The sequence below is a fragment of the Ranitomeya imitator genome, chromosome 2 (genome assembly GCF_032444005.1).
Source record: "Ranitomeya imitator isolate aRanImi1 chromosome 2, aRanImi1.pri, whole genome shotgun sequence".
Classification (NCBI taxonomy): domain Eukaryota; kingdom Metazoa; phylum Chordata; class Amphibia; order Anura; family Dendrobatidae; genus Ranitomeya; species Ranitomeya imitator.
In genome coordinates, this window is record NC_091283.1 from 43257156 (window position 1) to 43401334 (window position 144179).

General features: G+C 43.8%; 2 protein-coding genes across 2 annotated transcripts; both read left to right on the top strand.

The window, feature by feature from the left end:
- The first annotated feature begins 4714 nt into the window (after positions 1-4714).
- Positions 4715-43301, top strand: LOC138666231 (uncharacterized). Its single transcript, XM_069754466.1, has 6 exons — positions 4715-4753; positions 5125-5367; positions 15743-15888; positions 39422-39621; positions 42272-42431; positions 42510-43301. Exons 1-6 carry the CDS (start codon positions 4715-4717, stop codon positions 43099-43101), a joined length of 1380 nt encoding a protein of 459 aa, XP_069610567.1. The 3' UTR covers positions 43102-43301.
- A 7150-nt stretch (positions 43302-50451) lies between these two features.
- On the top strand, positions 50452-85233 carry LOC138661694 (galectin-4-like). The gene is made up of 9 exons (XM_069746550.1): positions 50452-50648; positions 59320-59408; positions 60684-60888; positions 61235-61369; positions 80404-80439; positions 80719-80748; positions 80853-80941; positions 82885-83050; positions 84958-85233. The coding sequence occupies exons 1-9, from the start codon at positions 50604-50606 to the stop codon at positions 85102-85104; spliced, it is 942 nt and encodes a 313-aa protein (XP_069602651.1). The 5' UTR covers positions 50452-50603; the 3' UTR covers positions 85105-85233.
- Positions 85234-144179: the final 58946 nt, after the last annotated feature.

A 144179-nucleotide genomic window follows, 5' to 3' on the forward strand; every position in this document is an offset into this window, starting at 1 on the left:
AAATGAATATTCACTGCACTGGCAATGAATATTCATTTCTTTTATAGCGCGCACAGTTACAGCCACCAGCGTCCAGCAGCTGCCGGGCTATTGCGTGTGACTGCTCATTAAGGTAATGAATATTCACCTCTCTCCACTCCCATAGGCGTGGAGAGAAGTGAATATTCATTCCCTTAATGAGCGGGGATACCTGATCGCCCATCTGCTGGCACCGGAACAAGATGCTGCAAGGACACGCAGAAGAAGGTAAGTAGGATTTTTTTTAATGCTTTTCTCATGGGTGCCATGCAGGCAAGGATGGGGATGATGGGACAATGCATACGAGGCTTATACTCGAGTCAATAAGTTTTCCCTAAGGTGGCTAGCATATATGTATCGCTTGCTCACCGAGCCCCACTCCATACAGCCAACCAATTTCAGCCTGTGCTGATGAGGGCCTAAAGCCCGAAACACGTGTCCACAGGTAGGAATTGGTTGGCTGTGTAAATTTAGAAACTAATCCGCAGCATTGCACGCTTGGCGGTTCCAAGCGCTGTGGATTAGACTGGGGTGGAAAGATGATTTGCATAGCTCCGCCTACTGCAAAGGATTCTGGGTAAACCTGCTATTCTTTGTATTATGCTTCTTGCAAGTACTTTCCGTTTCAGGAAAGCATCCACTAAGTTTTCCCAGTTTTTCGTGGCAAAATTAGGTTCCTCGGCATATACATGAGTATATACGGTAAGTGAGGTATCGATGTAATTGTACTGACCCAAAGACTAAAACTGCCGTATCAATTTTACCACACACGGAACGACAAATCCCCCCCCCCCCCCAAAAAAAAAATAAATAAATCTTCCCGATTTGCTGTTTTTGTTTTTTTTTGTTCATTCTGCCTCCCAAAAATCATAGAAAGCGATCAAAAAATGTCATTTGCCCAAAAATAGTACCAATAAAAATGTCAACTCGTCCTGCAAAAAACAAGCAGTCACATGACTGTCGGCCAAAATATGGAAAAATTATAGCTCTCAAAATATGGTGATGCAAAAACTATTTTTGCAATAAAAAGCGTCTTTTAGTGTGTGACAGCAGCCAAACATAAAAACACGATATAAATCTGGTATCGCTGTATTCGCACCGACCTGAAGAATAAAGTTGCCATATCACTTACACTACCGTTCCAAATTTTGGGGTCACTCAGACAATTTTGTGTGTTCCGTGAAAACTCATACTTTTATTAATTAAATGAGTTGCCAAATGAATTGAAAATCTAATCCAGACATTGACAATGTTCGAAAAAAAAAAAGACTATTTTGAAATAATAATTTTCTCCTTAAAACTTTGCTTTCGTCAAAGAATGCTCCCTTTGCAGCGATTCCAGCATTGCAGACCTTTGGCATTCTAGCTAGCAGCTAATTAGCTGAGGTAATCTGGAGAAATTTACCCCCATGCTCCCAGAAGCCCCTCCCACAAGTTGGTTTGGATGATGGGCACTTTTTGCACCATATGGTCAAGCTGCTCCCACAACAGCTCAATGGGGCTGAGATCTGGTGACTGCGCTGGCCACTCCATTACAGATAGATACCAGCTGCTGCTTCTTCCCTAAATAGTCCCTGCATAATTTGGAGGTGGCTTTGGGTCATTGTCCTGTTGTAGGATGAAATTGGCTCCAATCAAGCGCTGTCCACAGGGTATGGCATGGCGTTCCAAAATGGAGTGTTAGCTTTCCTTATTCAAAATCCCTTTTACCTTGTGCAAATCTCACACGTTACCAGCACCAAAGCAACCCCAGACCATCACATTACTTCCACCATGCTTGACAGATGGCGTTAGGCACTCTTACAGCATCTTTTCAGTTGTTCTGCTTCTCACAAATGTTCTTCTGTGTGATCCAAACGCCTCAAACTTGGATTCGTCTGTCCATAACACTTTTTTCTAATCTTCCTCTGTTCAATGTCTGTGTTCCTTTGTCCATATTAATATTTTCCTTTTATTAGCCAGTCTCAGATATGGCTTTTTCTTTGCCACTCTGCCCTGAAGGCCAGCATCCCGGAGTCGCCTCTTCACTGTAGACGTTGACACTGGCGTTTTGCGTGTACTATTTAATGAAGCTGCCAGCTGAGGACCAGTGAGGCGTCGATTTCTCAAACTACAGACTCTAATGTACTTGTCTTGTTGCTCAGTTGTGCAGCGCGGCCTCACACTTCTCCTTCTACTCTGGTTAGAGCCTGTTTGTGCTCTCCTCTGAAGGGAGCAGTACACACCGTTGAAGGAAATCTTCAGTTTCTTGGCAATTTCTTGCATGGAATAGCCTTCATTTCTAAGAACAAGAATAGACTGTCGAGTTTCACATGAAAGTTTTTATTTTCTGGCCATTTTGAGAGTGTAATGGAACCAACAAATGTAATGTTCCAGAATCTCAACTAGCTCAAAGGAAAGTCAGGTTTATAGGTTCTCTAATCAGCCAAACTGTTTTCAGCTGTGCTAACATACTACACAAGGGTTTTTAAGGGTATTCTAACCATTCATTAGCCTTCTTACACAGTTAGCAAACACAAAGTACCATAAGAACACTGGAGTGATGGTTATTGGAAATGGGCCTCTCTACACCTATGAAGATATTGCATTACAAACGAGACGTTTGCAGCTAGAGTAGTCATTTAACCCATTAACAATGTATAGTGTTTTTCTGAATCATTTAATGTTGGCTTCATTGGAAAACTGCTTTCTTTAAAAAATAAGGACATTTCTAAGTGACCCTAAACTTTTGCACGGTAGTGTATACTGTATGACGAACGACGTAAGAAATAAGTAAAACCAATTCTTCACATGCTGTTTTTTTTTTTTTTTTTTTTCTTTTCATTCTGCCTCCCAAAGATCGCAGTAAGGCTCGGTGTACAAGTATCCTGCGCTTGCATCGGGATTTCCGTGTAAATATCTGAAATACGTGAATCAGATGGAACCCCCAGTGAAAGATTCCCTATGATGTAATAAAATAATTCCCTCCAACGGCCACAGTTTTGTGCACTTCCGAAAAGGACACGGCTGAACAGAGGCCTGACGGTGTTCAGAGTAACTCTGCTGCCTCATAGTGAATGGATCCCTTGGGGTTTCATCTGAATCACATCACTCAGAGATTTAGATGGAAACCCCAAAGTGCGTGCTCAGCGTAGCGCACCGGATAACTGATCCAAAACGTTGTGTAAAGTGTTCCCAATAAAAGCTTCAACTCAATCCACAAATAGAGCAAGTCCTCACATCTGTCTGTTAACGGAAATATAGGGGGCTTCCACGTTACTGGTAGCACAAAGGATCTGGAAAAGCTAAATGGCTCCTCGCTCCCCAAAATAAATTCAGCAAATTCTCCGCTCTTTAATCCAAATGCCCCCTCCCTTCTGAGCCCCAGTGTGTCTAGACAACATTTAAGGCCCACGTTTGGCATTTCTGAAGCAATGAGAGCCTGTCTAACTTAGGCTTCTTTCACACTTCAGTTGTTTGGCTTCAGTCACTTCCGACATAGTGACGGATCCGTTCTAACGGATCCGTTTTTTTGACGGATCCGTTACTTGGGGGTTGTCTGGGAAAAAAATCTACTTTTTGAGCATGCGCAATTGAAAAAGCAGATTGGGGCGACGGATCCGCCGAAATGACGGTCGTGACGGATCCGTCGCCCATAGGCGGCCATTCTATGGAATGGCGGACGCGACGGAGCCGTCGCGATCCGCCATTTCGGCGTTGACAAAAAAACGTTATAATGTCCGTCTATGTCTAGATGACATCCGCCAAATTTCGACAGATCCGTCGCATGGCGGATGGAACGGACGACCATCCGTCACAATCCGTCGCTAATGCAAGTCTATGGGAAAATAACGGATCCGTCAAAAAAAAGACAGATCCGTTATTTGAGGAAAATGGCGGTTTTAGACTGACGCCAAACAACTGAAGTGTGAAAGAGGCCTTACTGGTGCATGTCTCCAGAAGCATGAGCTGGGTACAACATACTGGTCACTACAACGTACTGGTCACTACAGCGGCAGTTTGCAATTTACTCGGACTCCCATGACAGCACGACGAGAGAGGGGATCCGCCCATTAGGAACAGGAAACCTACAGATACAAAAGGGTGGTACCTCTCCCTTGCCTCAGTTGGTTTCCTGTTCCTGAGGGGACGGGTGCCTACAGAAGTAGCCCAGGCCGGCCGGCCGATTACGGTAGCGGGGGGGTCTCCTACCTCGGCCGGTGCGGAGATCCCTGGAGACGCCACGGTGGTCCTTGCTGGATTGCACGTCGGTGGCGTTCGCAGCAGGGAGCGGAGTCCGGAGGATTTTCCTGCATCCATCAGCGTCGGCGCAGGTAAGTATTTCCCCTTGTTGGTGCAGCGGTGCGGCATGGCTGCGGGTGCCGGGCTCAGATGTGTGGAGTGAGCTCTGGAGCGCTGCCGATCCGTCCCCGGCGTCCTGCGCCGCTCTCAGCATGTGCTGGAGCGTTTCCGGGTGCGGTGACGTGGGGGGCGGAGTTTGGTAGCCGCTTCCGGGTCGCCGGACGTCTGCGCATGCGCAGTCGATCCAAGATGGCGGCGTCCATCGCATCTGGACGCCGGTTCGTCCAACAGCCCTCCTGCCCTCCCTGCTGTGTCCGGAGCCAATAGGGATAGCGCTGGCCCATCTGCTGACCGGATCCAAGGGGGATTTAAGCAGGTGGCAATGTCAGAACCCTGCTTTTGGTCGCAATTCGTCATGGAGAGTGGTGGTGAGCAGCAGCAGCTGTCAGACGAGGTGCGTCAGAAGCCCAAGAAGGATAGAGGCGACCAGCCCAGTCGCAAAAGCTCATCCGAACAGGGATCTAGAGCTTCGACTAGCAAAGAACCCCCTCGGATTCCGGTACTTTACTTTGGCGCACGGGTAAGTGATCTACGTGAAAGTTCACTCTGTGACGCAGCCCCTCATACTTTATTTTTCCAGGGGAAGAAGAGTACGGGGAAATCAAAACATAAGGAGTGTGCCCTCTGTGGAGTCCCCTTACCTGACTCTTGTCCTAAAAAGTTATGTGCCCCCTGTATACAACAGACGGTGAGGTCTACAGGAGTGGTTGGGTGGAAGTGACTTTAGGTCAGATAGTAGTTATCACCTATATTGTCCTTCCTTAGGTAGCAGAAGAGTCCGTGAAATCGGCAGGCCTAAGGGAAATGATCCGGATGGAAGTGAGAGAATCACTAAGGTCCCTATCCCAGGCAGAAAGCTCGAAGCATAAGTCCTCTCTGGACTTTAATTCTTCAGAAGAGGAAAGAGAAGAAAGTACCTATCTCTCTAGTCCTCTCTCCTCTTCATCAGATGAGGAGTCTGGAAGATTTTGTCTACCCCTGGATAAAGTTGACAAGGTGGTCAAATCAGTTAGAGGCATGATGGGTATAGAGGAACCCAAATCACAGCCCTCAAAACAGGAGTTGATGTTTAGTGGATTAGATCGTAAAAAACATAGATCTTTTCCGGTAAATGAGAAGATCCAAGAATTGATCCTCCGAGAATGGAAAAAAACGGAGAAAAAGGGGGCCTTACCGCCAGCTTTAAAACGCAGGTATCCCTTTGATGATCCGGTTGTGGATACGTGGGATAAAGCCCCGAAGTTGGACGCGGCAGTAGCAAAAGCGTCAAAGAAAGCCTCATTACCCTTTGAGGATATGGGGTCCCTCAAAGATCCTCTAGACAGGAAGGCAGATATCTTCCTAAAAGGTACCTGGGAGATGGCGGCAGGATCCCTCAGACCAGCCGTGGCTGCAACATGCACAGCCAGGTCATTAATGGTCTGGCTAGATCAATTAGAATCTCGGCTTAAGGACGGTGCATCCAGAGATTCTATTTTGAAAGCGCTACCAACAATCCAGAATGCTGCGGCCTTTCTATCGGACGCATCTGTGGACTCTGTCAGAATGGCGGCTAGAGCGGCAGGACTATCTAACGCGGCTCGCAGAGCCCTATGGTTAAAGTGCTGGTCAGGTGACATTCAGTCCAGAACTAAGCTATGCGCCATTCCGTGCGAGGGACAATATCTCTTTGGTCCAACGCTGGATGAGTTACTGGAGAAAGCAGGCGATGACAAAAAGAAGTTTCCCAGTCTGTACTCGGCATCCTACCGCCGACCCTTTAATCGAAGAAGGTTTGGTCGCGGGAAGAAACGCGGGTCCTCTCCCACTAGAGAAAGTTTCAGATGGGAAGACAGACGCGGTAGAGGTACGGGCTACATGTTTCGCCGTTCCTCTAAGGATCAGAAATAACCGGACCAATGACTAGCGATCCCTGTGGGGGGTAGACTGTCAGCATTCTCCTCAGCGTGGCTTGACATTACGAACAGTAAATGGGTCAGAGGCATTGTTACTAAAGGTCTAAAGCTGGACTTTAATCATTGGCCTCGAGAAAAATTTAAATTAACCCCTTTACGTTCCTCCCCCTTGAGCAAGCAGCTCTAGAAGCAGAGGTCATGAACTTATGCTCTAAAAATGTATTGATGGAAATCCCAGATTCAGAAAGAGGAAGGGGATTTTATTCTCCTCTTTTTCTGATAAAAAAGCCAGATGGATCTTTCAGAACGATCATAAATCTAAGATGTCTTAATGAATTCCTGGTTAATGAATCCTTCAAAATGGAAACAATTAATTCCGCAATAAAAATGTTGTTTATTCACTGTTTCATGGTAGTTGTGGATCTTAAAGACGCATACTATCATGTTCCGATACATGAAGATTTCCAGAGGTTCCTGAGAGTAGCTGTGTCAGTGGGGGGTCGCATTCGCCATTTCCAGTTCAGAGCACTCCCCTTTGGCTTATCAGCGGCTCCTAGGGTATTTAAAAAACTGGTGGCTGAGGTCATGGCGCACTTACGAGAGTCCGACATCTTGATCATTCCCTACTTGGATGATTTCCTTATAGTAGGGAGCTCAGCAGACCATTGCCTGTCCCAGCTAGAAACAGCCACCTCCAAGCTTAAAGGGACTCTGTCACCTGAATTTGGCGGGACTGGTTTTGGGTCATATGGGCGGAGTTTTCGGGTGTTTGATTCACCCTTTCTTTACCCGCTGGCTGCATGCTGGCTGCAATATTGGATTGAAGTTCATTCTCTGTCCTCCATAGTACACGCCTGCGCAAAGCAATCTTGCCTTGTGCAGGCGTGTACTACGGAGGACAGAGAATGAACTTCAATATTGCAGCCAGCATGCAGCCAGCGGGTAAGGAAAGGGTGAATCAAACACCCGAAAACTCCGCCCATATGACCCAAAACCAGTCCCGCCAAATTCAGGTGACAGGTTCCCTTTAAGCGGCTGGGGTGGATCATAAATTATGAGAAATCTCGTTTACAGCCTCAAAAAATACAAAAATTCTTAGGTCTGTTACTAAACTCAGAATCCCAACAGTGTTGTCTTCCACCTGACAAATTATTACATATCCAGCAACAGGTGTCTAAGGCAATTGACAAACCATCCATGACCCTTAGACAGGCTATGTCACTATTGGGTTCCTTAACCTCTTGCATTCCCGCTGTCCGTTGGGCCCAATTCCACACCAGACCGTTACAATCCGAGGTGCTGGCTAATGATAGAATCTTACAGGGGTCCCTGCAGAGTCAGATTACCTTAGGTCCAAGAGCACTCACATCTCTTAGGTGGTGGCTAGTCAGTAAAAACCTATCGGCGGGAGTTCCCTGGGTGTCTCAGGTAACACGTGTTATAACAACAGATGCTAGCCCTTCGGGTTGGGGAGCACACATGGATGACATGATGGTTCAGGGTCTATGGCCCCCTCCCCTAACATCAGCCTCCTCCAATCATAAAGAGGTAATGGCAGTAGAGCTTTCAGTGAATAAATTCCTCATATGTCTGCAGGGTCATCATGTCAAGATCCTATCGGACAACCAGGTGGCGGTCGCATACATAAATCATCAGGGTGGAACTCATTCCGAGTCACTGATGAGAGTGGCGGATCGTCTATTCCAGACAGCGGAAAATCACTTCTTATCCCTAACCGCTCTACACATAAGAGGAAAAGAAAACGTCAAAGCGGACTTTCTAAGCCGCAACACCTTGAGGCAAGGGGAGTGGTCCCTAAACAATTACGTGTTCGATCAGATTGTCCACAAATGGGGACATCCAGAAGTGGATTTATTTGCTACCAGGGACAACCGGAAGACAACAAAATTCTGTTCCCTGAATCCCAGGGAGAATCCTCTAGCGGTAGATGCTTTTCTGATCAATTGGGATTTTCAGCTGGCGTATGCATTTCCTCCACTAGGCCTGTTACCCTTAGTAGTCAGGAAGATAAGAGAAGATCGAGCCAGAGTTATATTGATTGCCCCATTCTGGCCCAGAAGGGCCTGGTTCACTTGGCTCAGGATCATGTCAGTGGAGGATCCCTGGGTACTTCCGGAGATTCCGGATTTGCTCTTCCAGGGTCCGATCAGTCATCCGCAAGTAAAGAACCTTCATTTAACGGCATGGATTTTGAAAGGGCGTTACTAAAAAACAAAGGGTTCTCCCCGAGTTTAATTGAAACCCTTATGAAAAGTAGGAAGCAAATAACCACAACAATCTACGCCAGGACCTGGCGAAAGTTTCTGGCCTCTTCTGATTTCAAATTAGAAGAAGGAATACCTATAAAACAAATATTAGAATTCCTGCAAAAAGGCTTAGAGTTAGGTCTATCCACTAGTACTCTAAAGGTACAGGTCTCGGCCCTAGGGGCTCTATTCTCCTGTAACATCGCCAATAATTACTGGATCTCAAGGTTCATTAAAGCATCTAGTAGGTCTAGACCCATACATAAAGATAGATCTATGCCCTGGGATCTCAACTTAGTCCTATCAGCATTGACTAAAGAGCCGTTTGAACCTTTACAATCAGCTTCAATTAAGGCCTTATCCCTTAAAACAGCATTTCTGGTAGCAATTACATCTGCCCGTAGAGTAGGAGACATACAAGCTCTCTCCAGGGTTTCCCCTTATACAGAGTTTCTACCAGACAGAGTAATCCTCAGACCGGACCCAGCCTATTTACCGAAAGTGTCATCACGGTTTCACAGGTCACAAGAGATAATTTTACCATCCTTCCTCCCCAATCCTGCTAACCCTAAGGAAGAACTACTCCATACTTTAGACGTTAGGAGATGCCTGCTAGAATACATCTGTTACTGACACATGGAAGAAAGATGATGCATTATTTTTATCTTTCCAAAATCCTAGAAAGGGACTCAGGGTATCAAAATACACGCTAGCAAAGTGGATTAGGGAGGCTATCTCTTTGGCTTATACTGCAGGTGGGGGTCCGGCTCCGCAGAATCTGAGGGCGCATTCCACCAGGGCCATGGCTACATCCTGGGCGGAAAAGTCTGGAGTGTCAATCGACCAGATATGTAAGGCGGCCACATGGTCATCCCCGTCCACCTTCTTTAAACACTATAGGTTGGATTTGGGGGCTTCCTCTGATCTCACATTCGGGTTAAGGGTGCTACAAGTCATAGTCCCTCCCTAAGGTAGTTTTACATCTCTGTAATTCTCTCGTCATGCTGTCATGGGAGTCCGAGTAAAGGCCCCTTCACATTTAGCGACGCTGCAGCGATACCGACAACGATCCGAATCGCTGCAGCGTCGCTGTTTGGTCGCTGGAGAGCTGTCACACAGACCGCTCTCCAGCGACCAACGATGCCGGTAACCAGGGTAAACATCGGGTAACTAAGCGCAGGGCCGCGCTTAGTAACCCGATGTTTACCCTGGTTACCATGCTAAAAGTAAAAAAAAAACAAACAGTACATACTTACCTACAGCCGTCTGTCCTCCAGCGCTGCGCTCTGCTTCTCTGCTCTCCTCCTGTACTGTCTGGGAGCCGGAAAGCAGAGCGGTGACGTCACCGCTCTGCTTTCCGGCTCACAGCCAGTACAGGAGGAGTGCAGAGCGCAGCGCTGGAGGACAGACAGCTGTAGGTAAGTATGTACTGTTTGTTTTTTTTTACTTTTAGCATGGTAACCAGGGTAAACATCGGGTTACTAAGCGCGGCCCTGCGCTTAGTTACCCGATGTTTACCCTGGTTACCAGTGAAGACATCGCTGGATCGGTGTCACACACGCCGATTCAGCGATGTCTGCGGGGAGTCCAGCGACGAAATAAAGTTCTGGACTTTATTCAGCGACCAACGATCTCCCAGCAGGGGCCTGATCGTTGGTCGCTGTCACACATAACGATTTAATTAACGATATCGTTGCTACGTCACAAATAGCAACGATATCGTTAACAATATCGTTGTGTGAAGGTACCTTAAAGCATTAAGCTACTTACTGGTAGCGGCATTTCTCGGAGGCCCATGACAGCACCCTTAGTTCCCTCCCTATTCACGTGGGGGTTGCACTTCCTATAGTTGTATATATCTCACATATGATACCCAGTTCCAAATATATGGCTGAAATTTTTGTATATAATCTGTATATAGTGTATATTTTTTGTGCCACTAACCGCGGTAGTCCTCTCAAGACTCTGAAATACAACTGAGGCAAGGGAGAGGTACCGCCCTTTTGTATCTGTAGGTTTCCTGTTCCTAATGGGCGGATCCCCTCTCTCGTCGTGCTGTCATGGGCCTCCGAGAAATGCCGCTACCAGTAAGTAGCTTAATGCTTTTCACTCGGCACCATCCATTGCTGCTTGTTTCTGTAAAATATCCATGGAGTCAAAATCGTCACTACACCTGTAGATAAATTCCGCAAGGGGTATACTTTCCAAAATGGGGACACTTGAGGGAGGATTCTACCCTTCCAGTAATTAGGGGCTCTGTATATGGAATCCGCAAACTGTTCTAGCAATCTGCACTCCAGGAGGCAAATGGCGCTCCGTCCCTCCCAAGTCCCGCCATGTGGCTAAGCAGTACAGTACAGCCACATATGGGGTATTGCCACGTTCAGTAGAAATTATGGGACAAATTTTAGTGCCATATTTACCCTATTTCTCGTGTGAAAATGTAAAATCTGGGGCTAAACAAAATTTTGTTGTATTTTTCTTCACTGCCCTATGGTGTAAAGTTCTGTGACACACCCGTGCTGTCAATATAAGCACTTCTCCCCTAGGTGATGTCATTGAGAGGTGTAGTTTGTAAAATGGGGTCATTTATGGGGGAGGGGGGTTCTGGTCTGGCAACTTGGGCTCTCCCAGTGTGTCATGGGAACTGCAAACCATAACAGTAAAATCTGGGGCTCTTTGCCTTCTGAGCATTGCACTGTATCAGAAAAATATTTCCCGATTTACATGTAGGGTATTGGCACACTCAGGAAAAACTGGACCTCAGTTTGTTGTTAAAAAAAAAAAAATTCCTTTTAGGCCAAAAAAAAAAATTAAAAACTTGGGCCTAAAACAAAATTTTAATGGTAAAAATGTAATTAATTCTTTCTTCACCGCTCAGTGGTATAAAATTGTGAGGTACATGTGTCAGTGATCTCTGCACCCCAAGATGAATTAATTGGGCAGTGTAGTTTGTAAAATGAGGTAACATATGGGGGGGTTCTATTGTTTCGGCACCTCAGGGTCTCTGCCAATGTGACACAGCACCCTCAAACCATTCCAGCAAAATCTGAACTCCAATATGGCGCCTCTTCCCTTCTGAGCTTTGCACCGTGCCTCAAAAGTAGTATTCCCCCACATGTGGTATCGGTGTACTCAGGAGATAATTGCACAAGAAATTGTATGGTGCAATTTCTCCTGTTACCCTTATGAAAATGCAAAATTTGGGACCAAAATAACATTTTTATGAGGAAAATGTGATTTTATTTATTTTCATGGCTCAACATTATAAACTTCAGTGTTCAAGGTGCTCACCACACATCTAAATACATTCCTTGAGGGGGTCTAATTTCCAAAATGGGGTAACTTGTGGGGGGTTTCCACTGTTTAGGCACATCAGGGGCTCTCCAAATGGGACATGAGGTCTGCTAATGATTCCAGGAAATTTTATATTGAAAAAGCCAAATGACGCTCCTTTCCTTTTTAGCTCTGCCGTGCACCCAAACAGTAGTTTTCCCCCCACATATGGGGTATCGGTGTACTCAGGATAAATTGCACAACAAATTGTATGGAGTCATTTCTCCTGTTACTCTTACGAAAATGCAACATTTTGTACTAAAACATCTGTGAGGAAAATGTGTTTTTTTTTGTTTTTTTTTAAATTTTCACTGCTGAACATTAAAGGCTCAGTTATTTCACAGAAGTTTATAATGTGCTCACACACATCTAGATCAGTTTTTCACTGTTTAGGCACATCAGGGGCTCTCCAAACGCGACATTGCGTCCACCAATTTTTCCAGGAAATTTTACATTCGAAAAGTCAAATGGCGCTCCTTCCTTACGAGCCCTGCCATGCGCCAAAACAGTGTTTTTTTGTTTTTTTTTCCCTCAATTGGCATGCTCAGGAAAAATTACACAACAAATTTTGGGGTCCATTTTTCATGTTACCCTTACTACTTCATTTTTCTCATATTCCAAAAATTCCTGTGATGCACTTGAGGGGGTTAATAAACTTCTTGAATGTGGTTTTGAGCACCTTGAGGGGGTGCAGTTTTCTGATTGGTGTAATTTTTGGGTATTTTCTGCCATATAGACCCCTCAAAGTGACTTCAAATGTGAGGTGGTCCCTTAAAAAAAAAAAAATGTAAATTTTGTTGTAAACATTAGAAATTGCTGGTCAAATTTTAACCCTTATAACTTCGTAACAAAAAAAAATTTGTTCCAAAATTGTGCTGATGTAAAGTAGACATGTGGGAAATGTTACTTATTAAGTATTTTGTGTGACATAACTCTGTGATTTAACCCCTTCAAGTCGCGGCCCTTTTTCGTTTTTGCGTTTTCGTTTTTCACTTCCCTCCTTCCCAGAGCCATAACTTTTTTATTTTTCCGTCAATATGGTCATGTGGGGGCTTATTTTTTGCCGGACGAGTTGTACTTTTGAATGACACCATTGGTTTTACCATGTCTTTTACTAGAAAACGGGAAAAAAATTCCAAGTGCGGTGAAATTGCAAAAAAAAGTGCAATCCCACACTTGTTTTTTGCTTGGCTTTTTTGCTAGGTTCATTAAATGCTAAAACTAACCTGCCATTGTGATTCTCTAGGTCATTACGAGTTCATAGACATCTAACATGTCTAGGTTATTTTTTATCCAAGTGGTGAAAAAAAATTCAAATTTTGCTTAAAAAAAAAAAAAAAGGGCCATTTGTCACCGCTGGAGCCCACATCAAAGGGGGTGACACGGCATGCACAGTAATAGTACGGCGCATATCGTCAAGGGGTTAAGGGCATAAAAATTCAAAGTTGGAAAATTGTCTCTCGGAGAGGGTCTGAAAATAAATGAAAGAATAAGGGTATGTGCACACGTCAGGATTTCTTGCAGAAATTCACCTGACAAAAACTGAACATTTCTGCCAGAAATCCACATGCGTTTTTTTTTTTGCGTTTTTGACGCGTTTATGGTGCGTTTTTTGTGCATTTTTTTCCCAAATGCATAGAATAGCGGAAAAAATGCAGAAAATCCGCAAAATTAATGAACATGCTGCTATTTTTTTTTAACGCGATGTGTTTTTTTCGTGAAAAAAAACGCATCATGTGTACAAAAATTGCAGAATGCATTCTAAATAATAGGATGCATATGTCTGCGGTTTCTAATGCGGTTTTATCGCGTTTTTATCGTGAAAAAAAGCGAGAAAAAAAACTGAACGTGTGCACATACCCTAAGGCTGCCATCTCACTATCAGTATTTGGTCAGTATTTTACCTCAGTATTTGTAAGCCAAAACCAGGAGTGGAACAATTAGAGGAAAAGTATAATAGAAACATGTCACCACTTCTGCATTTATCACCCACTCCTGGTTTTGGCTACAAATACTGATGTAAAATACTGACCAAATACTGATAGTGTGACGGCAGCCTAAGGGTTATGGACTGAAGCTTAAAAGTTGCTTTTTTGTGCTTTTTGTTAATGCAAATTTTAAGCTGTGTTTTACAGTGCCAGCAAAAGCTATAAAACTTCAGAAATCTCATGCACACACATTGGTTTTTTTTTCCTTGCTGATTTGGGAAAACTGCGTATTTGCTAACTGCAGCATGTCACTTCTACCAGTGTTTTTTGCAGCGTTTTTTTTTTTACTCCTAGAAAGCAATGAGTAACTGCAAAAGCGTAACAACAAAAAAATCCACAGGTATCTGGTTTTGCTGCATTTTTGGTGCAAAAACCTAAGTAAGTTGAATCGTTTTTTCTTTTTTTTTTTTTTTCTGTTTTATTTTTTTCCGGGCACTAAACTTTTATGAACATGCACAAGAGACAATAAAAACGCAGCAAAACCTGCTTTTTATATGCTGCTCATTACTGCCGAAAGAGCAGTTTTTGCCTGCAGAAAAAACCCAAAACGCAACATGCGAACGTAGCCTAAAAATGTGGCACTAGGGTGTACTTATATTTGCATTCGGCTCTGGAGAGATGACCTCCTTTTTTTCTGGAGTAAGTGGTCCTGTTGGCTGCACGTGGGCATGTATAGAGGGATTTCCCCAGTATCCGTGCGGTTACAGCAGTTTATGGGCCCAATACTGATAACTGGTTCCCGTTAAAGGATATGTGTTACAATATGGCAGGAATGTTTTGTCTCCTATCACTGCTGCTTTTTCAAGCAGTCTTGAAGATTTGGGTACATAACTCCCAAAAAGATATATATATATTACACACAAATCCTAGTGAAATGTCTCCGGTGGCTTACATGTGAGCTTCTGCCCTCTCCATCTTATAGACTGACAGCTAGGTGACATGTGGGGAAGTTTTTTTTTTTTTTTGCTTTTTTTTATACCAGCATTTCTTACAATGGTCTGTAGGGGGCAGCACTAGCACCTGTTGTTAGGCCGCATTCAGACATCACTGATCATCTTGTACGCAAAGAAAAAACAGTGATTTTCATCAGTCTCTTGGATCAGATTCTCAATTTGTGTTTATTTCTTTAGTACCAACATATTTTGCAGTAAAGTTTTGTGTCCGGGTCAGTTTTCATGAATTTTTCTCCTTTTCCAAAAAAAAAAAAGATAAATGTCTCATTTAGTGAAAACCGAGCAGCACACAGGTGGCATCTGAGTGCTGCCTGATTTTTATTTTTCACAGGTCTAGACTTCAAAGTCGGACAAGTCTCCATATTTTGCTGCTGACCCGTTTGGTCTGCAAAGATGCACGTACGTGTGAACGGCCGCACAGACTATAATAGTTACGAGTTCTACCTATGAAAAATGGAAATAATTTGTGTGTGAATGGCCTCTTACAGTGGAGTATACAACAGCTGCAGGCTTGTGTTGGAGGGACTATCTTGGGCAAGAAGCAGATGTTAATTGTTTGATCCCGTGCTTGCTTTGTATGTTGTTGATGGTTTAACAGTGTTGGATGCAGCAATCTCCCACCATGTCTGGGCTGAAAGATGCTGAAATCTGCAACACTACTATTACTATAGGCTTCTTTTCTTTTTCTTCAGAACTCTGGGGGTCCTGACTCTTGCGTTAATTGGATAAAGAGAAAAAAGGGTCACAAAGATGTTTTGGGATTTTTTTTAGAATTTTTTTTCTTCTTCCAACGTTAGGTCCATGTTGGCATGTAATGTGGAAATGTACAGAACAGCAGCTAATCCTGTACTCAAAATATTCCACCTCTACACCCTGGTCTGTCACTTTTCTAGATGCTGCCCAGTTAAATTTGATGTTTTGTCGTTTTCCTCGCCTGTCCTTAGGGGATAGAAATCTTCCTGGGAGAACAGATGCTGACGAAACCTGACAATAGTTTCCATTGTCTGTGGCTATTACTGAGACTTTATGACTACTATAATAGAAGAGAAAAGCTAATGAGCCGGAGTGTAACTTGGTATATGTGCGCTGCGTAAGAGCACGTTCACACTGGGGCCATTTCACAGACAAAAAAAACACATTGAGCATATACCCTATAGTAAGTAAGTGGTAATAGTACATGGAAATGTCATTGGGTACTTGGTTAACGCTATTTTGATCAAAGAAACCAAAGCAATGACACCACGACAAGGTGCACCCAATCGGGACGGTCCCAACCTGTCTCTAGTCACTTTGATGATTTTTGGGACCATCCTGATTGGTCGTACCTTGTTGTGGTGGGATGATTTTGGGGACCGTCCCGATTGCTTGGACCTTGTTGCTGTAGGATGATTTTTTTGGGACTGTCCTGATTGGTCGTACCTTGTGGTGGGATCATTTTTGGTACCGTCATGAGTGGGTGCACCTTGTTCCAGTGGAATGACTTTTGGGACCGTCATGATTGGGTACTCCTTGTTGCAGGGGGATGATTTTTGGGACAGTCTGGATTGGGTACTCCTTATTGCGGTGGGATGATTTTTGAGACCGTCCCGATTAGGTTTGCCTTGTTGCGCTTTGATCATTTTTTGACCGTCCCGATTGGGTGCACCTTTTTGCGGTGGGATGACTTGTTTTTTTTTTGTTTTTGTTTTTTTTTAGCAAAATAGTTGTTAGTTAAGTACTCTGTTATTTACATGTACTATCACGGATTACTTATTACTTACTATAGGGTATGTATTCGCTTTTTTCTTTCTTGGGTTTGGTCTGTCTTCACTGCGGCCCACTCAGCCTGCACAAGTTGCACAAACATGGATCTTTTTCGGGGACGTTTACATGGGATGTAGTTGCTGTAGAATGAAGGCTAGGGCTTCACAGCAACTTTAGCTGCGACAAAGTCTACTCGGTGCATTGTACGAGTGACTGGGGGGCGTCATTGTAAAACCTACATAACTGCGACATGCAAGATTCAAGTGTCGACAAGCTTGTTGTGATTGTCGCATTCACTTCGGTCGCGCTTAAAGTCAATAAGTTCAGGAACTACCTGCTACTTTTGCCGGGAGTAACACATGTCGCAGGAGGGTCCGGTGTGGTGACTAGGTACACGCTTGCCTTCACCAGTGCCGTCATGGATTCTGTCGCAATCCCTACAAAACCGGATTCGGACGAACCGCTGAGGAGCCATCCAGTACAAAGATGAACAGAGTTCATTAAGATTCCATTTTTGCTCCTTTCCAACAGCCTCCGACTTTTCAGAGGAGCACAAGAAAGTTGATTGCGCTATGGATGGATGGATGTGGACACAAAAGAGCATATGAAGTCATCTCATTGTGCTGCATGGCTCCGGCAGCATCATGTCCGAGACCTGTTTAACAGAAGTCATGAGTGCAGTATATATCTGGTCATAACGGGAATCTGCCAGCAGGTTGTTTTTTGCTATGTAATCTGAGTTCATATATTACACTGTCTAGTGGGAGAGACCCTGATTCCAGTGATGTCACTTACTGGGCTGCTTCCTGTAATTTTTTATGCAGTTTTCCCTGGTGCAAATCTAGCAAAGCTCAAATGCTTTGCGGAGTATAACCCCACCCACATCACTGATTGGCTGCTTTCTATCAAGCAGGAGGCTCTAAGCAGGCCTCCCTGCAGGACCCGGAAGGACCCTGCGGCCATCTTGGATCTGGGGGCCTGCAGGGAGGAGGTCGGAGGAGATGATCGAAACAACGGCAATCACATCGCGTTGTTCTGAGGGTCTCAGAAGCAAGCAGGGAGCCCCCTCCCTACGCGATGCTTCCATGTGCCGCCGGAATACTGCGATCTTGTTTGATCGCAGTGTTCTGGGGTTAAAGTGCTGGGAGCGTTCCGTGGCACATTGTGCCGGATGTCAGCTGTGATATTCAGCTGACACCCGGCCGTGATCGGCTGCGATCCCCTCGTTAGCCCGGCTGATCGCATATGACGTACTATCCCGTCGATGGTCATACGGGCCCAGGTCATCTCAACGGGATAGTACGTCTGATGTCAAAAAGGGGTTAATTACATTCGCAATTTATACTCTTCTGGAGAGCTCAGGTATACTCTCTGGGTTTTTTGTCTACTCCCTTTCCCTCAAAAAGGGAATGAGACAGGGTTGTCCGTTGTCCCTACTCCTCTGTAACCTTTAGTCTGTATTTTATCGGATCCAAATACTTTCTAGGATCCAATTTACCAAGAAATCAATTCAGTCTGTCATTTTTGCGGATGACGTCATTCTATTTATGTCCGATCCCACTCCACACCTGCCTATAGTGCTCGGCCTGCAAAAAAAAAAAATGGCTCTAATTCCTGTTTTGAAATTAATGTTAAAAAATGCAAAATACTTCCACTAACTGAGGAAGAAATAAAACTCTACTCAAATATGTACCGTATTTTTCGGACTATAAGACGCACCCAGGTTTTAGAGGTGGAAAATAGGGAAACAAATATTTGAAGCAAAAAAGGTGGCAAAATATTTAATAGCATAAACATACTATTATATGTATTGTTATTATATATAATAGTATGTTATAGTATGTTAGCTGCGGGTAGAAGATGGAGCTGCGGGACCAGTGTGGTGTCTGTAAAGTACTGTATGAAGATGCTGAAGGGTGAGTATAAGAATGGGGGCAAAGGGCTTACATTTAAAGCACCACTCCAGCACTGAAAAATAACACTGGAGTGCTGCTTTGAGATCCCATTGGGAGAACTATAACTCCCAGCATGTCCTGCAGAACCTATGGCATGCTTGGAGTTATAGATCACCACAGAAGTGGCAGAGTGCTTTATTTGTGTGTTGTGACCTTTTAATTGTGGCAGCCAGCCACACTCTGGTGAGGTAAAAAGCTGGAGCATCCCATCCCATGACACCACAGAGCTCTCCCTCTTGTTGCTTTTCCACAGCACAGGAGTAAGCTTGCAGATTGTAGTGTGGTGTCTGCAGGACCTGTGATGACATCAGAGGGAGGGAGGGCTCTGTGCTGCCATGTGATGCTCCAGCCCGCCCTCTTCATGACATCACACAGGTACTTGTGCTGGAGCACTCAGCATCCAGCACAGCCCTGGCAGGCAGGTATGCAGCGATCTTGTCCCCTCTGGCCCCTGCTGCTGCCTCCTCCACCAGACACACAGATCTCCCCAGCTGCTGCAGGAATCCAGTGCTGGGGAAACCATGTGTGTCCCTGTGAAGGAGTATTCATTTGTTGCTTGACTCACCACTCAGCTGACAGGTGGGTGAGGAAGCAGCTAATGAATATTCACTGCACTTAATCATCGAGACCAAGTGGTTTCCCCAGCCCTGATTCCTGAAGCCTGGCAGAGACATTTTTCTGCCTCCTGCCTCCCAGTGCAATCCCACTCGCTGCTGCCCCCTCCCCATGTTACATCCCTACCATAAGACGCACCCACACTTTCCTCTCAAATTTGGAGGAAAAAAAGGGCGTCTTATGGTCAGAAAAATACGGTAATTCGGTGGTATATCTTTAGCATCTTTGTATATTACTTATCTGGGAATCAAAATAGGCCAATTGCCAACATCCTTGATGACAAAAAAAACAATGTGTGTGTATGAGATTTCTGACTTTGTCAGAAGGACTTGCTGCCTAGTGGGAAAAACCATTATTTCTAAATAATGTCAGCATCATAAGAGTTCTTATGGTAGAGAACCCAAAGAACAGGCTATAAAAGGAAATTCAATCAGTCAGACTCTAACCTCTACAACATGGGCAAGACCGAAGATCTTTATGAGGATGTCAGGGACAAGATCATAGACCTGCACAAAGCTGGAATGGGCTACAAAACCATACTTTTTAAAAAGTCACAAAATTTGGCACAATTTCACTCCAGTCATCCGCTAGTATTTTGGCGCAATTTTTGCAGCTTTTAGTGCCACATTGTTGCAAAACCAGTTTAACAGAGGAAAAAAAGCCAATTTTTTACTTCACATCAAATTCATGGATTGTGTGCACCATTTTGATTAATTTGGTGCTAAAACCAGTAACCGCACAAAACAAAAAAAGGAAAGTGACTCCAAAGCCCCGCAAACGATGAATCAGGGCCTAAGACTGTATCCTAAATCTAAATTCTGAGTGTTTTTTATTAACAGGATTCACTTATTCATATGATAGGATAATGTTGTTAGGATAATGGCCGATAGTCCCAAGAACATTGCCTCACACTTGAATGGAACAATGATTTTGCATTTGCACCACGGCTCCATTCATTGACTTTGAAACTTATGGCGATAGCGGGGTACAGCTCTGCATTAGTCCACCAGTTGGCTATCTCCATTAGTACCAAAGAACATAATTGGAGAGGTGGTAAAGGAGACAAGTCAGAGGAGCTGTCAAACCCTCCTTGAATGCTTAAAGTTCACGTTGCCGAATCTGTGGGCAGCATGTATCCGGCACTGGGTGTATGATCTCAGTCATGTATGCCCGACTCTGAAAAACTGAAGTGTTTCATCGAAAAACATACCATAAAAGCCATTGGGGCAAAGGCCACAACGCAGACTAGTCGGACAGGCGGGTCTCTGGCGGTTTCTCCCTGCCCGCTGATTGCCTACATGCGAGTATAGTCCGAGACCCACAGATCTACTGGTGTCGGGAACAATAAGTTTCTTGTGAAATAATGACAAAGCATCAAGATATTCCAAGGTATGCCCACCCTACTGTGTTCTGCTGTTGGTGACAATACGTAATGAATAAAAAAATAAGTGTTGGCGTTTGCTCCACCTCTTCTGAACCCATAGATGGGTGGTGGCCATATGCATTTGAGATTTCATTGTACAAAAGTCTGACTTGCCGACCTACCAATGTCTTACAAAAACAATTACAAGATATAGCCTGAGGTTTTTTTTTGTGTAGTTATATATTTTTTATATAATGTAGGTTGGCTTATATTTCATTGTTTCATCTCATTTTGGCATCTATTAGGGATTTTATTATCCATGTTCTGTTACCAGAAATCTAGGTTCCCTTGGTGAATGTGTTTATGTACCTTAACATTTCAGTATCATGCCATGGTAAAACAAGTGCTTACACCTCATGAGTTTAGACACTTACACTCTGTGTGTTTTACTATTTCTATTCTATTTCTCATTTTATGTCTTCTGATCCTATAATTCTCGTAGTTCTCAGTATCACACTCACACCCCAGTTATGGACTCTCTACAACGTGAATTCTTGCGTTTCTTTACTGATATGCTGTTCTATTTTACACATACTATGTGGGTTGGTGAATCGCACTAAATATAAATTAAGATGAAGTGCGATCGCAACCTGGGTTCCACTGTGCAGAGATGGAAAACTGCAGCTTATATGAACAATGGTGGAACAACACAGCAAGCGATAGTTATCTCACACTGAGTTAAATGTCACTGAGTGTATAGCACACGAGGCTGTGTCACTCACACACAGCAACAGAGCAGGTATAGTGCTAAACACGAACCCGTTAACTTCACAGGAGAGCACTACCCTCACTGGGACAAGGGAACAGGTAGTGGACACAAACACAGTGTGTGCACACACAAGAAGTCCTCTCCGGAGGTGCCAGAATTCGAAAAGCTTTACACCTGCCCTGAATTCACTCAAACTCCTCACCGGAGGTGCCGGAATTCTAAAGGCTATATGCCTGCCCTGAGCATACGCAGACAGGTCCACGCTAATGTTAAGTTCCACACATTCATAAAACATAAATGATCTTAGCGCGCCGATGCGTGCTCCAGGAAACCTGTTATACGTTCTTGTTCAAGTCCAGTCAGACAGGACCTTGCTTGTGGACCAAGCTGGAGCTGCCACGTCACCCAAGCAGCTGACGACCGACCACCAATGGGAGATCGCCACCTCACGAGCATGCTCAGTAGGGTGATTTCTGGACTTGGTCTCTGAAATGCCTGCTAGCCGCTGCCTATTGCTAGTTACTATAACTTTGGCTGGAGAGCCAGCAGTAACCAAGCGAACAGCATGAGTCTGGGCAAGATGCTGATATCGACATCTTTGCTGAGCAGCTCCCACTGCAGCCGGAGCAGCATGGGAGACCGCAGAGGCAGACAAGGCTTGGCATCTACCCTGTGCAATGACAGAATCCTGGCACCTAACACTATGTATATATAAAATAATGTTTAGTATATAAAGAAATGCAATTATTACATGAGTTAAAAGGACCTTTCACTGAATTGTTGTTTTATTTAACCGAGTGCCTCCACCAGTTGCCGCTGCTCCAAAGATTCTGTAACAGTTTTTATTTCTCTTCTGTGCCTCTCCTTTCCAAAGTTAGGTCCCCAGTAATAATGGTGCACATTTTCCCTTCAACCAAGTGGGCATATACCACAGAACTTCTCTGTGGGCGTTTCCTTTTCCTTATTTGGTGATGGCCAATCAAAACACAGCCACACCCCTAGAAAAGTTCTGTGGTGCATGACCAAATTGATTGAAGGAAATATTTACACCATTATTACCGGGAGCATAAGTCTGGAATGGAGGGACACATAAAAAAAAGAAAAACTGTTCCAGAATCAGCAGCGCAGTGCCAATTCGAGGACATACACAGTTTAAATAGAAAAATCCAGTGAAAAGTCCTCTTTAAGGCTGCTTTCACACACTCTGCTTGTTGTATGAACCTAGAAAGCTTTTGGCACATGCGTTCAATATATTCCTAGGCCCTCATTAACCTAAGGAATTGGAAACCGTGTCCTTTTGGCCTTTGTGGAGCTGGTATATGTTGGTATTCCATACAAAGAAATCTAGTAAAAAAAAAAATAAACATTAAAGTGACCTATTTCTCTGTATACCTATATAGTGGGTATACGAAGAGAAATTCTCCCGACATACTTCTCTCATTAATGCCTGAAAGTCTTACATATGAGATCAATTTTCAGTGAAAATTTTTCTTTGAAATCGGATTGTGCCTTAAAATAAAAATGACACAAAATTACAGTACCTTAAACAAAACCTGTCAGCAAGTCAAAAGTGAACCGTTTTTGCTCATATTTTACTCCTACTGTTCCTCTGCATATTGTTTTTTTTTAATCTTTTATACCGTTCCATAGATATGGGTCTTTTTATATTGTGCTGAATTTCATGGTCTTTATGAAGGGGGTGGAGCTCACAGGATCCTCATAGGCATGTCTTTAGGCTGATGTGCATAATTTACCCTGTAAGTCACTCCCCCTTAGTTCAGTCCATAAAAATTAGCACTAAAAAATAGGAACATAACTCTGGAATTATAAGACAGATATGAAAAAACAAACAACAACAAAATCTGAATACTCAGGAGAGAAATGGGAATAAAAGTAGAGCAAAATATGGTTACTTTTGACCTGTTCTCAGGTCCTTTTTGATATAGAAGCCAACCATGAAACAAACTTAGTCCAGACCTCAGTTGAACTTATAGAATTAATGTTATTTAAATCATCAGGGTCTCAAAAAGAATTGTGGCCACATTTCAGACCAATAATGGTCCTTCTTCAGCGTCTGGGAGCAGATATGAGGACTGGAGTGAGGTCAAAATCTGCAGTGCCCTATTACTCCTTTGTATGACCCTGGTTTTTTTTTGTGGAGGCACATGGAACATTTTTCGCTTCTGGCTGATTCCCTACACATAACACCAAAGAAACAACCTTCACACAAGGCTATGAGGTAAAAAAAACATATAACCTTTATTAGACACAATACATATTAAAAGTAGATGGTAGCGGGTAAAACACCCAGGACACAGAACTGAAGGTGGGTAACCCAGAGCAGAAATTCCATAAATAACATCAATGGTAAAAACAATCTGAACCGGCAAGTGCCAATGTGCATTTACTCATGTATACTCATATATATATATCAAAACATGATAAGAAGTAATGTATATAGTTACCAAAATGGAGCGCTCCTGGGGACCCACCACACCCGACGCGCGTTTCGCACCGATACATTATTTAGTACGGGCTGCACAAAGCTTCAGCGTAAATTGGGCTCCATACTGTTTCACACTAAGAGTTAACTCTACTGATGTTTTAACCAGGCTGCAAAATTGTTTCTCTAATGTAAAAAAATAAATAAAAAAAAGCGTCCCCTTGCCAAGTTTTGTTGCAGTGAGTAGGAAAGGGAGGAGATGTGATGGTCAGCGGAGTGTCTGTTCAAGATGACAGGTGAAATCTCATCTTCTCGGAGATAAAAGCTCCAGAAGTTAGGAGCCGTATATTCAGTATATTTCCAATGGTTATATCATCCAAGCATATAAGAAATAGAAAAAGTGTAAATGTCTCCTCTAATGTAGGATTATGCATAAAATACTCCTACATGGAGACGGGGTAAATATTTGTCATCCTTATTTTCCCTTCGCTCACTTCCCTTATTTTTCTTGCCTGACCTCTTGTACCCGTACTTCTGCCTCAATGACTTATACTTACTTCCTTAATGAATCCATTCAATTAGAATGAGAAAATGTATCTCAAATAAGAGAGTGCAGGAGATAATAGTAATTAACTTTTTTCTACTGCCTCAATTAAAAAAAAAAAAAAAACTCCACTTTTTGCTTTGCTTTAACACTACCTAAACAGTAAAGGGCACACAAAAATATTATAAAATAATCAGCCCCGTTCTGTATAAAGCCTCCAACCATTTCATATGTCCTACAAAAGAGGGATTCTTCATTAAGAATAGGACGACACTATGAAAACAGGCGGGCAGCAGTACAATCATGGAGCAACAGAAGGCATACACTATAAGAGAACAAGTAGGGAAATCCCAAAACCCAGGTCAAAATTTATGTCACAGGACATATTATAATGCGCAAAAAATGAGGTCACCCCACAAGAGTTCCTAAGAAGGGGAAATAAGTGGTGACATGTGCTATGGCAAATTCTCATCTACTGAATCATAGCCTAGTCAGTATATAGGCATGGTAGTATTGCCAAGTACATTGTCATCCTGATTTAGTAGACGCCACAAGTGTGTGTAAAGGGATGATGGAAAAACCTTTTACCCATCATAGTTGCTTAACGATTGCACCTAAGCCCCAACGCGCGTTTCACTATTGCTTCTTAGGGGGGCAGTGTCTTATGTGCTAGAGGTGCCATTTAAATATTCCGTGGCGTTCTAGAGGAGCCAATGATGACAACGGAAGAGGATGCATCTCGCCGTGTCCAGCAAGCGCATGAGGGCGGGACCTCCGCCACCGAGTACTTCACTTCCAGTGTTACGGCAGCAGTGCATATAGGGAACAAGTGTTTCATTGACATCAGTGGAACGCACCGCTCCGTGCAGACACCTTTGGGGATGTGGAGGGACAGGAAGTGCTGGTCTTAAGTGCTACCCACGGCAGAGAAGCAGTGGCCTAATTGACCGTCATGTGAGATGACAAGGGTAACCATATTGGATATGGGAAGAGAAAGGTCAAATTCAATCGTAATATCCAAATCTTATTAAAAGATGGGAGACCGGTATGTAGGCTGGGAACAAGCAGACATTTGGAAGCCACTTACATGCAATTTGTCTTTATAGGAATGAGGATAAGTCCCCTAATAAAGTAATTTCCACATTTCATAACTTTCTATGCACATATATATATATATATATATATATGTGTGTATATATATATATATATATATATATATATATATATATATATATATATATATATATATATATATATAAAAATAATTACTCTTTAATTGTTATTTTTTTTCTATTATTCTAAGCCGTCCTTTGGCTGTTCACATGATCTAAAGTGATGGTGGCGCCATGATAAACCTTCAAACTATAATGAGCAGGATTAGCAGAAGTGCACTCCGGGGCCATGCGTAGTGCCGTGTATACTTCATCCATGGGTGTAACCATTGACGAAGAAGCCAAAGCAGCTATGGAAAAGGCTGAAAAATGTATGAGAGATGTTCTTCCATAGCTGGTGGGTCTCTACTGTCTGCTAAGTGGCTTCTTCTTTCTGTGATATATGATGCTTTGCTCTTTCCTTTAGTTACTGTTCAGGTAAAAATTACTACTGCTAAAGTAAGAAAAAAGCTGGAAATTGTTTGTTACAGTCCATTTAATAACCAAATAATGGATACCCCTATAATCGTTCCATATGATTCGTGTGATGTAGAACAAGCATGCCATGAATGTTTTCTGCCGCATTACACGGGATCTAACAAAATATCAGCAAAGCCCCATACAATTATAAGCACTTGGATAAAAGTTTTATAAAGCTGTAATATGCAGTGTGAATTAGACCTCAAGATAGAGCTCTTCAGTAATTGGTTGAAGCTGTGTCAGGTATCCAACAGGGGCAGATATTGTTAGGCATTACGGAAGCATCTTTACTGTACGCCAGTGTTCCCCAACTCTGGGCCTCAAGAGCCACCAACAGGTCATGTTTTCAGGATTCCCTTGGTATTGCCCAAGTGATAATTGCATCACAAGGACAGGCAAGAATTCCATCATCAGGCAATACTAAGGAAATCCTGAAAACATGACCTGTTGGTGGCTCTTGAGGACCAGAGTTGGGAAACATTGTTGTACGTAATACCGTTTATATTCCAGATGTAAGACCAACTGTGGTTCTCCTTAAATTAACTTGCAGCACCATAAAAAATAAATTAATTAAACAGAGGATAGGTTGGGTTATATCCAAAATACAGACAGATGCAATAAGGCCTTACCATAATTTTGGTTCATAACTGTTAAATTAACCCCTTAGCGACCGCCGATACGCCTTTTAACGGCGGCCGCTAAGGGTACTTAAACCACAGCGCCGTTAATTAACGGCGCTGTGGAAAAAGTCAATAGCGCCCCCCAGAGGCCGATTTTCTCCGGGGTCTCGGCTGCCGGGGGTAGCCGAGACCGAAGAGAACATGATTCGGGGGCTTTTTAACCCACCCCGCATTTGCGATCGCCGGTAATTAACCGTTTACCGGCGATCGCAAAAAAAAACCGCGATCTCTTTTTAATTTCTCTGTCCTCCGATGTGATCGCACATCGGAGGACAGAGAAAAGGGGTCCCAGGAGGCCCCCCAATACTCACCTAGCTCCCCCGATGCTCCTCGTGTCTCCCGGTGGGAGCCGCCATCTTCAAAATGGCGGGCGCATGCGCAGTGCGCCCGCCGGCCGGCACCCGGAGAATCTTTGGGGTCTCGGCTGCCGGGGGTAGCCGAGACCCCAAAGAGCATGATCGGGGTCGGTATTACCGACCCCTGTTTTGCGATCGCCGGTAATTAACTGTTTACCGGCGACCGCAAAAAAAAGAAAAAGTAAAGTGTAATTCTCTGTCCTCTGATGTGATCGCACATCAGAGGACAGAGAAATAGGGGGATTCGGGGACCCTAGCATACTCACCTAGGTCCCTGGATCCTCTTGCTGCTCCTCCTGGCCGCCGGCAGAAGAAAATGGCGGGCGCATGCCCAGTGCGCCCGCCATCTGTCTCCATCTGCCGGCAGGAGAACAGCAGTTGGGGCTAAAATTAGGGGTAGGGTTAGGGTCAGGGCTAGGGTTGGGGCTAAATTTAGGGTTGGGGCTAAATTTAGGGTTAGGGTTGGGGCTAAATTTAGGGTTGGGGCTAAATTTAGGGTTAGGCTTCTTTCACACTTACGTCGGTACGGGGCCGTCGCAATGCGTCGGCCCGACATACCGACGCACGTTGTGAAAATTGTGCACAACGTGGGCAGCAGCTGTAGTTTTTCAACGCATCCGCTGCCCAATCTATGTCCTGGGGAGGAGGGGGCGGAGTTACGGCCATGCATGCGCGGTCAGAAATGGCGGATGCGACGTACAAAAAAACGTTTCATTGAACTTTTTTTTGTGCCGACGCTCCGCCAAAACACAACTGATCCAGTGCACGACGGACGCGACGTATGGCCATCCGTCACGATCCATCGGCAATACAAGTCTATGGGCAAAAAACGCATCCTGCGGGCACATTTGCAGGATCCGTTTCTTGTCCAAAACGACGGATTGCGACGGAATGCCAAACGACGCAAGTGTGAAAGTAGCCTTAGGGTTAGGGTTGGGGCTAAAGTTAGGGTTAGAGCTGGGATTAGGGTTAGGGTTTGGATTAGGGTTGGTGTTAGGGTTGGCATTAGGGTTACGCTTGGGATTAGGGTTAGGTTTGGGATTAGGGTTAAGGTTAGGGTTGTGATTAGGGGTGTATTGGGATTAGGGTTAGGTTTGAGGTTAGGGTTGAGATTAGGATTAGGGGTGTGTTGGATTTAGGGTTTTGATTAGGGTTATGGTTAGGGTTGACATTAGGGTTGTTTTGGGGTAAGGGTTGTGATTATGGTTAGGGTTAGTGATTAGGATTATGGATCAGGTTGGGATTAGGGTTAGGGGTGTGTTGGGGTTAGGGTTGGAGCTAGAATTGGGGGGTTTCCACTGTTTAGGTACATCAGTGGGTCTCCAAACACGACAGCCAATTTTGCGCTCAAAAAGTCAAATGGTGCTCCCTCCCTTCTGAGCTCTGCCGTGCGCCCAAACAGTGGGTTACCCCCACATATGGGGCATCAGCGTACTCGGGATAAATTGGACAACAACTTCTGGGGTCCAATTTCTCTTGTTACCCTTGTGAAAATAAAAACTTGGGGGCTACAATATCTTTTTTGTGAAAAAAAAAATATTTTTTATTTTCACGACTCTGCATTCTAAACTTCTGTGAAGCACTTGGGCATTCAAAGTTCTCACCACACATCTAGATAAGTTCCTTGGGGGGTCTAGTTTCCAAAATGGGGTCACTTGTGGGGGGTTACTACAGTTTAGGTACATCAGGGGCTCTGCAATCGCAACATAATGCCCACAGACCATTCTATCAAAGTCTGCATTCCAAAACGGCGCTCCTTCCTTCCGAGCTCTGCCGTGCGCCCAAACAGTGGTTTACCCCCACATATGGGGTACCAGCATACTCAGGACAAATTGGACAACAACTTTTGGGGTCCAATTTCTCTTGTTTCCCTTGTGAAAATAAAAACTTGGGGGCTAAAAAATCTTTTTTGTGGAAAAAAAAAATATTTTTTATTTTCACGGCTCTGCATTATAAACTTCTGTGAAGCACTTGGGCATTCAAGGTTCTCACCACACATCTAGATAACTTCCTTGGGGGGTCTAGTTTCCAAAATTGGGTCACTTGTGGGGGATTTCTACTGTTTAGGCACATCAGGGGCTCTCCAAACGCGACATGGCTTCCGATCTCAATTCCAGCCAATTCTACATTGAAAAAGTAAAACGGCACTCTTTCTCTTCCAAGCTCTGCGGTGCGCCGAAACAGTGGTTTACCCCCACATATTGGGTATCGACGTACTCAGGAGAAATTGCACAACAACTTTAGTGGTCTAATTTCTCCTGTTACCCTTGTGAAAATAAAAATTTGTGGGCAAAAAGATCATTTTTGTAGAAAAAATGCAAATTTTTTTTTTTCACGGCTCTACGTTATAAACTTCTGTGAAGCACATGGGGGATCAAAGTGCTCGCCACACATCTAGATAAGTTCCTTAAGGGGTCTAGTTTCCAAAATGGGGTCACTTGTGGGGGATTTCTACTGTTTAGGCACATTAGGGGCTCTCCAAACGCGACATGGCGTCCGATCTCAATTCCAGCCAATTCTACATTGAAAAAGTAAAACGGCGCTCTTTCTCTTCCAAGCTCTGCGGTGCGCCCTAACAGTGGTTTAGCCCCACATATTGGGTATCGGCGTACTCAGGAGAAATTGCACAACAACTTTTGTGGTCTAATTTCTCCTGTTACCCTTGTGAAAATAAAAATTTGTGGGCAAAAAGATCATTTTTGTAGAAAAAATGCTATTTTTTTTTCACGGCTCTACATTATAAACTTCTGTGAAGCACATGAGCACTTTGAACCCCCACCACACATCTAGATATGTTCCTTAAGGGGTCTAGTTTCCAAAATGGGGTCATTTGTAGGGGGTTTCCACTGTTTAGGCACATCAGAGGCTCTCCAAACGCGACATGGCGTCCGATCTCAATTCCAGCCAATTCTACATTGAAAAAGTAAAACGGCGCTCCTTCACTTCCAAGCTCTGCGGTGCGCCCAAACAGTGGTTTACCCTCACATATGGGGTATCGACGTATTCAGGAGAAATCGCACAACAACTTTTGTGGTCTAATTTCTCCTGTTACCCTTGTGAAAATAAGAATTTGTGGGCGAAAAGATCATTTTTGTGTAAACAAAAGCGATTTTTTATTTTCACGGCTCTACGTTATAAACTTCTGTGAAGCACTTGGGGGTTCAAAGTGCTCACCACACATCTAGATAAGTTCCTTAAGGGGTCTAGTTTCCAAAATGGTGTCACTTGTGGGGAGTTTCCACTGTTTAGGCACATCAGGGGCTCTCTAAACGTGAAATGGCGTCCGATCTCAATTCCAGCCAATTCTGCATTGAAAAAGTCAAACGGCGCTCCTTCACTTCTAAGTTCTGCGGTGCGCCCAAAAAGTGGTTTACCCCCACATATGGGGTATTGGCGTATTTAGGAGAAATTGCATAACAACATTTATGGTTACATTTCTGTTTTTACACTTGTGAAAATAAAAAAAATGGTTCTGAATTAAGATGTTTGCAAAAAAAAGTTAAATGTTCATTTTTTCCTTCCACATTGTTTCAGTTCCTGTGAAGCACGTAAAGGGTTAATAAACTTCTTGAATGTGGTTTTGAGAACCTTGAGGGGTGTAGTTTTTAGAATGGTGTCACACTTCATTATTTTCTATCATATAGACCCCTCAAAATGACTTCAAATGTGATGTGGTCCCTAAAAAAAATGGTGTTGTAAAAAATGAGAAATTGCTGGTCAACTTTTAACCCTTATAACTCCCTAACAAAAAAAAATTTTGTTTCCAAAATTGTGCTGATGTAAAGTAGACATGTGGGAAATGTTATTTATTAACTATTTTTCATGACATATCTCTCTGATTTAAGGGCATAAAAATACAAAGTTTGAAAATTGCAAAATTTTAAAATTTTTTGCCATATTTCCGTTTTTTTCATAAATAATCGCAAGTACTATCGAAGAAATGTTACCACTAACATGATGTACAATATGTCATGACAAAACAATCTCAGAATCAGCGGGATCCGTTGAAGCGTTCCAGAGTTATAACCTCATAAAGTGACAGTGGTCAGAATTGCAAAAATTGGCCTGGTCATTAAGTACCAAATTGGCTCTGTCACTAAGGGGTTAAAGTGGATATTTGTTTATATAATTTTAAATAAAATAGAACAGTGATCTAGTATATGTCTATGCTAATGCTGTGTGTCATCTCCCCATGACATCCTATAAGATTCAGCTTTAACTAGTCTACCCTGCCTCCTGCTTGTAAGTGCTAACAGGGAAAAAAAACCTATCACAAGCAGGAGGCAGTGTGTCAGGCTGAAGATGCATCACATCATCGCATACACTCAGACTCTGCAATGTAATAGGGGTGAGACATTTTGTCTGTGATCTAATACTGTTGCCACAAGATAGAACTCATAACAGAGCAAATACATACAGCATACAGTACATATAGTATAGTGGTACTCTACATTAGGGGCAGCATACCGGGGGAAAGGAATCAACATGGCTTACAATCCAAACATGCATGCAAATACTGTTCCCAAAACCCCCTAAACTATTCTATAATACTAGTCTATGCAGAAATATATAACCAAAAATGATGAAGTGCTGACTTAAGGTTTTTTTCTCATTTCGTCCATCATTGTTATTTTGTAGGGCTGTATAACTATCAAATGCCTTGTTTTTGAGAATATTTGCAGTGCTTGCCCAATCATCTTGAGCGACATGTATGTAATTTTTCTCGAAGGGGTTAAGTTGATCGCATAAAATACAAATATCTATACAACTTTTGCTTTTATTTTCTTCTTTAAAGGAAGCTAAAAAGAAAACAAAAAAAAAAAAACAGAACACAATTTTCACCATTCTCCTCATGTGCTTGGTAATTCCTGGGAAAATAGCATGCCGCGCTGGAAATAACACATGGGAATGAAATTTTCTTCTGCCATTGTAGTGCAAATAAACAAAAGGGGGATGAAAGAAAGATCCTAAAACAACTCAAGCCCACAAAGCCGAGCGAAATATGGAGAAAATGAACTTTTTCTCAGCCTCTATGTATAGTAAGGGGGATCCGACATGAGAATGATTACAAAGATCTGTTCAGGGTTCTTTGCTGTAAATTTTAGACTCTTCTGTGTTTATTCCCTCAAAGGTTATTAGAATTTGTATCTCTAATGCTAATGTACTTACTGATTATAGTTACGTATGGATTGATATGATTTTTATTCCTTTATCACTATGTCTATAAGCTGTCACTGGCTACAAACAGTGCTTTGCTCACCATCTATGGGTCCAGCGCTGAATCTCTGTTGCTTTCAGTGTCTGTGAGTTTGCCGTCACCTTGATAGCGTTGTAGCCAATTACTGATCTCAGCGGCTCTCTCCGAGCTGATGACACTGGCTGCTCAGAGCTTAGTTTCTGACTGTGCTACCGACGAGACGTCAGTGAGACAGAAAATAACAGACACCATGAGCAATGGTGGAGACTAGTCACTGGACCTGGGAAGGGTGAGCAAAGAACCAAATTTAGTATTAACACCCTGCTGTTAGCCCTGGCAGGCCTGCTCACTATATAAACTCCTAAATCCCTGTCTTCCACTGCCAGTTATAAAGTTCTGCCTTACCTGGTCCACACCCCTGTACTCTGCTCCTGTTGTTCCTTTTCAGACTTTGGCTCATTTTCTTGCTATTCTTCTGCCTATTTGTTTTGTCCCTTTTCTTTACCTTCTGGTTCTGACTTGGCTATCTGATCATTTCTGACAGCCTGCTCCACTGGCCAGCAGCTACTCCGAGGTCTCAACCCACGGCCCCTGTGTAAGTCCATATCCCTTTACAGGGGATAAAGTTGAAGGCCATGGTTCCTCTGGGACTTGACAGATGGAGTAGCTAGCGCAAAGTACGTTGTGGAAGCCTGATTTAGAGCTGTCAGGCAACCATGTATAGAACAATTTTACAAGAAGAAGTGCAAACGTTTCTATTAGCCTTTCTGTCTCTGTATGTTCCACTTTTGGCTTATATATACTAATCCAAAATACTGGCCAAAATGCTACTGTGGGAAAGTGGTCTAAAGGTACCTTCACACTGAACAACTTAACAAAGATATTGCTAGCGATCCGTGACATTGCAGTGTCCTGGATAGCGATATCGTTGTGTTTGACACGCAGCAGCGATCTGAATCCTGCTGTGATGTCGTTGGTCGGAGCTAGAAGGCCAGAACTTTATTTTGTCGCTGGATCACCCGCAGACATCGCTGAATCGGCGTGTGTGACGCCGATTCAGCGATGTCTTCACTGGTAACCAGGGTAAACATCGGGTTACTAAGCGCAGGGCCGTGCTTAGTAACCCGATGTTTACCCATGGTTACCAGTGTAAATGTAAAAAAAAAACCACTACATACTTACATTCCGGTGTCTGCCGTGTCCCCCGGCGTTCTGCTTCCCTGCACTGACTGTGAGCGCTGGCCGGCCGTAAAGCAGAGCGGTGATGTCACCGCTCTGCTTTATGGCTGGCGCTTACACAGTGCAGGGAAGCAGAACGCCGGGGGACGCGACAGACACCGGAATGTAAGTATGTAGTGTTTTTTTTTTAATTTACATTTACACTGGTAACCAGGGTAAATATCGGGTTACTAAGCGCGGCCCTGCGCTTAGTAACCCGATGGTTACCCGGGGACCTCGGCATCGTTGGTCGCTGGAGAGCTGTCTGTGTGACAGCTCTCCAGCGACCACACAGCGACGCTGCAGCGATCGGCATCGTTGTCTAGATCGCTGCAGCGTCGCTAAATGTGACGGTACCTTTATTCTACACTACTTTTTCCATCTTTCCTTTTACAAGGGCCACTGGTTGGCAGAATGTACGTTCATAGTCTGGAAGAGGTTCCACCTCCTGACTGCTAATAGTATCATCCATGTAAGACACAAAATATCCACTAGATGGCATCATAAGCAACTGAATACCTTTCTGGAGACTGCTGTTATTTCTGCTCATCATTGGACTGTACACATAGGACTACAGGAAGTGGAACAGAAAATGTCTGTAGTAATTTGATAATGAATCTTTATATATCTATTATAATGCACTGCTTCATTTGTTTTTTTATGCAAATGTGAAACCTCCATATCTTCTTGCAGCCGGCAGTGGAGAGTCCAAATGTAAACTGCAGCAGCCATCCTGGATAAGCCGGATCCACAGTCAGGATCGCGTTCTGCAGCGTAGATGTCTGCACATGACCGTGAGATCATTGCTGGATGTGGCCTGAAGTTTCCCATTGTACTGATTCATTAAAGGGTCCTTTGTAGTAATCCAACAAGCCAGCGCTGCAATAAAGTCACGGGGTTGTCTAGAAAGACAGTGAGCCGCTCTTTATCTATCGGACAAGAGCATTTTGAGATATAACAGGGACCCTCACCCGGACCAGGACCTGTACGTAATGTCAGGACTGCGGGTCCTTGTAATGTTACTTGTCCCATTAGATCGAGGACTGACAACACTATGAACCTCCATCTATGGCTTTCTCTTGGCTCCTTTTGTTCTACACTACCACCCCCCACCCAGTTGGCTTCTTGTGCACATAGTTATACATAGATTTAGCCTCCAGCTGTGAAGGATGGATCTGGATGACTACAGCTGCACGGTTGAAAACATAAATTACATGGATACAAACCGAGCTGCTGTCAAAACCTTTGCGTTCGCTGCAAAAAAAAAAAAAAATCTGGTCAATACAGGTCTATGTCAGTGATCACAGACCGGGGAGACGCTTCTTCCATGCAAATATCTTTAGAAAATTATGAAAAAAAAAAAAAGTTAAATCATGGCATCTCTGGTATTGTTGGTGCTGAAGGCACAGGGTTTTTTGTTTTTTGTTTTTGCATAGAGGCTGATCAGAGAATAAAGAGAACCTCACATGTGCGGCCACCTCCCCATTGCTTGAGACCACTGCAGATCTCTGAGTTGTGCCCCTCATTTATTGATCTGAAGCTATGACTGATGACGAGCGAACATGCTTCGATAAGGTGTTATCTGATCATGCGTCTTCGTCGTCCTTGAAAAATATGTTTGAGCATGTGTGGCACCGCAGGAGTTCAGGTACCACAGTGGTATTGCCTTCCTCTAGGGGAGGGTAATGCCATGCCTGGAGACAGGAGGAGTCCCTTTGGCAGGTAACCTTACATGCAACACATTCTGATTCCAGGCCAGAAGGGGGAGCTCTACACCCGACTCGAGGGGAGGTGCTCTCTCATCGGGAGGAGTCAGTTGCTTGGCAGTTGCTAGGCAGTTACAGTTGACAGTTGGTAGCAGACAGTGATGGAGCACAGAAGGACTTAGGAGCTAGAGGAGGCCTGCAACTGGGCCTCTCTAAGCTGAGCGCAGAAACCGGGCATCGGGAGCCCGAGGTCGCGAGGAACTACAGGTCCCACGGCAGAACCGGAGGGTAGGAAACTAAAAGGGACTTGCCCACATAATACCGGAGGTACAGCAGCAATGAGAGTCCGGAGTCACCGTGGACAGAGACCCCAAAGAGACGGCTCAAGTTGCCTACCGTGCAGGTACTGTCCCTTGACAGGGAAGAAAGAGGGCCTTGTTAGAGAGCTACAGGCAGCAATGGACCACAGACCAGCGCATAGTGGAAGGCTCCCAAACTGACCTGTCAAGGGGATTTCCACCTGTCTTCGGGCTGCCTGGACTCCATCTATACCTGTTGCTGGTACCCTGGACTGAGGCTGCTTAACGCCAGTAAACCCGGTAAAGACTGCAACCCTGTGTCCTCCAATTATTTGCGGCATTCACCATCTCTGCCAAGTACACCGGGAGCCCTGAGGACACCGCTTCATCTGTGGGAAGCGACACCATCTTTGCTGCAGCACCATCGCCCCCAGAGGACCTCTTTAAGCAGCATCAGTCACCTCTGACCGAGAACCACAGGTGGCGTCACAAACTTTCCTTATTTCCACAACCCCTTTAAAGACCGTTGCTGCCACCGTGACCACCCCTTTAATTGCAACCGGACCCAGTACTGAGTACCCCACTGTCCTAATGGGCGACTCGCATGCAGCCGCAGGGACTCGCACATAATTTTCGAGCATGCCAAAGATGCCTTATCCGAACATTTGCTCATCACTAAGTATGACTTAAATCTCTGAGATAAGAAATCACATTTCCACAATGCACTTGATGAGTTACATTGCAGCTTTTTTCCAGGAGTGGTTCAGTTATGGTCCTGGAATTTACAGTAGTTTCCTAGTCGGGATAGACGAAAGACTGCGGGCGTACACAGTAGCGTTACAAGAAGGCAATGAGCTTGATGGCTACAGTCTTACGATAACCAATGAGCCTGGTTTGAATTGAGGTAGATAACTTGGTGTGAATAAGGCTAGGTTCACATTGCGCTAGGGGAGTCCGTCTAATGGACACGATTTTAAGTAGTGAAAACGCAATGTAACGGACATTGTAACGCACCCTTAGACTTGCATTGTATGACGCATCGTGACGCATGTCAAAATTGGCATGCGTTTGCCACATTCTGTTTTTTTATGACGGACCTTCGAACGCGGCTTGCAGCGTTTTCGGGTCCGGTCAAGCTAACGCAAGAGTAACGGAAGCATCAATTCTGCCATTGAAGGCTATTGCGAACGCAGCCAGACGCAAATCATACAAAATGTCCAAATGAAACCATACGTTTGAATTGCGTTAATGAGGGTGGTCCATGTGGTCATGTGACAGGAAATATGATTGCAGCCATTTTTAGGAGGAGAGACACTGCAAACACACTGTGAAAACGCCAGCAGCACGGTGTGTGTGTCTTGCAAGCGATCAGAGGCAATGTAAGTACAATTCTATGTATATATTTTTCTGTATACATCATTTGAGTGTGTAGTGCCCGTCGGATGTGTGTGTACTAAAAATGTATTGTTTTGTTTGCACACAGATGTCGGATAGTGAGGGATCAAACAGCAGCAGCAGCAGTGTGTCTGCGGTGTTCTCCTCCCAATCGGTAGGCTTTCACTTTAAAAAGCCACAATAATGTTGTGTCTCACTCCAGTGTATTGAGGTAATCCTGTGTAATCATGTTTTTATTGCAAATAGGAACCTGCTAGGCCACCCAAAAAAAAACTGGCAAAAGTGACAACGAAGGTACATGCCACACATTTTTTGTATTTCACCCATAAATTAATTGATACAACAATTGTAATTTTTTTTTTATTACACCATAGGTTGTTGAACAAGGACACACAAAAAAAAAAAACAGCCTCGCCGTCTGTCTTCGCCTCAACTACAAGCGGTAAATATCACGCTATAAATGTTCCTTTTTGACCCCAAAAAAACAAAAAAATTGTTTCCTTTTTTTTTAAATAAAAAATCTAACCTACTAATCAAACATAATACAAGAAACATATATCTAACAACGTCTAAAACCCTGGTTAAAAAACTACCGTATATACTCGAGTATAAACTGACCCGAGTATAAGCCGACCCCCTAATTTTGCAACAAAAAACTGGGAAAACTTATTGACTCGAGTATAAGCCTAGGGTGGAAAATGCAGCAGCTACCGGTGAATTTCAAGAATAAAAATAGATGCTCCATACCGTTCATTATGGCCCCATAGATGCTCCATATAAAGCTGTGCCATATATAATGCTCTGCAGCGTTCATTATGGCCCCATAGATGCTCCATATAAAGCTGTGCCATATATAATGCTCTGCAGCGTTCATTATTGCCCCATAGATGCTCCATATAAAGCTGTGCCATATATAATGCTCTGCACCGTTCATTATTGCCCATAGATGCTCCATATAAAGCTGTGCCATATATAATGCTCTGCACCGTTCATTATTGCCCCATAGATGCTCCATGTAAAGCGCTGCCACATATAATGCTCTGCACCGTTCATTATGGCCCCATAAGATGCTCCATATAAAGCTGTGCCCCATATATAATGCTCTGCACCGGTCATTATTGCCCATAGATGCTCCATATAAAGCTGTGCCATATATAATGCTCTGCACCGTTCATTATGGCCCCATAAGACGCTCCATATAAAGCTGTGCCATATATAATGCTCTGCACCGGTCATTATGGCCCCATAGATGCTCCATATAAAGCTGTGCCCCATATATAATGCTCTGCACCGTTCAGTATGGCCCCATAGATGCTCCATATAAAGCTGTGCCACATATAATGCTCTGCACCGTTCATTATGGCCCAATAGATGCTCCATATAAAGCTGTGCCGCATATAATGCTCTGCACCGTTCATTATGGCCCAATAGATGCTCCATATAAAGCTGTGCTACATATAATGCTCTGCACCGTTCATTATGGCCCCATAGATGCTCCATAGAAAGCTGTGCTACATATAATGCTCTGCACCGTTCATTATGGCCCCATAGATGCTCCATATAAAGCTGTGCTATATAGAATGCTCTGCACCGGTCATTATGGCCCCATAAGATGCTCCATATAAAGCTGTGCCCCATATATTATGCTCTGCACCGTTCATTATGGCCCCATAGATGCTCCATATAAAGCTGTGCCACATATAATGCTCTGCACTATTCATTATGGCCCCATAGATGCTCCATATAAAGCTGTGCCATATAGAATGCTCTGCACCCTTGATTATTGCCCCATAGATGCTCCACATAAAGCTGTGCCATATAAAACGCTCTGCACCGTTCAGTATGGCCCCATAGATGCTCCATATAAATCTGTGCAATATATAATGCTGCTGCTGCTGCAATAAAAAAAAAACCGACATACTCACCTCTCTTGCTTGCAGCTCCTCAGCGTCCCGTCTCAGCGTCTCTCCGCACTGACTGTTCAGGCAGAGGGCGGTGCACACTAGTACGTCATCGCGCCCTCTGACCTGAACAGTCACTGCAAGAGGACACAAAGACAGAGCGGCTCCCGGCGGGTGGAACGTGGACAGGTAAATATGACATACTTACCTGCTCCCGGCGTCCCTGGCTCCTTCCCCCGGACAGCTGGTCTCCGGGTGCCGCAGCCTCTTCCTCTGTCAGCGGTCACCGTTACCACTCATTAGAGAAATGAATATTCGGCTCCACCCCTATGGGAGTGGAGTCCATATTCATAACTTTAATGAGCGGTCCCACGTGACCGCTGAACAGGGGAAGAGCTGCGGCACCGAAGACCGTGGGACGGCAGGGGGAGCGCCGGGACTAGGGGAGTATGCGACACGCTCTCTCCCCCTCACCCACCGACCCCGCCGCCGACCGTGACTCGAGTATAAGCCGAGAGGGGCACTTTCAGCCCAAAAATTTGGGCTGAAAATCTCGGCTTATACTTGAGTATATACGGTACATACATATCATAACATAAACAAAACCCTACAAGGACAAGCAACCAAATTAAACATTGCAAAATAATTTCTGAAAAGTTGTTTTAAAAAAGGGAAAAATTTAGGATAAACTGAATAATAAAATGTAGTTTTTCCGATGAGATACTGTTATATACAACCAAAAATGAACGTATACATTGTAATATAACGTTTTGTGTTTACATAGTCCAAGCAGCCTGCCAAAATAAAGGAACATTGTGGTTGACGAAGAGCCCTTGGACATAGAGAACGAGACACTTATCACTCTAGTGGAAGCCAATCCGTCCATATGGGATCAAAGTGACAGCTCCCACCACGATATAATTAAAAATCGGAAGTTGTGGGATAAAATCATATGCCAGTTGGACCCACGATATTTGGAGAAGTCGGCATCCTCAAAGAAAAAAATTGGTAAATATTATTATTATTATTATTATTATACATTTTTATAGCGCCATTTATTCCATGGCGCTTTACATGTGAATACGGGGCAAATATAGACAAATACATTAAACATGAGCAGATAACAAGGCACACGAGTACATAAGGAGGGAGGACCCTGCCCGCGAGGGCTCACAGTCTGCAGGGGGTGGGTGAGGATACACTAGGAGAGGGAAGAGCTGGCTGTGCGGCTGTTCAGTAGGTTGAGGATCACTGCAGGCTGTAGGCTTGTCGGAAGAGATGAGTCTTCAGGTTCTTTTTGAAGGTTTCTATGGTAGGCGCAAGTCTGATGTGTTGGGGTAGAGAGTTCGAGAGTATGGGGGAAGCACGGGAGAAGTCTTGGATGCGGTTATGGGAAGAAGAGATGAGAGGGGAGTAGAGAAGGAGGTCTTGGGAGGATCGGAGGTCGCGTGTAGGTAGGTACCGGGAGACCATGTCACAGATGTATGGAGGAGACAGGTTGTGGATGGCTTTGTATGTCAGTGTGAGGGTTTTGAACTGGAGTCTCTGGGCGATAGGAAGCCAGTGAAGGGCTTGACACAGGGGAGAGGCTGGGGAATAGCGGGGGGACAGGTGGATTAGTTGGGCAGCAGAGTGTAGGATGGATTGGAGTGGTGCCAGAGTGCTAGAGGGGAGTCCAGAGAGTAGGAGGTTGCAGTAGTCGAGGCGGGAGATGATAAGGGCATGCACTAGCGTTTTTGCAGTGTTGCGGTCAAGGAAAGCACGGATCCGGGAAATATTTTTGAGTTTGAGACGACAGGAGGAGGCAAGGGCTTGGATATGTGGCTTGAAAGAGAGGGCAGAGTCGAGGATCACCCCGAGGCACCGGGCGAGTGGGACTGGGGATAGTGAGCAGCCATTGACATTGATGGATAGGTCTGGTGGAGGGGTAGAGTGAGATGGGGGAAAGATGATGAATTCTGTTTTTTCCATGTTCAGTTGTAGAAAGCGAGCAGAAAAGAAGGCTGAAATGGCAGACAGACAGTGCGGGATTTTGGTAAGCAAGGAGGAGAGGTCAGGTCCGGAGAGGTAGATCTGCGTGTCGTCAGCGTAGAGATGGTACTGCATACCGTGGGATTCTATGAGCTGTCCCAGGCCGAAAGTGTAGATGGAGAAGAGTAGGGGTCCTAGAACAGAGCCTTGAGGAACACCGACTGACAAGGGGCGAAGTGAGGAGGTGGTGTGGGGGAGGGAGACACTGAATGTTCGGTCTGTTAGATATGACGAGATCCAGGAAAGGGCCAAGTCTGTGATGCCAAGAGATGAGAGGATTTGTAGCAAAAGGGAGTGGTCAACAGTGTCAAAGGCAGAAGACAAGTCCAGGAGAAGGAGGACAGAGTAGTGTCGCTTGCTCCTGGCAGTTAGTAGGTCATTGGTGACTTTAGTTAGGGCAGTTTCAGTTGAGTGATGGGAACGGAAGCCTGATTGTAACCGATCAAAGAGGGAGCAGGAGGAGAAGTGGGAGGACAGTTTAAGATGGACGTGTTGCTCCAGCAATTTGGAGGCATAAGGGAGAAGAGATATTGGGCGATAGCTAGACACAGAGGATGGGTCGAGGGAGGGCTTTTTGAGGATGGGTGTGATCTTGGCATGCTTGAAGGATGAGGGAAAGACACCTGTTGTGAGTGAGAGGTTGAAGAGGTGCGTTAGGGTTGGGATGAAGACCATGGAAAGGTTAGGGATGAGGTGGGATGGGAGCGGGTCAAGCGTGCAGGTGGTGAGGTGTGATCTTGACAGGAGGGTGGAGAGCTGATCTTCTGTCATGGTGGAGAAGCTGGTTTTGGAGGAGCAGGGTTGAGCAGCTAAGAGGGGCAGTGGGCGCTGTGGGCCAAAGCTTTCTCTGATCGTATCGATCTTCTGTTTAAAGAAAGAGGCGAAGTCATCAGCAGAAATGAGGGGGGAGGGAGGAGGTGCGGGGGGACGGAGTAGAGAATTGAAAGTGTTGAAAAGCTGTTTAGGGTTGTGGGACAGGGAGGATATGAGGGATGAGAAGTAAGTTTGTTTTGCGGCAGTGAGCGCAGACTTGAAGCTGGCGAGGGACTGCTTGTATGTAGTGAAGTGGTCGGCAGAGTGGGATCGCTTCCATCTCCGCTCAGCAATCCTTGAAGCCCGTCTCAATTCTTTGGTCAGGCTGGTCAGCCAGGGCTGCCTGCTAATTGTACGAGTTTTACTATGCATGAGTGGGGCGGCCGAATCGAGTGTTGTTGTTATTGTTGTGTTATAAAAAGTGGCAGCAGCATCTGTGTCGTGAAGGGAAGCTATGTCTGTGAGAGGGAGAAGGGACTCAGAGAGTGATTGTAAGTTGAGATGTTTGAGATTTCTGCGAGGGTGAGTGAGTTTGTGGAGTGGGGGTTGCACACTAGGAGAGGAGAGGGACGAGAATGTCAGTAGGTTGTGGTCAGACAGGGGGAGGGGTGTGTTAGTGAGATTAGTAAGGGAGCAGAGGCGGGTGAAGATGAGGTCCAGCGTGTGGCCATCTTTGTGAGTGGCCTCAGAGGACCATTGAGTGAGGCCAAAGGAATATTGATGAATATTGATGAACAAATATTGATGAACTTAACTTGCGAAATGTAAAGATTGCAAGCTGTCAAAGAATTTTTTTTATTTTTTAACTTTAAAGCTGATGCTGTCCATACCCGGTGGAGATCCATTAGAGATCGGTTTGTACGGGACTTCCGCAACAGCCAAAACACCCCCAGTGGATCTAGTGGCAAACGTGTCACCCCTTATGTGCATTATGAGCAATTGCTGTTTCTACAAAAAACGTTGTCACAGCGCTCGTAAGTAAAAAGCTTCGGTGTGAGAGACGAACTAGTATAAATTAAAATCTCTTAAATATTTTTATTTTTTTGTTATAGAACGATATGCAGTACCGCTGCGCCGCGAGTGGCAGAGGAACCGAAGCCATCTGAACTGGAAACAAGCCAGCAGACGGGCGCTGAAGATGTGTCTGGCCTGAGCGAGCCACGATCTATGGAGAGAAGTACTGTGGCTCCTGTTGTCAGTGCCCGTTTGCAAGCACACCGCGGACGCAAGCGATCATCTAGAAAAGATGAAGTCGATGCCATAATTGTAGATGGACCCCAACGGGTAGAGGATCTGTGTCGCAGTGAACACAGAGACCTGAGGCTGGAAATTACGGACTTGCAATCCCATGAATCTGTATATGCAGCCAATGAGTGGAAGCTCCTGTTTTTGTCATATGTGCCTGTACTCCAAAACATACCGCCGCACAGAAATATGATGTTTAGGCAAAGATTGCATGACCTAGTCGACGAATTTTTGGCCCCTCAGGAACCCACTTCCTCGAGACCAAGAACCATGGACATGCCGGTATACAAACAACAATACAGAGGCCGGGGTGAACCGAGTATAGAACAGCAGAGGCAATGTAGCAGTCCATCGTACAGTTGGGCAGACAATACGCCCACGCAATATCACAGTCTGTAATTACTGTTTAAACGAACAACAAACTTTTGCAATTACTGCGTTTAAAAAAATTTTTTGTTAAATTTTAGGGTACCCAAGTTTTTCGTGTATGTTTTTGTTCATCCCTATGGGATCTCATATGTTAAAATGTCTACCAACAATGAGGTTGGAATGTTTTCAAAAGATTTTTAGTAAAGTTTAAATGTTATTATAAAATTTCATATTCTTGTATGGCTTGAACTTTTTACAATAGGTAAGGTTATATAAACTAAAAAAAAAAAAAAAGAGAATTGCCCCACACATTTCACCAATATCAACATTTTCACACGTGTCTGTCTTGCCATGGAACAAGACCTTCATGTGAAGTAATTAGCAAATTGATCACGAATCCTCATTATTTCAACTGTAGACCGAACAGCAGTCGATTCTATGCTCATGAGGTTCGAATCACAGTCATCGGGGTCAACCACCTGGGGTTCATGTCTGGAAACAAAATTGTGCAGACAGATGCATGCCTTCACTACACGGTCCACATTTTCTGGTTGCAGTTGCATGCAAGTTAGTAAGATACACCATTTTAAGGTCAAAATACCAAAGGCACACTCCACATAACGTCTTGCCTGGCTCAAGCGATAATTAAAAATGCGTCTTGTGGAGTTTAGAGTACGGCTTGAGTATGGCTTTAGGAGATTGCGTCTGAGTTGGAACGCCTCATCCCCAACTAAAACATAGGGCAAACTTGGGCCTTCGGTCACCGGAAGAGATCGTGATGAGGGTATGTTGAAATTGTTGCTGCACAAACATCTCCCCATGTTGGAGTCTTTGAAGACTCTGGAATCATTCGTCCATCCAAATGCACCAATATCCACAGCAACAAAACGGTATCTAGCATCCGCAATAGCCATCAACACGATAGAAAAGTATTTTTTGTAGTTATAGTATAGGGATCCACTATGCGCTGGTTTCTTAATCCGAATGTGCTTGCCGTCCACGGCACCAATGCAATTGGGGAAATTAGCCACATCCTCGAAATGTTTGGAAATCGCTAGCCACATTTCCGTTGTCGGGGTTGGTAGGACAAGTGGTTGCAAGTTGTTCCAAATGGCATCACAAGTTTCACTAACCAGTTGGCAAATGGTTGATTTCCCCAGTCTAAATTGAAAATGCAGTGACGCAAAAGATTCTCCGGTAGCCAGATATCTGTCGGCAATCACAAAGAAAAAAAAATTAGCACTGTGAACATGTTGTTATGATTTTAAAGGACAACTAACAAAAAGGCAAGTTAAAATGGAATGAGACAATTGCCAAAATGTACATAATTATACATGCCCCAAGATAAATTACATCTTGTCTTTGTTAATAGAAGAGTGTTAAAAAAGGATAATTACCTCAGAGTCACCACTAAACGTTGCTCCGCACAAATGCTTTCACGTAAAGTGCTGCGATGATGATGTATCTCATCCTTCACATGCGAGAGCAGAACATCAAAGGTCTCAATGGACATCTGAAGATATAGTTGAAAGGGATGATCCCGAAGCTGAACATACAGGGTGTGAAAGGCACCATATGTATTCCGTAATAAATTCACTTCATGGATCCAATATCTCCTTTGAGAAATACGCTTTCTCTGCCGAAGTCGCAACCGCATCAAGCGAAATCTAACGAGCTCAGACACAATCATCTTGCTAGCAGAAGTTCACTCAATGCTTTCAAAATGGAGAATGTGTATGCACCCACACCCGACGCTGACAAAGGAGAAAATAAATAAATAAAACTTCATTCAGTGCCTGAAGGCAGACAAACGGATGCTTCACGGACAGACATCAGAATGACATAAACGCAGTCACGTGCGTTAACGCAAGCGTTAACGTGAAGCCAATTTTTCAACAAATTTGGCTCATTTCTGTACATGCGTTTAACGGATACGTTAAACAGAATCTACTAAACACAATGTGAAACTAGCCTAAAGGTACCTTCACACTAAGCGACGCTGCAGCGATACCGACAACGATGTCGATCGCTGCAGTGTCGCTGTTTGGTCGCTGGAGAGCTGTCACACAGACAGCTCTCCAGCGACCAACGATGCCGGTAACCAGGGTAAACATCGGGTTACTAAGCGCAGGGCCGCGCTTAGTAACCCGATGTTTACCATGGTTACCATCGTAAAAGTAAAAAAAACAAACACTACATACTTACATTCAGCTGTCTGTCCCCGGCGCTCTGCTTCTCTGTACTGGCTGTGAGCACAGCGGCCGGAAAGCAGAGCGGTGACGTCACCGCTCTGCTTTCCGGCCGCTGTGCTCACAGTAAGTGCAGGAAAGCAGAGCGCCGGGGACAGACAGCGGAAGGTAAGTATGAAGCGTTTGTTTTTTTTACTTTTAGGATGGTAACCAGGGTAAACATCGGGTTACTAAGTGCGGCCCTGCGCTTAGTAACCCAATGTTTACCCTGGTTACCAGCGAAAACATCGCTGAATCGGTGTCACACACGCCGATTCAGCGATGTCAGCGGGAGATCCAGCGACGAAATAAAGTGCTGGACTTCTAGCTCCGACCAACGACATCACAGCAGGATTCTGATCGCTGCTGCGTGTCAAACACAATGATATCGCTAGCCAGGACGCTGCAACGTCACGGATCGCTAGCGATATCGTTGTGAAGTTGTTTAGTGTGAAGGTACCGTAATGGTGAGCGAACACTTGTAACTGATTGCTGGCAACTAGTCATGATTAAGCATGAAAGTACTTGGTTCTCGAATCGAGCAGGTCAAATGCTCAGACTTGGTCGAGTCAAGTACTGAGAATAATGGAAATCAATGGGAAATTTGAGCATTTTTCAGGGAGACCCTAATAGGAGGGCTTGAGGGGAGGCAAAAAAAAGTGCTGAAACGGATGGAAACGGCATTCAAATAACATGGGACCAGAATAGGGAAGACACCTGGACACAGGCGCACTGTGCTTCTTTTTTATGCTTTGCAAAATCACCTGGGTTTGCGGGTTTCCAAGCTGCAGCATATCAATTTCTCTTGTGGGAACGGTCCAATCTGCTGTGTGGAATTTCACCATAGACTTGAATTAAATGCAGGATATCCATAAATAAATAAATAATGTACAAAAATGAAGTGGAGTGTTTCCCCCCCTTCCCTACTTTTGATAACCAGCCAAGGTACAGCAGACAGCTACAGGCTGGGAAGGTCCCTGGTTATTGGTTCCTTCCCAGCCTAAAAATACCAGACAGCAAAAGCCCAAAATTGGTGCATCATATGTGATGCAACAATTATTGTACTTTGCCTGGCTCTTCCCGTTTGCCCCGCTGCGGTGGCAGTCAAGGTAATGCTAATTTGGGTTGATGTGAGCTGTGATTTGTCAAAAATCTCAGCTGCCATCACCCCCTGGGGTTCGTAATGGAGAGGCATATAACGCACTCATTCCTCACCTGATAATCAAAAGTAAAAACACTGGGAAAAAAACACTTTATTCAAATAAAGACTTCGCGAATACTATCCCTTGTTCACCACTTTATCGAAAAAAAAATTCCATGTAGGTCCAAAGCAGTTAAGACAGTCCCTCGTTCACCAATTTATTACCTAAAATGTTGACACGAAGCTCCGATGTAGTCACGTTCCCCGAATCTGGCTCCGGCGACTGTGAATAGCAGTAAAGTGACCGCTATTCACAGGCGCCGGGTACTGACTTCAACTCACATCACAGAAGCCCGGTTTCGCTGCTCTCAAAATTGATCCATGTAAAAGGCCCCAAGAATAAAAAAAGGCATCTACCTGTGCTCCACATTTATTATACATAGAGCACTGCATATAGAAGACTGGCATACAAATGGTTACCTGACTCTATACTAAAGAAACAGGAGAGTACTTGTCCTTCCTTTAAGACATTCCTGAGCACTTACACAACACTTCATAGGTAGGGTCGCACCTTTCTATGTAAACTTAGCAAAAGGGGGACTGAGATTCTGGAGATCTGGAACCGAGCAGCCAAAAGAAACGGATCTAGACCACATTATATCCATATTAAACACCCATCCGAACAGTAGCGCGGTACTTCGATGGTTCCATCCCCGGCTCTTCTTTTGATTAGATGGCCAGTCATGACATCCTTTATAGAACCAGAAACACATGGAGTACTTGCAAATTGAACAAGTCTGTAGGAACCTGTTCACACCATCAAGAAACTTGAAGACACAAAAGAGCACAGTGAGGTCAAAAATACTCTGTTGTAAAAGAAATCACAGTAATAGGCAAGTGCCAGTGAAAAGATGGACAAAAAAAAACAGGGTATTTAGTTAATACGTTTTTTTGCAAAAAAATGTATATTAAGCTGCTCCACCAATCGTCAAGGTATACCCATAATAGAGCAGTCCTATCTAATGTATATCATCCCTATCAGATGTATTTAAAAACCTGATCATCTGTACAGTACCTGTATAAGCAGGGTTCAGAGAGAAAATATCCATGTGGACATGCAGGATGGAACAGCTTTAGTGCAAATGGCTGTCATGATCCCAATGGCAGGGGATCACAAAAGGACAAGCACACAAAAAACAGAACAAGCTCTAGGGTGATGGAAACTGAGCTGACCGCGATCCTGAACCTAATTCACAACACTAGCAGTAGCCGGGGAACGTGACTACGATGATTCTAGACGTCTCGCGCCAGCCGAAGGACTAGCTTCCCCTATTAGAAGAAACAAAGACCTCTCTTGCCTCCAGAGAAACACCCCACAGAAATAGCAGCCCCCCACATGTAATGACGGTGAAATGAGAGGAAAGCACATACGTAGTAATGAAAACAGATTCAGCAAAATGAGGCCCGCTAAAACTAGATAGCAGAGGATACAAAAGTGAACTGCGCGGTCAGCGAAAAACCCTACAAAAAACCATCCTGAAATTACCTGAACTCATGTGCCAACTCATGGAACATGAGGAGTAATATCAGCCCACTAGAGCAACCAGCAACAAGGAATCACATAACTGCAAGCTGGACTAAAACAAAAATAAAGCAAAACGTGGAACAGGAAAATCAAAAACTTAGCTTGTCCTGATGATTACAGAAGCGGAAAGCAGAGGTAACAAGACACACTGATTACATTGATCGCCGGCGAGGAAATGACAAGAAAGCCAGGTTAAATAGGAAACTCCCATATCCTGATAGAACAGGTGGACACCAGAGACCGCAGAGAACACAAGTCACCCAGTACCATCTGTAACCACCAGAGGGAGCCCAAAAACAGAATCCACAACAAATGGCCCACAGAGGAGTGGTGGACTCCCCAGTCTTGTAGAAACAAGAGAACAATTATAGAACCAGAAACACATGGGCTACTTGCACAGTGAACAAGTCTGTAGGAACCTGTTCACACCACCAAGAAACTTGAAGACACAAAAGAGCACAGTGAGGTCAAAAATACTCTGTTGTAAAAAAAAATCACAGAAATAGGCACATGTTCTGCTGTCTAGTAGCGGTGGTCGGTCTCCTAGGCAACGAGTTGTAAACAAAACAAAAGTGGTAATAGCTCAAGAACGGCTGGAAATTTTAATAAGCAGTAAATAGCAAAATTCATTGTATTAACGAGCTCTTTCCAAAAATCTGCATTTATGGAGATGGCAATAATTCCTTAAGGCGCCATCGTGGATTTTCAGGTGTATTTATTTAGAATTTCCCTTTTATGTTTGTCTCACTGAAGCTCCACACTAATATGTCTGGTTCCCAAAAGGTATTGTCCCAAATCAACATATATCACTTAACCATAAATATAGGATTGTCCAGTTGACGAGACCCCCAATTATCCATACATGAAGAATTGGAAAATGTTTCCTGGTATGTTGAGTGGCGGCTCACGATGTTTAGCCGGCTGTGACCGCCTACTACCCTGCAGGGCAGGTTGTCAGGTAGAGTCTGTGGAAGGCGCACAGTAGGGGGAGGAGGATGGAGATACAGCAGAGCATGCAATGCAGGAACACTACAGCTACACGCCTTGTGCTAAGGGTATGTTCACACATTGAGGATTTGCAGCAGATTTTTCTCCACCAAGAACTAGGTGGGAAAGAATGCTGCATACAATACATACTATTTTATGCCTTTTTGAAGCTTTTCTTTAACATGCCTTTTTGCTGCGATTTTACGTGTTTTGTGTTTTTTTTTCCATTTATTTGAACGTATGAAAAAATCGACTCACTGCGGTTATAATAAAAAAAAACACTGCACCTCAGCCCCCAAAAAGCAAGGAAACAAATTCAACCATTTGAGTGAGATTTGAAATTTTTTTATTATTTTCCTGCTATAGTAAAATGCATTTTTTCAGTCCCCCCCCCAAAAATGATTTGTGTGAACATACCCCGACTGTTCTAATTTTTCGGGGGGTCAAATCCCCATGACTTTTCTACTTTTTTTTCTCTATGATCCAGCATGGGACAATACATTTGACGGTCTGTATTAAAGGCATTATTTACTACTTCATATAGGGGTTGAAAATTGTCTCCTAAATTGAAGCAAAACATAATTTTGCCATTTGGTCCTATGAACAATGTTGCACCAATTGCCTTTTATAGCTGCTGTCTATCACTGGCTCCTGAATGAGTTAACTAAGAATTCATCAGTGAACTCATTTGGTAACTTGAATTTTTTTTTAACTATATGACCCTGTTCAAATATTATCCACCAAAAATGTGGACAACCCTTTTAAATTTACACCCCAATAGCCCCAACTGTCATCTCCTATCTCATTAATGGGAAAATCTGTCTTCACTGAATACGGATTTTATCCCTGAAGTGATGTACAATAACAAATTGTATTGTGGTACCGTGTTAGCCAGAAAAATCGATGTGAATACTTTTCTGCCCAATGATGACAGAAGTATTCTGGGAGTGATACCTTTATTGGCTAACCAGAAAATAATATGTTTGCAAGCTTTCAGAGCACAGAGGCTCCTTCTTCAGGCAAGATTACAGGCCTGTAATCTTGCCTGAAGAAGGAGCCACTGTGCTCTGAAAGCTTGCAAACATATTATTTTCTGGTTAGCCAATAAAGGTATCACTCCCAGAATACTTCTGTCATCATTGGGCAGAAAAGTACGGTATTCACATCGATCCCTGAATTGAGAATATGATCAATCCTGGAGGAGAAAGAAGCCGATTTCTCTGATAAGATCTATTACAAAGTTTCTTGTTTTCATGTGGACTGTCGATTTCTGAAATAAAATTTAACACGACAATTACTCTTTACGTCTTTTGTAGCCACAATAGTGCAATGTTAGTGACCTTTATGGAGCAGTAACCGCACTAATACGCTATTATATCTGCCTCGTCCTGTGATTACACGGCGGCCGCGGAGTCCTTTCTGTGTGTCTTCCAGCAGGAGTCTCTCTCGCTTACTGTCTCGTAGTATGAAGTTGATTTTCCAGTTTTCGGGGATACGCTCCAGGCACCGGCCCTGCCCCTTCTCTCTAGATATAAAGCATCTTTCGTCTTCTTGAAAGTTCTCTATTGAGCAAGACTTTATAGCTGCAAACATGGCGTTTGTACCCGCTCCAGGCTATCAACCAGCGTTCAACCCCGTGAGTACCAGCTACTTTGCCTCCAAATTGTCTAATTAGACTATAACGATATATGATAATATATTGTCCCTTTATTTCAATGCATTCATCTTTTTTTTTTTTGCAAAATGAGCAGATTTCACAGACACCAGTAGTGCAGTTTATTAGCATCTACCATCCAGACAGTATTAGCAGGCACTGACTTTGGGGGCAGGCAGGAGGGATCTGGCTGCCCCTTCTGTGTAGATTGGGGGCCACAACTCAGCTTGTTCCTACTCCTTTTCATTATTGGTGGAGTATATCTGCACAGTAAAGTGACATGTAGTCAGGGGATGGAAGGGACGAAGCAGAGAGAACATGCGCCACACCCTACTTATTCTAGAATGGCAGACTTTGTTGGGATTAAACCACATCTTTTATTTTGCTATGGCTGATTATTTTATCTGAGCAACAGTCTGAAATTATACAATAACATTATCATGTGTCTAAATATCGATTTAATCTTCTCACAGCAGACTAGCACATTGGCATCTCACCAAAATCAAGGCAAATGCCCCACCATTATCTCCCCACACCCAGGTACTCGCCCCATCACCATCTCCTTACACCCAGGTAGATGCCCCACCACCGACTCCTTACACCCAGGCTGGCAAATGCCAAACCACCGTCTCTTCACATACAGGTAGATGCCCCACCACCATCGTCTTATACCCAGGAAAATGCCCCATCACTGTCTCCTTATACCCAGGTAGCAGGCCCACTACCTTCTCCTTACATTCAAGGCAGATTCCCCATCACTGTCTCCCCACACACAGGCAGATTCCCCATCACTGTCTCCTCACACACAGGCAGATGCCCCAACACTATCTCCCCACACGCAGGCAGATGCCCCACCACTGTCTCCTGACACACGGGCAGATGCCCCACCACTATCTCCCCACACGCAGGCAGATGCCCCACCACTGTCTCCTCACACACGGGCAGATGCCCCACCACTGTCTCCTCACACACAGGCAGATTCCCCATCACTGTCTCCTCACACACAGGCAGATGCCCCAACACTATCTCCCCACACGCAGGCAGATGCCCCACCACTATCTCCCCACACGCAGGCAGATGCCCCACCACTATCTCCCCACACGCAGGCAGATGCCCCAACACTATCTCCTCACACACAGGCAGATGCCCCACCACTATCTCCCCACACGCAGGCAGATTCCCCATCACTGTCTCCTCACACACAGGCAGATGCCCCAACACTATCTCCCCACACGCAGGCAGATGCCCCACCACTGTCTCCTGACACACGGGCAGATGCCCCAACACTATCTCCCCACACGCAGGCAGATGCCCCACCACTATCTCCCCACACGCAGGCAGATGCCCCACCACTGTCTCCTCACACACGGGCAGATGCCCCACCACTGTCTCCTCACACACAGGCAGATGCCCCACCACTGTCTCCTTACACACAGGCAGGTGCCCCACCACTGTCTCCTCACACACAGGCAGATGCCCCACCACTGTCTCCTCACACACAGGCAGATGCCCCACCACTGTCTCCCCACACACAGGCAGATGCCCCACCACTGTCTCCCCACACACAGGCAGATGCCCCACCACTGTCTCCCCACACACAGGCAGATGCCCCACTGTCTCCTTAAACACAGGCAGATGCCTCACCACTGTCTCCTCACACACAGGCAGATGCCCCACCACTGTCTCCTCACACACAGGCAGATGCCCCACCACTGTCTCCTCACACACAGGCAGATGCCCCATCACTGTCTCCTCACACACAGGCAGATGCCCCACCACTGTCTCCTCACACACAGGCAGATGCCCCACCACTGTCTCCCCACACACAGGCAGATGCCCCACTGTCTCCTTAAACACAGGCAGATGCCCCACCACTGTCTCCTCACACACAGGCAGATGCCCCACCACTGTCTCCTCACACACAGGCAGATGGCCCACCACTGTCTCCTCACACACAGGCAGATGCCCCACTGTCTCCTTACACACAGGCAGATGCCCCACACTGTCTCCTCACACACACAGGCAGATGCCCCACCACTGTCTCCTCACACACAGGCAGATGCCCCACCACTCTCCCCTCAGACAGAGGCAGATGCCCCACCACTGTCTCCTCACACACAGGCAGATGCCCCACCACTGTCTCCCCACACACAGGCAGATGCCCCACTGTCTCCTTACACACAGGCAGATGCCCCACACTGTCTCCTCACACACAGGCAGATGCCCCACCACTCTCCCCTCAAACAGAGGCAGATGCCCCACACCCAGGCTTCACCTTTGCCATTTTTTTCCTCTGAGGTCTGTGGTTTTCTGGAATTCGGCAGTCATCTATTTTGGGTGTGTCTCGCTTTTGTTCATAGTATCCAGTTTGTCATGTGTAGTTTGACATAGACGCAGAAAGCTGATGTTACATGCAGATAGGAAATCTTGTATACCTTTTACAAAATGTATTAAAAAAATGTTGTTCTTGGACACAAATGGCGGACCTCAATTGTATAAAATACTGAGGATCATGATTGCAAATAATAACAGGAATGAGGCAGCAGAATGGATGAGGCACTAGATACGGCCGCACCCAGGGATTTCTCTGTATTGTAACCAGTGGGGCATTAACACGTTATGGGGCACCTGAGCGGCACCTATTATGGCTACCCAAAAAGGTTTGCATTTGCTTTTACTATGCAGTAGATTTATACAGTGCAGGGGTGTAGAAGTTTTGGTCAGATTGGTCTCTGGAGCCTGAAAGGTTCCCCCAGAATATCCGGGAGATTCCTGAAAAATGGAAGGGGTCCCTGACTCCCAGGATACTGTCCTGCAGCTGCCCTCAGAGTAAGGAGTACAGAAAGATCAGGGAGGGATGACTTTCTGCACGTCTGGTCGGGGTCGGTGTTAATGGGGAGACATGTCTGGGGACTGCATCTTACGGGTAGTCTGGTTTGAGATCTTTAATTTAGAGGTAGTCTGGTCTGGGACTGTATTTTAGGGATAGTCTGATAGTCTGTATTTTGCTTGTAGCCTGATCTGTCGTTGGTATTTTGCAGGTTTCTGGTCTGGAGTGTGTATTTAGGGCGAATTTGGTCTGGGGTCTGTACTGTTTTTTGGGACATATGTAATATTTTGGATTAATATTCTATATGTTAAGGGGGTATGCTAACGGAGAAGACCCTGGTGGACCTAGGGAGGCTGGCACAAAATCGATCGTCCAACAAGTCTGCATGGCATGAGATATAGCCGAAGACTGTTAAATAAATAATATAAATATCAGGGGGATATACTATATAAATAAATGGGGTATCAGGCAAAAATATTTGCATGCAATGTACCCTGCAAAGCTTCATAAGTTCCCATTTATAATCTTCAAGAATCATCTTCTCAAAAGTTGGCAAATTCAATATTCAATGTCACATGTCTTCCAAATATTAACCTTTTACTATTCATCCTTGGAATTTCGGCTATGGAGGGTAGAGTACAGGTATCAAACTGGAGCAGAATTATAGAATTAATGGGAGATATTCGGAAAAACTGACCAAAACTTACTGTCAAATCACAGTAATGTCCTTTACAGACAAAGTTAGAGATCCACCTCTGAGCCCCAATGAGCTGCAGAGGCAGCAACACTCCCGAGCCGACCTTTCATTCCAACTTCTGGACCTATAGAAGAGATTTTTTTTATTCTTCACATTAAACAATTTGAGTATGAGTGTCAGAAATAACAGCCAAGGGTGCAAGAAGGAGGAAGGGATAGTCAGGGAGTGTCAGCTACATTGTGCTCTTCGAGTCTCATCATTCCCATTAACCGCTAATTCCCTGTCAATAGATGCGAAATGGAGTCTCCATAGAGAACGAGTTGTCTGCTGGATGGAGATGTCTTAGTATCCAACACAATGGGACATCCGATGATCTTCTGGATTAGCCATAGACATTAGTTTTTTGGTTGTTAGATTTCTCATCTAGCGTTGGGTTATTTCACTGCCTAAAAGGAACGGGCATCTGAATTCAACCCCCCAATCCTTATGTCCACCAACATAATCTATCAGGGAGAGTCAGGAGAACCCCAAACACAATAGATAGTTGGCTGATCCCATCAAAATTGTTGGGTTCGGCTGACTTGTATCCGATGTGTATGGGGGCCTGAAATTCTAATTTTTGCAGTCAGCCTAACATGGGCTTATTTGGGTACAAAAAACAATTCCCACTTTGTATTGTGAAATAGAAGTTTTTAAATGTTTACTGCTAAAATACCAGGAGACCTCATGGCACCTCTAGGATACCAAAAAAATTGGCAAAATGTTCGAGTTTCACCAAAACTTCCCAGAGAGTAGGAAGGTTTCTTGTGCGTGAAGCCACAATATTCCGCCATCTCATGCAGTAGTAACAGTTGCACATGGACCATGGGGCATAATGTGGCTCAGGGCTCCCTCTGCCACATTCTTGTAAATGGCAAATGGTGGGTGGGAGCCCTGTTATAGATTTAGAATAGGGGTCTATGAACTTATGTCTTTGGTATCAAGTATGGAAAGTATCCAACAATATTGATCAGAATAGCAAAGAACTGCACACTGGAGTTCATGCATCGCATCGTCGGGTGAAGACGCACCTGTATTGTCAGGGTTTTTATTTGCACCTGCTGCTTCAAAGACATTGGGAATAATGTTGTAGTAGCATATGATTTTGCTCTTTTGGCCTCCAGGGCTGGAACTCCTCTTTTTACTTTTAGATTTTGCCAATTTGCAATCACCGGAGCTGGACCTTCTGGTCACTTTTGATTCCCTTTTCCCCGAGAACTTTAATCAAATTATCTTCCAAGTATTTCTGGTTGGCAACCCTCGGCTTTCCAACCCTACAGACTTTCTCCCATTGCTTCAATTTGAGAAATGGGAATATTTTGCAATCCACCTTAGTATTAAGGCTCATCGCTACCGGGAATGATAAGTACAAACATGCACTTACTGGGATAGGCTTTGACATGCTCGCCTTCTCCTTTCAGTGAGAAACATGTCCAGTCATGGAAAGGAACAAAAAAATACCTCTCACATTGTTTTTTTGTCCCAAAGAGCGAAGTATTTCAGACCCTGCACATGAACGGCTTACAAGTGATTGACTACTCCAAATCTGCTCACATAATGGAGACCATTTTTGGATTTGACAGAGGCCGACTGATGACCAATATCAGCACAAAAGTGGATTGACCATGTTGGAATTAGTCGTTGTTGGCAGTGAATCAAAAGGTCATTTATACCAAACAGGTCTGCTCCTCATCAATGGATGAAAATCCTTAACGTATGGCCAAAGACCACTACAAGGGATTGTCCTATTTTTAGGGTGTGTATAGTGAGCTATCCCTACAAAGTCTCATCTTGTTGGTGGCAGCCTGTAGATTCGCTAATAGTCACACAAGGCGGACATTTGATGTGCCCAGAAGTCTGTATGACAGCATGTGGAATAAATCATTATAAAGCTGAAGCTATGGGGGACATTATCTGGACATCCACCAACACCTACAGGGTGAAGTAGTGTCTGGTGACAGTGGGGTGGCAGACAGGTCATTATATGACCCTCTACAATTATTTGGTAACTCTTTTAAAACCCTGTTGTTGTCTTCGGTCTGGGGAGACCTATTTTGAACTTTGGTATTTTTTGGGGTGTTCAAGATGCGGTTCTGAAACATGTGGTTGATTGACTTAAATGAGGATGGGTCGGTCAGCCACGGGTTTCAGAGCCGCATCTTGAATATTTTAAAGAATATTGAAGTTCAAGGTCGGTTGTTTTTGACCGAAGACAACAGCAGGGTTAAGGGGTTATCCAGGGATGGGACAAAGCCTGGGACTGTAGACTACAGACCGTCCTCTCACTCCGGGAATACTGGGCAATGATGACAATGTGTACACCCCATACTGTCAAGATTCGCCAATCTGCAGTCACACAGAGTGCCTGAACACTTTTGTCCCAAGCCTGGACAACTTAATTAAAAACCAACCTGTTTTTGCAGAATATTTAATAGTAGAAATTGTGGACTTTCTCATTGGTGGTATCCATCATCTTCTACTGGACTGTTGGTGGCCATTATTGCCTAAGGTTCCATAATGTTGGCCGAGCCCGCAGTTATCGCCAAGTTCGGTCAACAGCCCAATGTGTTTGGGGATACCCATCTGTCACCTAACAGATGTTGTTGGAGAGATAAGGAGCCAACATGTCCGATTATGGAATGCAGATCCATTTTTACTCAGAGATCGCAAGAGCACTCAGCCAAGCGAGAGCTCCTGCGAATGGAAGAGTCATGGGAGATGGCTGCCGGCTGAATGGTCAGCAGAACTATTGTATACCTGACGAGCCTGGTGATTTTCTAGCGGATAATTCTGATCTTGAATCTATGCAAGTGTCAAGCAGCCTACTAGATCCCACCACCAGAGGTGACTCCTTGCACCGTTATTAGCACAGCTGTATTCTGGGAAGATGGCTGCTGTCCCTCAGATCTAGAATGGGTAAATCCATATTTTTCTTCCTGTTTGCAGTACGACTGAGGCGATTGTTGCTGCAGAGCAGACAATGGTTTTCTATAATTCTGTGATGGGCTGTACTTGTTGTTTCATCATGTTTTCCCCATTGTGAGTCAAACCTGGGAAGAGTAGTTGAATGAATGGGGTTTCGCCGTGCGAATGTTCGGTGACACACCCTGTATGATGTATATCTGCAGGCAAGACTAGAGAACATGAACTGCAAAACAAAAGGATCAGCAAATCGCACCCGTCATGTGGCGTAACACTCCTGGAGGAAGAAGTGATGCATGCATCAGTGCCAAAATGGCAGTTCCTACTCACCTAAATACGAAAATCATGTCTACAACAGACCATCCAATATGTCATGGTGATGGTAAGGGGCTTACTGACAACACTTCATCACTCCTAGTCTGCTCCACCTACTGGTAGCACTGTGCTCCCCAAGAAGAGGGCTGACCGAAGTATCCCAGTGGGGTGCCAACAAGCCACTCTTCCTGTGAGTATTCACATACATGGGAAGGTCAGAAAAATAAACTTTAGTCCCAGGTGAAATAACTAATCCCTGGAATTACACAACATACAATGATATCAGATATTGGGGTTTTAGGTCTATGAGGTGTATCAACGTTGAGGGCTATAGTCTGCTGCTTTTGTTCTCCAGAGGAACAGATGTCCTCCTTGTATCTCCATTAGGAAATCTATAGGCTGCCGTCATCATGATGAGACTTTGTAGGGACAGCTACATATGTGCAATGCTTTTCACACCCCTGAAAAACAGAGGACCCCCATGGTGTGAGGTCGAAAGTTCTAACAAAAGTCGTTGTTTCCAGGTCTACCAGAGACCTTGTTTATATTCAGGCCAAGAAGCAGGGGGTGTTATACAGAATGAATCCTCGGAGGCAGTGACATAACATGAAGCTTATGGGTACCGATGCAAAACATCTCCAATAGGGCCCCCAACTTCTGTGGGTCTAGCTTAGTATTGGTCAGCGCATATGGCCCCACCCAAGTCATGGAGACCCCTATGCTCCAGGGCTTGGGTGTGACTGCAACCCTTGTACTGGCTATAATTATGTCCCTGATTGAGGAACTTTACAGGATAGAGCACTGATAAAACAAAACTGACCATAGACTACAAACATGTTCATAAATTCCCAGTTGATTTGATATTCTTATAATTGGAGGAGGATTAAACATCTGGCGAAACCAAAGGATCAAGAAGGTTAAATCCCAAAATGTCCCATCCCGGTTTTACACTAAGAAGAAATTACGGAATGTACTTTCCCAATAAACCTGCCCAAATCTCTCATTTTGGGAGTAGTGCCAACATCCCTGGACACGAGCACAAACAATTATATATCGAATCCATGGGCACTTCTTTAAGGTGACTTTTACATGGGCCAATGGTTGGACCTTACCGATCAATGATCTGTAACTACTACTGTCATTGAACTGGTTAATGCAGGTGTGCATGATGGAGGGAAGTCGGTTCCAAATTTTGCTTTGTTGACCTGTTGAATACTCATAAAAAGGAGCTTTTTTTTTTTACAAAGAACAGTGTGTCAATTATTTCAGCGTTCTTACTGATTTTTTTACCATTCAGAGCAAAATGCAATAGCAAAAAAATCATCAAAAACGCATAGAAACCTCACCAAAAACACTGCCGCCCTTTTTTTCTGCACAAAAAAAATCAGCATTTTACTGAAGCAGCAAAATGAAATAGACTTCTAAAATCCCATTCACACTGTGCATTTTTTTTCTACTTGCATGTTTTGACCTCCAATATATTTCATGGGGAAAAACACCATGGAATGTCGTTTTTCAGCATGCATGTCATTTCTTTCGGCATTTTTACTGCAGTTTTTCCCCAAAGAGATTGAAATGACGTAGCAAAACAAAAAAACAATCAAAAACGCATAATAATGAAGGAAAAAGCACACAAAATTTTCCATAGGAGATAAAAAAACAAAACTTGAAAACAAGCTTTGTGTGACCATGCTCAAATGTCTGTAAAACAATGAATGCAGAAAAACGACTCAAGTTTTTAGATTTCTCTTTAAATTTTAAATTATTTTCAAAGTGATGATTTGAGGTTTGTAATAAAAGCAAAAAAATGGCCAAAAGGTTTCTAATTTTATTTCTTTGATTTGTTGCAGCCCATCCCTTATACCACAGTGATAGCTGGAGGCCTGCGTGTGGGGATGGTTGTGACTGTTCAGGCAACGCTTCCCAGTAAATATAACAGGTAAGACAGGTTTACACATCACCTGCGTTTTTTGTTTTTTTAAATCCTTTAGTGCTCATTTTTATGGTCTTTACCAAAGGGGCATGTTTCACAGGATCCTCCGGGGCGTGTCTTTAGGCTGAGAGCAATGCCCTCTTGGTAAAGACCAAAAAAAATGGCACTAAATAAAAGGCTCATATCTCTGAAACCGTATGGTGGATTTTAAAAAAGAAAAAAAACGGAATACTCGGGGGGGAAAAGCGGGAATAAAATAAGAGACAAAATGAGGCACTCTTGATCTGGTGACCATTCTAAGATCACAATTTTGTATGGACTTATCCATGGGTGCTCTGTGAAAGTTGCCATCTTGGACAACGATGCTGTTAATTATAAATAGTAACATAGTAACATAGTAACATAGTTAGTAAGGCCGAAAAAAGACATTTGTCCATCCAGTTCAGCCTATATTCCATCATAATAAATCCCCAGATCTACGTCCTTCTACAGAACCTAATAATTGTATGATACAATATTGTTCTGCTCCAGGAAGACATCCAGGCCTCTCTTGAACCCCAAATACTACTTGGACAAAATAACCAAACCTTCTATGTCTAGATCTGTCTCTTAAGCCTCCCCCCATACATATTAGATAGCTGTTGGCTGAATGTTTGTTCAGCCGGAAAATATCTTGTATGGCTCTCCAATACACAGGAGGTCTCCCTCTGCCGAGTGTTTTTGTTTTCTCTATGAGAGACCAGCTGTCTCCAGCGGCATCTTATCTCTTATAGAACCAAAGATCGTCAGTCCACAGTTGGACATGCCGGTTCCTCCCCCGACATAATCTGTCAAGGGGCCCCATACACATTAGACTGTTGGTCAAACCCTTTGATATTAGTTGGCTTGCCCAACGTTAGCTTAATGTGCATGGGCGCTTTGGTCTGGACTTCCATTGATGGGAGGCAAATCTATTATTTGTCACTGTTCTACTACAGCAGCCAACAAAATGGAACCCGGCAGATCAATATTTTGACAGATCTCCCATCAGTCAACACCTATCATTTTTGCTCATGTCCTGAACAAGAGTGATGGTCCTAGTGAATGGCCATAATCAAGGCCAAGCCCTCAGTTGCAGTCAATCATGTAGCAGAAACACATGGCGACATGACATTCTATATTATACAACCGTGTCGGTAGCTCATCAGAGACGGAGGAGCAGCTCCATATTTTACCGCTTCCTATTTTTTTAGACTATGATTTTGTATTAATTCCTTGCTATTCTCTTTTTGATTATTCAAGGTTTACTATCAACTTCGCCTGTGGACAGGAGGAGACATCAGACATTGCCCTCCACATGAACGCTCGATATGATGGTCGTGACCGGGTGGTCTTTAACTCAAAACAAGGCGAAGTTTGGGATAAAGAGGAGATGAAGAAAGAAATGCCTTTCAAGTCCGGAAAAGCCTTCCTCATCATGTTCGAGATTACAAAAAGCAACTATCAGGTAAGATGGACACGAACGCTATGATTGAGCGGCATTGAGTGCCTGTAGGCGTCATGTGTAGGTGACCCAGAACTTTTGACTATATATTGGCCAAACTGTCACGTTACTGACCTCTGGAGCTGCTTGTTTCAGTGCAAAGAAAAAGTCAAATAATTAAATAGCTCTGGATCTTGTTTCCCAGACAAAAGGTTGAGTTGTCTCCTTAAACGTTTAAAATCACCAAAAAATTGGCATTTGGCATCCAATTTCTATGAAGACGCCAATGAGACGAGAGTGGTACTTATACTAGAGTCGAGCACCATTGTAACTGGAATTTGGTAACCTAAATCATCTTCCCCTTTTGCAGGTGTTTGCAAACGGCGCTCCTTTCTTCGAATTTGGACACCGAATTCCTCTGGACAGGGTGTTCTGGCTACAGGTGTCTGGCGACATCACAGTGCAAGAACTGACCATTATAGGAAATGGACCCGGTGTGAAGGGGGTAAGTATCGATAAGGACCCTTAACTCTGGTGTTATCATGGAGCTAGTAAGATATAGAGAAAAGAAAAGCGCTCCTTGTGGATCATCTGAGTTTCCAGTGACTAGATGTGCGCTGCTCACCTTGTTGGAAAGTTTTATTGAAACAACGCGTTTCGGAGTTCATGTAACTCCTTCTTCATGTATCCGATGATGAAGTTAGATCAATTCTGAAATGCGTTGTTTCAATAACTTTACTGAAATCTGTTTATTATTATTATTTATTATTATAGCGCCATTTATTCCATGGCGCTTTACATGTGAGGAGGGGTATACATAATAGAAACAAGTACTGTACAATACAAGTCACAATGGTACAGGGGGAGAGAGGATCCTGCCCGCAAGGTTGGGTGAGGATACAATAGGCGAGGGTAGCGCTGGCGTGCAGTGGCTTGGTTGAGCAGTGGTTACTACAGGTTGTAGGCTTGTTGGAAGAGGTGGGTCTTCAGGATCTTTTTGAAGGTTTCCACGGTAGGAGAGAATCTAATATGTTGTGGTGGAGAGTTCCATAGTAGGAGGGATGCGCGGGAGAAATCTTGTATGCGGTTGTGGAAAGAGGAGATAAGAGGGGAGCAGAGAAGGAGATCTTGTGAGGGTCAGAGGTTGCGTGCAGGTAAGTACCGGGATACAAGGTCACAGATGTATGGAGGAGACAGGTTGTGGATGGCTTTGTACGTCATGGTTAGGGTTTTGAACTGGAGTCTCTGGGCAATGGGGAGCCAGTGAAGGGATTGACAGAGGGGAGAGGCCAGGGAATAGCAGGGGGACAGGTGGATTAGTCGGGCAGCAGAGTTTAGAATAGATTGGAGGGGTGTGAGAGTGTTAGAGGGAGGCCACAGAGCAGGAGGTTGCAGTAGTCAAGGTGAGAAATGATGAGGGCATGGACTAGGGTTTTTGCAGATTCTTGGTTTAGGAATGAATGGATCTGTCACGGATCCCTTACTCCGTGGTGTCACTAATTCGTCACATGTTCGCTCTCACACATGACTTGGGGTTGCGCCTGCAAGGGTTATCTATCTCCCCTCTCTCAGTCCAGCATTCAACCTCTGTCCTATGCTGTAATGGGAGCATAAATCACACACCAACTCAGGCCACACACCCGCTCATAAACGCTGCCACCACTCACCAAATACACGGGCGATGAGTCCCGGAAATATTAATAATAATAATGTCTCTAGAATCAGAGTGAATGGGGAACTTTCTCAGCCTATAAAGTTGGCCAGGGGCACGAGACAGGGATGTCCACTTTCGCCTCTTCTGTTTGCTCTGGCTGTGGAGCCTCTGGCCGCCAAGATTCGACAGTTTGATGGGGTCCCTGGGTTTAGATATGGGAGTGTTGAGGAAAAGATAGCGCTATATGCGGACGACATTTTGCTATTCCTGGCGGACCCGGATGATTCTTTGAAAGGGGCCATCGAGATCATTGAGAGATTTGGTGCCTTGTCGGGGTTGAAGATAAATTGGGATAAATCGGTCCTCTTTGATGTAGATGGGGTGGAAGAGAGTGGGAGTGAGCCATTGGTAGAGGGGCGGCTTAAGGTGGCATCCCATTTTAAATACCTGGGAATATGGATCTCGATGCCAGTTACGGAGTTTTTGTATAGGAATTTGACTCCTCTCATGGGCGTGCTAAAGGCAAAAGTGGATGCGTGGAATAAGTTACACCTATCGGTGGTAGGTAGGGTTAATCTTATTAAAATGGTTCTGATGCCCAAAATACTCTATGTCCTTCATAACGCGCCAGTTTGGATTCCACGTGGGAAATTCCGGCAGATTAATGCTCTTTTGATATGGGGGCGGCAATACCCACGTATTAGCCTGGAGACGCTTCAGCGACCCAAGGAAGATGGGGGTTTGGCTTTGCCCAACCCTGAGTTATATTTTCTTGCAGCCCAAAGTCAGCATTTGAAGGGCTGGGCGCGGGAGGCGTCCTCCAGTGCGGTACAACACTTGATGGAGGGGGTGACAAACCGACGCCCGGTGGTGCAATGTCTGGAGGATGGCTCTTTGGGAGCTTTGGGGAAATTGTATCCAACTATGTTTTTTGATACGTAAGCTATGGATCAGACTGCGGCAGATTCGGGGGGTTACGGGATTGACTAAATTTACACCGATATGGCTTAATAATAATTTAGTGGAGTTTGCGGCTCTGGGAGTGCTGACAGAGTGGCAGGCTAAAGGAATTAATTTTGTTGGTCAGATAATTCAACAACGAGTGTTAAAATCCTTTTCTCAGCTACAGGGGGAGTTTGGACTGAGACCTTCGGGGGAGTATCAATATGCTCAGATGAGACACGCTTTGGGAGCTCAAAACAGGGGCGATGGCATTAGGATCCAAGAGGACATAGTTTTGGAATACGTGTGTGGGGATGGGACTACAAGGGGAGTCATTTCCACCCTATATAAGGACCTACTGCATACGTATTTGTTGGATTTTCCTATAAAAGCGAGAGCTAAGTGGGAGAGAGATTTAGGCCCAATGGAGAATGAAACCTGGGAGTCGGTGATGGAGTGGGTTCCACGAGTGTCACTAAGTGAGCCGTATAGACTATCGCAGCTGTACATCTTGCACAGAGTCTATAAATCACCGGAAGTGTTACATAGAGCAGGGTTGCGTGCTGACTCTGAGTGCCCGAGATGTGGGACTGAGAATGCAGGAATATATCACATGATGTGGACGTGTCCAAGACTGGTTGCTTTTTGGCTGGTAGTTCTGAGTCGTGTGGAAGGAGGAACCGCCTGCAAGGGGTGAATTCCTGCAATACGTAAAACATGGTCTCAAACTGGAAAAGGGGGTTTATAAGAGACGTGGGAAAATAGAAATGTTTGACAAAATGTGGTCTCCGTGGCTCGAGCTGGGATGAATAGGTAAAGGAAATGGGAGGCTGAGTGCTTTTGAATGGGGGAAACTGCTAGACGAATAAGCGGTCATAAGGGAGTTATGCGGTTCATAGAGTCATCAATACTAGTTATAGAAGTATCATTGGAGAGGAGCTGTCATGGGGGGGGGGGCTGGGGTTTGTTGGGATTGTTGGGGGTTTCGAAAATGAAGAAACTTTGTTTGTAACAAACTGGAAGATGGATAAAATGTAATGTTTATGTTTATTCTTAATAAAAATCTATTTAAATTAAAAAAAATAATAATGTCTACCACTCATAAGGCTCACACACCTTAGGCTATGGATTTTTTTAGAACATTCAAGGTTCAACTTGTTAAAGTTTTATACTTTAATACAAAAAAGGTTCAGTGCTTACAATAAGAAAAAGGTATAAAAATATGATAATAAAAAGACATACAACTTATGCAAAACAGTATAAAAATAAACAGGAGAAAACTTACAGAAATCATCTAACTTGGTAGTCTGCTTTCTGATCCCTGAGGGTAGGATGAATGTAGATTGGATCACACCAGCTCGGCTGCCCCCATTATGTGAACACTTATTCTCTGTATACAGCCTTAATTATAGCTTGGTCTGGAGGTCAGGTTTCTAGACCAGCCCCTCAGGTTAATATCATAACTGCTGGCCTTTGATTGGACCACGGCCGCGCTACTAATGAATATATTTTTTTTTCTCCTGAGACACCCTGTGTAAAAGTTCTCACAGATAGATACCATCAGGCCACTATTAACATCTCCCCTCCAAGAGCTAGGAGGTGTCAAGTGTTACCTTTGTTCTTGGTCCTAGCTAGACCCCCTGGTGAGATTTGGAGACAGAGGTCTACTTGTCTCAGGGAACTACATAGTAACACCTGGGCGAGAACCGGCAGCCTTCAGGATAGATGTTATCATAAACATCTAAACTAACTAAATTCACTAAATTCACTAAAGAAAAAATTTAGAAATGAAAACAAAATTGATTTTAAAGCTATATTAGTTTTTATTTAGTCAAATACAAATCCATAAAAAAGTTCAGGAACACAAGATAGCTGGAATGAATGGAGGTTACATAAGGAAATTACAACAACATAAAATTGGCAGTTTCCCTAAAGATAGCAATATATATATACACATATTCACCACAGGATCCATAAAATATTTTTGAGTTGAAGTCATCAGGAAGTGGGTTTGTAAGAAAAAAACAGGAGTGGGTGATAAATGCAGAAGTGGTGCATATGTTTCTATTATACTTTTCCTCTGGTTGTTCCTCTCTTGGTTTTGACCTTCAAATACTGATGTAAAATACTGACCAGATACTGACCGTGTGAACATGGCCTTACAGCGATGCCACACATATAAAGTAAAGTGTTTGTTTTTTTAGTTAAATGGTAAAAAAATTAGAACTTATTTTTGGTTTGTGTTGCTATTTTATTTGACCAGTTTTTTTCATTTTTGCCCGTGTCTTTTTCTGGGGGTAAGCTGTCATTTTTAATTATGCCATTTTAGGGATCTATGACATTTTTTTTTGCAGGAGGTCTGACTAGATGACCAAACAGCAGCAATGCGGGTGTTTTTCCCCCCCCCCCCCCCCTCTTAAGGCATTTAACTGTATGGGTTCATTTAATTTTGCATAGGTTGAACTTTTACAGACGTGGGAAAATATGTATTTTTCCTTTATCTTCTGGGCTTCATGGGAGTACAAAGACAACGGTGCTTTCCTTCAGTAGGACCATCAGGACAACACACCAGCTCCTTGTAATCGTCTTGCAGAATGGTAGTGAGAGAAGAGAGTGCGATGGGTGTCCGAATGATGGAACTTGGCAATTGTACCGTATAGGATTCACTGTTAGAAATTGTCAGCAGCATCTAAATGGTTAAACAGCAGCAATCGGTTGCTGCTGTTGGCGGAAGGTGATTGCTGTGTTACACAGATGGCAACAGCCTGTTGGGAAGGGTTTAATGTCGGCAGAACCAATCAATATATTTGGGAATGGCTGACCATCTGTGTATGAATGCGTACCGACTTTCTCCCAAACACAAATGTCAAGAGAAAAAAAGATCAGTCTGTTGGATTTCAGTATGTCTAAGGCCGGGTTCACATTGCGTTAAACCTGTCCGTTAGACGGACTATGTTACACCGCAGCATAACGCGGTGTATCGTAGTTCGTTAACACCGCCATTGAATCCAATGTCGGACGCATCGCTAGCGCACGCCCACAATGGGCGTGCGCTGTCGATGTGCCGTCATTGAGTGACGGACCCTGAGACGCGGGCTGCAGCGTTTCCGGGTCCGTCACCGCTAGCGCAGATAGAGCTAGCAAATGCTCTATCTGCGCTAGCGCGCTGGAATACCGGCACTTGCGTTAACAGCAGCCAGTTAACGTATGTGTTGAACGGGTTGCTGTTAATACAATGTGAACCCGGCCTAATCCTTTTGTTCTCTCTAAGGCTGCTGTCACACGGTCAGTATTTGGTCAGTATTTTACGTCAGTATTTGTAGCCAAAACCAGGAGTGGAACAAATAGAGGAAAAGTATAATAGAAACATATGCACCACTTCTGTACTTATCACCCACTCCTGGTTTTGGCTTACACATACTGATGTAAAATACTGACCAAATACTGCTGGTGTGATGGCAGCCTTAGAAATAATCTACCAACAGAGCTGTCTGACAGAGTCCTCTTCCCTTCTCCTTATATCGAACTTATGCCCACTCAGTAGAGCTGAGAGTGCATGTGTACAATAGGGAGGCGTGATAATTGCCATATGAACAATTGTTTATCTGACAATCATTGAAAGTAAATGATCTTTTCAAAAAGAATGTGTCACTTGCCATAAATATATATATATATATATATATATATATATATATATATATATACACATACACTAGATGGTGGCCCGATTCTAACGCATCAGGTATTCTAGAACAAGTATGTAGTTTATTTATGAAGTTTTCAGAATAATGCAATTTATAAACAGGATTCGGCTGGCCGGGCGCGACCAATTAGCAAAGCGTGGTTCAAATTCTGCGCCAATTCGCGGTTTGGACTGCGCCTGTCACTGATTGGTCACGCCCAGCCGGCCGCGAACAATCAGTGAAAGAGTCTCAGTGGGCCCCCCTCTTTAACACATACCACGATTCATGATGCACAGATACAGCAGAGAAATATACCACAGCCAAGTAGCATATTACACAGCCCTCGTAGCATATTACACAGCCCACGTAGCATATAGCACAGCCACATAGCATATAGCACAGCCACATAGCATATAACAGTCACGTAGCATACAGCATATAGCACAGCCACGTAGTATATAGCACAGCCACATAGTATATAGCACAGCCACGTAGTATATAGCACAGCCAACGTAGTATATAGCACAGCCCACGTAGTATATAGCACAGCCCACGCAATATAGAGCACAGCCCACGCAGCGTTTAACACAGCCCACGTAGTATATAGTACAGCCCACACAGTGTATAACACAGCCCATGTAGTATATAGCCCAGCCCACGTAGTACAGTGGGGCAAAAAAGTATTTAGTCAGTCAGCAATAGTGCAAGTTCCACCACTTAAAAAGATGAGAGGCGTCTGTAATTTACATCATAGGTAGACCTCAACTATGGGAGACAAACTGAGAAAAAAAATCCAGAAAATCACATTGTCTGTTTTTTTAACATTTTATTTGCATATTATGGTGGAAAATAAGTATTTGGTCAGAAACAAACAATCAAGATTTCTGGCTCTCACAGACCTGTAACTTCGTCTTTAAGAGTCTCCTCTTTCCTCCACTCATTACCTGTAGTAATGGCATCTGTTTAAACTTGTTATCAGTATAAAAAGACACCTGTGCACACCCTCACAGTCTGACTCCAAACTCCACTATGGTGAAGACCAAAGAGCTGTCAAAGGACACCAGAAACAAAATTGTAGCCCTGCACCAGGCTGGGAAGACTGAATCTGCAATAGCCAACCAGCTTGGAGTGAAGAAATCAACAGTGGGAGCAATAATTAGAAAATGGAAGACATACAATACCACTGAATCTCCCTCGATCTGGGGCTCCACACAAAATCCCACCCCGTGGGGTCAGAATGATCACAAGAACAGTGAGCAAAAATCCCAGAACCACGCGGGGGGACCTAGTGAATGAACTGCAGAGAGCTGGGACCAATGTAACAAGGCCTACCATAAGTAACACACTACGCCACCATGGACTCAGATCCTGCAGTGCCAGACGTGTCCCACTGCTTAAGCCAGTACATGTCCGGGCCCGTCTGAAGTTTGCTAGAGAGCATTTGGATGATCCAGAGGAGTTTTGGGAGAATGTCCTATGGTCTGATGAAACCAAACTGGAACTGTTTGGTAGAAACACAACTTGTCGTGTTTGGAGGAAAAAGAATACTGAGTTGCATCCATCAAACAGCATACCTACTGTAAAGCATGGTGGTGGAAAAATCATGCTTTGGGGCTGTTTCTCTGCAAAGGGGCCAGGACGACTGATCCGGGTACATGAAAGAATGAATGGGGCCATGTATCGTGAGATTTTGAGTGCAAACCTCCTTCCATCAGCAAGGGCATTGAAGATGAAACGTGGCTGGGTCTTTCAACATGACAATGATCCAAAGCACACCGCCAGGGCAACGAAGGAGTGGCTTCGTAAGAAGCATTTCAAGGTCCTGGAGTGGCCTAGCCAGTCTCCAGATCTCAACCCTATAGAAAACCTTTGGAGGGAGTTGAAAGTCCGTGTTGCCAAGCGAAAAGCCAAAAACATCACTGCTCTAGAGGAGATCTGCATGGAGGAATGGGCCAACATACCAACAACAGTGTGTGGCAACCTTGTGAAGACTTACAGAAAACGTTTGACCTCTGTCATTGCCAACAAAGGATATATTACAAAGTATTGAGATGAAATTTTGTTTCTGACCAAATACTTATTTTCCACCATAATATGCAAAAAAAATGATAAAAAAACAGACAATGTGATTTTCTGGATTTTTTTTTCTCAGTTTGTCTCCCATAGTTGAGGTCTACCTATGATGTAAATTACAGACGCCTCTCATCTTTTTAAGTGGTGGAACTTGCACTATTGCTGACTGACTAAATACTTTTTTGCCCCACTGTATATAACACAGCCCACGCAGTGGATAACAGCCCACGTAGCATATAGCACAGACCACGCAGTGTATAACACAGCCCACGCAGTATATAGCACAGCCCACGTAGTATATAACACAGCCCACGTACTATATAACACAGCCCACGTAGTATATAACACAGCCCACGTAGTATATAACACAGGCCACGTAGTATATAGCACAGCCACATAGTATATTGCACAGCTACGTAGTATATAGCAGAGCCCATGTAGTATATAACACAGCCACGTAGTATATAGTACAGCTTACGCAGTATATAACAGCCACATAGTATATAACACAGCCACGGAGTATATAGCACAGCTCACACAGTATATAACACAGCCACATAGTATATAACACAGCCACATAGTATATAACACAGCCCACGCAGTGTATAACAGCCCACGAAGCATATAGCACAGACCATGCAGTGTATAACACAACCCACGCAGTATATAGCACAGCCCACGTAGTATATAACACAGCCCATGTAGTATATAACACAGGCCACGTAGTATATAACACAGGCCACGTAGTATATAACACAGGCCACATAATATATAACACAGGCCACGTAGTATATAACACAGCCCACATAGTATATAACACAGCCACGTAGTATATAGCACAGTCACGTAGTATATTGCCCAGCCATGTATATTGCACAGCTACGTAGTATATAGCACAGCTCACGCAGTATATAACACAGCCACGTAGTATATAACACAGCCACGGAGTATATAGCACAGCTCACGCAGTATAATACAGCCACGTAGTATATAACACAGCCATGTAGTATATAGCACAGCTCACGCAGTATATAACACAGCTCACGCAGTATAGAACACAGCCACGTAGTATATAGCACAGCCCATGTAGTATATGGCACAGCTCACGCAGTATATAACACAGCCACGTAGTATATTGCCCAGCCACATAATATATTGCACAGCCCACGTAGTATATAGCACAGAGATGCAGTATGTAACACAGCCCACGTAGTACATAACACAGCCCACGTAGTATATAGCAATGTGGGCACCATATCCCTGTTAAAAAAAAGTAAAATAAAAAATAGTTATATACTCACCTTATATACTCACCTTACGGCGGCCCCCGGATCCAGGCGAGGCGTTTAGTGATACTCCTTGCGACGCTCCGGTCCCAAGAATGCATTGCAGTCTCGCGAGATGATGACGTAGCGGTCTCACGAGACTGCTACGTCATCATCTCGCGAGACCGCAATGCATGGCCCGGAGCGTTGCGAGGAGCGGGAAAGGAGCCGGAAGGTGAGTATATAATGATTTTATATTTTTTTTATTATTTTTAATATTAGATCTTTTTACTATTAATGCTGCATAGGCTTTCTCGGTTTCCTAAGAATGGGACGAGGGGTTTTGTTCCACTTATAAACCATGTTGTTTTTATAGTCCTCCAAATCCCTTTTAAACTTTCTTTGCTTCGTTTCAGTTATTGTGTTTTCAAGTTTAATTAAATTTTTATCCATTCTTTATTGTAATTTTTTATATTCCTCATTGTTTTGAAAGGATTTAGTTTGATCTGGTAGGGATTTAATTGTGGTTTTAATGGTGTTTAGTTCTTTTTCTTCCTCTTCAATAATCAGGTGGATGAGATCCATTGAACAGTTGCTTAAAATTTCTTCCCATTTTAGTCTAAACACTTCTCCATAATTTGCAGTTGTTAGGGGTTTTTTTTATTCTTAAGCCTCTGGGGATCATATTCTTATCTGCATAATTACTAAGTGAATTGTGATCCCACCAGAGCCTGAGCTCCTTATACTTTGCAGATTCCAGCTTTCTCATAGTAGTTTTCAGAGCATTTTCGCCTTCTGCTGTGTTTTCATTATCTTCATTAAAAATATCTGCTGATTTATGCAATCTAGCTGTGTAATTGTCAGTATCCACCAAATCCTCATTTGAAAGTTCCATGTTGTTTAACATTAATAGTATAAGGCAATTTGGTTTTGAGCAGGGCTATTAAATAATTGGATGTATTCCTGTTTCTTCAAAGCGGTGAGCTGGCTTTGCCAAAAACTTATATATACCAGCTGGTGGCCCGATTCTAACGCATCAGGTATTCTAGAATATGCATGTCCATGTAGTATATTGGCCAGCCACGTAGTATATTGCCCAGTGACGTAGTATATTGCCCAGTGACGTAGTATATTGCCCAGCCACGTAGTATATTGCCCAGTGACGTAGTATATTGCCCAGCCACGTAGTATATTGCCCAGTCACATAGTATATTGCCCAGTGACGTAGTATATTGCCCAGTGACGTAGTATATTGCCCAGTGACGTAGTATATTGCCCAGTGACGTAGTATATTGCCCAGTGACGTAGTATATTGCCTAGTGACGTAGTATATTGCCCAGTGATGTAGTATATTGTGCAGCCACGTAGTATATTGCCCAGTGATGTAGTATATTGCCCAGCCATGTAGTATATTGCCCAGCCATGTAGTATATTGCCCAGTGATGTAGTATATTGCCCAGCCACGTAGTATATTGCCCAGTGATGTAGTATATTGCCCAGCCACGTAGTATATTGCCCAGCCAAGTAGTATATTACCCAGCCAAGTAGTATATTGCCCAGCCACATACTATATTGCCCAGCCACGTAGTATATTACCCAGTCACGTAGTATATTGCCCAGCCAAGTAGTATATTGCACAGCCACGTAGTATATTGCCCAGTAATGTAGTATATTGGCCAGTGACATAAAATAAAAAATAAACATATACTCACCTTAGTCCTGGCTCCTGTGTACGGTGCATGTGGCAGCTTCCGGTGCCAGGGTTGGTATGACTATGAGCGTAGGACCTGTGATGACGTCGCGTGTTTTTTTTTTATTATTATTATTATTTCTAACATTAGATCGTTTTACTATTGATGCTTCATATGCACCATCAATAGTAAAAACTTGGTCACACCGCGCTCCGGTAACGCTGGCATTAACCCTGTGTGAGGGCTGACTGGATGACTGGAGGGGAGTATGGAGCGGGCACTGACTGCGGGGAGGAAGGAGCGGCCATGTTGCTGCCGGACTGCGCCCGTAGCTGATTGGTCGTGGCAATGGTCGTGGGCGTTGCCACGACCAATCAGCGACTTGGATTCCATGACAGACAGAGGCCGCGACCAATGAATATCTGTGACAGAAAGACAGATGGAAGTGACCCTTAGACAATTATACAGTATCTATAATATAACGCTGGGAGCGTCACTCTGTCCGAAGCCTTTATAGACTGCGCAGGCGCAAGCGCCGGCGCAGTCTGGGCCTCACAGAGTGACGCTCCTGGGAGATCGCGGTATGCGTTCACACTGAACGCACACCGCGATCTCCAACAGAGAAGCAGGGACCGCCAGGAGGGTGAGTATCGGCCATATTCACCTGCCCTGCGTTCCACCGCTGAGCGCCGCCATCTTCCCGGTCTTCGGCCTGTGACCTTCAGTTCAGAGGGCGCGATGACGCGCTTAATGCGCGCCGGCGCCGCCCTCTGACTGAACAGTCACAACCAGGAGACCGGGAAGATGGCGGCGCCCAGCGGTGGAACGCAGGACAGGTGACTATAGTAAGTGCTGGGGGGCCTGAGCTGGCGGCGATACCGGCACCTGACCCCCACAGCGCGCCGGTGTCCCCGCCTGCTCAGGCCCCCGGATGGGTGCAGCACATGACAGGATGGGGACGCAGGATGGGTGCAGCACATGACAGGATGGGGACGCAGGATGGGTGCAGCACATACCAGGATGGGGACGCAGGATAGGTGCAGCACATGACAGGATGGGGACGCAGGATAGGTGCAGCACATGACAGGATGGGGACACAGGATGGGTGCAGCACATGACAGGATGGGGACGCAGGATGGGTGCAGCACATGACAGGATGGGGACGCAGGATGGGTGCAGCACATGACAGGATGGGGACGCAGGATGGGTGCAGCACATACCAGGATGGGGAAGCAGGATTGGTGCAGCACATGACAGTATGGGGACGCAGGATGGGGACGCAGGATGGGTGCAGCACATGACAGGATGGGGGCGCAGGATGGGTGCAGCACATGACAGGATGGGGACGCAGGATGGGTGCATCACATGACAGGATGGGGATGCAGGATGGGTGCAGTACATGACAGGATGGGGACGCAGGATGGGTGCAGCACATACCAGCATGGGGACGCAGGATGGGTGCAGCACATGACAGGATGGGGGCGCAGGATGGGTGCAGCACATGACAGGATGGGGACGCAGGATGGGTGCAGCACATACCAGGATGGGGACGCAGGATGTGTGCAGCACATACCAGGATGGGGACGCAGGATGGGTGCAGCACATGACAGGATGGAGACGCAGGATGGGTGCAGCACATGACAGGATGGGGACGCAGGATGGGGACGCAGGATGGGTGCAGCACATGAGAGGATGGGGGCGCAGGATGGGTGCAGCACATGACAGGATGGGGACGCAGGATGGGTGCAGCACATGACAGGATGGGGGCGCAGGATGGGTGCAGCACATGACAGGATGGGGACACAGGATGGGTGCAGCACATGACAGGATGGGGACGCAGGATGGGTGCAGCACATGACAGGATGGGGACGCAGGATGGGTGCAGCACATGACAGGATGGGGACGCAGGATGGGTGCAGCACATACCAGGATGGGGAAGCAGGATTGGTGCAGCACATGACAGTATGGGGACGCAGGATGGGGACGCAGGATGGGTGCAGCACATGACAGGATGGGGGCGCAGGATGGGTGCAGCACATGACAGGATGGGGACGCAGGATGGGTGCATCACATGACAGGATGGGGATGCAGGATGGGTGCAGTACATGACAGGATGGGGACGCAGGATGGGTGCAGCACATACCAGCATGGGGACGCAGGATGGGTGCAGCACATGACAGGATGGGGGCGCAGGATGGGTGCAGCACATGACAGGATGGGGACGCAGGATGGGTGCAGCACATACCAGGATGGGGACGCAGGATGTGTGCAGCACATACCAGAATGGGGACGCAGGATGGGTGCAGCACATGACAGGATGGAGACGCAGGATGGGTGCAGCACATGACAGGATGGGGACGCAGGATGGGGACGCAGGATGGGTGCAGGACATGAGAGGATGGGGGCGCAGGATGGGTGCAGCACATGACAGGATGGGGACGCAGGATGGGTGCAGCACATGACAGGATGGGGACGCAGGATGGGTGCAGCACATACCAGGATGGGGACGCAGGATGGGTGCAGCACATGACAGGATGGGGACGCAGGATGGGGACGCAGGATGGGTGCAGCACATGAAAGGATGGGGACGCAGGATGGGTGCAGCACATGACAGGATGGGGACGCAGGATGGGTGCAGCACATACCAGGATGGGGACGCAGGATGGGTGCAGCACATGACAGGATGGGGGCGCAGGATGGGTGCAGCACATGACAGGATGGGGACGCAGGATGGGAGCAGCACATGACAGGACGGAGACGCAGGATGGGTGCAGCACATGACAGGATGGGGGTGCAGGATGGGTGCAGCACATGACAGGATGGGGACGCAGGATGGGTACAGCACATGACAGGATAGGGACGTAGGATGGGTGCAGCACATGACAGGATGGGGACGCAGGATGGGTGCAGCACATACCAGGATGGGGACGCAGGATGGGTGCAGCACATGACAGAATGGGGACGCAGGATGGGTGCAGCACATACCAGGATGGGGGCGCAGGATGGGTGCAGCACATACCAGGATAGGGACGCAGGATGGGTGCAGCACATGACAGGATGGGGACGCAGGATGGGTGCAGCACATACCAGTAAGGGGACGCAGGATGGGTCCAGCACATGACAGGATGGGGGCGCAGGATGGGTGCAGCACATGACGGGATGGGGACGCAGGATGGGTGCAGCACATGACAGGATGGGGATGCAGGATGGGTGCAGCACATGACAGGATGGGGGTGCAGGATGGGTGCAGCACATGACAGGATGGGGACGCAGGATGGGTACAGCACATGACAGGATAGGGACGTAGGATGGGTGCAGCACATGACAGGATGGGGACGCAGGATGGGTGCAGCACATACCAGGATGGGGACGCAGGATGGGTGCAGCACATGACAGGATGGGGACGCAGGATGGGTGCAGCACATACCAGGATGGGGGCGCAGGATGGGTGCAGCACATGACAGGATGGGGACGCAGGATGGGTGCAGCACATGACAGGATGGGGACGCAGGATGGGTGCAGCACATGACAGGATGGGGACGCAGGATGCGTGCAGCACATGACAGGATGGGGACGCAGGATGGGGACGCAGGATGGAGCAGCACATACCAGGATGGGGACGCAGGATGTGTGCAGCACATGACAGGATGGGGACGCAGGATGGAGCAGCACATGACAGGATGGAGACCATATACCAATATAAATGCTCGCCACCCGGGCGTAGAACGGGTTCAATAGCTAGTATATATATATATATATTGTGAGGCAGTGACCGGTGTCATATGCGAGGGTCGCTATGTGTCCCCCAGGATGTGCTTAGAAGCATATTAGATCCGCTGGAGTGCCCTGTGCTCACAGCAGGTTGCCTGTGAGACACAGGGAAGAATAAAAGTAAGTGTGAACTGGGTCAAGTTATTTGTCCCAGAATTTATTCAGGAAAACCCGGTATGGGCTTTTATTTTGAAACGGACTGCAGGAAGGTAGTGGGGCCGGTCCGTTTCCTCCAGCCCAGATCTTATAGTGGCCCATGGCCATAGAATCTGGAGGATAGAAAAAAAAACCCCAGCAAGAGAGTTTGGGTGTGTCAGTCTGGTCTGGGAGTCAGACCTAGGAGGAGGCTTGTGCAGAGCTCCTTCCGTGTGGAGAAACACGGGCCAGGCAGAGCCTGAAAAGCCAGACACCCCAGCGTACATGGGGGTGTAATACGCTCACGGCAGCGGACTGTGGACTGTTGTTATTTTTCCCGGCTGCATACCGAAGGACTTATTTGTTTTCTTTTCCGGTTTGTGAGTATGCTGTGAAATAAACAGAACTTTGTTTGAACTTTATATGGGTCACTGCCTATTCACTGCACAGCAAGGACATCGCTACATCACAATATATATATATATATATATATATATATATATATATATATATTTATATATATATATACACACACATACACATACATATACAGTGCCGGCAAAAAAAATCTTTACACTTGCGCAGCAAAAAAAAACTTTACATGTTAAATCCACATAATAATTTTACTTTTTAAAAGTGTGCACAATGGGGGAGATAATAAAAAACTGTCTAATATTAAAGCTGGCTTTGTTGCAAATATCAACCAATCAACGCTCAGTTTTCACTTCTCTGGTAAAGTGAAAGCTGCACTCTGATTGGTTGTTATGTGCAGCCCAGCCAGTTTTGCTATTAGGCAGTCTTTTATTATCTCCCTCAGTTTTTTATTATCTCCCACAATGGGTTGAAAGAAGCTTAAAATGGAAGAGAAATCCCGTGCCTTGACTCTGCTCGAGAAGGGGGATTCGGTGATTGCTGTAGCTAGAGATCTTGGAGTGTCAAGAGAAGCAATTTATCAACTGAAGCGGTCGGCGGCATCATTGCCTCCTGGGATGGTACTGCAGAGGAAGTCAGGCTCTGGCGCACCAAAGAAGACTTCACCAAGGACTGATAAGCTTCTGAAGCGTGAAGTGATGTCACGTCCTTCTGTAACTGCCATTGAACTAAAAAACAAGTACCCTATGCTCCTCCAGAACATCGCAACTAGGACAATTCATCTAGGACCTGGGTCTACCAAGTTGCCGTGCCGCAAAGAAGCCCCTGCTCACAGCAGCAATGAAGAAGAAAAGGCTTGTAAGAAATATCAAGATTGGACATCTGAAGAGTGGAAGAAAGTGATGTTTAGTGATGAGAGCACTTTCAGGCTGGTCAGGGGAGGCTCAAAGGTCGTGCGTCGTCCGAGTACCGTGTCACGGTATGACCCAAAATATACAGTTAAGACTGTTAAACACCCTGACAGTGTGATGGTGTGGGGTGCTGAATCCATGCCTAAACGACTGCAGATGGTGATAAAATGTAAGGGTGACATGACAAAATACTAATTGTAATAAAATATCCACAATAATCCACTTGAATATTAAGATTTTGTGGTTTCACTGAACTTGTAAAGATTTTTTTTGCCGGCACTGTATATGTGTATCTATCTATCTATCTATCTATCTATCTATCTATCTATCTATCTATCTATCTATCTATCTATCTATCTATCTATCTATCTATCTATCTATCTATCTATCTATCTATCTATCTATCTAATCTATCTATCTATCCTAGATTGTGGCCCGATTCTAACGCATCGGGTATTCTAGAATATGCATGTCCCGGAATGTATGTGGACAATGATGATTCCAGAATTCGCGGCAGACTGTGCCCGTCGCTGATTGGTCGAGGCAACCTTTATGACATTGTCGTCGCCATGGCAACCATTATGACATCTACGTCGATACTGTGCCCGTCACTGAATCAGAAACGTGAGATGTCTACGTCCTTTATGACATCATCGTCGCTGTGCCCATTGCTGATTGGTCAAGGCCTGGCAGCCTCGACCAATCAGAGACGCGGGATTTCTACGTCGATGCTGTGCCGGTCTCTGATTGGTCGAGGCCTGGCGGCCTCGACCAATCAGAGAGCCGGGATTTCCTGGACAGACAGACAGACAGACAGACAGACAGACAGACGGAAAAACCCTTAGACAATTATATATATATAGATATATATATATATATATATCTATATATATATACATATACATATAATTTATTTTTTTTCCCACAGGGTGTAAATGCCACTGTTTTCCTGAATCAGGATGATGTTTTCCTTTTCTTCCTGCTCCTTTCCGTTCCTGAGATATGGCCTCCTTTTCTCTGTTTATATCTCTAGTCTTGTCAGCCAAGTGGGCGTTGTCATCAAACAGACGCCCACAGAGAAGAGTTGATGACCACACCCAGATGGATAAAAAGACTAGATTTATATACAGGGAAGAGACGACCAATAGTGATGAGCGAGCGTCTCAGATAAAGTGTTATCTGAGCATGCTTGGGTGCTAACCGAGTATCTTCGGAGTGCTCGAAAAATATGTTCGAGTCCCTGCGGCTGCATGTCTCATGGCTGTTCAACAGACACAACATATGCAGGGATTGTCCAGCAAACAGGCAATCCCTGCATGTGTTATGGCTGTCGAACAGCTACGAGACATGCAGCCGAGGGGACTCAAACATATTTTTGAGCAGGTCGAACAGGACTGGCTTCAGGTTTTCGTGGGCCCCGGGTGAAAAAGTCTCAGTAGGCCCCCCCTTTAACACATACCACGATTCATGATGCACAGATACGACAGAGAAACATAGGTATATTACAATGCCCAAGGTCAGAAAAATACATACATGAGTGATATCTATTGTAAATTCTACAATAGCTCAGAAACCGGCGAATCCTCGCAACGCACAGAGTGACTGCAGACTTATCATTTTAGACCGGTCAGTATAGTCCTTCATACAGTATTATAGACACCACATAGTCCTTCATACAGTATTATGGGCACCATATAGTCCTCCATAGAGTATTATGGACACAACATAGTCCTTCATACAGTATTATGGACACAATATGGTCCTTCATAAAGTATTATGGACACCATATAGTCCTTCATAAAGTATTATGGACACCACATAGTCCTTCAGACAGTATTATGGGCACCACATAGTCCTTCATAAAGTATTATGGAGACCATATAGTCCTTCATACAGTATTATGGACACCACATAGTCCTTCATACAGTATTACGGGCAACACATAGTGCTCCATACAGTATTATGGACACCATATAGTCCTTCATACAGTATTATGGACAACACATAGTCCTTCATATAGTATTATGGATACCATATAGTCCTAGATAGAGTATTATGGACTCCACATAGTCCTCCGTACAGTACTATGTGCACCACATAGTCCTCCATACAGTATTATGGACACCACATAGTGCTCCATACAATATAAAGGAACCCGTATATTGCTCTATATAGTATAATGAGCTCCATATATTCCTCCACACAGTATAATGAACCCCATATAATGCTCCATACAGAATGGGCCCCATATAATGCTCCATACAGTATAACGGGTCCCATGTAATGCTCCATACATAAAAAAAATAAATAATAAAATACTCATCTCTCCTCGTTCCTTTCTGGCTGCAGCTCTGATCTCCTCAGTGTCTTCTGATACTCTGCAGAGTTCAGTGCAGAGGACGCACCACAATGACGTCATCGCGCCCTCTGGCCTGAGACGTCAGAGTCAGGGACGCGGAAGAGACCGGAGCTGCAGAGGAACAGGGAGAGGTGAGTATTTCGAACAGTTTAAAGCACGATGGAGAAAACACTGACACTGGGCCCCACCCGACTCACGGGCCAAATAGAGTGCCCGTGTCCCCAACGGCGAGTGGGTCCCCCTGCTTGCTCAGGGCCCTAGCACTTACCCTGGTGTGCCGGGTGGTGACGCTGAAGACACTTGGTTAGCACACGAGCATGCTCGGATAACACCTTATCTGAGCATATTCGCTCATCACTATCGGCCATATGTCAGGAACAGAGGGGAGCAGGAAGAAAAAAAGAATAACGTCAGATTCAGGAGAACAGCCACATTACACCACATAAAAATAAACATATTTATGGCAAGCGACAGATACTTTTTAATGGCTGAATGCTTCTCCCTGTGTCAGTGAGTGATTGCCCGCGGTTCCATCAGCTGGACCTCAAGTACTGATCTACTTGTTGTGACTCTGCATTAGGAAAGGGGATATGCCTTATGGCACATGTGTGACCAGTGAATGTTTCTCTGCCTTCACTCGTTTGTATCGTATACTAACTATCTTATATCTATTTCTATTACAGGGTCTTGTGATGTCAGGAGCCCAGAGCGATCTCCTGGTGAGTATCACTAGGGGTAGCGGTGGTATTTATTAGCAGGGTTATGAGTAACTCCTAGTTCCATCAGAGAGATGAATAGCAAAAAAAAATAAATAAATAAGGGTTTGTCCTTATGAAGAAACCTATAATTAGGGTTAATTATTAGGGGATTTGTTATTAGAAGCTGGAAGAATGCACTACATGTATAGGAATATACTAAGCCAACGTGTACATGGTGGACTACTGTATAGAAGAAAGCTGGTTACCTGAGTCTCACCTTCTCTTCTTACCTTCATGCAGCCGATGTTGGGACCTGCGTACGTAAATGCAGTAAGTGTCCGCTTCTTTCTGTCATCATGATTGTCCCGTGTCCGCCTCGTTGTAGGAGGTCAGTAGGATTCTCCACACTGAAATTATCTTCCCGTTAATTACAGCTAGTTCCATTTTCGGCAAACATCAGAGGTGGGATGATCCCGAAACGCAGCGTGGTTGTGAAGGGGGTTGTGAAATCAGGAGCTAAAAGGTGAGGAGCAAAGTCCTGTAAAGACCTTCTGTAGTAGATGAGTGTACTGTAAGTACTGTAAGCGGGAATTTTTATGGAACGGGGAAGGGTCATATGTCCTCTGTTCACCCTTATCATTATGAGTTGGTATGGAGCGGGGGTCCCATGTCCTCAGTTGTCCCCTCATTACCATGAGTTTTTATGGAGCATTCCTATGTCCTCTGTTCCCACTTATCATTATGAGTTTGCATGGAGCGGCGGGTCCTGTTATGATCTGGTGGCCTAGGAGCAGCATGTGACGTACTCTGGAGAAGGTTGGTACCTGTACTGACCGCAGACCCTGAACTAGCACCACAACTAGAAGTAGCCGTGTGATGTACCTAACACTCCCTAGACACCTCGACACAGCCTAAGGACTAACTTCCCCTAAAGATAGAAACGGGAAAACTATCTTGCCTCAGAGAAAATCCCCAAAGGATAGACAGCCCCCCACAAATATTGACTGTGAGAGGAGAGGGAAATGACATACGCAGACTGAAATCAGGATTTAGCAAAGGAGGCCTTTCTAGCTAAAAAGAAAGAATAGGACAGAGTACTATGCGGTCAGTATTAAAACACTACAAAATATCCACCACAGAAAATACAAATCTCCACATCTGACTAAAGACATGGAGGGTATATCTGCATCTCCAGAGATACAGCTTGGCTGCAAAAAATCCTTACACAGACAAAGCTGGACAAGACAAAACATGAAAATGCACAGAACTATAAGGCCCACAGCATGTGGACAGCAAAAACAAAGCCAGAACTTATCTTTGTTGAAAAGAACAGCAAAACAGGAGAGACCAGTCAGGGATGTGAATCCTCCAAAAATAATGGACAACTGGCACTGACTAAAGGATCAAGCAAGACTTAAATAGCCCAGTCCAAATTGCAATAAGTGGACACACCTGATAAATGCTGCGATCCAAAGACAGCAGCACTACCACTCATAACCACCGGAGGGAGCCCAAGAGCAGAATTCACAACAGGGTCCCATGTCTTCTGTTCCCCGCTTATCACTATGAGTTTATATGGAGCGAAGGGTCCCATGTCCTCTGTTCCCACTCATTAGCATGAGCTTGTATGGAGCGGAGGGGTCCATGTCATCTGTTCCCCTTATCAACATGAGTTTGTATGAAGCCGGGGTGCTATATCCTCTGTTCTCCCCTCATTACCATAAGTTTGTATGGAGCTTGGGTTCCCATGTCCTCTGTTCCCCTTTATTAGAATGAGTTTCTATGTAGCTGGGGGTCCCATGTCCTCCGTTATCCACTCATTACTATAAGTCTGTATGGAGTGGAGGAACCCATGTCGTCTCTTCTTCCCTCATTACCATGACTATCACAGAGCAGGTGCATTTATACAGAGACCTGATTACACACAGGTGGATTATATTTATCATCATTAGGCATTTAGGACAATATTGGATCATTCAGAGATCCACAATGAACTTCTGCAGTGAGTTTGCTGCACTGAAAGCAAAGGGGCCGAATAACATTGCACGTCCCACTTTTCAGTTTTTGGATTTCCACAAAAATTTAAAATAACCAATAAATTTCGTTCAACTTCACACAATTGTGTTCCACTTGTAGATTCTTCACCAAAAATTTACATTTGGCGTCTTTATGTTTGAAGCATGATATGTGGGAAAAGGTTGAAAAGTTCCAGGGGGCCGAATACTTTCGTAAGGCACTGTACATATTGGATAGTTGGACGATGACGACACCATGTAAGGGAACCATGTAATTTCAATAAACCCATTATAGTGCTCCAAGACTTGTTGGTGCTTAGAGGACAAACCAGTAAAGGGCCAGCTGGGCAGGTTTCAGAGAGTTTTCCATGGCTGGGTAGGGTAGTGTTTTCTTGTATTTGGAGCTCACCAATAATTCTAATCTACTATCCCATACACTATTTTTCTCCAGCTTCATTATTAATCTTAAAGCTAGTTACAGCAATGAGATCGCTCTTCACCTGAATCCTCGTCTTAACAAGAACACCGTGGTCCGGAACAGCTTTGCAAATGGGATCTGGGGAGAGGAAGAGACCGAACAAGTGAAAAATCCCTTCAAATCAGGAGAATACTTCAATGTAAGTAACCGGAAAATTAAATCTGATGTAGAAATAAACCAAAGCTTCCATAACGGAGCAGTGAAGATTGCACTGCAGGTCGGAGATGCACCTCTCAACTCCTTCAGGGGCCATTTTTTCATTTTTGTGCTTCAATTTTTTTTCCTCCCCTTCTTCCCAGAGGCATGACCTTTTTATTTTTCTGCAAGTTATGCAAATCGGAAGACGCTATGGTGAGCCGAGCCAATAGCTACACCATGCCAAGGGGTCCACCCAATCAAAGTATCCTCATTTCCATATATATTGAAATTTAATGTTTCTACAACACTAAAATGTACGGCATATTGCTAGCATCATTTGAATAGGGACTAAGTCCCCTATATTTCGGTAGCTGAATTTACAGTTCTGGGGTGACAGACACCCTTTAAATAATTAACTACAAGACACCTACAGCGGCCACTAGAGGGAGCTCAAGAGCTTACTGCATACTAAATTATTATTGACAGATAAAATCCAACTTTAAGGCATCAAGGATCCTTAGAGCAGAATCTGCATCATCCAGAATTTTCCCTCTCTGTCACACTTCTGCACCCTGGGTGCAGATACAGTAGAAAGCAATGATGGAGGTGGGAGCTGTCAGCTGATGCTCCGTCCTCCATCATTCTCCCTGTGTGTCTCATGTCTCGGCGCGGCGGGAGCGATGACGTCATTACATCGTGGCTGCTGTGCCGAGCAGTGCAGACCACATGCTGCAGAGACCGGAGCTTCTAGGGAACGTGGAGAAGCGAGTATTTTTTAATTTATTAATCAATGAGTACTTTGTGGTGGCAATAATACTATATTTTGGGGCCATCATACTATTTGGAGCGCTATGTTGGGGCCATCATGGTACTTGGATGGCCATCAACCTATTTGTATGGCTATTTGTGGGGCCATCATACTATTTTGAGGGCTATGTTAGGACCTTCATACTATTTGGGGGGCATCAAACTATTTACATGGTTATGTGGGGCCATCAAACTATTTGGAGGGCTATGTGGGGCCATCATATTATTTGGAGTGCTATGTTGGGCCCATCATACTATTTGCATGGTTATATGGGGCCATCATATTATTTGGAGTGCTATGTTGGGCCCATCATACTATTTGCATGGTTATATGGGGCCATCATATTATTTGGAGTGCTATGTTGGGCCCATCATACTATTTGCATGGTTATATGGGGCCATCATATTATTTGGAGTGCTATGTTGAGCCCATCATACTATTTTGGGGGGATCATACTATTTGGAGGGCTATGTAGGGCCATTATACTGTTTGGAGTGCCTATTATACTGTGTGCAGGGCTATGTGGGGAGCCATTACTGTTTGGAGGGCTAATGGGGGCATTATAATATGTGCAGTCCATTATACAGTGTGGAGGGTTGTGTGGGGGCAACTATACTGTATGGAGGGCCATCATACCATGATATTGTGTAGAGGCTGTGTTAGAGCCATCATAATGTGTGGGGGACTATGGGGGACATCGTGTTGTGCTGGGGGTCAATCTGGGGGTACCATACTTTGCGGGGTTACTGTAAGGTCATCATAGCGTGGAGGGTACTGTAGAGGAATTCGCTGTGGGGGTATCTTACTGTGTTTAGAGGTCACATTTGTTGGCATCATATTTTTGGGGGCAATGAAAGGGGTATCTTAATGTGTGGGAGCACTAAGGGGCTTCAATAGGAGTGAAATTACTTTGTAAGGCCTGCAAAATTGTGGGTTTTGCTCTTCTGTGACCTTGCTAAATATTATTTTTCTTTTGTGGGTTGGGGGAACCAATTAGGACTTCTGCTTCTTTGGCCCCATAATTTCTATGTACGCCCCTGCTAAAAAAAAAAATACCCAAAAATCTTTGCTATCCACATCACGTGTCTCATTTCTTCCAGATTTCAATCTGCAGTGAAGAGCAGAATTTTAGAGTCTTTGTGAATGGAAGTCACAGCTTCAACTACGCTCACCGGCTGTGGAATCTGCAGCAAGTGGACAAGCTGGAAGTGGATGGCGACGTCAAGATCGTCTATGTGTTTATCTGAATATGGTTCTGTTAAAATTTTCACTAAATAACCTGCTGAATCAATTCTTCTGGCTCTATCGATCGCATGGATACCTAATTTGTATAGTTTTTTTTTAACTACTATGCAATAAAATATTTCATATGAAAAGCAGTCTTATTATTTGTGTGGGGGTAAAAAAATGTTTAGATGGTTTTCTTTATAATATTTTATATTGATTTTATGAACACATGACATGAATGTTATCTGTGACCTTAATATAAAGTTCATACATTATATAGATCACTTGTACCTTATGAGGCTGGTGTACTTACTTTGAATATCCATGTCAAGTCCAAGAAATCTACTTATTAATATATGAAGTTTGTATTGCAAAATCTGATGGCGGATTCACTGTAATAGAGATTATGAGCTTCTGCAATACGGATGAGGGGACGACATCGCAGAAGTTCATAATTGCTCTTAAAGGGGTTCTATCCTTGGTCATAGATATGTCATTTTTCCTACGTGAACTAAATGCCGTTGTTCTCCTGAACCTGGCGTAGTTTTTCTTTTCTTCATGAGCCTCTCTGTTCCTGAGATATGGCCCTCTCTTCCCTGGATATAAATCTGGTCTTCCTATCAAAGTGGGTGTGGTCCTTAACGCTGTTCAATGTGGGTGTTCTTCAGGACCACCCCCACTTGATAAAAACACTAGCTTTATGTAGAGGGAAAAGGGGCCATATCTCAGGAACGGAGAAGAGCAGCAACAAAAGAAGAACAACACCGGATTCAGGAGAACTGCGGCATTAATACCAAGCAAAAACATTACGTATTTGGCAAGTGACAAGTTCTCTTTAAATGGCGTTTTGCCCTATAAACAACATATGTCACTTACCCATAAATATACAATTGCTATAGTCCAACTGATGAGACATCCAATTATTCAAAAATGAAGAATTCATAGCTCCCAATCGCCCCAGATTCAGCGAGACTATCCCTCTTTGAAGGCTCAGTCCAGCCATCCTGGCACGTCAGGGCTTCTAATACTCGCCTTTCTCCCTGACGTCTTCATCGCTACATTGCTCCTCCTCCTCCTCCTCCTCGGGGGAGGGACAGCATATCTCTGCTCGGGGCATAAATAAATCTATAATATTCCCTTCTTCTACTGTGATGAGGTAAGCTCAAGAATCAAACTCACATCTCCATGTTTTCAGGCTGCAGTTCTATCTAGGAGGCACAGCCCACAATGATGGCCGTAGAAGAATTTGATCATTTTGACCTGTATTGCAAGCAGTGAACCCAGAAGCAAATTATACATGTCCATAGAGATACATTGTACATTATATAACAATGTATTTCTAGGTTTCCTATATACTAGAGGTGAAGAAAAAGTCAGATTTTTTTTTGTTCCTATAAAACTACTAAATAATAAAAAAAAAACAATTACAAAAATGTAATTTTCTTCCTTTCGGTGAGTCTCATCTGTATTTGAAACCACAACATTACAGTCAAGAGATAAAGCTACTGAGTCACAGGCTCTGGTGAAATAACTGGGCAAATTTTAGGCATTTGATCTGTATTGCTGGCAGGGCCGGTTTTAGACAAAATGGGGGCCCCGGGCAAAAGTTCAAAGTGAGGCCCCAAATGCTCACATATTGCACCATCACATAGAAACATTTTAGTTGTATTTACATGCGCTGAGTTCAGGCCATTAAACGAGCCTGATCGACAATATTGAAGTCATTTGACACTTGTTTCTAGCATCTTTACACCGGCTGAGGAAGGATGATGGGGACAGATAGACCTCGAGTATAATGCAGTCCACTCAGACTATAATGCAGTCCCACACACAGTATAATGCAGCACCCCACACACCGTATAATTCAGCCCCTCCACAAACACACACAGAGTATAGTGCAGCCACACACACACACACACACTATAATGCAGCCCCCTCAGAGTATAATGCAGCCCCACACACAGTATAATTCAGCCCCTCAGAGTATAATGCAGTCCCCTTAAGTACAATGCAGCTGCCGAGTGTAATGCAGCCCCCCCCCCACACACACACAGTATAATGCAGCCCCCCCAAAGCATAATGCAACTGTCACGATTCCATTTTTGGATTTGTGGCAGCTCTGGTTCCACTCAGTTTAAAACTTTTTTCCTTTTGGACTATTGGGGGTTAATGTCAGGTTTCCCCCCCCCCCCCAAATCTGGTGTTACTGCAGTGCTGCTGGGTCAGCTGATGCAGCTGGTGACCACTCCCACCATCCTTTAAAAGGTCACCTGATACATCAGCTGACTGTGATAGTTTCTTTCTGGAGAGCAACCTAGCAGGAGCAGCTCTCTGGTGTCAGCCACGTCTGGTGATTGGAGTCCAGTTGCTGTTGTTATCTGGGGTGTGGAGCTTAGCAGCAGTTTACATAAGCTGAGTGTGGTGTTTTTTCACCTTGTCCCTTTGGTGTTTGTCATGTTCCCCTGTGTGTATTATCTGCAGAGGTGAGGATAGTGCTCCTTGCCGGCTAGTGCACTAGCCAGGGCAGTAATAGGTAACTATTAGGAATTAGGTATCCTGACGGTGGTGGGGGCAAGGACCCGCATAAGGTGTTAGGTGAGTGCAGGGACAGGTTCAGGTTTGAGCTTAGGTGGTGTCCATCCCCCATTCCCTAAGGATAGGGTCTTCCGCTCACCTTTTCCATCCTGTTGTTTGTGAGTTGTGCTGTCCATTAACCAACCGCCGGTTGTGTCGGGTCGCACTGTGGCAGCAGCCCCCTCAAAGTATAATGCAGCCCCCTAGAATATAAAGCAGCCTCCCACACACAGTATAATGTAGCCCACACACAGTGTAATTCAGCCCCCCCAAACACACATCGTATAGTGCAGCCCCCACACCCAGTATAATGCAGCTCCCCAGAGTATAATGAAGCCCCCTCAGAGTATAATGCAGCCCCTGGTTTCAAATGTACATGCCCATTTCTGTGCCAAAAAAGGTATCAGTGGTGGTCCCAGCACTGCTATTTTGGGGAAGCTCTGACCCACATTTACAGCAAAACCAAAATTTTAAAGAATACATAAAGTGCCATATATACTGGTGCATAAGCCGAGTTTTTCAGCACATTTTTTTGTGCTGAAAATGCCCCCCTCGGCTTATACACGAGTTATGGTCCATAAAGCCGGAGGGGGAGCAGCGGAGCAGTGGCAGAAGCCGGCGGCTGTGGCTGTAGGTGCTAAAGAGAAATTAATATTAATTTCTCTTATAGCGCACAGTGACCGCTGCAGCCGCAGCCGCCGGCTTCCAGATGACATCATACTCACCCTTTTCTGCACTGTCGCAGCATCTTGATGGTCCCGGCACCTTCAGCTCTTCCTGTGCTGAGCGATCACATGGCATGGCACCACTCATTAAGGTAAAGAATATGCACGTGTCTCCACTCCCATAGGTGTGGAGCGCATATTCATTACCTTAATGAGCAGTGCCACGTGATCGCTCAGCACAGGAAGAGCTGCAGGTGCCGGGACTAACGAGATGCTGCAACGGCGTGGAGGAGGGTGAGTATGATGTTTTTTTTTTTTAATAGTAAGCATGCACACAACGAAGGGAAAGGGGGGAACAATGCATACAATGATGGGACCAGGTAAGCTATGCATACAATAATGGGGGAAAGCCACACATACCACGACAGGACGGGGGTGAGGCATGCATACCAGGAAAGGACGGGGGAAGCCACGTACAGCAGGACAGCGATGTGGGAAGCCACGCGTAGCAGGACAGCGATGTGGGAAGCTGTTATGGACCTGGTGGTTAGGAGCACCCGGAATGACCTGATGGTTAAACTAACACAGGACAAGCTCTGGGAAGTGGGAGCTCTGCTGACCGCAACCCCTAATCCTATCACACACACTAGAAATAGCCGTGGAGCGTACCTAACTCTGCCTAGACGCCTCTTCACAGCCTAAGAGCTAACTACCCCTAGAGATAGGAAATAAAGCCTACCTTGCCTCAGAGAAATTCCCCAAAGAAAAAGGCAGCCCCCCACAAATATTGACTGTGAGTTAAGATGAAAGTCACAAACACAGGAATGAAACAAGTTTCAGCAAAGGGAGGCCAGACTTACTAAAAAGACTGAGGATAGAAAAGGTAACTTTGCGGTCAGCAAAAGAAACTACAAAAAGACCACGCAGAGTGTGCAAAAAGACCCCCGCACCGACTCACGGTGCGGAGGTGCCACTCTGCATCCCAGAGCTTCCAGCTAGCAAGGCAAAATCATGATAGCAAGCTGGACAAGGAAACAATGAACAACAAATAAACTAGCAGGGACTTAGCTTCTGCTGGAGTAGACAGGTCACCAGAAAGATCCAAGAGCGAACTGAACCAGTACTAGAACATTGACAGCTGGCCTGGAGTAACGATCTGAGTGGAGTTAAATAGAGCAGCCAGCCAAAGAATAAACTAGGTCACCTGTGGAAGGAACCTCAGAACCAGCAGCTCCACTCACAGCCACCAGAGGGAGTCCATGGACAGAACTCGCCGAAGTACCATTCATGACCACAGGAGGGAGTTCGATAACAGAATTCACAACAGGAAGCCACGCGTAGCAGGACAGCGATGTGGGAAGCCATGCATAGCAGGACAAGATGGGGGAGCCATGCATACCAGGAAAGGAAGGGGGAGCCACACATAGAAGGACAGCAACGGGGGAGCCAAGCATAGCAGGACAGGGATGAGGGGACAATACATACACGGCTTATACTCGAGTCAATAAGCTTTCCCAGTTTTCCGTGGCAAAATTAGGTGCCTCGGCTTATACTCATGTCGGCTTATACTCGAGAATATATGGTACATACAGTGGGGCAAAAAAGTATTTAGTCAGTCAGCAATAGTGCAAGTTCCACCACTTAAAAAGATGAGAGGCATCTGTAATTTACATCATAGGTAGACCTCAACTATGGGAGACAAACTGAGAAAAAAAAATCCAGAAAATCACATTGTCTGTTTTTTTAACATTTTATTTGCATATTATGGTGGAAAATAAGTATTTGGTCAGAAACAAAATTTCATCTCAATACTTTGTAATATATCCTTTGTTGGCAATGACAGAGGTCAAACGTTTTCTGTAAGTCTTCACAAGGTTGCCACACACTGTTGTTGGTATGTTGGCCCATTCCTCCATGCAGATCTCCTCTAGAGCAGTGATGTTTTTGGCTTTTCACTTGGCAACACGGACTTTCAACTCCCTCCAAAGGTTTTCTGTAGGGTTGAGATCTGGAGACTGGCTAGGCCACTCCAGGACCTTGAAATGCTTCTTACGAAGCCACTCCTTCGTTGCCCTGGCGGTGTGCTTTGGACCATTGTCATGTTGAAAGACCCAGCCACGTTTCATCTTCAATGCCCTTGCTAATGGAAGGAGGTTTGCACTCAAAATCTCACGATACATGGCCCCATTCATTCTTTCATGTACCCGGATCAGTCGTCCTGGCCCATTTGCAGAGAAACAGCCCCAAAGCATGATGTTTCCACCACCATGCTTTACAGTAGGTATGGTGTTTGATGGATGCAACTCAGTATTCTTTTTCCTCCAAACACGACAAGTTATGTTTCTACCAAACAGTTCCAGTTTGGTTTCATCAGACCATAGGACATTCTCCCAAAACTCCTCTGGATCATCCAAATGCTCTCTAGCAAACTTCAGACGGGCCCGAACATGTACTGGCTTAAGCAGTGGGACACGTCTGGCACTGCAGGATCTGAGTCCATGGTGGCGTAGTGTGTTACTTATGGTAGGCCTTGTTACATTGGTCCCAGCTCTCTGCAGTTCATTCACTAGGTCCCCCCGGCGTGGTTCTGGGATTTTTGCTCACCGTTCTTGTGATCATTCTGACCCCACGGGGTGGGATTTTGCGTGGAGCCCCAGATCGAGGGAGATTATCAGTGGTCTTGTATGTCTTCCATTTTCTAATTATTGCTCCCACTGTTGATTTCTTCACTCCAAGCTGGTTGGCTATTGCAGATTCAGTCTTCCCAGCCTGGTGCAGGGCTACAATTTTGTTTCTGGTGTCCTTTGACAGCTCTTTGGTCTTCACCATAGTGGAGTTTGGAGTCAGACTGTTTGAGGGTGTGCACAGGTGTCTTTTTATACTGATAACAAGTTTAAACAGGTGCCATTACTACAGGTAATGAGTGGAGGAAAGAGGAGACTCTTAAAGAAGAAGTTACAGGTCTGTGAGAGCCAGAAATCTTGATTGTTTGTTTCTGACCAAATACTTATTTTCCACCATAATATGCAAAAAAAATGATAAAAAAACAGACAATGTGATTTTCTGGATTTTTTTTTCTCAGTTTGTCTCCCATAGTTGAGGTCTACCTATGATGTAAATTACAGACGCCTCTCATCTTTTTAAGTGGTGGAACTTGCACTATTGCTGACTGACTAAATACTTTTTTGCCCCACTGTATACAGTGCGTATGGAAAGTATTTACGGTAATAAACATGCAAAATTTTCTACACTCCTGTTTGTTTCTTCAGTCAAGCTGGGGGGCAGAGTGTACTGTACATTAATAAGAAAAAAATGAACTTTTTTGAATTTACCAAATGGCTGCAATGAAACAAAGAGTCAAAAAATTTAAATAATTTCCGTACCCACTGTATATATTTATTTATTTTAAGTGAAAGATAAAAAAAATATTTTATTTATATATACATATACAGTATATATATATATGTATATATATATATACTAGATGGTGGCCCGATTATAACGCATCGGGTATTCTAGAATATGCATGTCCACGTAGTATATTGCCCAGCGACGTAGTATATTGCCCAGCCACGTAGTATATTTCCCAGCCACGTAGTATATTGCCCAGCGACGTAGTATATTGCCCAGCGATGTAGTATATTGCCCAGCCACGTAGTATATTGCCCAGTCACGTAGTATATTGCCCAGTCACGTAGTATATTGCCCAGTGTTAAAAATCGTTATTGAGCAAAAATATCTAATCAAGACTTAACCAGGTGCGTTATTCTTAAAAGAAAAATGTCATGATTTTCTGAAGAAAGTATAGTGGTTTATTGACTAGTCCACAGAAAAACCAAATTGCAGAAAACATAAAAATAGATTGTCCATGTGTAGATATCAGCGCTCGTCTTGATACTCATCTTTCCAAGGTCCTGAATGGTAGAAGTCATCTGTCTGTGTGAAGTCTGAAGTCATCATAGCATGGAGTAGCTAACAGCTGTTGTTCCTCGTGTCTTGTCCCATGTCCATGGAGAATGATGGTGAAGGAAGGGAGGTGACCGTCCCACGTGACAAAAAGCCCCCCACACCCTCCTAAGAGACGTTTATATATGTTCAATACTGATCACGTGTCTTCTGTATATGGAGTTAACTTATACTCTGAGCTACATACACAGAAATAGCTTTTGATAGTGTCAGCAAGAAACCATGTGCTCGGTACAGAATAAAAATAAGAATAATTAATATTTAACAATTCCCCCTTTTGAGGGTGACAGACATTGATTGGAACCCTCAAATTAAAATATTAATAAAATCTACTTTCTTCTTTGGCAAAATGATGTAATAAATAATATCAATAATAATATTGTTATATGTTCTCAATAATATAATGATATGTAACTTCATGTTATGGTAATTCATGTTATGGTAGTTCATGTTATGGTAGGCCGTGACTAATATTCATATAAAATTATATAGATTATTATACTTCCCTATATCTACTTGAAGCATCTCAGGTCTGATGTCATCTGGTCTTCATATTGATATCTTCTTCTTTTAAAACAATCTTTATTATAAGTCTTTTCTAATAGATGATAACATGTAGATATGTAGAGACTGTGTGTCATGTGTCAATCAAAGTCCATAAATTCAAAGGTTGATAAGAAAACAAAGTCCATAGATGAAATGTAGCTTTAATATCTGTGCAGTGTCACCTTTAGAAGCCTGGACTTACATTGGCTCGCCTTGGAAATCATCTGGAATCCTCATATCATCCGCACTGGTCTTGGGACAGGTGTGACGTCTTTGGTCAGCACAGCAAGGGTTACATTGACTCTTCCTTGCTAAACATAGCACCATAACCAGTCCTTAGTGCACAGGACACATGTCAGGGTTATTGTATCGTCCTGACAATTACCTGAGTGTTCACCAGCGTTCATGGAAGTCTTATAGGTGATAGGAAACCACTGGAACGTAATAACACAGTTCATCTTTGATACTGTACTCATAGTCAGTGATGGATGCTGTAGTTGTTGTCAGTAGTGACATGAATTGTATTTGACACAGTCTATTATTACTCAGAAATCAGAACATTGTTACCTTGTGGAACTTCTGGATAACGGCTTTTCTTCTTGCAACTTTTAAGAATCAATTGAATTTAGAAAAATGAAAAGTCTTTATTAACGTCTTTAGTATCTTGATTGAAGTCTTCATTCCCTATTCTATACCAAATCTGGTAATTTCCCTAACTTATAATATCACAGCGTACCATAGCAATCAATAATATCCATATAATTATTAAATGATATTAATATGGAATTTATATTTGGAAAAATAAAATAATAATAATAAATGATAAATGATAATATATTATTAACCATATTCTTCATGTGATAGGACATTTTTATGTCATAGGTGTAATTTCTTTTTGAACCCATAGATGTCAGTGTGTCTTTTATGTAACAAGTGCTGATATTTAGTATTAAAACTTTATTAATTTATGTTCAGTAGACCAATAATATGTAAGTATGTATAGCCATGAACCAAAATAAGTATATATATATGAATGAATGAATGAATGAGTGAAAGAATTGTTGTATTTAACTCAGAATTGAAATTTTCTTATATAATGAAACCATATGATCACTATATTTGATAAAGCAATATGCTTGTAGACATTACTCTATTAAATATTGATTTTTCCTTGATGAAAAATAAGAATGAAAAATAAAAATTGAAAGAAAAGTGGAAAAAAAATGAAAAATAAAAATGAGAATAAAAAATAAAAATAAGGCCTTTATATGTTGATGACAAATGCTGAGATTATGTCTCAGTAACACATTCCCTTAATACTTCCTCATGTAGATGTTGTCATAACCTTGGATCACCAAAATATTGAAATTATGCAACTTTGCATATAATACCCTTCATTAGAGGAAAAAATGATATTTATAATATTTATTGTTATTGTACCCAATAATACCTTATTAATATTTCTTCTTTATTAAAATGTGTGAAGAAGAGGTATTGATGAAATGTGATGATGTGATCAAGATCAAAAACACATTTCCCCCTTAATATCAAAAAATATTATTTTATGAAAAAATTAATTTTTAAAAACCCAAATGAAAATAATTATTTGTATAACTGTCATATCAGCTTTATGACTTATATTTGTTTGAAGATGTGTACTCATCTATGTAACCATAAAAAAAACACTGAATATCATAAAATTATAATTTGGAAAAATTATTCTAAATGTAGATTTTCTAGAAAAATCATATCGATGTGTTATTGTACTTTTTAAATAATAATCACTAAAGAAATATATGTTGCATAATAATATTTAAATATATCTTAATATTCTAATAATTTAACTGAATGCTATTATTAAATTAAACACAAAGTTGTTGGTTTTTTCTTCTTCGACATACCATGAATCATGAGGCCTCCGTCAAACTGTGCATCCACATTCCACATTCCACATTCCACGCTCTGGTCACTCTTACATCACATCTCATGTCAAATTCACTCAGCAGCTGCTCATATGTTCTCTCACCTGTCACATGTGACTCACATAGACGTTCACAATACATTTCACATACAAAGAATAAAAAACATGTATATTAACCCAAAATATTGTATCCTAATTATCAATCAATGCGCATTGTAATCTATTAAATTTAGTATTCTAATATTTCTTTGAATATTCCCCAAATATTATCTAACAGTATGTTTTAACCTATAGAAAGGACTCCTCCATTTACATGAAACCCGAGTTGAATGTTCCAACGCTATTTCGGTACAGGAATCCATTTGCATGTAAAGCTGAGGAAAATTCCTAAAACTAAAAAAACAAGGCTATATGATATTTCTTAACTCACATATGTCACACCATGCACCATGCAGTGGGAGGAAAAAACACGTTTTAGATTATTACAGAAAGAAAATTTACATGTAGTACACACATTTTTAGGTTGTTAGATATATTATTTATTTTTAAGTGTTAAATATATATAAAAATCATGCAGTTAATATAACTTCCTGTGTGAATAAGACATAAATTCATGAAACAGGTATTTTTTGTTCAATCCTCGCTTTGAAAGTAAAATTCTAAGGGAAAATGAAAGATAAAGGTTAATTTCATATTTATTTCAAAACAAAATAATTTAGATATCTTATACATATGTATATATTTAATAAATGTATTTAATGTAATTCTAAATATTTTTTTACTGGAGTAAATTTTAATTATTTCACTATATATATAAAAATACAGTTAATATAATCTCTACGTATACAAATATGCTACAGTATTTACTGTATACTATATTAATATATGTAACTGCAGAATTATATTGAAATAGAATAATTACATTAATAAATAATACATTGTATAACTCATCATATAATATAATTAATTTTTAGCCAATTCCTATCCCAAAATTTGGCTGTTTGTCGATAATCTGCTGAAATGCTAAATTTAGTAAGGTCAGTTTTAACCCTATGGACTCTTTGAAGAGCTGCTGTGATAATGGAGTGTTCGGCCGGCTTCACACTTGCGAGTTTTACGGACGTAAGAGCGCAGAAACTACGTCCGTAAAACTCGCAAAAAATACGGCACAATTATTCTCTATGCCCCTGCTCCTATCTGCCGTATTTTACTGATCAGTATTATACGGCTTTCTACGGCCGTACAAAATCGCAGCATGCTGCGTTTGTCACCGTACTGCGCAAGAAATACGCCAATGAAAGTCTATGGAAGCGTGAAAAATACGGATTTCACACGGACAAGCAGTGTGACTTGCGAGAAATACGCAGCGCTGTTAGAGAGAAAAGCCGGTAATTCAGTGCGGTGTACAGTAAAATCACACTGACAGCTTACAGTAGAATAGGTAGAATAAATGTGTACACATAGAATAGGTATATATATATATATGTCATTAGACACATATATGTATATATATTAATATTTATTCCAGCGCTATACAGCTTGAAAGCCGATAATTCAATTACCGGCTTTTTCTTTCTCCTTCCTAAAAGCCGACATGATTTGAGACATGGTTTACATACAGTAAACCATGTCTTCTCTCCATTTTTTTTGCAGATTCCACACTACTAATGTCAGTAGTGTGTATCTGCAAAATTTGGCCGTTCTAGCTCTTAAAATAAAGGGTTTAATGGCGGAAAAAATTGGCATGGGCTCCCGCGCAATTTTCTCCGCCAGAGTAGTAAAGCCAGTGACTGAGGGCAGATATTAATAGCCTGGAGAGGGTCCACGGTTATTGGCCCCCCCCTGGCTAAAAATATCTGCCCCCAGCCACCCCAGAAAAGGCACATCTGGAAGATGCGCCTATTCTGGCACTTGGCCACTCTCTTCCCATTCCCGTGTAGCGGTGGGATATGGGGTAATGAAGGGTTAATGCCACCTTGCTATTGTAAGGTGACATTAAGCCTAATTAATAATGGAGAGGCGTCAATTATGACACCTATCCATTATTAATCCAATTGAATGAAAGGGTTAAATAAAACACAAACACATTATTTAAAATTATTTTAATGAAATAAAAACAATGGTTGTTGGAGTATTTTATTCTACGCCCAATCCAATCACTGAAGACCCTTGTTCTGTGAAAGAAAAAACATAATAAACCAACAATATACAGTGGGGCAAAAAAGTATTTAGTCAGTCAGCAATAGTGCAAGTTCCACCACTTAAAAAGATGAGAGGCGTCTGTAATTTACATCATAGGTAGACCTCAACTATGGGAGACAAACTGAGAAAAAAAAATCCAGATAATCACATTGTCTGTTTTTTTAACAATTTATTTGCATATTATGGTGGAAAATAAGTATTTGGTCAGAAACAAACAATCCAGATTTCTGGCTCTCACAGACCTGTAACTTCTTCTTTAAGAGTCTCCTCTTTCCTCCACTCATTACCTGTAGTAATGGCACCTGTTTAAACTTGTTATCAGTATAAAAAGACACCTGTGCACACCCTCAAACAGTCTGACTCCAAACTCCACTATGGTGAAGACCAAAGAGCTGTCAAAGGACACCAGAAACAAAATTGTAGCCCTGCACCAGGCTGGGAAGACTGAATCTGCAATAGCCAACCAGCTTGGAGTGAAGAAATCAACAGTGGGAGCAATAATTAGAAAATGGAAGACATACAAGACCACTGATAATCTCCCTCGATCTGGGGCTCCACGCAAAATCCCACCCCGTGGGGTCAGAATGATCACAAGAACGGTGAGCAAAAATCCCAGAACCACGCGGGGGGACCTAGTGAATGAACTGCAGAGAGCTGGGACCAATGTAACAAGGCCTACCATAAGTAACACACTACGCCACCATGGACTCAGATCCTGCAGTGCCAGACGTGTCCCACTGCTTAAGCCAGTACATGTCCGGGCCCGTCTGAAGTTTGCTAGAGAGCATTTGGATGATCCAGAGGAGTTTTGGGAGAATGTCCTATGGTCTGATGAAACCAAACTGGAACTGTTTGGTAGAAACACAACTTGTCGTGTTTGGAGGAAAAAGAATACTGAGTTGCATCCATCAAACACCATACCTATTGTAAAGCATGGTGGTGGAAACATCATGCTTTGGGGCTGTTTCTCTGCAAAGGGGCCAGGACGACTGATCCGGGTACATGAAAGAATGAATGGGGCCATGTATTGTGAGATTTTGAGTGCAAACCTCCTTCCATCAGCAAGGGCATTGAAGATGAAACGTGGCTGGGTCTTTCAACATGACAATGATCCAAAGCAAACTGCCAGGGCAATGAAGGAGTGGCTTCGTAAGAAGCATTTCAAGGTCCTGGAGTGGCCTAGCCAGTCTCCAGATCTCAACCCTATAGAAAACCTTTGGAGGGAGTTGAAAGTCCGTGTTGCCAAGCGAAAAGCCAAAAACATCACTGCTCTAGAGGAGATCTGCATGGAGGAATGGGCCAACATACCAACATCAGTGTGTGGCAACCTTGTGAAGACTTACAGAAAACGTTTGACCTCTGTCATTGCCAACAAAGGATATATTACAAAGTATTGAGATGAAATTTTGTTTCTGACCAAATACTTATTTTCCACCATAATATGCAAATAAAATGTTAAAAAAACAGACAATGTGATTTTCTGGATTTTTTTTTCTCAGTTTGTCTCCCATAGTTGAGGTCTACCTATGATGTAAATTACAGACGCCTCTCATCTTTTTAAGTGGTGGAACTTGCACTATTGCTGACTGACTAAATACTTTTTTGCCCCACTGTACTTACCCTCCGCAGATCTGTAACGTCCAACGATGTAAATCCTTCTGAAGGGGTTAAAACATTTTGCAGCAAGGAGCTTTGCTAATGCAGGCTGCTCCTCGCTGCAAAACCCCGGGGAATGAGTCTAAATATAGATCAATGAGCTATATTTAGCTTCATTTGCGGTGAGGCGCCCTCTGCTGGCTGTTTATAGATCGTGGGAACTTGCCTAGAAAGCCTGGGAGCTTTCTAGGAAATTTCCCACGATCTATGAACAGCCAGCAGAGGGCGCCTCACCGCAAATGAAGCTAAATATAGCTCATTGATCTATATTTAGACTCATTCCCCGGGGTTTTGCAGCGAGGAGCAGCCTGCATTAGCAAAGCTCCTTGCTGCAAAATGTTTTAACCCCTTCAGAAGGATTTACATCGTTGGACGTTACAGATCTGCGGAGGGTAAGTATATTGTTGGTTTATTATGTTTTTTCTTTCACAGAACCAGGGTCTTCAGTGATTGGATTGGGCGTAGAATAAAATACTCCAACAACCATTGTTTTTATTTCATTAAAATAATTTTAAATAATGTGTTTGTGTTTTATTTAACCCTTTCATTCAATTGGATTAATAATGGATAGGTGTCATAATTGACGCCTCTCCATTATTAATTAGGCTTAATGTCACCTTACAATAGCAAGGTGGCATTAACCCTTCATTACCCCATATCCCACCGCTACACGGGAATGGGAAGAGAGTGGCCAAGTGCCAGAATAGGCGCATCTTCCAGATGTGCCTTTTCTGGGGTGGCTGGGGGCAGATATTTTTAGCCAGGGGGGGCCAATAACCGTGGACCCTCTCCAGGCTATTAATATCTGCCCTCAGTCACTGGCTTTACTACTCTGGCGGAGAAAATTGCGCGGGAGCCCACGCCAATTTTTTCCGCCATTTAACCCTTTATTTTAAGAGCTAGAACGGCCAAATTTTGCTGATACACACTACTGACATTAGTAGTGTGGAATCTGCAAAAAAAATGGAGAGAAGACATGGTTTACTGTATGTAAACCATGTCTCAAATCATGTCGGCTTTTAGGAAGGAGAAAGAAAAAGCCGGTAATTGAATTACCGGCTTTCAAGCTGTATAGCGCTGGAATAAATATTAATATATATACATATATGTGTCTAATGACATATATATATATATATATATATATATATATATATATATATATAGACAGTATATATATATTTTTTTTTCTTTTTGGGACACATGGATCATTTCTATAGCGGTATGTTGGTTTTGCAAGCCTGCGAGAAAACCACGCAGTACGGATGCCATACGGATTGCATACGGAGGATGCCATGCGCAAAAAACGCTGACACACCCTGCCTACGGAGGAGCTACGGACCACTATTTTCGGGACATTTCAGCGTATTACGGCCGTAATATATGGACCGTATTTTCATACGCTGAGTGTGAAGCCGGCCTTCAGCTGAGCTCCCCCTGGGATACTCACCTGCTTCCGTCTGTCAGTCTCCGCCATCTTTAGAGACAGATCTGAGCCTTCAGATTTTAAATCTTTCAGAGAAATTTCTTTAATAGACTCCTGAATCTTTTCATAGGGTTTGTAGCAAATATGTAATTTTCTTCGTACTTCATAGATGTGATTTTGGATCAGTTTTGGAGATTTTGATTTTGGCTTTTGATAAGATTGAATTCTGCCTGGTTTCAAAAACTTAGTGTGATTTGCTTTCCTTTCAAGATTCTTGTGTTTTCTAGAAAAATCTAGGGATTTTGCGCATTCGTATAAGGAATTTTTCTGTGAAGCAATTATACGAGATACAGGATTTAAGAATTTAAACTTGTTTACAAAACAATTTATCATGGATTGTTGATTCAAATTCGTACAGACCAATTTATAAATCCTTTCAAAAATGGACATAAAAGTAAAAGTACATTCTTTCTGGCCAATCTTCAATTTTAGAAGAATATCAAGATCTGGATAAACAGAACATCAAAATTCTTAATCTTTCTACATCAGTCATATTTTCATACTCCTCATTCTGCATTTCTAATGAATATCTTCTCATAAAAGTTACTGGCAGCCAAATTTTAAACAAATTATTTTTCTCCTGATTAGTCAAATCAAACTTATCAGCAAAACTTTCAAATATCTCTGAATTTCTGCACACATGGATTTTGTCATCATATGCAGGAATGATTTTGCATAATTTTAGCAGGATTTTCCTAGATTTAGGTTGGAGCTGTTGGGCCTCTGAGTCGTCTATTTTTAAGGGCAATGGTACATCTGTCCCTCGTAGATCATCTTTGTCAGTTTCTCCTACGCTTCCTCCATCTTGTTTTTCATCTTGTGACACATCAATGTCACCTTGGGCAGCCACACACACGTGTGTCACATCTTCCTCACTCTTCTCATTACAGTCAATCTTGGGAACATCATTAATTTCCATTTCCTTAGAAATTCTTTCTACACTGTCTTTTTTGGACTTCTCTGTAACAAACTCGTTAAATACATAAACCATATGTAAAATATTTTTAAGTTGCTCTTTTTCTTTTTTCCTAGACATTAGCTTAGAATCCAATTTCAAATTCGCGGTTCTGCATTCTGAAAATAAATTAGACCAAAATATTTCTAAGCTAGATCCGTACAAACTTACAAATTCTATCTGACTTGATTTAGCATATGAATTAATCAAATCCATTTGTCTTACCTTGAAATCTCAGCTTGTAATCCCTTTGCTGTACAACGCTGGGCTCCGGACTTCAGCACGGCTATTTTTAGCACATCTATCTTCAGCACTACCAGTGCTTGCTGTCAATCCGTCTGACACCTGTTAAAGTCTCCGTAATTCGTAGGTTCTTGTATGAGTTCTTTGTGACTTGAAGTTTTGAAGTGGAATTCCTGAATACTTGCACAATCTAGCGGAACTCTTCTGTCTTCCCCGTGTGCAAGAAGAAGGAAATTCACGCAAAAATAGCACAAAAAATCAAAGCTGGCTGGCTTGGCCAAATGTTAAAAATCGTTATTGAGCAAAAATATCTAATCAAGACTTAACCATAAGGTGCGTTATTCTTAAAAGAAAAATGTCATGATTTTCTGAAGAAAGTATAGTGGTTTATTGACTAGTCCACAGAAAAACCAAATTGCAGAAAACATAAAAATAGATTGTCCATGTGTAGATATCAGCGCTCGTCTTGATACTCATCTTTCCAAGGTCCTGAATGGTAGAAGTCATCTGTCTGTGTGAAGTCTGAAGTCATCATAGCATGGAGTAGCTAACAGCTGTTGTTCCTCGTGTCTTGTCCCATGTCCATGGAGAATGATGGTGAAGGAAGGGAGGTGACCGTCCCACGTGACAAAAAGCCCCCCACACCCTCCTAAGAGACGTTTATATATGTTCAACACTGATCACGTGTCTTCTGTATATGGAGTTAACTTATACTCTGAGCTACATACACAGAAATAGCTTTTGATAGTGTCAGCAAGAAACCATGTGCTCGGTACAGAATAAAAATAAGAATAATTAATATTTAACACCCAGTCACGTAGTATATTGCCCAGCCACGTAGTATATTGCCCAGTCACGTAGTATATTGCCCAGCAACATAGTATATTGCCCAGTCACGTAGTATATTGCCCAGTGACGTAGTATATTGCCCAGTCATGTAGTATATTGCCCAGCTACGTGGTATATTGCCCAGTCACATAGTATATTGCCCAGCCACGTAATATATTGCCCAGTCACGTAGTATATTGCCCAGCCACATAGTATATTGCCCAGTCACGTAGTATATTGCCCAGCGACATAGTATATTGCCCAGCGACATAGTATATTGTTGTGAATTCTGTGGCTGAGTTCACTTCTGTGGTCACAAGTGGTATTGCAGTCTCTGGGCTTCCTCCCTCAGGTGTTTTGGTGAGCTCGTTGGCTGCCTTGCTATTTAGCTCCACCTGAGTCTGTCTTCCTTGCTCCTTGTCAATGTTCCAGTGTTGGATCTGAGCTACTGCATCTTTCCTTGGGCCTGCTGCTCTGCTAGATAAGTGCTTCTAGTTTGTTTTCTGTTTTTTCTGTCCAGCTTGCTATTAACTTTTGCTGGAAGCTCTGGGAGGCAAAGGGGTGCACCGCCGTGCTGTTAGTTCGGCACGGTGGGTCTTTTTGCCCCTTTGCGTGGTTTTCGTTTTAGGGTTTTTTGTAGACTGCATAGTTCTCTTTGCTATCCTCGCTCTGTCTAGAATATCGGGCCTCACTTTGCTGAATCTATTTCATTCCTACGTTTGTCTTTTCATCTTGCTAACAGTCATTATATGTGGGGGGCTGCCTATTCCTTTGGGGTATTTCTCTGAGGTAAGTCAGGCTTGTATTTCTATCTTCAGGCTAGTCAGCTCCTCAGGCAGTGCCGAGTTGCATAGGTAGTTGATAGGCGCAATCCACTGCTGCTTACAGTTGTGTGAGGATAGATCAGGTACTGCAGTCTACAGAGATTCCACGTCTCAGAGCTCGTCCTATTGTTTTTGGTTATTGCCAGATCTCTGTATGTGCGCTGATTACTGCACGCTGTGTTGCCTGATTGCCAGCCATAACAGTACAAGGAGCCCTTCAATGATTTCCAATAGAGGGAAAAAAGAAATCCTGACATCATTTTTTTTTCTTAGCTCTGTCTTCAGTCTTTTTTTTCCCCTAGACATTAGAGTGCTTCAGGACACAGCTGTGGACATGGATATTCAGGCTCTGTGCTCCTCAATGGATAATCTCGTTGTAAATGTACAAAAGATTCAAGATACTATTGATCAGAAATCGATGCTAGAACCAAGAATTCTGATTCCTGATTTGTTTTTTGGTGACAGAACTAAGTTCCTGAGCTTCAGAAATAATTGTAAGCTATTTTTGGCCTTGAAACCTCATTCTTCTGGTAATCCTATTCAACAGGTTTTGATTATTATTTCTTTTTTGCGCGGCGACCCACAGGACTGGGCGTTTTCTCTTGCACCAGGAGATTCTGCATTGAGTAATGTTGATGCATTTTTCCAGGCGCTGGGATTGCTTTACGATGAGCCTAATTCAGTGGATCAAGCTGAGAAAAATCTGCTGGCTTTATGCCAGGGTCAGGATGATGTAGAAGTATATTGTCAGAAATTTAGGAAATGGTCAGTACTCACTCTGTGGAATGAATCTGCACTAGCGGCTTTGTTCAGAAAGGGTCTCTCTGAAGCTCTTAAGGATGTAATGGTGGGATTTCCTATGCCTGCTGGTTTGAATGAGTCTATGTCCTTGGCCATTCAGATCGGTCGTCGCTTGCGCGAGCGTAAATCTGTGCACCATCTGGCGGTATTGTCTGAGAGTAAGCCTGAGCCTATGCAGTGCGACAGGACTATGACTAAAGTAGAACGGCACGAACACAGACGTCTGAACAGACTGTGTTTCTATTGTGGTGATTCTACTCATGCTATTTCTAATTGTCCTAAACGCACTAGGCGGTTCGATAGCTCTGCCGTTATTGGTACTGTACAGTCCAAATTCCTTTTGTCCATTACCTTAATGTGCTCTTTGTCATCATATTCTGTCATGGCGTTTGTGGATTCAGGCGCTGCCCTGAATCTGATGGATTTGGATTATGCTAAACGTTGTGGATTTTTCTTGGAGCCTTTGCGGTGTCCTATTCCGTTGAGAGGAATTGATGCTACACCTTTGGCCAAGAATAAGCCTCAGTACTGGGCCCAGCTGACCATGTGCATGGCTCCTGCACATCAGGAAGTTATTCGCTTTTTGGTACTGCATAATTTGCATGATGTGGTCGTGTTGGGGTTGCCATGGCTACAAACCCATAATCCAGTATTGGATTGGAACTCTATGTCGGTAACCAGCTGGGGTTGTCAGGGAGTACATGGTGATGTTCCATTTTTGTCTATTTCGTCATCCATTCCTTCTGACATCCCAGAGTTCTTGTCGGACTTTCAGGATGTATTTGAAGAGTCCAAGTCTGATGCCCTACCTCCGCATAGGAATTGTGATTGTGCTATCGATTTGATTCCTGGTAGTAAATTCCCTAAGGGTCGTTTATTTAATTTGTCCGTACCTGAACACACCGCTATGCGCAGTTATGTGAAGGAGTCCCTGGAGAAGGGACATATTCGCCCATCGTCGTCACCATTGGGAGCAGGGTTCTTTTTTGTAGCCAAGAAGGATGGTTCGCTAAGACCGTGTATTGATTACCGCCTTCTTAATAAGATCACTGTTAAGTTTCAGTATCCCTTGCCATTGATTTCTGACTTGTTTGCTCGGATTAAGGGGGCTAGTTGGTTTACTAAGATTGATCTTCGTGGTGCGTATAATCTGGTGAGAATCAGGCAGGGAGATGAATGGAAAACGGCATTTAATACGCCCGAGGGTCATTTTGAATATCTGGTGATGCCGTTCGGACTTGCCAATGCTCCATCTGTTTTTCAGTCTTTTATGCATGACATTTTCCGTGAGTATCTGGATAAATTCTTGATTGTTTACTTGGATGACATTTTGATCTTCTCAGATGATTGGGAGTCTCATGTGAAGCAAGTCAGAATGGTTTTCCAGGTACTGCGTGCTAATTCCTTGTTCGTGAAGGGATCAAAGTGTCTCTTCGGTGTGCAGAAAGTTTCATTTTTGGGGTTCATCTTTTCCCCTTCTACTATCGAGATGGATCCGGTTAAGGTTCAGGCCATCCAGGATTGGACTCAGCCGACATCTCTAAAAAGTTTGCAGAAATTCCTGGGCTTTGCTAATTTTTATCGTCGCTTCATCTGTAATTTTTCTAGCATTGCCAGACCATTGACCGATTTGACCAAGAAGGGTGCTGATTTGGTTAATTGGTCTTCTGCTGCCGTGGAAGCTTTTCAGGAGTTGAAGCGTCGTTTTTGCTGTGCCCCTGTGTTGTGTCAACCTGATGTTTCTCTTCCGTTCCAGGTCGAGGTTGATGCTTCTGAGATTGGTGCAGGGGCGGTTTTGTCACAGAGAGGTTCTGGTTGCTCAGTGTTCAAACCATGTGCTTTCTTTTCCAGGAAATTTTCTGCTGCTGAGCGTAATTATGATGTGGGCAACCGAGAGTTGCTGGCCATGAAGTGGGCATTCGAGGAGTGGCGTCATTGGCTTGAGGGTGCTAAGCATCGCGTGGTGGTTTTGACTGATCATAAGAACCTTACTTATCTTGAGTCTGCCAAGCGCTTGAATCCTAGACAGGCCCGTTGGTCATTATTTTTTGCTCGTTTTGATTTTGTGATTTCATACCTTCCGGGCTCTAAAAATGTGAAGGCGGATGCTCTGTCTAGGAGTTTTGTGCCCGACTCTCCGGGGTTATCTGAGCCGGCGAGTATCCTCAAGGAAGGAGTCATTGTGTCTGCCATCTCCCCTGATTTGCGGAGAGTGTTGCAGAAATTTCAGGCTAATAAACCTGATCGTTGTCCGGCCGAGAAACTGTTCGTCCCTGATAGGTGGACTAGTAAAGTTATCTCTGAACTTCATTGTTCGGTGCTGGCCGGTCATCCAGGAATCTTTGGTACCAGGGAGTTGGTTGCTAGATCCTTCTGGTGGCCATCTCTGTCACGGGATGTGCGTGCTTTTGTGCAGTCCTGTGGAATTTGTGCTAGGGCTAAGCCCTGCTGTTCACGTGCCAGTGGGTTGCTTTTGCCCTTGCCGGTCCCGAAGAGGCCTTGGACACATATTTCGATGGATTTCATTTCTGACCTTCCCGTTTCTCAAAAAATGTCGGTCATTTGGGTGGTCTGTGATCGCTTTTCTAAAATGGTCCATCTGGTGCCCTTGGTTAAATTGCCTTCCTCCTCTGATTTGGTGCCTTTGTTCTTCCAGCATGTGGTTCGTTTACATGGCGTTCCTGAGAATATTGTTTCTGACAGAGGTTCCCAGTTTGTCTCGAGGTTCTGGCGAGCCTTTTGTGGTAGGATGGGCATTGACCTATCTTTTTCCTCGGCCTTCCATCCTCAGACTAATGGCCAGACCGAACGAACCAATCAGACCTTGGAAACATATCTGAGATGTTTTGTTTCCGCTGACCAGGATGATTGGGTGTCATTTTTGCCGTTGGCTGAGTTCGCCCTTAATAATCGGGCCAGCTCGGCTACCTTGGTCTCTCCATTTTTCTGCAATTCTGGGTTCCATCCTCGTTTCTCTTCAGGACAGGTTGAGTCTTCGGACTGTCCTGGTGTGGATTATGTGGTGGACAGGTTGCAGCAGATCTGGACTCAGGTAGTGGACAATTTGACCTTGTCCCAGGAGAAGGCTCAGCTTTTCGCTAATCGCAGACGCCGTGTGGGACCCCGACTTCGTGTTGGGGATCTGGTTTGGTTATCTTCTCGTCATATACCTATGAAGGTTTCCTCTCCTAAATTTAAACCTCGTTTTATTGGTCCGTATAGGATTTCTGAGATTCTCAATCCGGTGTCTTTTCGTCTGACCCTCCCAGACTCCTTTTCCATACATAATGTATTCCATAGGTCGTTGTTGAGGAGATACGTGGCACCTATGGTTCCATCTGTGGAGCCTCCTGCCCCTGTTTTGGTGGAGGGGGAATTGGAGTATATTGTGGAGAAGATTTTGGATTCTCGTGTCTCTAGACGGAAACTCCAGTATCTGGTCAAATGGAAGGGTTATGCTCAGGAAGATAATTCCTGGGTTTTTGCCTCTGATGTCCATGCCCCAGATCTTGTTCGTGCCTTTCATGTGGCTCATCCTGGTCGGCCTGGGGGTTCTGGTGAGGGTTCGGTGACCCCTCCTCAAGGGGGGGGGTACTGTTGTGAATTCTGTGGCTGAGTTCACTTCTGTGGTCACAAGTGGTATTGCAGTCTCTGGGCTTCCTCCCTCAGGTGTTTTGGTGAGCTCGTTGGCTGCCTTGCTATTTAGCTCCACCTGAGTCTGTCTTCCTTGCTCCTTGTCAATGTTCCAGTGTTGGATCTGAGCTACTGCATCTTTCCTTGGGCCTGCTGCTCTGCTAGATAAGTGCTTCTAGTTTGTTTTCTGTTTTTTCTGTCCAGCTTGCTATTAACTTTTGCTGGAAGCTCTGGGAGGCAAAGGGGTGCACCGCCGTGCTGTTAGTTCGGCACGGTGGGTCTTTTTGCCCCTTTGCGTGGTTTTCGTTTTAGGGTTTTTTGTAGACTGCATAGTTCTCTTTGCTATCCTCGCTCTGTCTAGAATATCGGGCCTCACTTTGCTGAATCTATTTCATTCCTACGTTTGTCTTTTCATCTTGCTAACAGTCATTATATGTGGGGGGCTGCCTATTCCTTTGGGGTATTTCTCTGAGGTAAGTCAGGCTTGTATTTCTATCTTCAGGCTAGTCAGCTCCTCAGGCAGTGCCGAGTTGCATAGGTAGTTGATAGGCGCAATCCACTGCTGCTTACAGTTGTGTGAGGATAGATCAGGTACTGCAGTCTACAGAGATTCCACGTCTCAGAGCTCGTCCTATTGTTTTTGGTTATTGCCAGATCTCTGTATGTGCGCTGATTACTGCACGCTGTGTTGCCTGATTGCCAGCCATAACAGTATATTGCCCAGTCACGTAGTATATTGCCCAGCGACGTCATATATTGCCCAGCCACGTAGTATATTGCCCAGTCACGTAGTATATTGCCCAGCCACGTAGTATATTGCCCAGCCACGTAGTATATTGCCCAGTCACGTAGTATATTGCCCAGCTACGTAGTATATTGCCCAGCTACGTAGTATATTGCCCAGTCACGTAGTATATTGCCCAGTCACGTAGTATATTGCCCAGTCACGTAGTATGTTGCCCAGTCACACAGTATATTGCCCAGTCACGTAGTATATAGCAGAGCCACGTAGTACGGTATATTGCCCAGTCACGTAGTATATTGCCCAGCCACGTAATATATTGCCCAGCCACGTAGTATATTGCCCAGTCCCGTAGTATATTGCCCAGTCACGTAGTATATTGCCCAGTCACGTAGTATATTGCCCAGCTACGTAGTATATTGCCCAGTCACGTAGTATATTGCCCAGTCACGTAGTATATTGCCCAGTCACGTAGTATATTGCCCAGCGACATAGTATATTGCCCAGCGACGTAATATATTGCCCAGCCACGTAGTATATTGCCCAGTCACGTAGTATATTGCCCAGTCACGTAGTATATTGCCCAGTCACGTAGTATATTGCCCAGCCACGTAGTATATTGCCCAGCTACGTAGTATATTGCCCAGTCACGTAGTATATTGCCCAGTCACATAGTATATTGCCCAGCGACGTAGTATATTGCCCAGCTACGTAGTATATTGCCCAGTCACATAGTATATTGCCCAGCGACGTAGTATATTGCCCAGCTACGTAGTATATTGCCCAGTCACGTAGTATATTGCCCAGCCACGTAGTATATTGCCCAGCTACGTAGTATATTGCCCAGTCACGTAGTATATTGCCCAGTCACGTAGTATATTGCCCAGCCACGTAGTATATTGCCCAGCTACGTAGTATATTGCCCAGTCACGTAGTATATTGCCCAGTCACATAGTATATTGCCCAGCGACGTAGTATATTGCCCAGTCACGTAGTATATTGCCCAGCGACATAGTATATTGCCCAGCGACGTAATATATTGCCCAGCCACGTAGTATATTGCCCAGTCCCGTAGTATATTGCCCAGTCACGTAGTATATTGCCCAGTCACGTAGTATATTGCCCAGCTACGTAGTATATTGCCCAGCCACGTAATATATTGCCCAGTCACGTAGTATATTGCCCAGCCACATAGTATATTGCCCAGTCACGTAGTATATTGCCCAGCGACATAGTATATTGCCCAGCGACATAGTATATTGCCCAGTCACATAGTATATTGCCCAGCGACGTCATATATTGCCCAGCCACGTAGTATATTGCCCAGTCACGTAGTATATTGCCCAGCCACGTAGTATATTGCCCAGCCACGTAGTATATTGCCCAGTCACGTAGTATATTGCCCAGTCACGTAGTATATTGCCCAGTCACGTAGTATATTGCCCAGCGACATAGTATATTGCCCAGCGACGTAATATATTGCCCAGTCACATAGTATATTGCCCAGTCATGTAGTATATTGCCCAGTCACGTAGTATATTGCCCAGTCACATAGTATATTGCCCAGCGACGTAGTATATTGCCCAGTCACGTAGTATATTGCCCAGCGACATAGTATATTGCCCAGTGACGTAATATATTGCCCAGCCACGTAGTATATTGCCCAGTCCCGTAGTATATTGCCCAGTCACATAGTATATTGCCCAGCGACGTAATATATTGCCCAGCCACGTAGTATATTGCCCAGTCCCGTAGTATATTGCCCAGTCACGTAGTATATTGCCCAGTCACGTAGTATATTGCCCAGCTAAGTAGTATATTGCCCAGTCACTTAGTATATTGCCCAGTCACGTAGTATATTTCCCAGTCACGTAGTATATTGCCCAGCGACATAGTATATTGCCCAGCGACGTAATATATTGCCCAGCCACGTAGTATATTGCCCAGTCACGTAGTATATTGCCCAGTCACGTAGTATATTGCCCAGTCACGTAGTATATTGCCCAGCCACGTAGTATATTGCCCAGTCACGTAGTATATTGCCCAGTCACGTAGTATATTGCCCAGTCACGTAGTATATTGCCCAGCGACATAGTATATTGCCCAGCGACGTAATATATTGCCCAGCCACGTAGTATATTGCCCAGTCACGTAGTATATTGCCCAGTCACGTAGTATATTGGCCAGGCACGTAGTATATTACCCAGTCACGTAGTATATTGCCCAGTCATGTAGTATATTGCCCAGTCACGTAGTATATTGCCCAGTCACATAGTATATTGCCCAGCGACGTAGTATATTGCCCAGTCACGTAGTATATTGCCCAGCGACATAGTATATTGCCCAGCGACGTAATATATTGCCCAGCCACGTAGTATATTGCCCAGTCCCGTAGTATATTGCCCAGTCACGTAGTATATTGCCCAGTCACGTAGTATATTGCCCAGTCACGTAGTATATTGCCCAGTCACGTAGTATATTGCCCAGTCATGTAGTATATTGCCCAGCGACATAGTATATTGCCCAGCGACGTAATATATTGCCCAGCCACGTAGTATATTGCCCAGTCACGTAGTATATTGCCCAGTCTCGTAGTATATTGCCCAGTCACGTAGTATATTGCCCAGCCACGTAGTATATTGCCCAGCTACGTAGTATATTGCCCAGTCACGTAATATATTGCCCAGTCATGTAGTATGTTGCCCAGTCACATAGTATATTCCCCAGCCATGTAGTATATAGCAGAGCCACGTAGTACAGTATATTGCCCAGTCACGTAGTATATTGCCCAGCCACATAGTATATAGCAGAGCCACGTAGTATATTGGCCAGGCACGTAGTATATTGCCCAGCACAGAGCCACGTAGTATAGAGACTTATATATACACATATACTCACCTTCCGAAGGCCCGTTGGAAGTCCTGCTATACTCACCATCCGCCTCCTTTCCCGCTCCTCGCCACACTCCAGGGACCGCTCCATTGCAAGCGGCAGCTTCCGGTCCCAGGGCTGGTGTGAGCAGGACCTATGATGACGTCGCGGTCACATGACCGTGACGTCATGGCAGGTCCTTGTCGCACACCAGCCCTGGGAGCGGAAGCTGCCGCTTGCACTGGAGCCGTCCCGGGAGCGTGGCGAGTAGCGGTAAAGGCGGCGGAGGGTGAGTATAGCAGGTTTTTTTTTTTATTATTATTTTTAACATGACATATTTTTACTATTGATGCTGCATAGGCAGCATCAATAGTAAATAGTTGGGGGCACACAGGGTTAATAGCAGCGGTAACGGAGTGTGTTACACCGTGGGCCGTTACCGCTGCCATTAACCCTGTGTGAGCGGTGAGTGGAGGGGATTACGGAGCGGGCGCCGGGCAGTAAGTGCAGGGGAGAAGGGGAGGGACTAATCGGACTTTGCCCGTCGCCGATTGGTCGCGGCAGCCATGACAGGCAGCTGCCGAGACCAATCAGCGAATGAATAACCGTGACAGAAGGACAGACAGAAGGAAGTGACCCTTAGACAATGAGATTATATATATACAGTGGGGCAAAAAAGTATTTAGTCAGTCAGCAATAGTGCAAGTTCCACCACTTAAAAAGATGAGAGGCGTCTGTAATTTACATCATAGGTAGACCTCAACTATGGGAGACAAACTGAGAAAAAAAAATCCAGAAAATCACATTGTCTGTTTTTTTAACATTTTATTTGCATATTATGGTGGAAAATAAGTATTTGGTCAGAAACAAAATTTCATCTCAATACTTTGTAATATATCCTTTGTTGGCAATGACAGAGGTCAAACGTTTTCTGTAAGTCTTCACAAGGTTGCCACACACTGTTGTTGGTATGTTGGCCCATTCCTCCATGCAGATCTCCTCTAGAGCAGTGATGTTTTTGGCTTTTCGCTTGGCAACACGGACTTTCAACTCCCTCCAAAGGTTTTCTATAGGGTTGAGATCTGGAGACTGGCTAGGCCACTCCAGGACCTTGAAATGCTTCTTACGAAGCCACTCCTTCGTTGCCCTGGCGGTGTGCTTTGGATCATTGTCATGTTGAAAGACCCAGCCACGTTTCATCTTCAATGCCCTTGCTGATGGAAGGAGGTTTGCACTCAAAATCTCACGATACATGGCCCCATTCATTCTTTCATGTACCCGGATCAGTCGTCCTGGCCCCTTTGCAGAGAAACAGCCCCAAAGCATGATGTTTCCACCACCATGCTTTACAGTAGGTATGGTGTTTGATGGATGCAACTCAGTATTCTTTTTCCTCCAAACACGACAAGTTGTGTTTCTACCAAACAGTTCCAGTTTGGTTTCATCAGACCATAGGACATTCTTCCAAAACTCCTCTGGATCATCCAAATGCTCTCTAGCAAACTTCAGACGGGCCCGGACATGTACTGGCTTAAGCAGTGGGACACGTCTGGCATTGCAGGATCTGAGTCCATGGTGGCGTAGTGTGTTACTTATGGTAGGCCTTGTTACATTGGTCCCAGCTCTCTGCAGTTCATTCACTAGGTCCCCCCGCGTGGTTCTGGGATTTTTGCTCACCGTTCTTGTGATCATTCTGACCCCACGGGGTGGGATTTTGCGTGGAGCCCCAGATCGAGGGAGATTATCAGTGGTCTTGTATGTCTTCCATTTTCTAATTATTGCTCCCACTGTTGATTTCTTCACTCCAAGCTGGTTGGCTATTGCAGATTCAGTCTTCTCAGCCTGGTGCAGGGCTACAATTTTGTTTCTGGTGTCCTTTGACAGCTCTTTGGTCTTCACCATAGTGGAGTTTGGAGTCAGACAGTTTGAGGGTGTGCACAGGTGTCTTTTTATACTGATAACAAGTTTAAACAGGTGCCATTACTACAGGTAATGAGTGGAGGAAAGAGGAGACTCTTAAAGAAGAAGTTACAGGTCTGTGAGAGCCAGAAATCTTGATTGTTTGTTTCTGACCAAATACTTATTTTCCACCATAATATGCAAAAAAAATTATAAAAAAACAGACAATGTGATTTTCTGGATTTTTTTTTCTCAGTTTGTCTCCCATAGTTGAGGTCTACCTATGATGTAAATTACAGACGCCTCTCATCTTTTTAAGTGGTGGAACTTGCACTATTGCTGACTGACTAAATACTTTTTTGCCCCACTGTATATATATATATATATATATATATATATATATATATATATATATATATATATATATATATATATATATATATATATATATATATATATATATAATTTTCTTTCATCTTTTACATTTTAACAATTACAAAAAGGAAAAGGGGCTGATGCAAAACTTTGGGCAGCCCTGGAGATTTGTGTGCTCAGATAACTTTGTCCAAGGTTTCAGACCTTAATTAGCTTGTTAATGTTATGGCTTGTTCACTAAAGGCCATCTGATGCAAATTTTCCAGCTTTATAAAAACCCTGCCTCCTCTAACCTTGTGCCAAACAGCAGCAGCCATGGGTTCTTCTAAGTAGCTGCCTAGCACTCTGAAAATGAAAATGGTGGAGGCCCACAAAGCAGGAGAAGGCTAAAAAAAGATAGCAAATGTTTTCCTCAGTTCAAAATGTAATTAAGAAATGGCAGTTTACAGGAACAGTGGAGGTAAAGATAAGGTCTGAAAGATCAAGCAAAATTTCAGTGACATCTGCTCCTAGGATTGCTAGTGACTAGGGATGGTGGAAGTCTAACCTGATTAATCTAACGAGGAAGTGCCTTAATCTATCTCTGTCCCCCGGGTTACCCCAGAATCTGGAAATGCTGGGGTCATGTACCTTGCTATTTTCCTATCTTAAACCTTATCTGTTCCCTCTCCCACCCAGGGAGGTGTGAAGCTGAAATGTATTGGGTTATACTAACCATACAGACAAAGGAAGGCAGACAGGGATGAAATAGAACTACAATCAGACAAATATACTCACAAAAGAACAGAGTGGAGCACAGGGGAGGGATAGGTAGGCGAGGATGAGGATAAGCTTGCAAACCAACCTCAAGCAGAAATGTCTTGAAGCAACTCTCCAACCACCTACTCAAAACACTGAATTTCTCCTCCAACACCTAGCCAAAAAGTAAAAACTATCACTGGCAATTCTCAAGTGGCAATGGCAAACATATACACTAGAGGGGAGTGGCCAACACTGAACAGCTGAGATAATTCTGGATGGAGAGCTTGGGAAATCAACTGAACTGATTAACCATTGCAATGACAGAGCAAGGAAACCCTGCATTGTTTATTAGGATGGTGAAGCAGTTCTAATTAGTGGAGTGTCATGATCCCAATGGCAGGGGATCACAAAAGGACAAGCACAAAAAACAGAACAAGCTCTAGGGTGATGGAAACTGAGCTGACCGCGATCCTGAACCTAATTCACACAACTAGCAGTAGCCGGGGAACGTGCCTACGATGATTCCTAGACGTCTCGCGCCAGCCGAAGGACTAGCTTCCCCTATTAGAAGAAACACAGACCTCTCTTGCCTCCAGAGAAACACCCCACAGAAATAGCAGCCCCCCACATGTAATGACGGTGAAATGAGAGGAAAGCACATACGTAGTTATGAAAACAGATTCAGCAAAATGAGGCCCCCTAAAGCTAGATAGCAGAGGATACAAAAGTGAACTGCGCGGTCAGTGAAAAACCCTACAAAAAACCATCCTGAAATTACTTGAACTCATGTGCCAACTCATGGAACATGAGGAGTAATATCAGCCCACTAGAGCAACCAGCAACAAGGAATCACATAACTGCAAGATGGACTAAAACAAAAATAAAGCAAAACGTGGAACAGGAAAATCAAAAACTTAGCTTGTCCTGAAGATTACAGAAGCGGAAAGCAGAGGTAACAAGACACACTGATTACATTGATCGCCGGCGAGGAAATGACAAGAAAGCCAGGTTAAATAGGAAACTCCCATATCCTGATAGAACAGGTGGACACCAGAGACCGCAGAGAACACAAGTCACCCAGTACCATCTGTAACCACCAGAGGGAGCCCAAAAACAGAATCCACAACAGTGGAGGATTTTGTGTGACCAGACGCTGTGCTCATCTGGCCCTTCTCTGTCGTGGTATCCCTGTGACACCTCACCTGACTGCAAAAGACCTTCTGAAAGATTTAGCAGACTCTGGAGTTGTGGTACATTGTTCTACTGTTCAGAGACATCTGCACAATTATGGCCATCATGGAAGAAAACCTCTCCTGCGTCCTCATCAAATTCAGCATCAGAAGTGTTATGGACCTGGTGGTTAGGAGCACCTGAAACGACCTGATGGTAAAACTAACACAGAACAAGCTCTGGGAAGTGGGAGCTCTGCTGACCGCAACCCCTAATCCTATCACACACACTAGAAATAGCCGTGGAGCGTACCCAGCTTGGCCTAGACGCCTCTTCACAGCCTAAGAGCTAACTAGCCCTAGAGATAGAAAATAAAGTCTACCTTGCCTCAGAGAAATTCCCCAAAGGAAAAGGCAGCCCCCCACATATATTGACTGTGAGTTAAGATGAAAGGAATGAAACAAGTTTCAGCAAAGGGAGGCCAGACTTACTAAACAGACTGAGGATAGGAAAGGTATCTTTGCGGTCAGCACAAAAAACTACAAAAGACCACGCAGAGTGTGCAAAAAGACCTCCGCACCGACTCACGGTGCGGAGGTGCCACTCTGCATCGCAGAGCTTCCAGCTAGCAAGGCAAAATCATGATAGCAAGCTGGACAAGAAAACAGAGAACAAATGATAAACTAGCAGGTACTTAGCTTCTGCTGGAGTAGACAGGTCACCCGAAAGATCCAAGAGCGAACTGAACCAGTACAAGAACATTGACAGCTGGCATGGAGTAACGATCTGAGTGGAGTTAAATAGAGCAGCCAGCCAAAGAATAAACTACGTCACCTGTGGAAGGAACCTCAGAACCAGCAGCTCCACTCACAGCCACTAGAGGGAGTCCATGGACAGAACTCACCGAAGTACCATTCATGACCACAGGAGGGAGTTCGATAACAGAATTCACAACAGTACCACCCCCTTGAGGAGGGGTCACCGAACCCTCACCAGAGCCCCCAGGCCGATTAGGACGAGCCAAATGAAAGGCACGAACTAGATCGGCAGCATGAACATCAGAGGCAAAAACGCAGGAATTATCTTCCTGACCATAACCCTTCCACTTGACCAGGTACTGGAGTTTCCGTCTCGAAATACGAGAATCCAAAATCTTTTCCACCACATACTCCAACTCCCCCTCAACCAACACCGGGGCAGGAGGATCAACGGAGGGAACCATAGGCGCCACGTATCTCCGCAATAACGACCTATGGAACACATTATGGATGGCAAAAGAAGCTGGAAGGGCCAAACGAAATGACACAGGATTGAGAACTTCAGAAATCTTATACGGACCAATGAGACGAGGCTTAAACTTAGGAGAGGAAACCTTCATAGGAACATAACGAGACGACAACCAAACCAAATCCCCAACACGAAGTCGGGGACCAACACAGCGCCGGTGGTTAGTGAAACGTTGAGCCTTCTCCTGGGACAATGTCAAATTGTCCACCACATAAGTCCAAATCTGCTGCAACCTGTCTACCACAGTATCCACACCAGGACAGTCCGAAGGCTCAACTTGCCCTGAAGAGAAACGAGGATGAAAACCAGAATTACAGAAAAACGGCGAAACCAAAGTAGCCGAGCTGGCGCGATTATTAAGGGCGAACTCAGCCAAAGGCAAGAAGGACACCCAATCATCCTGATCAGCAGAAACAAAGCATCTCAGATATGTTTCCAAAGTCTGATTAGTTCGTTCGGTTTGGCCATTTGTCTGAGGATGGAAAGCCGAAGAAAAAGACAAATCAATGCCCATCTTAGCACAAAAGGAACGCCAAAACCTCGAAACAAACTGGGAACCTCTGTCCGAGACGATGTTCTCCGGAATGCCATGCAAACGAACCACATGCTGGAAAAACAATGGCACCAAATCAGAGGAGGAAGGCAATTTAGACAAGGGTACCAAATGGACCATCTTAGAGAAGCGATCACAAACCACCCAAATGACCGACATCCTTTGAGAGACAGGGAGATCTGAAATAAAATCCATGGAAATATGCGTCCAGGGCCTCTTCGGGACCGGCAAGGGCAAAAGCAACCCACTGGCACAAGAACAGCAGGGCTTAGCCCGAGCACAAGTCCCACAGGACTGCACAAAAGAACGCACATCCAGTGACAAAGAAGGCCACCAAAAGGATCTAGCCACCAAATCTCTGGTACCAAAGATTCCAGGATGACCAGCCAACACCGAACAATGAACCTCAGAGATAACTCTACTAGTCCATCTATCAGGGACAAACAGTTTCTCCGCTGGACAACGGTCAGGTCTATCAGCCTGAAACTTCTGCAGCACCCGCCGCAAATCAGGGGAGATGGCAGACAAAATTACCCCCTCTTTGAGAATACCCGCCGGCTCAGGAACACCCGGAGAGTCAGGCACAAAACTCCTAGACAGGGCATCCGCCTTCACATTTTTAGAGCCCGGAAGGTACGAAACCACAAAATCAAAACGGGAGAAAAACAGCGACCATCGAGCCTGTCTAGGATTCAACCATTTGGCAGACTCGAGATAAGTCAAATTCTTGTGATCCGTCAAAACCACCTTCAAGCCAATGTCGCCACTCCTCGAATGCCCACTTCATGGCCAACAACTCTCGATTGCCAACATCATAATTGCGCTCAGCAGGCGAGAACTTTCTAGAAAAGAAGGCACATGGTTTCATCACCGAGCCATCAGAACTTCTTTGCGACAAAACAGCCCCTGCTCCAATCTCAGAAGCATCAACCTCGACCTGAAACGGGAGCAAAACATCTGGCTGGCACAACACAGGGGCAGAAGAAAAACGACGCTTCAACTCCTGAAAAGCCTCTACAGCCGCAGAGGACCAATTGACCACATCAGCACCTTTCTTGGTCAAATCAGTCAACGGTTTAGCCACACTAGAAAAATTAGCGATGAAGCGACGGTAAAAATTAGCAAAGCCCAGGAACTTCTGCAGGCTCTTCACAGATGTCGGCTGAGTCCAATCATAAATGGCCTGAACTTTAACAGGGTCCATCTCGATAGTAGAAGGGGAAAAAATGAAACCCAAAAATGAAACCTTCTGAACTCCAAAGAGGCACTTTGACCCCTTGACAAACAAGGAATTCACACGAAGGACCTGGAACACCATTCTGACATGCTTTACATGAGACTCCCAATCATCCGAAAAGACCAAAATATCATCCAAATATACAATCATGAATCTATCCAGGTACGCTCGGAAGATGTCATGCATAAAGGACTGAAATACAGATGGAGCATTAGAAAGCCCGAATGGCATAACCAGGTACTCAAAATGGCCCTCGGGCGTATTAAATGCTGTTTTCCCATCATCGCCCTGTTTAATACGCACAAGATTATACGCCCCTCGAAGATCTATCTTGGTGAACCAACTAGCCCCCTTAATCCGAGCAAACAAATCAGACAGCAGCGGCAAAGGGTACTGAAATTTGACTGTGATCTTATTAAGAAGGCGGTAATCAATACAAGGTCTCAAAGAACCATCCTTCTTGGCCACAAAAAAGAACCCTGCTCCCAACGGTGATGACGACGGGCGAATATGACCTTTCTCCAAGGATTCCTTTATATAACTCCGCATAGCGGCGTGCTCTGGCACAGATAAATTGAACAGTCGGCCCTTAGGAAACTTACTACCTGGAATCAAATTAATAGCACAATCGCAATCCCTATGAGGAGGTAGGGCACTGGATTTGGGCTCATCAAATACATCCCGGTAATCCGACAAAAATTCAGGGACTTCAGAAGGAGTGGAAGGCGAAATTGACAGCAATGGAACATCACCATGTACCCCCTGACAACCCCAGCTGGACAAAGACATAGATTTCCAATCCAATACTGGATTATGGACCTGTAGCCATGGCAACCCCAAAACGACCACATCATGCAGATTATGCAACACCAAAAAGCGAATATCCTCCTGATGTGCAGGAGCCATGCACATGGTCAATTGAGTCCAGTACTGAGGCTTATTCTTGGCCAAAGGCGTAGCATCAATTCCTCTCAATGGAATAGGATACTGCAAGGGCTCCAAGAAAAAACCACAGCACCTGGCAAACTCCAAGTCCATCAAATTCAGGGCAGCGCCTGAATCCACAAATGCCAGAATAGGACGACAAAGAGCAAATCAGAGTAACAGACAAAAGAAATTTAGACTGTACCGTACCAATGGTGGCAGACCTAGCGAACCGCTTAGTGCGCTTAGGACACTCGGAGATAGCATGAGTGGAATCACCACAGTAAAAACACAGCCCATTCCGACGTCTGTGTTCCTGCCGTTCAGCTCTGGTCAAAGTCCTATCACATTGCATAGGCTCAGGCCTATGCTCAGAGAATACCGCCAAATGGTGCACAGCTTTGCGCTCACGCAAGCGCCGAACGACCTGAATGGCCAAGGACATAGACTCATTCAGACCAGCAGGCGTGGGAAATCCCACCATGACATCCTTAAGGGTTTCAGAAAGACCCTTTCTGAAAATTGCCGCCAGGGCACACTCATTCCACTGAGTAAGCACAGACCACTTTCTAAACTTCTGACAATATACCTCCGCTTCATCCTGACCCTGACACAAAGCCAGCAAGATTTTCTCTGCCCGATCCACTGAATTTGGTTCATCATAAAGCAATCCAAGCGCCAGAAAAAACGCATCTACATCATGCAATGCAGGATCTCCTGGCGCAAGGGAAAATGTCCAGTCTTGAGGGTCACCACGCAACAAAGAAATAATGATTTTTACTTGTTGAACGGGGTCACCAGAGGAGCGGGGTTTCAAAGCAAGAAACAGTTTACAATTATTTTTGAAATTCAGGAACTTAGATCTATCCCCAGAAAACAAATCAGGAATTGGAATTCTAGGCTCTAACATTGGATTCTGAACCACAAAATCTTGAATGTTTTGTACCCTTGCAGTGAGATGATCCACACAAGAGGACAGACCTTGAATGTCCATATCTACACCTGTGTCCTGAACCACCCAGAGGTTAAGGGGAAAAGAAAGACAAAACACACTGCAGAGAAAAAAAAATGGTCTCAGAACTTCTCTTATCCCTCTATTGAGATGCATTAATACTTTGGGCCAGCTGTACTGTTATGGACCTGGTGGTTAGGAGCACCTGGAACGACCTGATGGTAAAACTAACACAGAACAAGCTCTGGGAAGTGGGAGCTCTGCTGACCGCAACCCCTAATCCTATCACACACACTAGAAATAGCCGTGGAGCGTACCTAGCTTGGCCTAGACGCCTCTTCACAGCCTAAGAGCTAACTAGCCCTAGAGATAGAAAATAAAGCCTACCTTGCCTCAGAGAAATTCCCCAAAGGAAAAGGCAGCCCCCCACATATATTGACTGTGAGTTAAGATGAAAGTCACAAACACAGGAATGAAACAAGTTTCAGCAAAGGGAGGCCAGACTTACTAAACAGACTGAGGATAGGAAAGGTATCTTTGCGGTCAGCACAAAAAACTACAAAAGACCACGCAGAGTGTGCAAAAAGACCTCCGCACCGACTCACGGTGCGGAGGTGCCACTCTGCATCCCAGAGCTTCCAGCTAGCAAGGCAAAATCATGATAGCAAGCTGGACAAGAAAACAAAGAACAAATGATAAACTAGCAGGGACTTAGCTTCTGCTGGAGTAGACAGGTCACCCGAAAGATCCAAGAGCGAACTGAACCAGTACAAGAACATTGACAGCTGGCATGGAGTAACGATCTGAGTGGAGTTAAATAGAGCAGCCAGCCAAAGAATAAACTACGTCACCTGTGGAAGGAACCTCAGAACCAGCAGCTCCACTCACAGCCACCAGAGGGAGTCCATGGACAGAACTCGCCGAAGTACCATTCATGACCACAGGAGGGAGTTCGATAACAGAATTCGCAACACAGAAGTATGCAACAGAACATCTGAACAAGCCTGATTCATTTTGGAAACAAGTCTACGGACCAATGAGGTTAAAATAGAACTTTTTGGCCACAATGATCAAAGGTATGTGGGGAGAAAAAAATGCACAGAATAAAAGGAAAAAAACATCTCGACAACCATTAAGCATGGAGGTGGATCAATCAAGCATTGGGGTTTTGTTGCAGCCAATAGCACGGAGAATATTTCATGGATAGAGAGAAGGATTCAATGACATTTTAACAAATTCTTGATGCAAACATAACACCATCTGTAAAAAAAAGTTGAAAAGAGAATGGCTTCTACAAATGGATAATGATCCTAAACAGATGTCAAAATCCACAATAGACGACCTCAAAAGGCGCAAGCTGAAGGTTTTACAATGGCCCTCACAGTCCACTGATCTGAACATCATTGAAAATCTGTGGCTAGACCTCAAAATAGCCGTGCATGCAAGACGACCCAGGAATCTCACAGAAATGGAAGAATTCTCCAAGGAAGAATGGATGAAAATCCCTCAAACAAGAATTGAAAGACTGTTGTTTGGCTGCAAAAAGCATTTACAAGCTGTGGTACGTTCAAAAGTGGGTTCTACTAAGTACTACCTATGCAGGGTGCCAAAACATTTGCTTCAACCCATTTTTTTTTTAGTAATTTTGAAAATGTAAAAGATGAAAATATATACTGTACATTCCACTACGTATATCTATAAAATAGTATAATAATATACAGTATATAATAATATAACATATAGTAAATAGTAGGCACTAACACAAATTTTAGCTCGGGCACTGGTCTCGGTCCCAAAATAAAGTTTATTGTGTTTTTCTGCAATTCAACTGAAATTGCTGTCTTCAGCACATTAGGATATACTGTACTGTCTCATCAAACACAACTGTTCACCTCCAGCACAGAACACATTTTGAGCTGTCTCGGCTACCTTTTATTAGGCCTGTATATGGGAGCAATCTCTCCCACCCAGGCTCTCTGGTGGCTCCAAAATCCTGGACCAGGAATCTACTCAAACAAATTACTCATTATCCTAATGTTACTGGTTACCTCTCGGATTTTCATCACCAAAGTCAGCCACCTCGGTGATACATACATGATGTCAACCACTTTCCCGGATGACCTCTTACAATACACACACACACACATATATATATATATTTGACAAAACAAAGAATATAGACGGCACCAGGCTCAAAATGCACCCAATCTTTGACGCAAAGCAGCACAATGTCTGCGCAGGATTCGTGTAGCAAGCACAGATAAAGCAGACTACGGCGGTGCTCCACATAGAAAAATCAAGTCCATTCCATATAGTAAAAAAGAAGAATATGTGGCACTCACCCAGAAAAGCTGCTGAATTAAAGTCCTTTATTCATGATGCGATAAAACAGAACACTTTTGGAGAGGCGGCTGGGATCGGGAGATGGTGCTGGGAGGAGGAGAGGTGGACGACGATCGTTTCGCGCAAATGCGCTTCAACGGGTCCAGGTGCACAATTAAAAACGTCATATCCTTTATAGAGGACCAGCTGACGTATCATTAACAGGTGTGTGAGATAAAAACACGTAGGGTTAAGTGCAAAACACTATTAACAAGCACATGTAAATTACAACATTATAAGACATATATGAAAAAATCATGTCTAACTTTACAAAAAAATCATGTCTAACCTTACAAAAAAAAAATCATGTCTAACCTTACAAAAAAATCGACATGTCTAATTTATCATTAAGGCCGATGGGGCCCTGAGCATTAGTATCCATTATCCACTTTGCCTCTCGCTGCAGTAAGATTTTATTTCGATCTCCGCCTTGCACGGGACATTTAACTATTTCTAAGCCAGCGAACCGTAACACATTAGGGTTCGCATTATGATAATCCTGCATATGTTTAATAAACCGAGGGCACCCTTTGCCGGATAACACTGAATTATAATGCTCTTTGAATCTAGTGACCATCGGCCGTATTGTTTTGCCGATGTAGTAAAAAAGACATGGGCAGAGAATTAAATAGACAACATATTGGGTTTTGCATGTAATTAAATGCCGAACAGAATGGCAAACAGGACCTACACGAATTGGATTGTCTAGGAGTCTTAAGTGACAAAACTTACAGTTGCCGCATCTGTGGTTACCTGTTGGTTGTGACCGCGTAAGCCAATTGTTACCCGTCGAAGATAATCTATTGTTGACTAGCAAATCCCCCAAATTTCTCGTCCGCTTATAACCGAATCTTGGACGACTCATGGCTATTGCTGCCAAATCCCGGTCGTTTTGCAAAATATGCCAATTTTTATTTATGGCTGCATAAATATTTTTATCGATAGGGCTATGCGTAAAAGTAAACGTAAATCTTTTTTGTTGCTCGTCGACTTTGCGAGGGACCTGTTTTTTGCGTTTACGGGTTTTTAGTAATTCATTTTGGGTGAGCTGTTTAACGCGTTGTTCTGCTGTTACTAAAATCTGGGGAGGATAATTTCTTTTTAAGAAGTCATTTTTTAATTCCATTAACTGGTGTTCGAAGCTTGTCTCGTTGTTATTAATTTTCCTGTAACGTACCATTTGACTATATGGGAGACTATTTTTAGTGTGTTGCGGGTGCGCACTAGAAAAATGCAACAAACTGTTTGTTGCAGTTGATTTTTTATGGACTTGCGTATTCAATCTCCCATCTGTAATATTAAGTTTAACATCCAGAAATTCAAGGGTATTACCGCCGTAACAGGCTGTGAATTGCATGTTCTCATTATTCACTTCATTCAGATACTCAACGAACAAGTCAAAATCATTATGAGACCCATCCCAGACGATAAAAATATCGTCTGCGAATCTAAGAAATAAACGAATAAATTTCAAAAAAGGGTTCGTGATAGAGGTAATATACTTTTCTTCAAACGCAGCCAAAAATAAGTTGGCAAAAACGCAAGCCACGGGCGTACCCATTGCGGTACCGGTGCGTTGTAGGAACCACTTTTCGCCAAATTTAAAAGCATTATGGGACAAGATGAACCGTAAACTTTCAACAATAAACGCAACGAAATCCTGATCCTTGTTCGTATTTGAAAGAATGGTTTCAATAGCCGCAATGCCTTTCTCCTGCGGAATCCTCGTATAAAGGCTAACAACGTCAATAGAGGTTAATACATAAGATGGTTGCCAGTTAATAGATTGCAGAGCCACCAAAAAGTCCCCTGAATCCTTTACAAACGAGGGGATTTTATGCAGCAATGGTTTAAGGAGCCAGTCGAGAAATTGGGACAAGGGTTCCGTCAGTGACCCAATCCCGGAGATTATCGGGCGACCTGGAGGATGAGTAGCGTTCTTGTGCACTTTAGGCAGACTATACCAATGCGGTGTAGAGGGATGGATGGGAAATAATTTTTCAGCTCTGCTTTTTAGCAAAGTGCCCTTAGACACATATTTATTTAATAAACATCTTAATTTTTCTTTGTACTTCTCTGTTGGATTGTGGTCCAAAGAAATATAGGTATTTTTGTCGTTTAGTTGGGACATAGCTTCATTGACATAATAACTTTTGTCAAGCAGGACTATGTTGCCCCCCTTGTCCGCTTTTCTAATAATGACATCCTCCCACTGCTGCATTTCCCGTATTGCGGATTCCTCCATATGTGACAGATTCTTTATTGGCTTACGATATAAAATGGCCTCAACATCTTTGATTACTAGGTCCTGGAACAAATCAATCATATTGCCCGGAGAAACGGGGGGCATAAACGTGGACTGTAGGCCACCTTTAAAAGGCTCAACACCTAAATCTATGTCCTCAGCAGCTGTAGGTCCAATGCTGTTCTGCGAAGATTCGTCAAGATTGGCCAACATCCATGCGTCTTCCAGGTCCTGTGGATCAGCGGGAGGAAACGCAATGAAGCCCAAAGTTCCAATAGTGGCCGGATTTTCCGTTGACGTGGTATGCGGCTTATTGCTCCGGTTTTTAGAGCCAGCGAAATATTTTTGTAAATGTAATTTTCGTGTAGCCTTAAAAAGATCGATTTTAAAGTTAGTTAGATTAAATTCGTCCGGAATGCAAAAATTAAGGCCTAAAGATAGCACAGTCTTCTGTGTGGGAGATAGAATCTTATTAGACAAGTTTATTATCTGGAGTTCATTAGACGTTATTTCCTCCATGAAACCTGCTTGCGCTTTTTCTGCGCATTTTTTTCTGCCACCCCGTCTGATCTTTTTTCTAAAGGGCCCTTCGCTCCCACCGATGTAGTGACGGGGGTAATCTCATTTACGTGATCTTCGACACCACTAGAATCCGAGTCCGTGATCCACCCGTCTTTGTATGGCTTGCGTTTGTTGAATTTTTTAGGATGACGCTGTCTTTGAAAATTCCTTCTTTTGTTTTTATTCCAAGTAAAAACTTGGCCAGTTTCGAAGTCCTTCTTATCCCTCAAAAATTTATCTTTCTTTTGTTGTTTTGTCTCAATTTGGATTAGTACTAATTTCTTCTCCAGTTTTTTGAGGAACAGTTTATACAGATTATCCGTCAAACGAGATTTTAATTCCTGCTTGGCTTTGTCTAATTGTTCACAAAGAATAGTATATTCCTTCTCATTTTGTGCGATGACCAATGCTAATAAATTTCGAGAGCATTGCAAGTGTATTTCATCCCATGCTTGCTGAAATGCCGGATCTTCAGCAAATTGGGAAATTTCTTTAAAAACACGTAGTCCTCTTGGAACTCTTCCGCACTCTGTATAGGAATTTAGAGATTTAATTGTCCAATACATCCTAATTTCTCTCTCTGCCAGAGAATAAATTTTAGTTTCCAGTAATTTCGTGCTTATTAATAACAAATCTTCCTTATGGTTACAATCCATAAAGAACTCCTCCGCACCCTCCCGTCCAGCCAATAAGCCACACTCCTCTGAAGTGCTTGCCTCTGAATCCATAACATCCTCTTGATTGATGTTCATTGCAGTAAAAAAAAAAAAAAAAAAAAAAAAAACACCTTTCGTGCAAATTATCACAGCCTGTGCTCAGTCTCAACACTGGTAGAGCATATAAAATTGACAAAACAAAGAATATAGACGGCACCAGGCTCAAAATGCACCCAATCTTTGACGCAAAGCAGCACAATGTCTGCGCAGGATTCGTGTAGCAAGCACAGATAAAGCAGACTACGGCGGTGCTCCACATAGAAAAATCAAGTCCATTCCATATAGTAAAAAAGAAGAATATGTGGCACTCACCCATCGGCCTTAATGATAAATTAGACATGTCGATTTTTTTGTAAGGTTAGACATGATTTTTTTTTTTTTTTTTTTGTAAGGTTAGACATGATTTTTTTGTAAAGTTAGACATGATTTTTTCATATATGTCTTATAATGTTGTAATTTACATGTGCTTGTTAATAGTGTTTTGCACTTAACCCTACGTGTTTTTATCTCACACACCTGTTAATGATACGTCAGCTGGTCCTCTATAAAGGATATGACGTTTTTAATTGTGCACCTGGACCCGTTGAAGCGCATTTGCGCGAAACGATCGTCGTCCACCTCTCCTCCTCCCAGCACCATCTCCCGATCCCAGCCGCCTCTCCAAAAGTGTTCTGTTTTATCGCATCATGAATAAAGGACTTTAATTCAGCAGCTTTTCTGGGTGAGTGCCACATATTCTTCTTTTTTACTATATATATATATATATATATATATATATATATATATGTATATGTATATAATATATATATATATATATATATATATATATATATACTTCTCACTAAATTACAATATCATCCAAAAGTTAATTTATTTCAGTTCTTCAAAACAAAAAGTGAAACTCATATGTTATATAGAGTCATTACACACAGTGATCTATTTCAAGTGTTTATTTCTGTTAATGTTGATGATTATGGCTTACAGCCAATGAAAACCCGAAAGTCATTATCTCAGTAAATTAGAATACTTTATAACACCAGCTTGAAAAATGATTTTAAAATCTGAAATGTTGGCCTACTGAAATGGAAAGTCAAATTACAGGCTGATCCAATTTCAGTCAAAATGCATCAAGACAAGGAAATGATGCTAAGTAGTGTGTGTGGCCTCCACGTGCCTGTATGACCTCCCTGCAACGCCTGGGCATGCTCCTGATGATGCGGCGAATCTTCCCCTGCGGGATCTCCTCCCAGATCTGAATTAAAACATTAGTCAACTCCTGTAAAGTCTGTGGTGCATGGAACGATGTCCCAGATCTGCTCAATTGTATTCAGGTCTGGGGAGTGAACTGCTGACACACTTCAGCCACATGAGGTCTGGCATTGTCATGGATCAGAAGGAACCTATGACCCAGTGCACCAGCATATGGTCTCATAATGGGTCTGAGGATCTCATCTCGGTACCTAATGGCAGTCAGGTTACCTCTGTCGAGCACATGGAGGGCGGTGCGGCCCTCCAAAGAAATGCCACCCCACACCATTACTGACCCACTGCCAAACCGGTCACGCTGGAGGATGTTGCAGACAGCAGAATGTTTTCCACCGCATCCTCAGACTCTATCATATCTTTCACACGTGATCAGTGTGAACATGCCCTCATCCGTGAAGAGCACAGGGCGCCAATGTCAAATCTGCCAATCTTGGGGTTCTCTGCTTATACCAATCATCTTGAGTGGTGCTGGGCTGTAAGCACAACACCCACTTCTGGAAGTCAGGCCCTAATACCACCCTCATGGAGTCTGTTTCTGACACTTTGAGCAGACATATAGATGTTAGCGGTCTACTGGAGGTCATTTTGCAGGGCTCTGGCACTGCTCCTCCTTGCACAAAGGACTAGATAGCGGTCCTGCAGGGTTGTTGCCCTCCTATGGTCCCCTCCACGTCTCCTGGTGTACTGTCCTGTCTCCTGGTATCTGCTCCATGCTCTGGACAATGTGTTGACAGACACAGCAAACCTTCTTGACACAGCTGGCATTGATGTGTAATCTTGTATAAGCTGCATTACCTGAGCACCATATGTGGGTTGTACTGTAGACACCACCTCATGCTACTGTACCTCTATGGGTGAGAGTAATGACAAAATGCAAAAATGACCAAAACAACAGCAAAAAAGGATGAGAACAGAGAAATGGTCTGTGGTCACCCCCTGCAGAACCACTCCTTTATAGGGGTTATCTTGCTAGGACGCCCCCTGAGGAAGGACTTTTACCGAAACGCGCGTTGGGGTGGGTTGGAGCTGGTGCGGTCCCCTGTACTCTTGTGGTATGTGCACTTTTACTATCTTTATTTATATCTGCCTATGGGTATCATTGATTGTGATGATATAGAACTGTATGATTTTTTCTTTATACCCTGTGACAGTGTTAAACAATATTTATGTGTGCCTGCCACAAACATCCCATAGGTTTTTTCTTTTGGGGTGTGTGTGATATTGTCATCTGGGGACCAGTATCCACCTCCTAGGTAGCATGAGGTTTTGTTTACGTCCCCTACCTTGCTGTCTTTGTCCACTGTTTTATCGTTTTTTCTAATAAAGATACATATTTCCTATGATATTCTGGACTTGTATACTATTTATTCTGTGGTTTTGCTCATGCTACTGTACCTCTATGGGTGAGAGTAATGACAAAATGCAAAAATGACCAAAACAACAGCAAAAAAGGATGAGAACAGAGAAATGGTCTGTGGTCACCCCCTGCAGAACCACTCCTTTATAGGGGTTATCTTGCTAATTGCCTATCATTTAACCTGTTGTCTGCTCCATTTGCACAACAGCAGGAGAAATTGATTCACATTCGGTGTTGCTTCATAATAATAATAATAATAATTTTTATTTATATAGCGCCAACATATTCCGCAGCGCTTTACAAATTATAGAGGGGACTTGTACAGACAATAGACATTACAGCATAACAGAAATACAGTTCAAAACAGATACCAGGAGGAGTGAGGGCCCTGCTCGCAAGCTTACAAACTATGGGGAAAAGGGGAGACACTAGAGGTGGATGGTAACAATTGCTTTAGTTATTCCGACCAGCTATAGTGTAAGGCTCAGGTGTTCATGTAAAGCTGCATGAACCAGTTAACTGCCTAAGTATGTAGCAGTACAGACACAGAGGGCTAATACTGCATAAAGTGTATGAGAACATGATGCGAGGAACCTTTTTTTTTTTTTATTATAAATAGGCCACACAGGGATCGTTAGGTTAATGCATTGAGGCGGTAGGCCAGTCTGAACAAATGAGTTTTTAGGGCACGCTTAAAACTGTGGGGATTGGGGATTAATCGTATTAACCTAGGTAGTGCATTCCAAAGAATCGGCGCAGCACGTGTAAAGTCTTGGAGACGGGAGTGGGAGGTTCTGATTATTGAGGATGCTAACCTGAGGTCATTAGCGGAGCGGAGGGCACGGGTAGGGTGGTAGACTGATACCAGGGAGGAGATGTAGGGTGGTGCTGAGCCATGGAGTGCTTTGTGGATGAGGGTAGTAGTTTTGTACTGGATTCTGGAGTGGATGGGTAACCAGTGTAATGACTGGCACAAGTTAGAGGCATCGGTGTAACGGTTGGTGAGGAATATGATCCTGGCTACAGCATTTAGGACAGATTGGAGCGGGGAGAGTTTGGTAAGAGGGAGGCCGATTAGTAGAGAGTTACAATAGTCCAGACGAGAATGAATAAGTGAAACAGTAAGAGTTTTTGCAGAGTCGAAAGTAAGAAAAGGGCGAATTCTAGAAATGTTTTTGAGATGCAGGTAAGAAGAGCGAGCCAGTGATCGGATGTAGGGGGTGAATGAAAGGTCAGAATCAAGGATGACCCCAAGGCAGCGGGCATGTTGCTTTGGAGTAATGGTGGAACCGCACACGGAGATGGCAATGTCAGGCAAAGGTAGGTTAGTAGAGGGAGAGAACACGAGGAGTTCAGTTTTTGACAGGTTTAGTTTCAGATAGAGGGAGGACATGATGTTAGAGACAGCGGTAAGACAATCACTGGTGTTTTCTAAAAAAAAAAAAAAAAAAAAAAAACTGGACAAGATGATTTCACAGAAGTGTTATTGACCTGAAGTTACATTGTGTTGTTTAATTATTCCCTTTACTTTTGAGCAGTGTATAGATAGATAGATAGATAGATAGATAGATAGATAGATAGATAGATAGATAGATAGATAGATAATAGATAGAGCACTTTTTTTCTTTCTTCTTCTGCATTAACCGTATGGGTTGGTTAATTTTTATTTTTTTCAAAACTCAAACTTTTGCAGATGTGGCAAAATATGTGTATTTTATTTTTTTCCTCTTTATTTTCTGGGATTAATGGGGATTAATGAGGAATCTGCAGCAAGTGTACAAGCTGGAAGTAGAAGGAGACCTCAAAATTGTCTATGTGTTTATCGGAATACATGTCCGTTCTATATGACACACAGGATATTTCAGTATCTACATGACCTGAATAAAATTTAATTTAAAGTTTTGTATATTTTTATTTCTCATCCATAAAACAAGAATGTAGGGTAAAAAAAAAGTCTATGGCCCTCGATTCATCTACATTGGAGTTTGTTTTGACGCTGCAGTGAGATGCACCAAATTAATTAAGAGGCTTTGGTGGAACTTTTAGCTGCTGTGCTCTCCAGCAAGAAATATACCCTGATAACTTGCTGGAGGTGACGCAAAAATGCAAGCAGTCAAAACATTTTTTGCGCAATGGCACAAAACATTTCAGGGCAGAATTCTGTTTCCTGAATGGGAGCCTAGGTAGCAACAGAGCATCTATCAATGCCACAAATCCTTATTATAGTCAATTCTGAGGTCTGTGGGGGTTCTCTATTTCTGCTTTTTCAAGTTGGTGATGCAATCATTGCCTATTCAATCATTGACATCTTTTTAATCTTTCACCCCTAGAATCTTACTGACTTTGGGTTTCCCTTTTCTTCCATAAATGTGCAAACATGGGAATACTCCTTTAATAAAATATCCTGGGGCTTTTCCCATCCCATGTCATGCATCCAGGTCTGCTCTCCGTTCTGGAATATAGAAGCAATTTCCAAGCATGGAGACTAACCTTTATTATGTTTTACCTTAAAGAAGTTGTCCACTACTATAACTTTTTTTTTTCATAAATCTTGCTATTATGTGCCACTGAAAACATCCACTGTGTTTATTTTAGCAATATTACCTTTTATCATGCTGTAGCAGCACATCTTCAGTGCTGGATCCAGCTCTCATGGGGTTAATCGACAACTTCCTTTCTCCTGACTTATTGTGCTCTAATACTACAAGTTCCATGATGCTTTGCACTGCCACTAAGCCCAAACCTACCACACCTACTCCAAAACACACCCAAACCCCTCCCTCCTCTATCTTCAAAAAGATTTGTGGTGTCATTTCTGTCCAACTCCTCTTTTACATTTGTCCAACCCACACTCCATTACACAAAGATAGATACAGAGAGATAGATAGATATGGGATAGATAGGTACATACAGAGATATATCTATATATCTATTTCCATAGATATGTCCATATCCATGTTTCTAAACCCCTTCACCCCTGGAGCTTTTTTCATTTATCGCTCCCCTTCTTTCCAGAGCCATAATGTTTCCGTCAATATGGTCATGTGAGGGCTTATCTTTTGCGGGACAAGTTCAACTTTTGAACGACATCATTGGTTTTACCATGTCGTGTAACAGAAAATGTGAAAAAAATTCAAAGTGCGATGAAATTGCAAAAAAAGTGCAATCCCACACTTGTTTTTTGCTTGGCTTTTTTGCTAGGTTCACTAAATGCTAAGACTGTGTGCACACGTTGCAGATTTGATTGCAGATCCGCAGGGTTTTTTGCCGCATGGAATTGCATCAAATCCGCAGTGTAGTGCAAAACCAATGTAAGTCTATGGGAGCCGCAGACTTGTTGTGCACATGCTGCGGAAAAAGCCGCACCGAAACGCAGCTTTTTTTCCCCGCAGCATGTCACTTCTTTTGTGCGGAACTGCAGCGTTTTTGCACCCATAGACTTGCATTGAGTCGGGCACATCCGCAGCAAAACCTCAGATGTAAAAAAGATCTGCAGTTTTGCTGCGGATGTGGGTCCGAGAAACGCTGCAGTTCGGGAGGAGGGAAGTGTGTGGGCGGTGACTGTGTATGTGCATGTGTGTGCGGGCTGTGCGGAGCTGTTCGGATGTGTGCGGGGCTGTTCGTGTGTGTGCGGGACTGTTCAGGTGTGTGCAGGACTGTTCAGGTGTGTGCGGGACTGTTCAGGTGTGTGCGGGACTGTTTGGGTGTGTGCAGGACTGTTCAGGTGTGTGCGGGAATGTTTGGGTGTGTGCGGTCGGGGTCTGCGGACTGTGCGGGGGGGTCTTTGGGTGTGTGTGTGTGTGTGTGTGTGCTGGCATCATCCGATGGGACTACAAGTACGCAGCATCCAATCTGCAGCTAATCCAGATGTAATCCGGACAGTGGACAAGCACTCTACACTATCCATACAACTATCAATAGATATATCTATCCATATGTAAAGTAAAGAAAATCCGGCACTCTCAATTTGTATGCAAAAAAAAGTTTGACAGTTTTATTGATCCACTGTGACAAATAATAATGTTGACGTTTCGGCCAATATCTAGGCCTTCATCAGAACTCTAGTAAATAAACATAGAAAATGCATATCAGTGTAGAACATACAACAAAAGCATAAAGAAACCATAACAGTGGAAAAACATTTGACTTTAGAAAAAGAGGGGGGGGGGGGGGGAAGGGTTTATATAATTTCATGCTAACAAAAGCAAAGGATCTGTGAGAATAAATGCACTTAAGACTATTGAGGCGGATCCTGGGACAATAGTAGTATATGAAAGTTACAGATCTAAATATGGCCATAGCCATAGGGTGATATAGGGCCATACAAACAGGAAGCTATACAGAAAGAGGATCTATAAAACATTAGTAACCAAAGGGGCAATGTCAAAATGAATAATAGGAAGAATTCGAAATGTGACCTATAGTATACAATCACATACATTTGTCTTCAGAGTATATGGATCGCTGGACAAGTGATATCACTAGAAAGGAAACAGATATACAAATGTACAGCAAATTAATATAGGAAACCACAGTAACAAATAACATACAGGTGGCGCTGCACTAAGGGACTCTAAAGAACCAGTGTAAGATCCGACTCACCATATGATGCCGCATCTAGGTGCATGAGGAGTAAGGGCACATGTAATGGCGGCATGTATGGAGTGTCCGAGTGTCGGTTTATATAGAGATATAGCTAATACCTACTGATTTTGGCGCCGTGCTGCCGCGAAACCGGAAGTGTCCGATCATGTGACGTCACCGGAAGTGATGTATCGCTGCTGTGCAGGAGCAAAAAGGCTCCTCCGTATACAAGCAACTATGTGTAAAGGTACCGGCCGACAGTATTAAAACAAGTCACCGGAAAAGACAGGATAGGTGGCTGCGATCTATGTTAACAAAGGGAAATAACTCCCAAAACCTGTCAGTATGTAAAAAAACGAGCCATGACTGGGAAGAAAATGCGAATTGTGAGATATTAATAAAGGCGGTGACCAAAGGATATCTCTAAAGTGAAGAGCCGCAGACTAAACTAAAAGGACTTAGATAAAGCTAGAAATCTCATAATCCCTATTCAAACCACGGGGTTATAAAGTATCTAATTTATTGATGCAAAAGGCCTCACGGAGCCTAAGTGTTTTAACCCTATTGCCGAATCTCCTGGGGCATGGAATCTGCTCCAATACCTGAAACCGTAACTGAGAAATGTTATGTTTTTTTTGGGCAAAGTGATATGGCAAAGGAAGGTATGTTTTACCACAACGGATACTGGACGCTGTGAGATGCGGTCCGGTACATGCTGGGTAGTTTCCCCTACATATACGAGTCTGCAGGGGCACTTCACAGCATAAACAACGAAAGAAGACTCACAGGTATAAAAACCTCTAATTTGGATACCCTCACCTGTATGTGGATGGAAGAATTTTTCGCCTCTTTGTACATTCCCACATTGTGAGCAATGAAGGCACGGGAAAGTACCATTTTTAGGGGTGTCCAAAAAGGTCTGTAACGGTAACCTCCTGGTTGAGCCAACATCTGCCCGTACCAGTCTATCACGTAAATTAGTAGGTATCTTAAAACAAGGCATAAATGGGACTTGGAACTCCTTAATCTCCGGGTAACTAGTTCTCAGTATACTCCAATGTTTTCGGATATTTTTATGTAACCGGTACATAAACGGATGGAATGAGTGGATAAAGGGCAATCTAGTGCCTACAGAGGATGCTGTAGAAATTTGTTCACGTGGTGTACACATTTTGTTAAGTAATCTGTTGGGATAGCCTCTCAGAGAATTTTTTCTGTATTTCGTCAAGTCGAATTTCTCTCACCACTGGATTAGATACAATCCTATTTATTCTATTGAATTGAGATAAAGGAAGAGATTCTCTTGTGGCTCTAGGGTGACAACTAGAAAACAAAAGGAGACTATTCCGATCGGACTCTTTAACATGTAGATCAATCTCCAAAATTCCATCAGGAAGTTTGATAATTCTGGTATCCAAAAAACTGACTGTATCTAGGTCATAATGTATCGTGAACTGTAGTTCAGGCCAAATTAGATTAAGGTACTTGTGAAGGGAGTCCAATGGGCCCCGCCATATGCAAAAAAAGTCGTCGATGTATTGACGCCATGTTGTGGCATAATCCTGAAAATCCGTGTTGGAGTAAACAAAATGTTCCTCAAAAAAAGCCATAAAACAGTTGGCATATGGCGGGGCCACATTGGACCCCATGGCAGTACCTTGTTTTTGCAAAAAAAAGTCATCGCCAAACATAAAAAATTTTTCTCATAGTACCAGATTGAGGAGCTCCATACAGAGCCTAATTGTATTGCCATCTAGTGACGAACCATTGAGTAATTCCTGAACCGCTGTGAGTCCCTTCTCGTGTATAATAGAAGTATATAAACTATTTACGTCCCATGTGACTAAAATAGAGTCACATGGGACTTGGCCAATATCCTTGATGAGTTTAATGAAATCGCCTGTGTCTAAGATGAACGACTTGGTGAGTCTAACCATAGGTGTCAGTATCTTTTCTAATAGAATAGATAATGGGGACAAAACAGAGTCGGTAGAGGCGACGATAGGGCGTCCTGGTGGTTTATCCAATCGTTTATGTACTTTAGGAAGAACATAAAAAACAGGCGTAATAGGAAATTGATTCACCAAAAAATCGTATACTCTCTTATCTATGGTTTTATTCAGTAGATAAGGTTCAATAGTATTGTGAATTTTAGTGGCAATGGATGAAGTAGGATTATGTGACAAGGGTTCATAGATGGTACGGTCGGCCAATTGCCGATGAATCTCGGCCAAATAGTCCCTTTGATCCATGACCACTATTGCTCCACCTTTATCGGCGGGCTTCACCACCAGTTCTTTATCTTTAATGAGTGAGTCTAAAGCCTGTTGTTCAAGGCTAGTCATATTCACTGGGCAATGTAATTTGCCTCTAGATACATCCTGTTTGAATAACTCAACCTCTCTATCAATTAATTCGATGAAAGTATCTACGTGATGGTCATTTTTTGGAGGCATAAAGTTGCTCCTAGTTTTAATACCCAATTGTTGTAGATTAACAGGTGAAGAAACCAGAGGAGACGATATAGATGTATTTGTATTATCAGTCTTATTAAAAAAGACCTTAAGTCTAAGTGATCTATAAAACTTCTGCAAGTCCATATCCAACTGAAATGTGTCCAATTTGTAAGATGGACAGAAGGAGAGTCCTTTCTGTAGAAGAGACATCTGTGGGGGGCTTAGAGCCTTAGAAGAAATATTAATAATTAAGGATGTATCCCTACCTGAGATCTGGTCTGGACAGTTGTGGAGGACATCCCTTGCCCATTGTCCGCCCCTCCTTGTCTTCTTCTTGGTGATTGTCTTTTTTTCTTGTCTAAAAAAGGAACTCTCCTGTTGGAGAATCTCTCGTTGTCGGAACTTGAGTAAGTAGAATCGGAGGGTGTTCTTCTGGGTCGATATGAACCTGTGGAGAAAGAATCTTTCCATCGATAAACTCGATTATTCCTATAATCTTCCGCGTCCCGTAGAAATTTCTGTCTCTTCTTTTGTTCAGAATCCTGGCGATGCTGTGAAAGAGTGCTGGTTAGTTTGGTTTTAAATGACTGGAAGTCGTCACTGGTCATAGAAGTGGATAATTGTGTTTCCGTGGATTGGACTTTTTCTCGTACAGATGTAATAGACTTCTGTAAAGTATCAAGGGTGAGAGTCATTAAATCGAATGAGCATTTATTGAGAACATGCTCAAATTTTTTACAAAAGTCATCGTTCTCTTTAAAAATGGTAGGACGTAAGGCAACCCTCAGGCCTCGTGGGATCCTTTCAGCTTTAAGATATTCGGCAATTGTTGCACAATGTAGCTCTAAATTAATGAGATGACGGGAGTCACATTCAAATTCTCTGGTCCTATATTCATTAGAAGGAATTTGCAGAAATTCACTAGAGATGTCCACGTTATAATATCCGCTGCTTCATTAGTGCTATATGAGAAGACTTCTTTAGTAGGGTTGAGCGACTTTTCTTTTTATAGGATCGGGTCGGGTTTCACAAAACCCGACTTTTTCAAAAGTCGGGTCGAGTGAAATCGGCCGATCCTATAGAAAAGTCGGGGTCGGGGTCGACCGAAACACGAAACCCAATGCAGTGCATTGGGTTTCTAATGGTTCCCAGGGTCTGAAGGAGAGGAAACTCTCCTTCAGGCCCTGGGATCCATATTTAAGTGTAAAATAAAGAATCAAAATAAAAAATATTGATATACTTACCCTCGGACGCGCCCTGGTTCTCACCGGCAGCCTTCCTTCCTAAGAATGAGCGCCTGAGTGACCTTCGATGAGGTCGCGGCTTGTGATTGGTCGCGTGCGTGGTCACATGGGCGTCACGCGACCAATCACAAGCCGCGACGTCATCTAAGGTCCTTCAGGCGCTGATTCTTAGGAAGGAAGGCTGCGGGTTAGAACCAGGGCGCGTCCGAGGGTGAGTATATACCTATTAGGAATATACTCACCCTCGGACGCACCCTCGGACGCTTCCTTCCTAAGAATTAGCACCTGAAGGACCTTAGATGACGTCGCGGCTTGTGATTGGTCGCGTGACCGCCCATGTGACCGCTCACGCGACCAATCACAAGCCGCGACATCATCGAAGGCCCTTCAGGCGCTCATTCTTAGGAAGGAAGGCTGCCGGTGAGAACCAGGGCGCGTCCGAGGGTGAGTATATCAATATTTTTTTATTTTCATTCTTTATTTTACACTTAAATATGAATTCCGATACCGATTCCTGATATCTTAAACATATCAGAACTCGGTATCGGAATTCCGATTCCAGATCAGAAGATCGCCGACCTCATGGCCGACCCCACACAGGGGTCGGGTCGGGTTTCATGAAACCCGACTTTGCCAAAAGTCGGTGACTTCTGAATCTGGCCGACCCGTTTCGCTCAACCCTAGTCTTTAGACATAATCCAAAAGATTACGGGTGCTCATTGTTCATTATTGCTACTAACCCATGATATTAAACGTTACATTAGATTTTTTTTATCATAAATCTCTAATCCTCCTTTTTATTCTCTTCCCTAGGTAAGTCTGTGGCTCTTCACTTTAGAGATATCCTTTGGTCACCGCCTTTATTAATATCTCACAATTCGCATTTTCTTCCTAGTCATGGCTCGTTTTTTTACATACTGACAGGTTTTGGAAGTTATTTCCCTTTGTTAACATAGATCGCAGCCACCTATCCTGTCTTTTCCGGTGACTTGTTTTAATACTGTCGGCCGGTACCTTTACACATAGTTGCTTGTATACGGAGGAGCCTTTTTGCTCCTGCACGGCAGCGATACATCACTTCCGGTGACGTCACATTATCGGACACTTCCGGTTTCGCGGCAGCATGGCGCCAAAATCAGTAGGTATTAGCTATATCTCTATATAAACCGACACTCGGACACTCCATACATGCCGCCATTCCTCTAGCACGTTGTGTGCCCTTACTCCTCATGCACCTAGATGCGGCATCATATGGTGAGTCGGATCTTACACTGGTTCTTTAGAGTCCCTTAGTGCAGCGCCACCTGTATGTTATTTGTTACTGTGGTTTCCTATATTAATTTGCTGTGCATTTGTATATCTGTTTCCTTTCTAGTGATATCACTTGTCCAGCGATCCATATACTCTGAAGACAAATGTATGTGATTGTATACTATTGGTCACATTTCGAATTCTTCCTATTATTCATTTTGACATTGCCCCTTTGGTTACTAATGTTTTATAGATCCTCTTTCTGTATAGCTTCCTGTTTGTATGGCCCTATATCACCCTATGGCTATGGCCATATTTAGATCTGTAACTTTCATATACTACTATTGTCCCAGGATCCGCCTCAATAGTCTTAAATGCATTTATTCTCACAGATCCTTTGCTTTTGTTAGCATGAAATTATATAAACCCCTTCCCCCCCCCCCCCCTCTTTTTCTAAAGTCAAATGTTTTTCCACTGTTATGGTTGCTTTATGCTTTTGTTGTGTGTTCTACACTGATATGCATTTTCTATGTTTATTTACTAGAGTTCTGATGAAGGCCTAGATATTGGCCGAAACGTCAACATTATTATTTGTCACAGTGGATCAATAAAACTGTCAAACTTTTTTTTGCATACAAATTGAGAGTGCCGGATTTTCTTTACTTTACATTGGGATTGGTACCCTATTCGTGCACCTCACTATATACGGAGTGCCGTGCTATTATCTTACTATATATCTATCCATAGATATATCTATCCAGATATATCTATAGATAGATATGGATCGCCCCGTCAGGGCAGCGGGGTACTCGGTACCGGGTCCTTCGGTTCACAGGGGGATGTCACGGTGGCTGACCTGGTCCGTGGCCCTGGGATGTCCGTAAAAGGGAAAGGTCTTTAAAGGGGAAATGTTCATGACGCCATGGTTTAAGGGGTCTGCTGGGGTGATGTTATGGCAGCTAGATGGTATACCTTCCCACAGGTGGAGTATGTCCCCAGGGCTTCCCAGTGTGTAGATGGTGGATGGTGAGAGGCGCAGTGAAGAACGAGGACACAAGGTTGCAGTCTCTTTACCTTTACTGAAGACTTCAGCATCCACAGTCCAGGGTACCAGACCACAGGGCAGGCAGAGTCCGGCTGATTTGGAGGAAAGTCCAGAGTCCCCTCGTCCAGGTAGAAATCAGTAGCCTTCCTCTAGCGCCATGGTGTTGTAGTCCCTTACTGCTAAGCTTCTCATAAGGTCCTCACAGATGTTATAGATGTTATGTCTCTCTTTCTGTCCCCCAGATGGATAGGACAAACCCGTATGACCTGTGGCTTGAGGCGTTTTACAGGGACTCTATCATGCCCCAGCTCTAAGGGGTGCCACCGTGCCTCCTGGGTGTAGGGGTGGACAGGTAACGTGAAATTATCTGTCCTGCCGGTCTCTGGAGCAAGGCATAAAGGATCGTTGCTCCCTCGGTGTTCTGGCTACCGGGATACTGCGCCTCAGAAGGAGGCAGCCTGTGTAGGGCTGTTCCCCTCCTGGAATCCACTCCTTTGCTACGACTTCTTTCACCTTCTCTGCAATACTGTTCTCCTCCAATGTCTCTTTCTAGAAGCTGCAGCTCTCAGGGCATGCACAGCTCCATGTCCTTCTGTCTCGATCTCTGACAGGATCCAACCCCTGTCAGGGACCAACTACCTGAGCAAAGCTCAGCCAGCAACTAACTCACTTCCTCCCCAGGCAACCAGTTTTACCTAAGTGTGAGGAGTGCCCTAATAAATAGGAGCAGAGCTCCCCCTGGTGGCCTGGAGTGTGAAATGTGTTGCATGTTTGTGATACCTGGATGCAGTTGTCCTTCTTTGCCTCCAAACGTAATATCACTCTCCCCTAGAGGAAATTGACATTACTGCAGCGACCATGACCCTGGGGCGCTGCAGATATATGAATAGAAAGATGTATGCATCTATAAATCTATCTACAGGTCCTTCTCAAAAAATTAGCATATAGTGTTAAATTTTATTATTTACCATAATGTAATGATTACAATTAAACTTTCATATATTATAGATTCATTATCCACCAACTGAAATTTGTCAGGTCTTTTATTGTTTTAATACTGATGATTTTGGCATACAACTCCTGATAACCCAAAAAACCTGTCTCAATAAATTAGCATATTTCACCCATCCAATCAAATAAAAGTGTTTTTTAATAACAAACAAAAAAACCATCAAATAATAATGTTCAGTTATGCACTCAATACTTGGTCGGGAATCCTTTGGCAGAAATGACTGCTTCAATGCGGCGTGGCATGGAGGCAATCAGCCTGTGACACTGCTGAGATGTTATGGAGGCCCAGGATGCTTCAATAGCGGCCTTAAGCTCAACCAGAGTGTTGGGTCTTGCGTCTCTCAACTTTCTCTTCACAATATCCCACAGATTCTCTATGGGGTTCAGGTCAGGAGAGTTGGCAGGCTAATTGAGCACAGTAATGCCATGGTCAGTAAACCATTTACCAGTGGTTTTGGCACTGTGAGCAGGTGCCAGGTCGTGCTGAAAAATGAAATCTTCATCACCATAAAGCATTTCAGCTGCATTGACCCTGCCCTTGATGAAACACAGTGGACCAACACCAGCAGCTGACATGGCACCCCACACCATCACTGACTGTGGGTACTTGACACTGGACTTCAGGCATTTTGGCATTTCCTTCTCCCCAGTCTTCCTCCAGACTCTGGCACCTTGATTTCCGAATGACATGCAAAATTTGCTTTCATCAGAAAAAAGTACTTGGGACCACTTAGCAACAGTCCAGTGCTGCTTCTCTGTAGCCCAGGTCAGGCGCCTCTGCCGCTGTTTATGGTTCAAAAGTGGCTTTACCTGGGGAATGCGGCACCTGTAGCCCATTTCCTGCACACGCCTGTGCACGGTGGCTCTGGATGTTTCCACACCAGACTCAGTCCACTGCTTCCTCAGGTTCCCCAAGGTCTGGAATCGGTCCTTCTCCACAATCTTCCTCAGGGTCCGGTCTCCTCTTCTCGTTGTACAGCGTTTTCTGCCACATTGTTTCCTTCCAACAGACTTACCATTGAGGTGCCTTGATACAGCACTCTGGGAACAGCCTATTTGTTGAGAAATTTCTTTCTGGGTCTTACCCTCTTGCTTGAGGGTGTCAATGATGGCCTTCTTGACATCTGTCAGGTCGCTAGTCTTACCCATGATGGGGGTTTTGAGTAATGAACCAGGCAGGGAGTTTATATGAGCCTCAGGTATCTTTTGCATGTGTTTAGAGTTAATTAGTTGATTCAGAAGATTAGGGTAATAGGTCGTTTAGAGAACCTTTTCTTGATATGCTAATTTATTGAGACAGGTTTTTTGGGTTATCAGGAGTTGTATGCCAAAATCATCAGTATTAAAACAATAAAAGACCTGACAAATATCAGTTGGTGGATAATGAATCTATAATATATGAAAGTTTAATTGTAATCATTACATTATGGTAAATAATGAAATTTAACACTATATGCTAATTTTTTGAGAAGGACCTGTATATGTAGATCTATCTATCCATCTCATGCATCCACTATATGTGTGTGTAATGAAGTGTGTGTTGGACAAATGTAAAAGAGGAGGTTGGCCGATAATGACATCAATTTTTTTTGTTCAATAATACTTTATTTAGCTTTCAAAAACGCATTAAATAACGCATAAAAACCAGCAAAAACCGCACCAGAAACTGTATCCAAAACGAATCAGTAAATCCATTGAAATAACGCAAAAACCGCACCAAAAACTGAATAAAAAACTGCACCAAAACCTGAATCAAAATCACGCAAAAACGGCACCAAAAACTGCATCAAAACTGCACCAAAATTTGAATAAAAACCGCGCAAAAACAGCACCAAAAAGTGCATCAAAAACGTGCAAAAAACTGCACCAAAAACGAATAAAAAAATGCATAGAAACTGCGCAAAAACGCATCAAAAACGCATCAAAACTGCACAAAGAACTGCATTAAAACCAGCACAAAAAACTGCATCAAAACTGCACCAAAAACTGCATCAAAAACATACCAAAAACTGCATCAAAACTGCACCAAGAACTGCATCAAAACCGAACCAAAAACTGCATCAAAACTGCACCAAAACCTGCATCAAAACTGCATAAAAAACGCACCAAAAACTGCATCAAAAACGTGGAAAAAAACGCACCAAAAACTGCACCAAAAACTGAATCAGGCTATGTGCTCATGTTGCGGATTCTCTGCGGATCCGCAGCGTTTTTTGCGGTGCAGAAATGCTGCAGATCCGCAATTGATTTACAGTACAATGTAAATCAATGAGAAAAAAGAAAGCTGTGCACACTTTGCGGAAAATCCGCTGCGGAAACGCTGCGGTTTAAAAGAAGTAACATGTCACTTCTTTTTTGAGAATCTGCAGCGTTTTTGTACCCAATCCATTATAGAAATCCACAGGGGTAAAAAAACGCAGCAAATCCGCCAAAAAATCGCAAAAAAACCACAGCAAAAACGCACAAAAACGCTGTGGATCCGCACAAAATCCGTAGCTGAAAGAGAGGCAGAATCCGCACCAGAAATTCCTAAGGCTAATCCGCAACATGTGCACATAGCCTCAAAACCGCACCAAAAACCGCATCAAAACGGCACCAAAAACGCATCAAAACCGCGCAAAAAACGCATCAAAACCGTGAAAAACGCGCAAAAATGCATCAAAAACGCAGCTGCGTTTTCTGCAAGGAGATGCAGATTTTGTGCAGAAATTTCTGCACCCAAATCTGCAACGTGTGCACACAGCCTAAAACTGACCTGCCATTATGATTCTCCAGGTCATTACGAGTTCATAGACATCAAACATGTCGAGGTTCTTTTTTATCCAAGTGGTGAAAAAATTCCAAACTTTGCTAATAAAAAAAAAAAATAAAAAAATAAAATAATTGTGCCATTTTCCGATACCCGTAGCGTCTATATTTTCTGAGGTATCGGGTTGGGTGAGGGCGAATTTTTTGTGTGCCGAGCTGACGTTTTTAATGTTACCACTTTTGTACAGATACGTTCTTTTGATCACCCGTTATTGCATTTTAATGCAATATCGCGGCGACCAAAAAAAACATAATTTTGGCTTTTGATTTTTTTTCCGCTACGCCGTTTAGCGATCATGTAATTTTTTTTTGTTTTTTTATTATTGAAAACAGCTGACATGTTGCAGCTTTGAAGTGATCTCACCTCAAAGCGAGGGATACTGCCAGTTCACGTACTATTCCGTCAGCTGGCAGAAAGGGGTTAATGAACAATATGTTTCAGTTAAAAAAAAAGAAAAAAAATGGCGTGGGCTCCCGCGCAATTTTCTGCGCCAGAGGGGAAAAGCCGACGGCCGGGGGCCAATATTTGTAGCCTGGGAAGGGGGTAATACCCATGGCCCCCTCCCAGGCTATGAATATCAGCCCACAGCTGTCTGCGTAGCCTTTACTGGCTATTAAAATAGGGGGACCCCCTAAAAACTGATGTGAGGTCCCCCTAAATTTTATAGCCAGAAAGGCTACGCAGACAGCTGCGGGCTGATATTCACAGCCTAAAGAGGGAATATTGCCCCCCCCCCCCCCCCCCCCGCTACAAATACCAGCCTGCAGCTGCCCCAGAAATGGGAGGTAGGATATGGAGTAATAAGGGGTTAATGTCACCTTGCTATTGTAAGAGGCATCAATAAGACGCCTATCCATTATTAATCCTATAGTAGTGAAAGGGTTAAAAAAATAAAGACACAGCCAGAAAAAAGTATTTTAATGTTCTTAATTTAACCATACTTTACATACTCGATCACCTGCAAAAAATTTAAAATAATAAACCGTATACTACCTCTCCACTGTAGTCCAATTAATAACGAGTGTCCCACAACGATCTCCCCTATAGAACAGTGACTGTTATGGACCTGGTGGTTAGGAGCACCCGGAACGACCTGATGGTTAAACTCACACAGGACAAG

Bases quoted from the DNA above. Each gene is read 5' to 3' on its own strand.
- LOC138666231 (XM_069754466.1), top strand. From the start codon at position 4,715: ATGGAGAGTGGTGGTGAGCAGCAGCAGCTGTCAGACGAG. The intron at 4,754-5,124 runs GTGCGTCAGAAG...GTCCTTCCTTAG, and splicing joins AGCAGCAGCTGTCAGACGAG to GTAGCAGAAGAGTCCGTGAA. The intron at 5,368-15,742 runs GTTAGAGGCATG...GCCTGTCCTTAG, and splicing joins TTGACAAGGTGGTCAAATCA to GGGATAGAAATCTTCCTGGG.
- LOC138661694 (XM_069746550.1), top strand. From the start codon at position 50,604: ATGGCGTTTGTACCCGCTCCAGGCTATCAACCAGCGTTCAACCCC. The intron at 59,409-60,683 runs GTAAGACAGGTT...TGATTATTCAAG, and splicing joins CTTCCCAGTAAATATAACAG to GTTTACTATCAACTTCGCCT. The intron at 80,440-80,718 runs GTGAGTATCACT...ACCTTCATGCAG, and splicing joins GAGCCCAGAGCGATCTCCTG to CCGATGTTGGGACCTGCGTA.